Below are 103,718 nucleotides of genomic sequence, written 5' to 3'. Positions count from 1 at the left end.
GTAGGTGCGAACCGAACACACCGGGGTGTGCAAAAGCTGGGGAACACGCAGCTCGATGCGTGCCGCTGCAGCGTGTGCACATCGGCGCACGAGAGTGCAAGGGGAGTTTGGAGACTTGCACGCACCTCCGTGGGTAGCATGCCCTCGTGTACGCGTGCCAAACGCGCGCCTGCCATCACGGGTGGAGATCTTGCCTACAGGCAGGCACAAATGCACATCTGCACCAGCCACAGCTCAGCCCCCAAGCTCGCAGGGGCGACACCTGCTTGGAAACCTCCTGAGAAATGACCCAAAGCTCTCCCAGCAAGCGTAGGTGATGGCTAGAGATAAATCATCTCTGCCTCCAACCTCCTGCACGGACATGCAGACCACAACCGAGGGGAGCGCCCGGCATCCCTCGCACTCACTATGGAGGGACGGTCTGTCTCGCCCAGCCACACGCAGACACGCGACAGCTGCCAAGGAACTTGGGCACATAGGGTGTCGGGTGGGAACTGGCTTCCTGGGATGGGGAATCCAGCCTCCTGCTGTTCCAGGCAGCCACATGGCAGGGCCGTGCCCAGAAACGTCTCACGGTCCATCCCAAAGGCTGTTGTGGCCCCTGCCTGCCCTGACGGTAGAAACCTGCCCCGACACCTATGTCTGCTCCTGACCGACCCGCACCCGCACGTTCCCATATGGCAGCTGAGCGTGTCCCTTGCTCAGGCACACATGGAGGTTGTAACACCGGAAAAAAAAAAAAAAAAACGCTCTGAAAGCTTCACGTGCTGCTGAGCAGACACCGCCTGCACCCCCTCTTCACACAAACACATGCATGCACGACAGCTGGGTGAAGACATTCCCCTGAGCATCAATACAAACACGCTTGCAGCGGCTCCTGGGAAAGCAGATGCTCGGTTCTGCCAGCACAGGCATGCACGCACATGTAACCTCGGATGGGAAACAAATGGCTTTCTTCGTGCAGTGTGAGATATAGAGAAATTACTCTGCCGCACACACCTGGCTGCAAGCAGCACTGTTATTAAATATGTGATATTGTGATTTCCCGTTGCAGCTCAGGAATCGCAGCTGTGGACCCGCTCCTGCCAGCTCCTGTAGAAATACAGAAGCAATGTAATTAGCCCGTCTGTCTCACACTCGCAAACCTTTATGAGGGATAGGTTCCTTTGAGCCCCTGTACATTTTTCTCACTGTTGGGAGAGAAATAACCTCACACAGCTCCAAAGCCAGCAAGGATGGGGCTGCCACCGACCTTCTCACACGCGTACAGCAGCCTCAGGGACTGGACAGCAAAGCCACAAAACCAGCCCCAGGCCTCACACCTTGACGGCACCAAGAAATGCTTTGGTCCCTTAGATACATGATGCCCTGTGAACAGTGATGGGCAGGAAGCTTGTTGCTTCTTCTTCTCCCAAAAAAATGCAAACCCAAGTGGGAAAACACAGGCGCACTCCTCAGAGAGGCAGCAGGGTTTGGAACCACATGATCTCCATGGGACCTTTCCAACCCAAACCATTCCATGATTCTGTGAGAGACAAGAGCTGAGCCGCTCTAAGAACATTTCTGGGTGCTCCCTTCAGCAGATGTCTCCTTCCAGTGGGTTAAATGTCCAAGCTATTTGCTTCACCTGAGATGAGAGGAGAAGGAAGCTTCTTATGGAAACTACAGACTCTAGTTTCCTCGCCTTGATCATTTTCAGGGATGATGACTGTGGGTTGCTTTCCTCCAAGCTCATGTAAAGCTAAAAAATGAAGGAACAAAAACTTGCTTCCGTCCTTTTTTTTTTTTTTTTTTAACCTTCTCCAAGAAATACTGTCTGGTCTTGGAGGGTGTTGAAGCTGGAGAAAAGGTTTCCAACTCCAAATCAATGTGGGATGTGCTCCCAGCTGAGTTCCTCCAGGACCACCTCAGAGGCTGTTTGGGATGGGTCTCCCCCAGCCTCTGCTGCTCACCCAGATGCCTTCTGCACCCAGAAGTGCTGGGACAGGAAGGCCCACGGGGGTCAAACTGTCCTTGTTTAAACTCCCACTGACCCAGGGACAGCTCTTAAGTTAGGCAGAACAGAAAAGCACCAAGACACAGACACAAGCACCGCATCCCCAGTGGTGTGGGGCACTTGGGTCCACCTTCTGATTCAAAGCCATGCCCCTGGAGCTTATTCATCCCATGGCAGATGACCAACCAGAAGGTAGGGAAGCTCACCCCCATGTTTATTTTGCAGAGGCTCTGTCCTTGTCAGCAGCCCTGTAAAGACTCTGTTGTTTGTTACTTCACAGGGAAAAAAAAAAAAAAAAGAAAAAAAAAACCTTCACCAAGAAAAAAAAAAACTAAAGTACGTCACAGATACTTTAGTGGAAGTCAGCTGCAGAGGTGCTCCGCTCCATGTCCAGCACTACAGAAGAATATTCACCTCCTAATTCTTCTGTGCCAATGCCACTGAGACCACCACCCTCTGCCCCCTTAAAAGAGATGGAAACAGCCCCCAGAATTGCCCTAGGGGCAATTCTGCCCACGTTTCTGCCCAGCTGCTGCTCTGTCAGGCTGCTACACCCCATAAAACTGGAGCTCCTGTTGGGGTAAATAAGGGAGCTGACCCTATTAGAGCAATTCCCCAGTGTTATTTCAACATATGCCAGGGAGCTGTAAAGTCCCAGAACAGCCCAAAACGTGGGAGCCAGGGAGGTGACGACAAAACTCATGTTTTAACCCCCTGCTCCCAGGCTGGGGGACACCCGAGCTCACGTTCAGCATCCCCCATCTCCGGGTTGTGCGCAGGGGGAAGGGTTGTAGGGCCAGCTGATCAGCCCTTCTCCCTCTCTGCCTCTTCCCCTGTCCATCTCTCTGTGCCCCCCCGGGAGTGCAAGCGGGTCCCAGAGCTGGGGAAAGAGGTCTCCGGGAGGAGGCTGGGCTCTGACCTCACTGCAGTCACAATCTCTCCCCCGATCTCTACTGCGGTGAGAAGTGACAGATTGATTTTACAGCTCCGCTTGGAGCCGGCCGCTGGCCCTGGGCTGCGGATGAATCAGCTTTCTCTGGGCCTTGGCTTTTATTTCATTATTTCCCTGCAACTTCCTCGCAGGCAGCAAAAGAGAGAGCGAGAGGGAGAGACACCGAGCTGGCAGATTTCCTTCCCTGCTCGTGGGGCCGTGGGAGCAGGGAGGGGAGGGATGGTTTTCGGGAGACTGACAGCTGTCAGCTACAAAGGCAGAAGTTTCTACAAAGGCACAAGTTTCTCCATTGGTTCTTGTGCCGTCATGAAGAGCAAGGGTGAACTCAGCCAAGGTTGGAGCCGTGAATCCCCCTGTGGCAGAAAGGCTTTGGGTCTTCCAGGGCTGGTCTGGAGCCACGGTGGGGCAGTTCAAGCCCTCAAAGGCTCCACTGGCAGAAGCCAGGCTGGAGAAACCAGTGTCGCAAGGAAGAGGTGGGACCAACACAAAACGCAACGAACGTGTTTGTTTCTACATCCCCAACACATCTGACTCGCTGCTGCAAAATCCCTTTTTTTCAGAGGTACCTTCATCGCAATGGGTTCAGGATGTCTTGGAGCTTTTTCTCATCGTAGAGCTTTCCTGATGGACAGACATGCTGCCTGGGGAAAGAAGGCACCTCGGAGGAGGGATGCACCCCAAGAAGATGGACGGCTAGGACATCATGTCAGTGGCTTCCCCAGCCTCACGCATATCCTTTCTCTCTCCACCTGCCTCTGAGCAACGATCAGAGAGCGGCCTTGAAGATGGCCAGGTTGGCTCAAAGCGTCAGAAGGAAAGGGCTTTTTCATCTCGAAAGATCGAGGGGTGGGAGGGGAAGGGGAGGGGAAAGAAGATGGGAAAAGCCAGAGCCAGGTTTCCAGGAGGTCTGCCCCAGCAAAGTCCATCTCATCCACTTTGAGTAATCTTTTAATCTCTTGGGTTTTAATCTTCCACATCAAGAACAAGACACAACATTAAGAAGAGAAGAAATCCCAGTGGGAAGGGAGATGGGGGTGATGAAGGAGACAAAAAGGTCTATTGTTTCTAGGTCTTCTGCACTGTTCCATTTCTCCATCTCTCTCTCTCTCTCCCCCTCTTCCTTTTTTCCTTTCTTCTTACAGCAATAATCTAAATAGTGACCTGGCAGGCACAGAAAAATGCAGGGAGCCTAGGCTCCTGGAGAAAGGGCAGTGCCATGGCCTCGTGCAGGGCAGGCCAAGCCCTCCCGTGGTGACCGCCTGCGGGGCACGGAGGCATAAGGCTCAGCACCCCACAAAAAGCTCTTTCAGAGCCTGAGATGAACGCTACCAGCTAGGCCTGTCCTTGACACAGCCGGGGTGTCCCAAAGAAGCCAGCTCACCCCTCGCTGGGAGAGGAGGGATGGCTTACAGGAGGACCAGGGGGGAACCGGTGGCACCGATCGCCTCGTCCTTGTCTCAGCTTCCCCATCTGTCCAACCCTGTGGATAATAATCCCCACCTCGGAGGGTGATTGTGCGAGGTTAATGAATTAATGTTCGCAAAGGCTTCAGATAAAAGGCTAAGGATTATTACTGTTGTTCTGCATGGAAACTGCTCCTAACGAGCACTTCCCACCTCCTCCCTCCCGCGAGCCTGGGGGATCATCTGACACAGATCCAGCCACACAGGAGTTCCCCCAGAGATGGGATTACAGGGAGAGGAGCAGAGAGGGCTGCAGGAGAGACAGTAAGAAGGGAGGACAAATCGGGGGCACTCCAGCAGCCAGCAGCCCGTGCCGGGCTGTGGGCCGAGAGCACTTGCTGTTTGACCACCAGTGACAGCTCCATTCCACTCCCACCAAAATTCATCAGGAAACGGCCTGCTGACTTCTGACCACAGCGAACCAGCCCCTCCTCTTGACTTTTCGTGGCTATTGACTGACCTGAGATACTTGCACAAGATGCATTTGCTTTAAGGGAAGCTCAGTCCCGAAAGGAAACTTCTGTGCTGCTGGCTTGGGGCAAGAGGAGAAAGAAACAACCCAGACAAGCACTCCCTCCGCAAGCAGGGGAAGAGGCTGTCTGGGAGCAGATTTTGATATCTTAAATCTTGTGCATGATGTTTTCCAGGCTGGAGACGGGAACTAAGTCAAAGCAGGAGTCTTAACTTTATTGTGTATCTCAGCCTTATACACAAGCGTAACCTCAAGAGAGCAAAGCCCTCCCTAACTCGCCTGCTATAAATACACTGAACCACTTAAAATGGCTATGTTAAAAGAGAGCTGGTAATTTGATAGTGGTCTCCACTTAATTAGATTAGGCTCTTCTTGAACTTCAGGGCTACAGGCTGCTGATCCTGCTTTCTTTTTCAGTATTACCCTGTCGTCTGTGATGCTGATGTGATCATCGATCCTCCCTCTGTGCTTGATACTCAAGGGATGCTGAAAGGGAAAGCCTGGGGGACCAAGAGCTGTTGTCAGGCAGGGACCCAGCAGAGCACTTAAATTTGTGTCCCTACCCCTGCATGAACTGCCACCTTGATGGAGCAGGGCAAAGCTTTGGGGCAGTTGGGATTGGGAAATGCCACTGGCATGAGCTTTCTGCAGAGCCAACAGCTCCTGTTCATTGATCGAGCAATGTTCTTGTCTTCCCTTGCCACGTTCAAACTCTTTCACCTTCACTTTCCACAATTTGTGTGTCTATAGCTAGAGAAAATCTGAACCAGAGTGTAGCAATGACTACGAAGGTCACAAGGAGATGAAGACCCACCAGTTTTTGGCCAAGGTGGCTGAGCACCTTCACACAACTGCATGTGAGTGCAAACTTCCGTGACATCCCCAGATAATGAAGAGGGGATGGATGAGTTAAGGGCAAACTGTGCGGTCGTTGATGACTTGAGATGAAATCACTTTGCTCATGCATGCTCTGGGAGGCTGGATCAGCAACCCTGGCATGGACCATGCCTGTGCAGGGCTCCCGATCCCAGAGCAGAGCGGCTCCATCTGTATGGTGCCCTGCCTGGGCTGCTGAAAATAAACAGCACTGTGCTCAGCGTGGTGACAAAGCTGTGCTATCACATCTGGGGTAAAAGGCAGCCTCTCCACGCTGCAACGTGTGGGCATTTGCGCTTGAGCTAGGCAAATAGCCAGCAGTACAGTTAGTCTCCCTAGCAAGGAAGAACGAGGGACCAGAAGACGGCACTACCTTGGTTTGTCCTCAGGAGACTAGAGCAGATGTTAACAAGACACAAATACAGCCAGAAGCTTTTTAAAGTTACCTTGTTTTCACGATTCCTCCCTTGGAGAGAAGTGACCTGTTTGTAGGTTACTGGGGCTAGCTGTCGGAGTCTGTAGCTTGAGCATAGCTGATAAGAAGTCACCTGGAAGGGAGAGGTGAGGTTGTTGTGGTCCTGGGGCAGGGGATGGACTTGGTGTGCTCTTGAGGGACGTGTCAAGCCTCCCCAGAAACTCAGTGAGCCAGCCAGTACCTTTTGCAGGAGTCCCAGGCTGCTCTCCCTGGAGTCTGATCCAGTTCTCACTCGAATCCAGGCTAATTGTGGCACTGCTCTCAAGCTGCCCAGTTGGGTTGACACCTTTCCCACCCAGGTCCTTCAGTCCCTGCTTAGTGACCTTTATCCTGTTCCTGTTCTGCACAAGATGCCCCCTCCACCCAGTTTGGAGAATTAAAACCCCCAGACCTTTTCCTCTCCATCAACAATGGAGGAAGTTAGCTTTAATGACAGACAAATTGCTATTCAATATGTTTTTAATTAATATTAAAATCTATGTCAGGTTGTTTTGTTGTTTTTTTCTTTAAAAAAAATAAATCCCCTCTCTCTTTGTTATTTATTCGTTTCGATTTTTTATTTTACCTCGTTAATGTAGTGGTGATTTAGATGCAGTTTCCTCTCTCTGCTGCACTTAATGAGTCGTCAGCTTTATTCACTCTCACCCGCATCCTCATGGGAGCATGCTTTGATTTTCTAGTGGGTGCATGAAAACACAGATTAAAGCAATTAGACAGAAATAATCTTAGGGAAAGGGGAGAGAGATCCAGAGCGCCTAATTATACCATTTTAATCAAGACACAATTATGCAGAGACTTTTATAGATTATAAATTAACCAAACTCCAAAGGCAGAAAAAATATCATTTTAAATATGGTTCATTATGCTTGTTGTTTCTGCCTTGTGATCTCTCCCAAACTGGACTTCGGGGTTCATTTAGAAAAAGTTCTGGACGGAGTTTGGCAGAAATGGAAGAGAAACAGACAGGGGAGAACCTACCTGCTAGGATCAGGGTCTGGCAGTGTCGTCTGGGAGAGGGCAGGGAGCCACATCTGTGTTTCACACTCACTGATCACACCTGTCTTTTCCCAAAAAAAGCACATCTGCCAGTGGGCCAGGCTTGACAGATCTACAGCTGCCTGCGTGGCCAGGTAAGGAGACCTCATGGAGAGGTCTGCGTTTCGCTTTGCCCTAATGGACTGTGCCAAGCCGCCGGTGAAGCACTGTGGGTACTGTAGTCTGAGAAGCAATTTCCCGAGCTACAAACATCCCAATTAAAAACACAGTGAGTGGGCAAACAGAGCACATCAGGCTGGATGTGTTTTCTTCTGAACCCTGGAGGAACTTCAGCCAGCTGCTCCCGATTTATCGCTGCTCCAGATTTATTGCAGCAGAGCAGCAAGGCGCTCAGGCTCTCCGAGCACGTAGGAAGGTGCTCAGCTCCTGTCGCCTCTGCAGAGGAGCCAGGAGATCCCCCCCCCCCCCCCCCCCCCCCCATCCCTCAAAATCTCCAGGGAATCCCAGGTTCCCACGTGGCTGTCACACTGCTTTATGATGAGGAAGGTGTCCAGAGCTCAGAGAAATGAGCAGGGCAGCTCAGACACCCTGGATTTTGTGCTTTGCTGTGAGCGCAGCACAAGCCATCCGTCCCGTGCCGGTGCATGACGCTCCCCGAGCTGTTCGCAGAGAGCCTCCAGGTGCTAGGAAGATAGGAGAGCAGGTCTCCTGAGAGGTTTTGCTGCATGAAACAGATCCTTTCCAGAAAAGTCTTCTGCCAGGCACCTCACCTCCCTCGCAAGGATGCTTGGGCTTCACCAGACCCCTCTCTACATTGCTGTGGCCCCCACGCCACGAGCAAAAGTACTGAAATAGCAGTGATGCTCTCCAATAAGGAGGATCCTCACATCTGCCCAGGGATCAGCCTTGACCATCTTCCACCTGAAAGTGTGTCCTGGCAGGCAAGGTGGGGATGTGCCCAGAGCTGGTGCTGCCGAGGGACAGCACTGGGATAGCAGGGGAAGGAGGGGCAGTGTCAGCATTAGACCCTGGGGACTGATGTGTATGTGGTTGTCCCCGTTATTAAGCCTGAAGCTCAGCAGTCCTTCCAAGGAATAAAAGGTGCTGCCTCCCCTCAGCTGTCCTGTTCCAGGGCCACATCGCACCCATGGTCTCAGAGGGAGTGGAAAACCCTTGGAGCAGATGTGGGGAGCAAGGGGGGTCCCTGGGACACGTCCCCTTTGCAGCCTCCTCACCCATTTCCCCCTTCCCCTTCCCGCAGTGAGGGACACAGGACTGCAGGCTCCCACCCTGCTCTTGATCCCATTTGCTTCCTACACCCAGAGCAAACCCGAGATGGGCTACAGGGCTTTGGGGTGGGCCCCATTCCCCGGCCCAAGGGCTGTGTCCAGTGGGCGAGCGGCAGTATCGGAGTGCCCTCTGCTGGCCCCATTTCTGGACTAGCTGGACTGTCCAAGCCTTCCACATCCCCAGCCTCACACCCGTACCTCCTGGGGACAGCGCTGGGCCTCATCTTGGCCCCACCAGGCCCTGCCACCCCTGCCTCAGTGGGCACGGCTCCAGCAGCAGCACAAGCCGGGCCACAAGCAGCGTGGAGCCCGACCCCAAGGGAGCTGGAGGGATGAGGAAGGAGGGACAGAAGTGGTGAGAAGTCAGCGCTTGGCTCTGCACAGGCAGGTGGGTGGCTGCGAGGTGCAGGCACCACGCTCACGCTCGCCCAGCGCCGCTGCGGAGATGCAGGGGGGACTCCCAGGGGCTTTCTGGTTACATTCCCAATTCTGCGGGAGGAAAAGTGCATCTCCTGCTCCTTTGCTCCCAAGAAAATCAGAGGTGTGGTGGAAGGGGCTGGGGATGAGCACGCTCTCTCCCTGGAGGCTTAGTGCCATTTGGATGGCTGACCCCCTGATAGGAAAAGGTGGTCTGGCCGCTTCAGATGGGTTTCCCCACTGCTGGGGCAAAGCATCCTGCCCATTCACCTGCTGCAATGTGCACACCTTCATTCTTCATCCTGAATTCTCCTCCAGAGCTCCCCTGGAGATCTCCCTGTATTTTGACGACCCCAATCTGCCACACGAAACCGGCGGGGGAAGCTGGGTTCATTCTGCCTGGAGCCAGGACAGCCGCACACAGACCTGCCTGTGGGGCCCCAAGTTGTGCTAAAAAACCTCCTAGGACTGTGTAGGCAGAGCAGGGGTCTGAAGTGCCTGTGGGTCTGTGCTGATTTACACCAGTGGAAAACCTGGCACGCTCCCTCTCTCGTCTCCAGAGCTACAGAGGTGACCTTCTATTCCTATCAGCATAGAGGAGAAGGAGGGAGAAATTACAATCCGAGGAGTTCAGGTCCCTCTGTGGAGCTGGTCACTTCGTGCTTTGGTATCTAAGCCATTCAAGCAGGATAACTCTGACCCGACAGATGAGACGGGAGCTAATTAGCAGTTCTCTCTCCAAATTCCTTCCCAGCTCAAGTGCTGCAGAAATGCTGAATATCAGGTCTGGTTACCCCTTAGAGAGACGGTTAGCTGGGAACAGGTGAGGGAAACTGGGTTACCCGGGGAGGTGGCGTGGGTTTGAGACTGGGGTGCTGCGCTGAGGTTTTGGGGAACAAAAGAGGGAGAGGTGCAGTGGGGTACCAGGTGCAGAGAGTGCCAAGGGGTCTGGAGGAGATGAGGGGATTTCCAGGTGAGTCCTGGAGGAGGGTCCCTGAGAAGAAAGTTATTCTTGTGTGTCATGGGTAGGCAGCTGAGCCTGGTGAGGCTATTTGTAAATATTACAAAATAGCAACAACAACAGCAAAAACACACACAAAACAAACAAACAAAAAGAAAAAGAAACACACACACACATAGGCAGGGGAAGGAATTTGTTTTTAAAAGAGCAAACAAAGGTGTTCTGCAGCCTCAGCAAGTGGAACCATGCTGTGAACTGCCCTGGAAGAAGATGCTGAAATTGCTTAGACATGCAGTCCAACAAAAAAAAAAAAATTCCACATGGGCCTAGCACATGGTGTAGCCACCCTCACTGGGTGGTCCGGTCCTGAAATTCAGCTGTCTGCCAGGGAAGGAGCTAGGAAATAGCATTCTTCCCTGGCCTTGCTGAGAGTAATGCATGAAAGTAAACTGATGGCATCAAAGGTGGAGCAAGAACTGGGCTTTCCATCCCCTCAGCTTTTCACTAGACCCTGATGAAACCACTGCCTTCTCTCCCCTTTCCCCAGTCATCTAAATGTTGAGCCCCAGACAGTGTTGAGCCATCCTCTGCTCCTATTAACCCAAAGTGTTGGAAGAATCACAGGCCAAAAAAGGCTTTGTCTGGTAAAAACATAAATGTCACTTTATAAAGGACAACTCCAGCCTGACAGAAAGCCCCTTGCCTCTTCCAAACAGTTTGTGAGCTCTTCTGGGTGATGTAGTGCAGCTTGGAGAGGAATGAAGGTGGAACACAACTTTCTTCCAGACCCATCTACAATCCCTGCTTGCTGTAGTCCTTTTACCTGTGGATGGGCCTGTCCAGTTTTAAAAGGCAGCAAAACAAGTGAAAGACAATGAGTAAATCCTTCCTTTCTCCTCCCTACTCAAATCCAGATGCTTACGGTGCTGGCTTGGATCCCATCCTCCATGCTATCCTGGCTAAATCCCAAGCAAAGCGGTGTCAGGCTGGGAGTTCCCTGAGATCCTGTAAATTAAAATGGCTTTCTGCAGTTGAAATTGATATCCCTTTATCCCACATTGGATCACTTCCAAGTATCACAGAAGTCCTCAGCAGGTTTCTTCCCCTTTAGGTACTAGATCCTACCAAAAAAGTCAGTGCACATTATAGGTATCTTGCAGCAAAGTGTTGGGGACCTTCGCTGGGGAGATCTCAGGGACATACCAGTTTGTAAAGCTCCCAAGGAGAAGCCACCCGGACTAGACTCTTAGGACAAGAGCAGAGAGATGGAAATCTGCACTGGATTACTGGACTACATCTCTCTGCAAGCTCCCTCTTTCCCTCCAGGCCTCTGTGGCCTTCTGCCCCGTTCCCATGCTGGTGGGCACAGACTGTGATGGAAGCAAAGACCAGAGCTCCTCTGAGACGTGGGATCTGCTTTTATGAGAGCCCTACGCCATCCAACCACCCATCAGCCAGTGACTCCAGCTGTCTCCCAGGCTGCCTGTATCTTTAATTCCTTCACTGCAATTGCTGTTTGCCTCCACCACCCTAAAAGTTCCTCCTTGCATCTGCTGGAAGGTAAGGGGCAGGCTGTGAAATAGTTACGTGTCCTGCAGAGGATCCCAAGTTCCCTCAGCTGTAACAGGGCCCCCAAAAAATAAGCACCTACCAGGTATTTTGAGCTTAATCTCAACATGCAGAACTGCGTGGCACAGCCAGCTCTCTGATAAACTCACAGCGTTGTGGAAATGAGCACGGAGAAACCAACAGGAGACGGAGTGGAAAAATAATCATAATAAAAGACAGGAAAGCAGTTGAATACATACATTTGAGGGCAGCGGAGACATGAAGAGTACTGTGGAGATGCAGAGCAGGGAAAAAGAGAGCAGATGAAATGATATTCACTGAGAGCTGGCTATGGGAAAGGAAAGGGGAGGGAGAAATACAGAGGGAAGGGCACAGATGCAAGGAAAGAGAACACAGGGCAGAAGGAGAAGGGGGAAGTCAGAGAGGGAGAAGGGGAGGGATCTGGAGGGATTGCTTGATGTCAAATCTGATAGAAAAGAGGATTTATCTGCAAAAAATAACCCAGATCTAAGCTACAGTTTCAGAGCAGCTGCATGCAGAGCTGTAGCACTGTGTATTCATTCTGAAGCGAAGAGCAAAAAAAAGGGGCTGGTGCAGGTTGTGAGCCAAGGCAGAGCCGTGCCACACCAGGAGGCTGCCCGCCAGCCTGGGCCAAAACCAGGAGAAGGAGAGGCAGGGGAAGGGAAGGCGAGGCGAGGTAGGGGAAGACGAGTCAAGGCAGGACAGGACGAGGTGGATCAGGCCCATCCCTGTCCATGGTGCTGAGCTGGGGGCTGGCGCCATCCCAGGGGGTCGAGCAGTTACAAAAGCAAAGTGCTTCCCGGAGTGAGCCGAGCAGAGGGGAAAGGAACACGCCATCGGACAGATGTAAAACGTATTTTTCCTCTTCCTCGCTCTGGCCAATAATTTTGGGGCTGGACTCGCTAAGGGCAGGACTGGGTGAGTGGGAGTGAAGCGTAAGGACCAGCCATCCCCTTGTCCTTTTGGTGAGGAGGTTTCTCTCCGTGGCCTTGAGGCTTAGAAAGGGCTTAGCCTGAAAAGCGATCATGAAACCACAGTCAGGTGCTCTGTATCCACAGCACCTGAAGCCCCTTCTACAGAGAACCAGGTCATTCTGCGAGATGGAAGGGCTGGAAAGGATCTGGCCTCCTCCGCCCTCAGCTCTAGTATGTGTCTCTGCCTCTTTCCCAACAGGGAAAGTTTGTGCCAGAGAACTGCGAATCAGCTGCCCCACAGAGGAGAAAGCAGTGCCCTAGAGGCCGGCAGAGTTGCTCCATGAGCATCCGCAAATCCATATTGGCACAGAGTTACAGAACAAACCTGTTTGTTCCAAAATCAACCTGGTACCACTGCTTAGCTACCGGCAACCTGGTTTTCCAATGCGACACCAATAGTCTGTACCAGAACAACATGGTTTAGTAGCTGATTGGAAGAACATCTGTCAGAAGGGTTGTAAGGTAGCTGGCCCTGCTGCAGCCCCTTCTGTTACCAGACTAATACCAATACAAACATTTCTTTTATCGTGGTTTTGGCTGGATAGAGTTAATTTTCTTCGTAGAGGCTCACACAATGCTGTGTTTTGGATTTTTAATGAAAACAGTGCTGATAACACATCAATATTTTTAGTTATTGCAGAGCAGTGCTTGCAGAGCCAAGAGCTTTGCTGCTGCTTCCACTGCCCTGCAAGTGAGGAGGCTGGGGGTGCACGAAGAGCTGGGAGGGGACAGGACCAGGGGAGCTGACCCAGACTGGCCAAAGGGTTATTCCGTACCGTATGGCATCGTGCTCAGCAATAAAAGCTGGGGCAAAGAAGGAAGAATGGGAGGGACGTTGGGAATGATGGTGTTTGTCTTCCCAAGAAACCATTATGTGTGATGAGTCCTGCTGTTCTGGAAGTGGTTGAACACTTTCCGACACTGAAATCTTTCCCACACTTGCCTTGTAGCAGAAAGATGTATTTCTTCCTGCCACAACTCTATGACAGCAAGCACAGTGGCACAATCACCCTTCTCCTGCACCATGGAAGGCCTTTGGAGGTGCAGATGCAGGGCATCAGCTGGGTCCAACTTCTTCTGTCATCAGAGCAGACCAGGGAGCCTCTATCCATCTGGGCCCACATTTCACAGGGATGTGCAAGCTGTCCCCATTCAGGAGGATGGTTAAAGCAAGGAAAATGCACCAGGAGGAGTCAGATAATCTCAGCACAGTCCCAGGCCAGCCAAGATGAACCACCAGCCTTGTGGCATCTCCCCAGGTTCAGGTCTGCTTGGCTGTGCAGTGCCCAGCAGCTGGCTGGCTGAGCAGCCGTCCCTCTCCTGTGGGCCAGCACCATGTATCTAAGTTGGAACATTATTTTCCAGTTCTAGGAAATTGGATTAAGGGTCAGAGAACACCGACTGTTATTTACCTTTGATTAAAACCAGCCCTCCTCCCTCCTGGGCTGGAGAGGCCAGTGTTGCTGTTATTTACTCTGCTGCCAAACCTGGAGTTCAATCCCTGCCCTGCAGCACTCAATAAAAGCCAAGGCAGAGGCAGGGGGGTTCATGGCAGGCAGGCGGGGGGGCTGTGTGGGTGGAAGGGGAGCGATTATCCAGGCCACTAAGTTCAGTTTGTTTCTTTGGCAGTCAGGCTCTGGCTCAGCATCACCCAGGGCCAGGGGTGCTGGAGGTGCCTGCCCTGCTTGCCCCCGTGCATCTCTCCTGGTCCTTTCCCCGCACCGCCCTCCTGCTTTCGCACAGCTCCCCATTTTGCCTTACCTCCTCCTTCTCTCCCTCATCCTCCACCTTCATTTTCCTCTCCCCACACCCCAGAGCTCTTCCCCACCTCCCTGCCTCCCCTCGCTGCCTTTTCCTCTCCCCCTTCCCACCCTCGCCCCCCCACCTCCACTTTTCATTCCCTTCCTTCCCCTCCTTCCCTCTCCCCCCACCCTCCGTGCCGCTATTCCAGGACAATAGAGCAGATGGCAGGCTGTTTGTTTTAGATGTCCCTTTGGAAAAGCAGCTCAGCTGTTGAATCTGCCACTTTTTCTAAAAACAGACACCGGCCAACATTAGCTGGATGCTGGGGAAAAAGGGGAGGGGGGTGTATGAAGGGGCCCTGCTCCCCCTACCAACTGCTCCAGGACCTTGTCTGTCTGCACCCCACAGCAGGTCTTTGGGAAACTGGTCTCTGAAAGAGCTCAGAGAGGAGTTTTCCCTGCCTGGCACACAAAGAAAAAACATCACAAATGGAGAGAGTTTGGCCAGCCTCTGCAGTCAGCCTCACCCCAGCCAAAGCTCATTGCAATGTGGGAGACGTGGGGTGGTGAGGAAGGGCCAGGGTCTTTTTTTGCCTTTTTCTTTCCAGTTTTCCCCTCTTTTTATTGAACCTCTAGCTCTCAAGGGAACAGTCCTCAGGCCAGTATTCATCACTTGCCAGCACGGCCATGAAGAGGACATAGATTTCCTCCCCATGTGCTTATCTTCAGCTCCTTCATGGCATTTTTGGATGGAGAAAGACCTTTCTCCCCAATCCCTGCTCCTCCCTATCCCAAACACCATCTCATCACCCCTGCTCTGATGTGGCAATACTGTCCCGTTGGTCTTGTAAGCCTTCCCCACCACGTCTCTGCTTGTTCGGGCTTCGGGGCAGCCCTGTTTCTCTCTCTGTCCATCACCAAGAACAAGCTGGCCTTGGCTCATGACCAGGGCTGTTGGATCCTCTGCCAGTGCAAACAACAGATATTTCATGGCATTTTCTCCACGTGATGCACTGCGGCCAAAGGCACCAGCTGCAGGTTCTCTCTTTGCCCCACTTGTGAGGGTGGCATGGGTAAAGCAAGGTTTCAGCACAACAGCATCTCTCCCCATCCAATTTCCCTGTGCAGGTTCACTTCTTTTTCTTATGTTGCAGAAAATCGACACTGTCTTCTCTTCAAGCAGCAGCGGAAGGGTCAGGGCCATCAAATCCACACACAAAGCACTCTGTTTAATTTTTTCTCCAAATTCACCATGAATCAGATGCAGCTACCAGCAAAAACCAAGGGAGGCTTGACCGGGGAGCAGTCAGACACAACATCTGAAGAGGCTCCTTAGCCTTGCAAAATCCTGGAAGGCAATTTGAACACGAGAGAGGCAAGCAGCCCATTCTCGGGGTCTGTAATTAATCACACGCAGTTCAAACAGGGAGACAGATGAGTTCCCGGCTTTCCTGGAGTCCGAGCTGGATCAAAGAAGAGCAACAAAAAGCTCAGGCTGTCAAGGAACAGCCTTCGGGAGGCAACGCCAGCTGAGCGACAGCGGCTCGGCCCTCCTAGTGCAAGCAGCACCCTAGGAAACAGAGATTGTCCCTGCTATGCTCCCTCCTGGAGACTTCAATCTGTGATTCACCGGTACTTTGGGGCAGGGGGATTTTACCAGCTTAGACAGAGTCTACCTCTACTCGCCATGAGGCTCGTTGCCTCTAAGCAATGCAAAGCTGTGACTGACACATTGCCCTACAGCAATGAGTCCCGTGGCTCAGTTGCACGTGGAGCCCAATGTTCGTGGAAGACAATAAAGAGTGAGCAGTAGAGCACAGACATGGGAGTTTGTCACTATGGATACAGAAACAGGAGATCAAAGCATTTTTTTCAGGTTCGGCTGAGAAACGAGACCCAATCACCTCGCTGTAAACACGAAATTAGGGCCTGGGAGTCAAAAACAGGTGTGCAGAGCCCTGGTGGCCAGCGGTGCAAAAGGACAAGCCAGCTGTCTTGTGGGGTTGTTCAGGGAAAACAAAAGACATAAATGAGTGAAAAATGCTGTTGATCCCACCCAAGGGACAGCCTGAAGAGCCTTCATTGTAAGTAAGGGCATAGGGAGACTCAAAATTAAAAGGCCAAATCCTCTGCAAGGAATTGAGCATAAATGACAGATGAAAGCACGTCAGCTTCTCATAAACAAACAAAGAAAAAGAAGAAAAAGAAGAAGAGGTTTGGGGCCAACCAAACCAATTTCACTTCTTCCAAGGTGAAGTCCTAATGATACACACCCAGGCTGGGGGGTCAGGACCCCCTTTCCCACTCTTGCTGGGCAGCCCCCAGATCAGCACTTCCAACGCACAGCTTCGATTCCCGTGTGCTCCTCCGAGGCTCCTCTTGGTGGCTCCATTCCTTCCAGTCTCTCCCCATGCCCATTTCTCACCTTTTGGCTTCTGTTTAATGAACTGTTAGTCTTTTGAAGGCTGCATCTTTAGCAAAGGAGGCCTGGGGAGAGAGCTGCGGCTGCAGCCTGGGTACAAGCTTGGTACATCTCGGGGAGGCACAGAAATGTGTTTTCCTTCGGCGGCAGAGCTGTTAAGAGGAGTTGGCACCAGCGAGAGAAGCATTGTCTAGCATTGCTATTCTTCCCTCTCTCCCCTTCAAGCCTTTAACAACAACTGCAGTTTCCCACCTATTTCAACTAACTTCTCTTTTTCCCCTGAAGAAAGGAGAGTCATTAGCATTTTTTACACTGTCAAATAGGGGTTCCCTTATAAAAATTATTCACAGCTAAGGGGAAAGCATTTTTAAAAAAAGACATTGTTAACATGAAAGCCTCACTTAATACTTTTCATTTCAAATACAGTAACTAGCTTTTTTTCCCCTCCTTCCCCTTTCTCTGAATCTTCCGTACACAGCTTAAACATCATTAATAGCCTTCGTTGCTATGGTGTTGGGCAGGCTGAGGTCTCTCTACTTGAAATCCTGAACTACACTTAATGCTGTACAACAGCTGGGTCATGCCAACACCTTTGACTTTGACCCCATTTTTTTCCCCAGTAAAATCAAAAGACCACGTCTCCGTCCCTTTTAGTTCTTGGGATAGATTTTTTACTGCAACGAGAAATGGGAATGTGAGAGAGAGAGAAAAAAAAAAAGGAAAGAAAGAAAGAAAAACACAACATTTTAATTGGCTCAGTGGAGCCTTTCCAAAAACTTTGACTGTTACACGAGAAAATCATGAAGTAGAATAAAAAAAAAGACCGACCCCTGAAAAGTTTCACATAAGATTGTTTCTCATTTTCCCAAGCAGCTAAACATTTTAATAAACTAGGAAAATGAGACTGTAAAACCACAACATCTGACAGCAAGCCCCAGGGGCAAGAACCATTCCTGAAACTAATTTTAACTCAGGTTTTAACGTTGATCAGATTTCAAGAGGAGAATGTCCCCTTAAGCTGTCTCTCTGTTCTTAGAGAAACCCTGGGTGGGGGGTTTTTTGCCAACTCTGAGAAACGATTTTCTTTCCAGCACGTTGTCGTCACAGGCATAGCAGGGCTTTTCTGTCAGTTGTTTCTCTACAGCCCAAGAGATGCCCTGCCCCAGACAGATTCTCATCTCTTCTCAGTTTCGTTATGAGACCTTTCCCACAGAAGTGGCACTGCTCCAGCAGCAAAGTCTGGTCTTAAACCCATCCCCATGCGGCTGCTCAAGGACCCAACCCGTTTAACATCTGATCTTCAGCCATGCAAAAGGCACCAGCCCAATTCAGACCAGCTGAAGCCAGGATTCAATGCAAGCTTCCACTTTCTTCCCAGGGAAGCGAGTGTGCTGGACCAGTTTCTTCTTCCCCAGGCACCCAAATCTGATTGTGCTTTAACTGCCATCAGGACATCTACAGATAGGGCTGGCATTTTAACGCCAAGAATCAATTAACAACACAGCTGTGAACTTGAATGGGCAAAAAAGAAAACATCCAAGTAGTGTAGGTTTCTCTTGAAGACTCCTATTTCTTCTCATGGAAACATTTTTTGTCTTCTGGATAAGCTCAAACAAAATCATTCGCCCTTTGGGCGGGACTTCTTTATTCTGCAGCTACCTTCCAACGCCGGGGTTGTCTCTATTTTGAGCTCCTTTTCACATAGCTGTGTGAGACAAGTGCTTTGCAGTTTTCCAGGAATGGTCAATGGCATCAAGTAGCCCCTGCCCCTGCTCAGCATGATTCTCCAGTTCAAAGGCACGTTGTGCAAGAGAAGAAAGCAGAGCTCTCTGCTGCTTCACAAGCTGGCTAATGCCCGCAAGAATGACCGGGCTGGAAAACAGCTCTGCAAACGCCTGCTTTCTTCTTCGCCAGTAATTAAAGTGCTCATTTATATCTAGGTCCCTCTTTGCTGAGGTAGAAGGTATTTCTGATGCCTTACCTTTAAGTTTTGTGCATGCTGTGTAGGGGATGCTGTTGTTTGGGGGGGTGAGGGTGGGACGGGGTGACAGGGTGACCCGTTTTTTACATGGTAGAGGCACAGCGATAGTCCCCCTTGGCTCCTCCAGCCCACCAGCAGGCTTAGTCAGATCAGCAGCATCAAAGCTGAGCAGCTCTTTGGAGAAAGGGCATTTGTTCTTTCATCCAGAGATTACAGGAATCTCTCACAGATCCCAGCAGCCTGTTTTGAAACACTCTTTAAAGAGAAATACCTGTTTGTGGTGCCACCTGCCATCTAAAACAGCCTCTTCGCCTTCCAGCTTCCCTTGCAACGCTCTCCCCCAGCCATTTATCCACGTGTACAAGGACAAAATGGTGCCAAAGTTCATTCCCCATTGAGCAGAATTGCCCAGCTTTCGTGGCAGGATCTGTGCTGAGATGAGGGCTCCCCGTAAATGTGCCAGAAAGCTTGTAACCTGTTTGGGCCGGCTCCTTCTCCCTGTTACGCTCAGCAGGGACAGCAGGAAGGCAGAAAGCAGCTCTTAGCATCTGGAGGAAAGAAATGCAGAGATAAAAAGCTCTTTGCCCTGCTGTTTCCATTCCTTCATGACTTAATTTTTTTCAGTCGGGGCACAGAGAAGATTATAAAGCTGTAACCTCTAATCCGCTCCTGAGCACTCCTTCTCCGTCTCTTCCTTTTTCCTCTCTTTCAGCCAGTTCTAATCCTCTATGTCTCCTCTCTCACAGGTAGGAATTGGAGTCTAATCTCAGACGACAGGTTGGTAATTAGAGCAAAAGATTATCCTGACCCCATATCAAGAAGGTAAAAAGAGAGGAATAATGCAGGGCCATCCAAGATCAAGCGTTCAATGTTGAGTAAAGGAACAACCCTCATCTCTGTCTGTCCTACTGTCTTCCCCATTCCACATCCTCTCCCTTGTCCTAGCCAAGGGAGATTCCTGATTTCTTGTATTTCCTGCCCATCTGCCCTCAGTCAGGCAAGAGCTATGCTTTTCCAGCACTCATTCAGCACAGAAATGGTCACATTTTCCATTTCTGAAGGGAGGGCAGAGTCAGAGTTCAACTAGGCAGAGACTCGGCCAAGGGGCTGTGGCTGGGAAAAGTGGGAAATGGGGAAAGCACAAGCAGATACAGAGGAAGGGGACCTGCTCAGAGAGGCTGGAGACAAAGTACGCTTTCAGTGAACCCCCTTCTGGCACTGGGTACCCTGATCCAGGGCCTTCATGGTCCAGCAAGATGAATCCACAGTAAGGAGCAGACATCCCCATCTCCACCCAGATGCACAGCAGTCACTGCCCAGTCCTTGTTCTGCTTAGGAGATTGCACTGCTCCCATCCCTCGCAAGTATCCCAGCACAGATGGGAAGCCCATCCACATGTTCAGCCCACGTTATCTATCTTTGGCACAGAACTCTCTTGTCCCGTGTCACCAGTACTCAACAAGGACCCAAGACTGCCACAGCAAAGGGGAAGCTGGGAGCGCTGAGCTTCTTCCATGTCTCACCCCCTATAAGCACAAGATCGGCAGGACCCACTGTAGCTGATGCTTGGGCATCACCAGCCAACAGCCTGCAGGCACCAGGAGGTGTCGGGGTAGAGATGGCAGTGGAGCGATCGAAACCTGCTGGGGAAAGAGTGAAGGAAGGTCAGGTGGCAGTTTTTACTGCAGGGCAAAGCTAAAGAACGGAAGACTTCTTCCTCGTGCCACATCCCACATCAGATGCTCTCCCCGCATTACAGTGCCCCAGGACTGGTTGTTCATCTTACGATGCCTCATCTTGGCACAGCGGGGCAGCCAAGCCTCCCTCCAACACCTGAATCCCTGCTCTGGACCATGTAGCCCAAGCCCAAGGCTCACCCTGATCTTGGGTAGGTGAGTGGGCACTGCACCAGCCCCCACTACATGGTTCTCTGGATGCTCTTTTCATTGCCTGGTGGCTTCCTACCCCTGCTATCTCCAGCCAGAAACTTCTTACCCATGCTCCGCAAATAACAACTTCAGGTTTATTCACTCAAACCAGAGAAAGTAAATCAAAGAACACTTTTGTTTGCGGTCATCCTGAAGTAAACCTTTTTCTTTTCTCCCTTCAATTTCCTCAGCAAAGCAAAGTAAAATAAAGCAGAATTTCCTCTCCTGAGTTTAGAAGAACATTTCAGTTCCTGTCCCAGAGGTAAAAGGTTAGCTTGTTCATTCTCAGTGTGAAATAAATGGTAAAACTTTTGGCTCAGTAACTGTCCAAATAAAATGTTACGATACTTCTTTTCTTTCCATTCATCCAAAAGGATTTTCAAAGTCTGTAAGCATTCACAAACATCTTGATGCTGGTGTGCTCCTCACCCAATAAGCCATGTGGCTGCAAGGTTTCTGTCCCTCACTCTAGACCACCCGCACGTCATTTAGCTGCCTCCCCTTCCCAGCCTATTGTCTGACAGCTCAAACCACAGCGTGCCCAGATCACTCATGCCCCGTACCTTGAGGGATCTTCCTGCGGTGAGAAGGGACCACCGAGTTCGATAACATTGAGCTTGTTCTCAAAGACACCGTAGCTGAGTGTGACCTGCAAAGAGATGTGGGGAGAAAGGAGCAGGGAGGGTGTGGTGGTGAGCTCAGGAGCAAGGAACTTGTTTTGGTTAAAAAAAGCTTGTGTTCTTGTTCCTTCTCTGATGGCTTGGTCTTTGCCTTCCACCTCTCCTCTCCTCTCCTCCTTCCCATAATGGTCCCCACTTGAGTCCTCTCCAAGCCCCCTACACCCCTTGTTATCTCTCCATGCAAGGAAGGCATGGTGTAAAGCCCCTTTCCCAAACAATCAGCATTTCTCCATGTCCCGGTGCCATGTTCCCCCAAGGACTTCTCCCAGTCCTCCTATCACTCCCTGTACCCGTGCTCCCCACCAATGACCCCAGGCCACTGTGACTGTCAACTGTGCTGCAGGAAACCTCTGGTCCTTATTGCAAGGAACCATTTGTGGGGAAAACCTCCTCAAAAGAGCAGATGATTGACTCAATCCACCTCATGGCCATGAAATGGGCAATGTGTCTGTTAGCCCCCCTGCTCCATCTCCCCTTCCTCACACACATCTCTCTTGTTCTGTTTCCCCTGCTCACCTGCTGCATGAGCCGGGAGGTGGGAATGAGCTGCAGGTTCTCCAGGTGGGAGTGGAAGAGCGCGTTGGACAGCAGCTGCCCACCAACTTTGCACTCGATGATGTACCCCATGGTGCAGTCATCCGGCAGGCGGATGAGCTCTGAAGTGTTCAGGAAGTTCCTGCCACTGGAAGAGAGCAGAGCTGGGTGGGTTAGGAGAAGAAGGTGGGGGATATAGGCAACCACGTCACTGAAAAGCAGAGTAAACCTTGGAACAAGGCAAGAAATCCCCAAGTCCCACCTGTAAAGACGTGGGAGTGTGTTTGCCCTTCAACCATGCCCGGCCATGCTCTCCCACCAAGTATCTGATGTTGTGCCTGATATATATCCTCAGCGAGCTGATTCAGAGAGCTGGCAGAGGCTGTGCCAGGTTAGTTTTCCAGCTGTTTGGTGAGCTGCACTGAGTCATTCAGAGGTCAGACAAGCCAGCACAAGAGAAATGGCAGGACTGCATGGCCAGGACCAGGAAGAAGAGGGAACAGGACAATCTTTCAGCTGGAATGAGCCTTTCATTGGCTTCACCCTAACGTAGCACCACAGACTTGCTTTGATGACAGGGTAAACCTAGCTTTAGGGCTCTTGTAACTGGAAGCAGCCACATGACACAAAGTGCTGTCTACTGTAACACACCCCTCAGCTAGTTCAAATGGCCTTTTAACACAGTAGTGGCAGACTTTATGACAGATTAGGTGTTTTCTGTCCATGCCACTTTAATTTTACCCTGGATCACAGACCATTATCCTGCCTGGGTCTAACACAGCACATGTATCATGGCCTTCAGCTAAACCAGCAAAAACAGGACCACCTGGTGTACATCAGATCTGTCTTTCTGGCTATGCAAAGATCTGGTTAAGGCTGGCACAGATGTTTCCTGTTGATACATGCACATATAGCCTGTGACATAACCTAGGGCATCCTGGAAAACATCTTGTAGGCTGGGCTAACACAAGACCCCGGGACCTGTTCTCCCTGTACCAAGCTGAGGAAATTACAGTGACCGGTGTAAGAGGGTTTGGGGTGGGGAAATGGAAAATTAGCTCAGGAGGGAGGCAGAGGAGATTGGAAAGAGGAAGAGTGAGGGGAGATACACAGACAGGGAAAGCACTTAGGAAAAGAGTCAGAAGAAGCTGAAATAAAAGGGAAGGAGGGTGGGGGAATAACCAAGAGCTGAAAGGAGTTGGGGAGGAGGGAGTGCGTCATCCTATGATCACGTCTGCTGGCGTGCCTGCTGTTGTCTCTTTTTAATCAGGTGGGAGACCCACCCACTACATCCTTCCTCCAGTCCCACATGCTTACAGATTTGAAGCGCGTGGCACTCTGCACCCTTGCAAACATCCTTGCAAACATCACAGACACAAATCCAGATTTGATGCTGCCAGGAATCACTGTGTGTCTGTGTTCCTAATCCCCAAAGGCTCATATACCCACCGGCTGCACGGCTCACCTGGCCCAAGGCACCATCTTCCTTGCCAGCTTGCGGCTGATGCAGAAGCCAGCCCCTCCTGTGGCAAACCAGAAGCGCACAGATTTCTGGAGAGAAACAGCAGAGCAAATCAATGGCAGAGGCTCAGAGGAACACCATGCTCCCTGAGATGGGAATGCTAGAAACCCAGCTTTGAAACAGAGGTAAACAGAGCCCTATTGTCACCCCAAAACTGCTACCCAGAGGGACTTGCTAGTAGTACAGCACCAATTTTGATCTCTGCACGTGGCTGGGAAGTCAGGATGAGCAAGGCTGCTAACATGGCACTCTGAGCTCAAAGAGAAAAATGAGCAAGCAGAGGTGAAGAGACCACTGGCCAAATCACATCATGCGGGGCTAAGGAAGGCTAGCTGGAAATCCAGGCTGAGCTCTGCCAGCCTGCTAGAGCAGGGCTGATCCATTTGGAGCGGCCAAGCTCCTGCAGGCAGCAGCACGTGGGCTGCCCAAGGCAGGCTGATCTCCTTGCAGATGGGTACCCAGTGGTGCAGCAGCACCATGGGACATCACTTTCCCTTCCTCGAGGTAGACTGGAGTGAGTCAACACATGCTACCACATTCAGACAGGACCGGTGTGTTCTCAGCTGATGTCTCTTGCTCCTAGGACCTTTCTCTCATCAGGGTACGGCTGATTAGCCACAGTATTAAATACAACCCACAGCTGTCCCACCCTGCAACATACCGTCCGGTTGTTGGGCAGCGTTTCGGAGGCCCGGATGGGTCGGTTCAGGCTGGGTTTCCCCAGGTAGACATCCTGTGTCGCTGAGTAGGAGGACAGCAGCTGCAGGAGGGCCTGAGGGTTCAGATAGTTGTCGTCATCCAAATGGCAGAACCAGCTGGAGGGAGATGGGAGCGAAGACACAAGAGGATCGCAGTGAGGAGGTGCTGGCAGCCCCGTGGGGATTCCCTCACGCAGCAGCCCCAGCTCACCTCTGGCCGCTGGCCAGGAACGCGTCGAACTCGGCGGCCATCTTGCAGGAGAGGGCCAGGTGGCTGTGCTCGGTGGAGCAGTTGGTGAACACCACGTGGTCGCCTGTGGGCAGAGAGAAGGCTGGGGCTCAGGGGTGGCCCACACGGCCACGGGGAGGACCTCTGGGCAGGAGGGAAGAGGTTTGCTTGCGGACAGCTTCCTCTTGGCCCCCTGATCCAAGCCTGCCATGATGTGGGCATCTCCCACCTGCTCGCCTCTTCCCCCATCAACCCCAAACCATTCACTCCACACAAGCCTTCTCAGAGCTGTTCTAACCCAAACCATTTTGTGATTCTTATAGCTAGACTCCACCCCACAAATGGTACAATGGGGACAAGAGTTTAGCCATCAGCTCAGCACTCTACTTTCCCCTTGCCACCACTGCACCTTGCAGAGACCAGCGCCCTTATCGCCACCTCATTGTGACCCACAGACATGGAAGTCCCATCCTTCCCCCCACCTAGGAAATGAAGCCAGGAAAAAGCAAAGCATCTTGCCCAAGGCTAGGTCCCTTGCTAACTGCACTTCCACCCTGCCCATGGCCAGAGAAGGTACAGGGTAAGGTTTTCTCCCTGGGTGCTTGTACTGCGTGCCAGGAGCCAGCCATCTTGCCAGCCCCCTTCCAAAGGCCATGCAAGCTCAGAGACTGAAGGCAAGAAGAGTGAGGTGGTGATGTGGGAAAGGTGGTTACCCATTCTTCTCTTCAGGGCATCATCCTCTTCATCAGTGAAGACATACGTCTGGGGAGATGAGAAAAAGAAGTTACTGTCAGGCCTGGAGCTGGTGCTGCTCCTGGCCACCCAACCCAAGGCAGACCTTGCTGCCATGGTCCCATGCCAGGCACCGGGCAGCAGAGGAGCAGAGGGACAGCAGCTTCCCCAGTGCTCCCCTTCCCAATTAAAGCTCTCCAAACCATCACAGGAGGTGCACACAGACCCCCACGCTGCCCCTCTTGCCCTGCTATTGCTTCATGCTGCTTCCCCCCCATGCACAGGATGGGCTTTGCAGGGGCTGCTCACTACCCTGAGCAGGATCAGCACTTCCTTTACCACCCAACATGCTCCAGTCATCATCATCACTACGCGTGTTGCTTTATTTTTCCCCCTGAAGCCTTGGGAAGAGGGAAAAGGGGACCTTCAACACCAAGCAAAGGGTTGAGGGAGGCCTGGCTTAGGTGTCAGTTGCAGAAAAATGCATGCATTGTGGTTGAACGATGCTCGAGTTGAAAGGAGAACATCTGTTTGGGTGATAAGTGTGTACAGCCCCCTGCCGCTTGCCTGCCTCCTCCTCCTCTTCCTCCACCCCCAGGCTCTCTAATCCCCCTCTCTGCCATTATGTGGCATGTCTCCCCCTCCTCAGGGCCAGACAGGGATCAGGGCTCGGGGAGAAAAGCTTTCCTCAGGCAGAAAATGAGCTTTCATGAAATCAAAAAGGAGGCACAAGCCTTAAACAGTCTCTCCACCAGCTGCCTACAGGCTGGTTAAACAGCACCTGGGCAGGGACAAAAGGGACAAGGCAGATGGACACCAGCTCGTAGGAGCTGTCATTGCTCTGATGAGATGAGTGTCCTTCTCTCTACATCTCCCTGCATTCCCCATGCATTTGGGTTGGGTGATGTGCCCCCGCCAGCGAGGTGTGGGAAGAGAAATGATCTGAACACGCAAGGAAGGCAGTGGAGGACCCTCAGAGACCACCCAGCTGAGCAGAGATGGCAGGATGGTCTCACAGTCTCAAATGTCTGAGCTGCAGTGACTTGGTGAATTCCCCTCCCACGGCTGATTGCAATAACTGACCGTGCACACAGTCCTACATGACCCCAGTGATAGACCTGCTTAGTTTAAGAAATTTCCAAAGTAATCAGGGGACAGGAAGCAATTAGCAAAGTCTCAAGTGAAGGAGTTGTACTGGGTCAGGCGACTGTACCCTAAGGTTCAGGCACGGCAGGCATTCGCAGTGACATGGGATTTCCCTTGCCAGCACATTTAAAGGCAGAAATTTCCACCATGACAAATAATTCATCTTAAGAAAACAGTTCTGAAACCCTTGAAACTTCCTGATGTTTTCAAAAAACAGAAATATTGTTGCTAGAAATGACTTGCTTACAGGTATAAAACCATCCAGAAATCATGTGCCTAGCCAACGTCATATCTGACTGCCTTAAAATGGGGATCTGTACCTTCTTCTAGGTTTCCTGTTTGTGAAAACACCCCAAGGCTCCCACCTTCCTCTTGATGCGAGGTGGGGAATGCTGTTTTGCAGACACCTGACGTGCTTCTGCAGGAACCCAAGGCTGAAGGAGCAGCATCACCATGGGAAACACCAGACTCTGACAGAACTGGAAGAAGGGGGCTACGAGTGTGGAGGCTGGGTTGGAGAGAAGCAGCCTCTCTACCGTATCCACCTTTATGTGCTCCATTAGACCATCTATGGGGCCATGTAGGAGCAGAGAAGATGGCTGGGTGGGAAAGGGTGGACAGAGGTGTTAGCAGTGATACAGAGCTGCTGGTGTCAAAGAGCTTGGCCTGGCAGCTCTCCATGAACACAGGTGCCCACGTCATGGATAAACACTAGATGTTGAGGCTTCCACAGCCTAAATTTGGAAACAAACAAATAAAAACTAGAAAAAGGGAATACACATCTGGAACCTGACAGTCCAGGGTCACATTAATCTCCCAGGCTATCCCTTTTCCAGGAAGAAACAGCCTCCAAAACGCAAATGCGTGAACAGGGTTAATGGTGCGTCTGGGCAGAGAAGAGATTCAAAGTCTACACTGTGTTCACAGCACTCAAAATGTGAAAAATGTTTGAGGATGGGTCATTCAAAGTTTTCATTTCCATCAGTTGGATGTTTGGCTTGCTGTAAGGAGGGGAGGTTGCTAGAATTAGTTTGTGTTACCGAACGAAATGCCATTTCAGACCAGAAATCGAGACTTATTTTCATCCAAACCATCAGGGCTAAGAGTGTCAGCCACTTCAAGATGCTGTCCAGCCTTAACAGTCATCAAAACTGACACTTCTGCTTAGGTGAAGCCTTTTCTAAGTAATGGGCCTTTCCTTGAAATGATTTCTACAGCAAGTTCCAGCGGAAAGTTTGCACTGGATTAGTTCTCAAGAGAGAGATCACGGTCTGGCTCCTGGAAGAGCACCCACCCTGTACTTCCCTTTCTCCACCTCCCACCAGCTGAACATCTTATGTTTAAACAGTGCAGCTTCAGGGGAAATCTCTCTCTGTCATTATACCCGAACAGAGTCCAACATAGAAGACTTTTAATTTGGCTCCTGTGCGATCTCTCCTAATCATAAAAGACCACAGCTGGTCCTGCCTCCTGGTGCAGTCACCTAAGCCTGGCCTTTGAGGTCTGCGTTACTTCCTCCGGGAGGACACCGTGCAGGTAACCAGCTCTGAAGCCAGGCTTGGCATCAGGAGCACAGCCAGCTGCCAAAATTTCTCCACTGGCTACCTGCAGAGAAGGACACGCTGAATCAGTCTCCAGCTGTGAGTTAGAGCCAGCAAGAGAGCAAGGTGGCAGGTCAGCCCTAGAAGACAGTTCCTGCACATCGGTGCTTCCAAGACCTGGGTTTTAAAGTCTATGTCTCTCTATAAAAATTCATCAGTAGGAGCTCTGGCAACCTGTCCATAGCCACACAACAATTAAATAACCTTTGCAAGCTGAGAGCTCTCTCTTTTTTTTTTCTTTTTTATTTTTTTTCCTGCTAAGCAAGGGTTTCTATATTGTCAATTTTTCAAAACTAACCCTTTCCCCTACCTCCAAGTACAACCCTACAGAGTTTTGCCTTTTTTTGTTTGTTTGTTTGCTTGCTTTTTAAATAAAAGAAAAAAACTTTTGTCTTTCATGTATTTCTCTTTGCCTCCCCCCCCCTCCCCTGCCCTTAAGGTCATTTAGTAAAAAAGCAGAAGAAAAAAAATTGAAAACTGGGGGGGAGGTGAGGAGGGGAAGCAGACAGGAGGGAAGGAAAGCGCTGAGCTTCCAACAGAATCTGATAACATTGGAAAAGCACTTTAAAAATGACTGACCCTCCCATTCGACCCCTCGCTTCCCATTCTCCTGCTCAGTTCGTGGAGATTTCCTATTGGGCTGGCAGCAGCACAGAAAATTCACCACCTCTTCCCAGGCTGGGACTTCATTTGTCTGTCAAAAAAGATGGCCAGGTGAACGTGGGGAGCTGCTGTCTAATTCCTGGCATCTGCAGGATGGCCAGATGTCTGTCTGTCAATCACACGAGGAGGGCAAGGTCAGGGGCTCCTTGCAAACCTGCTCCAAAAGCCCTTTTGGCAGTGTTTGATGCCGGCATGGGCACACGGCGTGGTTTGGCTTCTCCAAAGAGCTGTTGGGCTGAGGGCAGGAACGGGTGGGTGGAGAGGAGAAGTGCGTCTGGAGGAGGAAGCAGGGTATCTCAGATGCTAAGATGGACGCGCAGGCAGGAGAGGAAGTGTGCCCGAAATAGGACACGGCTTCCTGTGACAACCGCAGCAGACCAGACGGTTGCAGCACCAGAAAGTGGAAAACCACCCTTACCCAGAAAACCCTGCCTTGCTTCAAGCGCTCTCCTACCCAAAACCTCCACCCCCGTCTACCTTCTTTGCTGAGGCCTGAACTCATCTCGTTAAACAAGGGGGAGCCTCAGCTTCAAACCTGGCAAACTCATGGCACAAGGAGGCAGAAGGCCACCATTTCAGACGGGTCCTGGAAGGCCTGCGTTCCCCATCCGGTGTGGCTGGGGCCGTCTGCGGTGTCAGTGGTTAAAGAAAATGAAAGCAAATCCCCTACACCTCAAGCCAAAAGAGTCAGGATTAGGTTAGAGGATGGCGATGCTTGCTGAGAGCACTCATCCTCACAGCCTTCATGTGAAGAGCCCACACAGGCTTTTCAGCCTCTCTGACCACCACAACCTGGCCACCAGTGGAAGCTCTTCAGCTTCTCTGGCCACCCTTCCCCTGAACCAGGTACCAAAGCAACATTTTGCTGGGTAGCATCCACCATTCAGTATGAACAGAGGAGAGAGTTAGGGAAAACAAGGCAAAGGGTGGGACCACAGTGCCCAATTTCCCCTTCCATTGGCTTTGTCCCTCCCCACAGACACCCCGTCCCTAATCCCACCGCCAAGCACCCCTCTGCAGCCCAAATCCACATGCTCACCTGCTCTCTTGCCCGGGATATCCACGTGTCCAGGAGCAGCTCCATCCTGCTCTGGTGAAATCTCTTGGTGGTCTTCACAGCTATAAAGATGTCTCCAAGTGTCAGGTTTCCTTCGGTCCCGTATTCCTCCGGAGGTTGGATTTGCAGGTTCTTCTGCCCCCCGCCACCACCTCTCACGGCATCTTCTGAACGTGCATGCGTCCATCGCTCTGGGTTCTCCGACATCCCCTCTCTGAGCCCTGGGGATGTTTCCCCAGATGTTTCCTGAGCCCCACGGTGCCGTACGGCGAGGAGGGCCATGCTGACCAGGAAGACTGCTGCTCCAGAGAGACCACGGATGAGCCGGCGGCCCATGGCTGACGTACCTCCACAGGAATCTGTCCACACTTCTTTAAGCCTTCTGCGGGGCAGGACGAGCCAAGAGCGAGGTACAAATAGGATGAGGCCAAGGACTGGGGTGGGTGAAGATCCGAAATCCAAAGCTACAGCAGTCCCCGAGGATAGAGATGAAGCGAGGGGAATTTCCACAGACCGAGGGGGCTTGATCACCCGGCGAGGCAGGGACGTGTGGCAGGAAAATACTCCAGGGTGACTGGTGGGTGGCTGGTACAGCTCGCCAGGAGGAAAGCGAGCATCCCTGCTCCTGGCGGACAGGATGAGGGTCCTGGGCTGGGGGTGGAGAGGGTGGCAGAGATCAGAGCCATTGAGGGGGAGTCCGGACCGAAGACATCAGTTCCCCAGAAGACACCAGCCTGCGCATCCAAGCCAGGGGCTCTGTGGCGGACGTATGGGGCTGGAGCAGGGCTGTGGGAAGGGGCTGGGTGCCTTGCGAGCAGCTGGTCTGTCTGTCTGTCCACCTGCTCCCTCTGTGCAGCTCGGTCCTGCTCCTTGCCAGCCCCGGTCCCGCCTCCGGGCATGGGGCGGAGCGCCAGCCCCGGGGGAGGAAGAGGATGGAGGGTGGAGGATGGAGGGGGGCAGCCCCCGGCCTGAAAGCGGGGTTTGCCTCGCCTCACCCGCTGTGCCAAGACCCCAGGCTGGGCCCTCTCCCAGGTGGCAAGCAGCTGATGTGGGAGGACAAACCTGTTGCCTGACTGCTGGTCCTGTGAAAGCCCAGCTCCCGGAGGGGCTCCCAGCCCTATGGGGGGCCCCAAGCCTTGCACAGCCCTTCGCTGTTACGGGAGGAGGAAAGGGGGAACGGGTGCGGGTTCAGGTGAACTGTTGTTGGGAAGAAGCATGTTTTTGCACAAAATCCCCCGGCCCCAGAGCTTTCCCGTGGGCACTGCTCTGAATCCCTGCCCTTTTACCCTACCCTGCCTCCCCAAAACAGGACTCTGGGTCTCCTGCTACCCCCCCATACACCCTCTCCCTCTCCAGAGAACCCCAGACAAGTCCTGTAGGAAACTGGCACATCCAGCTCCTTCCCCCGGCACCACATCTGTCCCATGGGGGGTACGAAGAAGCAACCAGGATGGGGGGGCTGATGTCTGCACCCCCACCCCAGCTTCGGTGGAGAAGCGAGCGTGGGGACAGCAGGAGGACAGCGCTCTACATAAGCTGCTGAAATCAGAGCGCCTCCTGAGGGAGCTGCAAGCTGTGGGCATAGCAAAAAATAAAAATAAAAGGGAATAAGACTGGGGGGGAGGGGGGGTTTGGCTCGCAGGGTGTGCCGTGTGACAAAGCCCCCCCAGTGTGCACATGCCAGATCATGGGATGTTATAAAAGAGGGGCAGGGCAGGGATCAGGGTTCCTCTGTTCCATACTCCCACCATGTGGTGGGGACACAGGGAAGACCTCCCCACATTACCAAAACCCTGTGCTCAGTTTCCCCAGGCCTCACACATGCACTTTCACCCCAGCCCTGTCCCTGGTTCCAGCCTTTCCTTTTGTAAGGAAGAAATCACCGAATCTGCTTCTGTACCCTCTTCTCATGTATTTCTCCTAGTCTACAAGCCTCCTGGACTTCCCCTGCAGCAAGAACATCTCCAGAGCATCTCCCATACCCCTTCAGAGGGTCCCTCCAGGCTTTATTTTTAGATCTGTTTGACTACTGAGGTTTTCTTACGCCAATTTGGGGCAGGGGGTTGTCATTCACCTTCAGGCTTTACATTACCGCAGAGACATGAAGCTGGCACGACCGAACCACGGCCACCACACCAAATACTGTGGTTGCTCCCATGACTAGCCACTGCTCCAGAGCCAGAAATGACCCTCCTTGAGGATTTTGGCCTCACAGCTGCAGCCCCAGGCAGAGGTACAGGCAGCTTCCATGGCTCCTAAGCATCCTGCAGCACCTCCCCATCCCTGTCCCAGGTCTTCTGGGAGAGAAAGGGGGACACAGGTGGAAGATCCCCAAAAGAGCCCTTTGGGGGCTGCAAGCATGGCCCAAATCAACCTTGATGGTGTTGGGCAGCAGAGCGGGTCCGACCTGACCATGTACAAACCAAAACACTCCTAAAACTAGAGGTGACCCCATGCTGCTGCAGCTCCCCTGGGACAGCGTGGAGAGGGCTGGTGACCTCCCGCGGGGACACACCTGCCACTCGGCCTCTGCCCTCCCCAGAGGGAGAAAATTTGCTCTCGGTGACTTTACAAGGGGTTCGTATAAGGCTATTACAGCTGGTAATTGATGCCCAGGGCTGCTAATTGCATTCTGCCCGTTTACCTAACCCGTGACTCATTCCTCAGAGCATGCAGCTGCCCCCCCAGGGACATAAATGAGGTGGGCTGGGCAGTGTGCAGGGCAGTGGGGGCGTAATGTTTGCCTTGGAGCCCTCTGCCCCGTTTCTCACCCGTGTCCAGGACTAGCTGGAGCTGGATTTTGAAAGCCTAGGGGGAGACGAGACGGATAAAAAGAGGACCTGAAGAAGGCTAGGAGCAGGCAAGGCAGTGCCGCCTAGCGCTCGGAGAGCCTGATAGTGCCAACCTGCCTCCCAACACCACCTTTCTTTGCCTCAGTTTCCCTCCTGAAGGAAGGCCCAGCAAAGCGTTTGGAAATGTCTGGTTTATTTTTTGGGGGGTAGCAGCTGCCCAAAGTGGGGGTGCTTGCGCTTAACCCCCCGACCCTTTATGGCCAAGGCCATAAGGCTGGTGGTGGCTCCAATGCTAGCAGGGGCAGGAGGAGCTGTCAAGCTCTGAAACGGTGCCTCATGGGGAGCGTTTCCCCTGGGTACTCGAGCACTACTTTTTCCATGCAAAGATGCAGGCCCCAGCCTCCTTCCCCTGCAAACCCATTGCCTGGGCGGAGGGGAGCTCGCTTTGGGACTTGTCTTCTCATCAGCTCAACAAGAGCACCGCTTTGTTTGCCTGCAGGGCACCCACCCTCCCGGGGCAGCTGTGCTGGGATGCTTCCACTTAGGAGCTTTCAGCTGGAGCCCTGTTACACCAGTCCCCTCCATAGCTGCATTGCTCCAGGGCAGATCTGGGACTTTGCTCTACATTTAAGTGACTGCAGGTTAAAGTCTTTTCTTTTTCCTTTCCTCCCCCCTTCCCTCTCGTCCTCGTAAAAGACACAGGCAACTGGTTTAGAGCCTGAAATAACACCTCACAGGGGACCCCTGAAGTTAATCTTTGCTTGGAGCTTCAGAAGTGCATGGCAGTAGCAGTCCCCTAATTACAGGGGTGAGGAGGACACAGGAGACCTCAGCCTCTGATACTGGTGGCCCATCTTTTCCCATTGACCCCAGCCCTCTGTCTGGTCTCCTGCGCCATAAAGTCCCCTACAGCCACAGCCCCCATTTTCCTTTTGCATCTCCCAGGAGAGACCATCTACCCTCCAAACGCCTGTCCTTGTCCCCCAGGAGGACAAGTAGCTGGCTTGTCACTTCATGATAACTGGGGTATGGAGAGATATGAAGCTCGAGGAACCTTGGCCAGGACATCAAGCGAGCTTTTCCCCATTTCCTAGGGTGACCTGCCTAACATCAGCACTGCAGAGAAGGAAGGGGCTGAAAAGCAGAGGGCAAGTAGAAACAGGAGGGAACTTGGTCTGTGGCATGCTCAGCCTGTCCTCTCCCCACACACCTCTTGCTGCCCTGCAACAGAGGAGCTGGGCAGATGGGCCTCAGCTAAAGGAGGAGAGAAACACCCCCGTGCATCACCCGACCCTCCCCCTTAACACACGAGTCCACAGCCTGCCACCCGTTGCCGTTATGAATGGCATTTAATTCTCCTTTACACGCGGGTTGCCAATAAAATGGCCCATTAATAATTTACAAGCAATAAAAAGTACAGCTCCCATAAAACGAGGGTTGGTTGCGTCTTAGTGTCAGTGCGGCCGCGGCGGGGCGGTTGCAGACGAGCCGTGCCTCCTGCTCCACGGGGCAGGAGGTGAGGTAGAGGAGGACCCGGAGCACACGGTGCCACGGGGCAGGGAAGACGGAGGTGATGGGGAAAGGGTTTCAATGTGTACGTGTGTGAGATATGCTCCTGCACAGCCTGATCTCACACGGTTCCCCCATGCTCCCAATCTGACCACGTACCAGAGCCAAGGGCCCAAGGTGATGGGGGACAGCCCAGGAGGCATCCAGCGGAAAGGTGGAAGGAAGACTTCTCTCCAGTAAAATATGGAAAGCTCAGGCTGGTGGGTCAACACGTGTTATGCCCCCAACTCTTTATGTCCTCAAGGGGACCCACAAAGCCATATGGTGCCTTTGCTGCTGCCATCCCCCTGCGGAAGGTGGACACGCTACCTGGAGGAGCCCGAGGACAGCTCTTTGGGAAGGCTCTGCTACTCCAAGCTCAGTCATCGCCATCCTCAACCCACAGCGGGCGCGTTTGCTCCTGGAAGATGCAGCCCCGCACCACCTTGGGCAGTTCCTCGGCGTGGCTCCAGGCGTGGGGCTCCACACGGGCCCAGGAGCAGGGAAGGGCGTGGAGAGCCCGCTCAGCACCGCGGCACACCTTCAGCACCTCCGCGTCCCGCTGGCCCGGCTTCCCCAGCAAGCTCCTGGGGAAGACATAGGGACGAACTTTACCTTCATATGGGGAGACGGGGTTGCAAAAACACCAACAAGAGCTTGCTCACATGTGCACAAAGCTGATTTTTTTTGCCCGTTTTCCCTCACAGCAGCCAACCTCAAGCTCAGCCACCTCCTCTCCCTCTGAACAGAGGCAAGGTGTTCTCCATCCTCCCGCGATGCCCTCCATCCGTACCTCACGGTCTTGTCTTACCTGAGTCCCCTGACGTTCTTCTCGGTGACCTCAATGTGGATAACAATGGGGTATATCTCACATTTAATTAGATCCCTCACACTCTGAACTCCCAGCTCGAGCAGGCAATGTTTATTCTGGAAGGAAATTGAATAGATTTACTGATTTAAATGGAGAAGAAATAGCCCCAGCCCCTGACAGCTGCATTAAATCAAACTCCATACTGTGAAATATCATTGCTTTTCCAATAGTAATTCCATTAAATGTGGGATTTACAAGCAGGGCCAAGAGGGAAGGGGAGAATTGAAGAGCAGGGTCACCCACTCCATCACAGCCAGCCCGACCCAAGAGCAACCCAACCTCTTGCCCTGCTCAGTTGTCCCATCCTTGCCTCCCACCCGAACAGGGTGCCCCGTCCTGGTCCTCTCCCCCCAAACCATTCAGCACCTTCTCCATCGCCTCCCGGATCATGCGGATTTGGCCGCTCTCCTTCCACTCCTGGGGGCCACTTTTAGACAAAGAGGGCTCCTGAGCATGGGCAGCACTGGAATGCTCTTCTGCCAGCTTCTCTGCAAGCCAAGAGGAGCAGGAGAGATGAAGAGGGAGGCATCATCCCCTCATCCCTCTTGCACATACTTTCTACCTCAGCTCCTGCACGCTTGCTGCGGTGCTGATACTTGAGTTCAGTGTTTATGGATTCTGGAGAGCGAGTCTAATTACACAACATTACACGTTGGCATGGGTCTCCTGCCGCTTTCTGCTCACAGAAAAAGCAAGATATAGCAGCTGAAGACCTTGCAGGGCAAGAGCAGCTCTTATGTTGTGGTACAGCAGCAGCCAAAGCCAGCTCCCAGCCCTGATTCCCCCCTTCCCCACTGTTCCAGCCCCTCCTTGATGAAGCACAGCAGAAAACGAATCATTTTATTTTGCCAGGTAAGTTTCACAAGTTTCTTTTAGGGGCAGCAAGCTCCTGTGGAAGATCATCTGGCTTGCAAGAGAAGAGCAAGAGAAAATACAGGCAATAAAGAAAAGAGAAACATCTCAGGGCTCTAAGATCACCTTCTTTCCTCACAACCGCCAAAACTAGCAGGAGAGAATTGAGTTGTTTTTGGTTTTACATCCCCTGCTGCAGTAAATGACTTCAAAGCATGTTCCTGTGCAATGTGAGGGGGACCCTGCAGAGGGCTCAGTAGGATAGGATATATGGCCAAGTCACTCAGCCGAGAAGCCCGGCGGCCAAAATTGGCAGAGCCATCCTTTTTCAGCAAAACAGATTTTTCACCACCTCCATCACCACCCCCAAAAAGCGTACCGACTCATTTTTCAGTCCCGCAGCTGGCAAAGACTAAACTGTAAACACGGGCAAGGAGAGAGATGGAAAAAGGAGGGGGGGGGGGGACGAGGGATTTGTCCTCTGTGAAAATCCCCTCTGGGGAAAAAAGCCCTGTTCCCCAGCAGCCTATGCAGTGGTGTGTCAGCTTCACGTTGCTGGTGGAAGGAAGGGGACGGCTGGATGCTGCCTTTCCCAGGGAGGAAGGGCAGGTACGAAGTCAACCTGCAGATCCCACCTCAGGCAAGGGCTTCACCCCTGGGAAGAGCCACCCAGAGCAGCAAGACAGTGCCACACCACCCTCTCAAGGAAAGAGAGAGGATCCCCATGGCCCAGAAGACCAGAAGGGAGGGCTGGCTTCCCTTATGGCCAAAGGGACAGGATACAGTTAAGGGAACATCTTGTACTTTGCCCAAAAAACGTTGACCTGTCAATGGGTATTGTATGGGAAGACTGAAAGACACCCACAGTGAGCTGCTGAAGAGACACTTCATGTCCTCTCCAAGAGCCCCGTGAGACCATGTCTCATACTTCAGGACCAAGAGCACCCATTCTTTGAACTGGGCTTGCCAAGGCCTCCAGAGAAGTGACCTCCTTGAGCAGCACCTTGGCTTCCCACCACATGGCTAAGGAGTGGCAGGAGATAAAAAGGGAAAGCAGCCCCTCATTGCTGCCTACCTGCTGGGCACACGTGGAAGTCCAGGCGAGAGGTGGGCAGGTCCAGCAGGTTCCTGATGAGCCGCGGAGCAATGCAGTTGGGTGACAGCACCACGGGGCGCGGTGTCTTCACCACCACGGGGTGCACCAGGCTGTAAGGCTTCAGGCTCCTGTCCGGGTCTGGAAGACAGGAATGAAGAAGAGAAAGCCAAAAAGGTGAAAACATGACAAGGTCCCCAGGGGTGACGGGGCAGGTGTGGGGGTAACAGCTCACCTGAGCAAGGGTCCAGCCACAGCTGCTGAGGGGGCTGGCCTGGGCTCTTCTGTGGTTTGGATCTCACCAGGCGCAGTTGGTCCAAGGCCCGTTTCTTTAGCTGAAGAGGAAGGGAGAGCAACAAAGCTGAGAGCATAGCCCAACAAAAACGTGTTAAAAAAGCTCTCCTTGATGGCTTCTCCGGCTTACGTTATTTCTGTGGCTCTTCTGCTGCCCAGGCAGGTGGCTCTTCTCCTGGATCTTCAGCAGCTGGTGGGCCCTGAAAAGACGAAGAGGTTTCCCTCAAGCAACTCTGGAGACCTCAGGGACTGTAGCCAGCTGTGACGTTCCCCAAAGAGACCTCCTGAAGCACAGCCTTCCTCCCAGTCTCACAAAGGCACCAAAACCCTACAGATCTGGTCCCCAACACTAGGCTTGGGCATCCTACACTATCAAGAGGCCAATCCACATGCCTCAGGACTCCTTGGGGATGCTCAACAGAGAGAAATGGGACAGGTAGCCCAGGTACCCCTTTGCTTTCCTCCTCCCCTCGTTACCTGCTGTAGTTGGGCACCGTCCCCTTGTCCAGGTCCCGCATGGTCAGGGGGTCAACACGGGAGCAGTACCACTCCAGCCGCCCTTTGTGCATGGTGTCCGTGACGTGGAGGATCTCCCGACACTTGACGCAGAGCGCGTAGGGGTCTGACGACTCCAGGAGGGGCAGGTTGGTGCGGACATAGAACGAGTCTCCAGAAAACTTCTTCCCTTCCTCCAGGGCTTCCCGCAGAGGCTGGTATCCTGCAGCGAGAGACGCAGGTCACCGCAGGTGGGGACACAGTAGACCACCATCACCAAAGAGATAGCCAAGTTTCCAGCACAGCTTTGAGGTTATGGGGTGGGGTGGGGGTGCAGAGGCAAACAGACAGAAGGTCTGTACCTCCATCCTGTAACTCAGAGGATGCACATGTCACACCAGACAGGGCAAGTAACTGGAGCTACGGCCAACCCCGGTGTCACACCTAGTGGCCTAGGACCAAACAGGAGAAGAGAGAGAAGAGCTGAGAGGTCAGGAAGGGAAGCAGAGAGCTGATGCTGGAAGGAGATCCCAGCTGCCAGGGCCTTACCCTGCAGGTCCAGCTGAAAGACCAGGCGCGAGGGCTCATCCCAATGCAGCAGGCTCAGGTAGGCGACCTCCCGTGTGCAGTTCTCCAGCGACAGCACCTCCTCCTTCAGCGACGGGACCCTCAGCTGGCAAGGAGCAGATGCCATTAGACCCAGGGGCTGGAAGAGCAGGCTCCCCCCCAGCTCCTCACCCATCAGGGCTAACCAAGAGATGGCACAGGACCAGGGCAAGCTCTGCCTGAGGGCAAGGCATCCTCATCAGCCTCTGATTCCCTCCTCTGCCTCTGACATAGCTGCTGCCAGCCAGCCCCCCCGGTTTGGATGCTGGCCTGCCTTGAAAGCAAACGTGTGTGCACAAACATGTGCAGGAGTGGAGGCAGGGAGGCTGGTTTATTTCCAGTTACAGGTGGGATATCAATTCGAGTACCGTGGCTGTATTTCAAGTGGTGTCATTCCTGCCAAAACAAATGCCCTTCCCTCCTTCCAGGAGCTTTCTTCAGAGCAATTATTCTCTGAGAGGGTCACGAAGGCCTGCGAGATCTCGCTCCAGAATTGATTGTTTTGCAACAGGCATGCGCAGGATGCAAGAAGCAAACTGCTCTGCAATACTACAAGGTGACAGGCAGCTCCGGGGACACACAGCCATATTGCTGTCTTAATCCTCGTGACTCCTTTTTGTTTTTCTCCTCCTGCAGCTGATGGAAGCCTTTCAGAAAGCCTCGGCACCTTTGCATGTGCAGGTATGTTTGAGTGCAGAGACCTGCGTGCCTGTTCGTGCTGCATCAAGCTCTAGGCAAGGAGCAGGATTGGGAAACGAGAGAAATGGAGGTGGACTTCAAGCTGGCCAGAAGCCAGTTTGTACCAGGGCTCGCTCCCCACTCCTTGCATCCCGGCTGCACCGCAAATCCCCAGAGCCCGTTCCCAGACCCACCTCAATGAGCCGGCAGCCTTCCTTGAGCCCTGCATTCTCAACCTGTGAGCCTGGCTTGACCCACTGGACGAAAATCCCTGTCCTGTTCCCTCCGAGGATGGAGATGTCCGCTCCCAGACTCTTCTCCTGGGGCGACAGGTTGCCGGTGGGACCCATGCTCGTGAGCTGCACCACCAGTGACCTGCCAAGGAGAAACACCAGCAAATGAAGCTCGCTGCTTTTTCTAAGGACCAGATCCCCATGCCTTGTGCCCAGCTACAGCATTTTTATTATATTAAACAATACATATCATGCAGAGCTCACAGTCCATCACCAGGGCATGTGCATGGAGCTGGTGAACCCCCCATCCCGCTCCACCCCACCAGACCTAATACAAAAGCCAAGCTGGGGTCCACCAGTCCTGTCCCAGACTAGACAGATTTGTGTCCCAGGGCAACATCCCCATCCTTCCATAACATTTGGGACAGGACAGAAAAGTGGGATCCTGCTAGGAAGCAAGGAATATAGCATCTTCATTTCTCTGCTCTCCTGCTGGCAGAAAAGGGCCCACAGGAGGAAGAGCCTCCCAAGCGTGGCCCCCCAATATCATGAAACCCCCTCCAAGCAGCAGGCCCATGGTGCCCAGCTCAGAGAGCAGCAGTCACCTCCTGGTGACCTCCTGGCGGCTGGGGAGCGTGGACAAGCAGATCTCCGACTTCACCCTGGCGTAGGTGCTGCTGGAAGAGGAGGAGAAGGCCCCAAGCGAGATGCTAGCGAAGCCACTGCCTAGGAGAGAGAGCAAGAGAGAGAGGGGGCACATCACCTCTTGGAGCACTGCAGGGAGATCATGTTCTCAGGATGGCATGGAGATCAGCCACCAGCATCCACCACAGGCCACGCCAGCACCAGGAGATCCACAGCCCATCACCCAGAACCGATAACACCCCAGGGGGAAGGCATTGCTCTCTTCTCTTTCCTACTCCCCAGCTCCAAACCGAGCTCTCTACCAGCAAAGCTCTCCACAAATCAAACAGAGCGGATGGAAAGAGTTACCTGCTCTGCGGGGGGACAAGCTGCACAAAGTGAAGGTGTGAGGGAGGCTCAGCTCTCCCACCCCTCTCCCCCCAGACACCACTTCTTCCTAGGATAAGCCCTTTGGGGAAGGTCCCCACCCTGGTACCTGTTGCATCTTCAATGCTGCTAAAGGAGCCACAGGACAAGCTGCAGAGGAGACACAAAGGTGAGGTGAGAGGCAGCGGCTTCTCCAAAGCCTGTTTTCATCCCGTTCTCACCCCCATCCCCGCAGCTTTCCCCCAACCCTGACACAGAAGTTCCCACCCTCAGCCACACTCCAGGTTCCCAGAGCCATCCTGCTCGCCCCCCTAGAGGAGGCCCAGGCTCAGGCAGCCCCCAGCAGTCACCTTTTGTAGGGCATGCACCTCTCTTCCCGCTGCCGCCGGAGGATGGAGCCTATGCAAGGAGGGAAGGGGAAGGTGGAGAGGCGGTTGATGTCCTTCTCGCTGTCGGGGGTCACCTCCTTGGGCAGAGTGAGAGAGAGACTCCTGCTTACACCAGCACCCAGCACCCTTGTCCTTATATCTCACTCCTAGCACGTCCAGGGGCACAACCAGCCTGTGGGACTTCCCACTTTGGGGGGCTCAGGGGATGAGGGTTTGAAGATTTGAAGAATCAGAGGGAAATGGGCAAGAACCTGACCCCATTAAAAACAGTAGGATATTTGCTACAGGGTATAAAATAGTTAGGATTGCTTCCCTGGGGCATGATTACAGAGCTTGCTGGAGAGGATAACACTTTACACGGGGCTGCTGATTTCTAGGGTGCCCCATGGTGACCCTGCTCCAACACCTCATGCCCTTGCAGGGCTGTGGGTTCCCACTGCTCCCAACGGGAACAGCTTCCCACAGCCAAACACTCACCATGCTCTGAATGGCAGAGTCCCCCAGCGCGTCCACGAGCCCACTCGTGAAGCCAGCAGGGTTATCCGCGAGGCTCCAGGTGCTGCTGAGGTTGGAGCAGAGGGAGTAGGAAGAGCTGCACATCTAGGAGAGAAAGGAGCCATCATCCCCTTGCGTCCCGCCGAAAAATTAGCCCTGCCTTCCTCGCTGTGCTTTCCTTTCCCACCGCCCTCACCTTGCCCAGGCTGCGGTTGCCTCTGCAGCGCTGCAGCTGCGCCTCCAGCGTGCTGTTCAGCCCTTCCGCCTGGCTCAGCTTGCTCAGGAGCTCGTCCCTCTCCTCCTCCAGGGCTCGCACGCGCTTGCGGTACTGGTCCTTCTCGATCAGGCTCTGGGAGTACTGCAGCTGCACCCCGTCCCGGCTCTGGATAGCCTGCAAGGAGCCAGGCTGAGAGTGAGACAAGGAGGCATGCACCATAAACCCCCTTCTCCCACCCTGGCGCTGCTGGAGAAGACCCACAGGGGAAGGAGAGGGTACCCCGAGCAGACACAAGAGCCCTGCTCCTGCCGGCAGGTGGAGAGCATTTCACCTGGTCACGCTCCTTCTCGATCTCCTCCAGCTGCAGCAGCACGGTGTTCATCCGATGCTTGTAGAGATCGCAGTCCTTCTGCAGCGTCCGGTACTTCAGCTGCAGGTCTTCCACCTCCTGCAGGTACTGGCAGCAGCAAGCAGCGAGCGTTAGCCGCTCTCAGAAGCGACTGCATGCGGGGAAGGGGTTGGTGATGGATGCTTTTACCTTATCCCTCAGCTCCTCGGCCCACTGCAGCTCGCTCTGCAGGGAGTTGAGCTTCTGGCAGAGGTCCTGCCGGTCATCTTGGGCTTCCTTCCAGTCATGCTCCAGGATATCCAGCAGGATCTGCTCAGAGCCCGGCACTGGGACCTCGCCTGGAGCCTGGGAGATGAGGAGGCACCGTCACCACACTGCAGGCACCGAGAGAGCTCCACACCAGGGCAGTGCCCAGCTTGGTGGCTGAGTAATGACAGCGCGACTGCCCTCATCATTTCTGTGTGGATCTACTGTGCCCTCAAAGGCACAGGGCGATGCTTGTGAGCACACCCAAGGGTCACAGAGCTGGAAAGAGGGACCCATCGCTGCCCAGACCCAGAGGTGACAGTAGCCGCCCTCCCAGAGAGCCCTTCCAGTCTCAAGCTTTCTGTGATTCTGAGCCAGCTGTGCCCTGTGGGGTACCTGCAACGTGCCCTGCAGCTCCTGCAGCGATGCCATCAGCCGCTGGTTCTCAGCCCACAGCTCGGACACGGTGTCGGGGTGGCCCCGCTCCTCCGCCTCCCGCTGGGGCACCGCAGCTGCCTGCTTCCTCAGCAGGCTGCACTCCTCCTCCAGGCTGGTGACTTTGCATTTCAGCTGGTCCACCTGAGGGATGGGGAACAAACGTAGGCTGGCACACGTGCCCCGGCACCTCTGCCTCAGCGGGAGAGTGAAGCAGAGAGGAAGCTGGGCAGAAAAATGCCTTGGAGGCCAGGAAAGCAAGGGCTGGGCAACCACATGAAGGAGCTTCAGCCGGGGCAAGGTTTGCACAGCTGTGCACAAAAGCTGTTCCTTGCAAGACGGAGGAGGAGGATGCACATGAATTGAATTTTTGCATAAACACTTTCAATCTCCAGCTCCTCTCTTTGCACAACAACTTTCTTGCTACCTCAGGGCATCCACAGTGCAGCTGGCCTTGACCCTGGGGAGACCAGGGGCCTCTGGTGTGCTGCCAGGGCCAGCAACTGAGAGTGTCCTCAAAGGCTTCCCAGCTCCTGGAGCAGCTGAGAAACAAATTCACAGCAGAAAAACCCACTGAAGGCAATGTAGGGCAGGGGGGGTGAGCTCAAGGGAAAGTGGGCTGGGACCTCGTGGTCCACTCGGCTCCTAGAAGTGTTTCTCCACCCCACAGTCACCCGCAAGCAATTCACCTCTCTGCTCTGAGGGGGTCTGGGAGAGCTGGCACAGGCAGGCACGCCAGATAGAAAGCAGGGGAGGATCCTGGCACGGGCAGAGCGGGATGGGGAATGAGAGGCAACCACGGGGCTGCACGAGGAGCGCAGAGCAGCAGGAGGAATGCCAGGAGGCACCTAAGTAGCTGGATTATTAATAGGTTCAAGGTACTTTGGTCCTTGCCCAGACAGGAAACAGGCGCATGTTTGCTGGAGGTGAGAGCTTGGCAGCCAGAGTGCAGTGTCACGAATCCCTTCAGGTATGCAGCGTGAGTCTCGGGAACGTCAGCAGAGGACGAGGAGGCGGTAGGGAGTGTCGGAGCGGGGGAAAAATGGGCTGACTCGCCGCCAAAGTGCCAAGGCATGCCGAGCAGCTCCACGCCGTACGTGCCCAGGGCAGAAAACACATGCAAGGGCATCTCAAGGTGCCAACGGCCGAGCTGAGCAAGGCACCACCCTACGCACGGACATCCACGTGCACCCCTCTGAGCCGTGCCACCCCCCTCAGCCCCCCCGTGGCTGTGGGACCCGCTGCCCACCCCGCTAAAAAGTCACCTCCTGGCACCCTACCGCCAGCTGCAGGTCCCGGCTGCGCAGCACGGCCATGTTCTTCTCCTCGCAGAGCTGAGCATAGCGCATGGCCATCATGTAGTTCTCGTCCTTCAGCCTCAGCAGCTCCACGCTGTTGGAGTCCCACTCCTCCCGCAGCCGCTGGCATCGCTCCTGCACCTTCAGGAGCTCCTGCAGCCGCTGCTCCAGCCGGGCTTGCTCTTGCTCCATGGCTTGGTTTTTCGCCTGGAGCTGGTGCTCCTTCAGCAGGTGCTCTTTCCTCTGAGCCCTCATCTTCTTCACCTCCATCAGCAGGAACTGAGTGAGTCCCTCGGGGCCTTCTTCATCTGGAGGAGACAAAGGAGAATCAGGTCCTGATTTCCAAGACAGGGGTAACCCCAAAAAAGCAGCCCGCAAATTTGTAATGCACCAAGGCCCATTACACACAATTCGGTCCCCTTGGTTTTTTACACACCCATTTGGTTCCCCTCCTGCCAGATCTTAAGCAGAGCCGTCAAGGTTCGCCGCTCGCAGGTAGCGTGAACCTGGGTTTTACGCATGCATGCACCCATGCCCACATTGCTGGCCCTTCCCAAGCAGTCGAAGGGAGGATGGAGCACCTGGCCCTACCCAGGATCATGGAGCAGCGCTGGGCTGGCTCCCTCCCTGTGAGCCGGGTGTAGTGCTCCGGGTAGTAAAACTCCAAGGACTCCAGGAAGGCTTCGTAGCCTCGCTTCCCGCGGCGCCGAAGGATGTCCATCAGGTAGCCTGGATAAGGGATAAGGAATTAGCACGAGTTCCTTGCAAGCCAGAGAAAAAATAAATAGGCATAGTCCAGCTTCATGATAGAAAATAGCCTCTCCGATTCTACTTCTCCCCACGAAATGGATGGGCTGGAGAAGGGAATGGGGTGGGAGCACAGCCTTCACGTGTGCACACCCAGGAGGAGACACCACAGAGGAGGAAACAGAAATCTGGATGCACGTCATCTCATGGACCAAAAAAGCAGGGGCAGCACTGCAGTATGAGGGACCAGGAGGTCAGAACACCTCAAGCCTGTGAGCATCCACTGTGTGTCAAGTACAGGTTGCCCCCCACAAACCAGACCCATCTGTGTTTTCTCCTACCTGTCTGGTTGCTTTTGCAAGGGAATCGGCACGAATTCAGCACCTCCTCTTCATCCTGCTCATCTATCACGCGGCACTGGCGCAGGTACGGGGTGAGCTTGGCAGGGTTCAGGGAGCGGGTCAGCTGGTGCCGTGCGCTCTCGATCTTCTCCCAGATGGCATCTTCTTCCTCCTCCTGCTCCGAGAGGCTGCAGGCTTGGAGAGAGGCATTCTCCAGGGCTGGCAGGATAAAAGGAGAGAAAGTCTGAGTGGTGGAGGAGCACAGGGTGAAAGGTATGGGAGAATGAGTCAAGGTATGATCCTGCAAATGATTCAGTCTTGCATCCAGGACTCAGATACTTCAGAAGTCATCTTATACACAAATCGGTTCAGCAGGACCTTGATGTGTTCCCCTACCACCTCAGACACGTAGGAGGCAGAAGGCAGCGGTGCACAAGGTAGTTAAGAGTGCGTACAGTGGGAAGCCTAGGGAAGATGTCACCTTCAGCCCTGCAGCATGGAGCAGCTTGGCTGCAAGTAGCCGAGCCAAATGGGAATGTCAAAAATGTGTTTTCCATGAGTCTCCCACACATGGGTGTGGAAGCTGGAAATACTCGGCAACAAGGCAAGCTTACTCTCAGCCAAAGCAAGATGCATCCCCTCAAGTCAATGGCCCCAAAGCCCTTACAGCAGCGGTGAGCCTGCCCCATTAAGCCCTGCAGGCTGTGATGGAGCAGGTACCCGCAAGAAGCTCCCTCCCCACCTGGGTATCCGCTCAACCAGCCCATCCATTTTCATTTGACAAAGAAAGCCCGCTTCCCCAGCCAGCACAGATCCTTTTAGCTGGCAAGATAAAGCCAACTCCTCGCCAGCGTGCGCCATCACCTCCCCTCCGGTGCTGGCACCACGTCCAGCTTCCTACCCCAGCCACACAAACCAAACGTCCCCAGCGGCGGTGCAAAGGTTCACGGTGCATGAAAGCAGAGGGAAGAAAATCTCCCGCTCTTTTTCTCTTTATTTCTTTCCCTTTTTTTTTTTCCCTGTGGTGAGGCTGATATCATGCTATTTCAGCCAGCCAACTCACACAGCGAGGAGGACGGCCGAGAGAGCCGCGCTGAAGTTAATCCTCCAAGCAGAAATATGGGGTCTCGGGGTCTGCTGGATGCAGGATAACAGGAGGAGAGGACTGCCGGACACACTAAAGGTACTCAAGTGTCTGATTTCAGGCACCAAAGGGCTTAGGAGCCTAAATACTGATAGAGATCTGGATCATTCCAGTTCCATTCAAAGGAAGCTGAATAGGGAAAATAATCTGCATTTCTTACAGAGTTAAGAGACGAGTAGGTGGGAAGACCAAGAGCAGGTAACAGAAGCCGTGCTGTTTCGAGCCCAGCCGCCTCTCCGACCTTCAGACCAAAGCGGGGCTCGGCAGGGGGCTCCGGGGGGAGGGGGGTCCCGAGCACGCCTGGAGGCGCTTTGGGAGGAATGGCGAGGGGAGGAGGAGGAGGAGAGGAATGAACTGCACAGCACAGCCACCAGGACAAACCCCCCCGGGGCAGCCTCCGAAGGGGAGGAGGGCTGCGGGGCTGAGCAGGGGGCGCAGGGGGGGTCCCCTTACCTTCCATCCCGGCTCCGCGCCGCCGCCCGCTCCTGCAGGTGTGTCTGGAGCGGCCTCCCCACCCCGCTGCACCTTTCCTCCTCCTCCTCCTCCTCCTCCTCCTCCTCCTTCCCTCCCTCCCTCCTCCGCCCGGCTGGGAGGGCAGGCAGCCGGCTCCCCCCCCTTTCCCTTTCCCCAACCAGCCTCTCCCCCTGCCTCTCCCCCCCCCCGTCTCCGACCTCCTCCGGCTGCTCCTCACCTGGGCGAGGCGGGGACGGGTCCTCCTCTGCCTGCGGTCCCGTCTCCTCTCCGCCGGCAGCCCCGGGGCTGGAGCTGCTCTCCGGAAGGATGTGGCTCGCCAGCAACTTCTCTTCCGAAACGCAGCCGGCTTCACCTCCCCGCAGCCTGCCGGGGGAAGGGGGTGCCCGGCTCGGCTTCCCCTGGCCGGGGAGGAGAGCTCCAGATCAGAGCCGGGGTGCTCCCGTGGTTTAAGGGCTCCAGGAATTACAGCCTGGCCACCCCTGGTGCGGAGCTGGTTCTGGACGGAGGGGGTTTCGAGCACAGGGAGAAAATAGGAGTGGTTGGATAAAAGCTCGGTCCAGGCCGAGAAGAGGTGCCACAGCCTTAATTTTGGCCCCCGGTCCCGAGCAGCGGGTGTGGGTGGAGCTGGGCGTGGAGGCACCCCCGGGGCAGGGTGACTGAGCCGTACCCGCGGCGTGCGGGGGCCTGCACCGCCGGCCTGACCCTGCACAGGGCTGCCCGGCTGGGGGAAACTGCCAGGAACCTTCCTCGTCCCCATTCCGAGCGGCCACAGCCGTCCAGGAGCGGGGCTGGAGCATCCCAGCAGGCACACGTGGCTTAGCCCCTGCCACGGACCCCGTTGCCCAAAGCCGTGCCGTGCCACTGGGACCACGAGGGGTCTGGCAGAGGTGGAAACCACAGAAGCCAAAGTGTAAAACAAGCTCCAAGCATGAACCAGACCGCCCGCCCTAAAGGAGCTGTAGGGTTCCCACTGGACCCAAAAGGAACATCTCGGATGGTTTCTCCTCCAGGGGCCAACGCATCCCCTCCAGACCCCGCGGGGATCCTGCACCGGCTTCAGCAAAGCGGTCGTGGGGGAGGGAGGCCCTAGCAAGCCCACTTCCCCATGCTGCTGTGCTCTTAGCAAGCACAACCACCACCTGAGACCAGCTTTGAGACTCGCTCCCCAAATTTTCCTCCACTCACCACACGGCTTCACAGCCCTTGTGTGCAAACACCGTGCACACGCAGGGCTTTTGGCAAACGCCCCCTCTGCTTGCAAGGCACCCGTCCCACCCGCTGCCACCCCGAGCGTATGAATTCGCTGCTGACTCATCCTCCCTGCAAGGGATCCCAACAGCTGCCTTCCTCTCCCCTTTGCCCAGCTCCCCCCCCCCAAAGGCAGGACGCAGAGACCACCAGCCGGGCTCTCCGGGCAGGACGCGGCTCCATCTCCAGCCCTTACCTCCAGCTGTAAATGGGTGATCAAAAACAAGCAGGAGCAAGGCTGCCTGCAGGGAACGACTTCTGACTCAAGCCATGTCAATGTCTTCCTGCTAGTTATTCTCTTGCAAACAGCCCGGGTCTAGTGAAAAGATTTCCTGAGCAGGATATTACACGGCGATGGAAGGCGAGATCTTTGCAGTGACGATAAAAGCCCCAAACGGGCTTGGTTTCTCTCATTCACCCAGACAGGGACAAACTCAAGGCTGGTGTCAAGGAAACCTCTCCCTCCACCCTCCCCGACCTCACGGGCAGTAGCTGTGGTGCTTTGTGACTCAGAGCAAACCCAAAGCAGACACAGCGCTTCCCACATCAAGCCTTAGCTGTCGCTTTTGTTCCTGGAGGGGCTCTGAGCTGGGCAGGTGCCCCAGGACCAAAAGGCCACCCCTGAAGGCCCCCAGGCAGACAGCTCCTAAGCAGAAGGAGATGTCCTGTCCGTATTTTTTTTTTTGCCCAGGGAACGTGGGCACAGCAGTGAAGAGCTCTCCTTCTGGGGGAGAGCTGCGGTGGTACCAGACACCCCCAGTTTGTCACAGTGCCACCACAGCCAGGTCTCACGTTTCCGAATTAGCCCTATTGAGAGCAGCAGCTTCTGTGCTGATACAGCTGAGTTCACACCAGGAATGTCATCGTGCAGTGTTTGGGTGGGTTGGTGGTTTTTCGTTGTTGGCTTTTTGTTTTGGTTTTTTTTTTGTTTTTTTTTTGCTTTTTTTTTTTTCAACTCCTGACCAAAATAGTTGCACTGGTAAGACTTTCCAAACACCGCTGGCTCGCACAGGAAACCTATGACAGGCCAGCAAGCGGTGAGCCATGCGATGTTTCCACCGAGAGAGGAAGGGCTTAGCACATGGAGCCCACAAAGCCATGGGTTTTCGGCGGCGTCTCGTGGTGTGGGGCTGACTGGTGGGCACCCTTGGAGGTAGGCGAGCTCCTGAAACCGCTTTAGAAAGGCCTGAGGTGGTGAAGGAATTAAATTCCTCATTGTGCGGATGAAATGCTGTCGGTATAAAGCTCAACAGATGGTGAGCTCAGATGCGTTGTAAAATCCTGCCTATGTTCTGCCTATGTTACAAGCCTGCCCTGAAGCATCTTACCTACACGGTAACATGAAGTGGTCACAATGTTTTCAATAAAATACCTCTTTTTGTGCTTTTTTTCCCCATCAAACTGTGTTATTTTCCTCACAGCTGAGTGATTTGCAAAGACATATCTTCTGATGAAGTTTTAGGGGGGAGTTTTGCTAAAGTCCCTGGTGCTCTCTCTGGTCAAGTCTAGGAAGAAAGTCCAAAACACAGCCCCCCCCCCCCCCAAACTTTCCCTCTCTTTATTAGCTGTCGCAACGCATATCTCTGTGTCACAAAACCTCTCCACAGCGTTGTTCCCACGTGGAACAAAAACAAGCGCTGAAAGCTCAGAAGATGTGAAACAGATTTCTCAACTCCAGCCTGGTCTGAGCAGCTCACACACTCACACCAGGTTAGATAGCACACACAAAAAGACACTTTTATTTTTCCTATTGACACTAACCAAGCTCAGAGTTTATATTAACAGCCTTCGCAAGGGCTCTGACTGCCTGCTCATCCCCCTGATGCCTTCCAGAGCCACGACAGGCCAACAGCGGCTCCATGGTGGTGTAGGTGACTGCAGAAGGGGAGGAACAAGCCCCCCGGAAAGGATGAGCGGCCCTCATGGCAGGAAGAAAATGCACATAAATGTGTGTGGAGATAGGAAAACAAGTGAATGTTTCCTTCAGTATTCCTCCCCCTCGTGCACTACGCCCATTGCCTGGAGCTAAAGGAGGCAGAAGCATGTGGGAGCTCCTTGGGATGGTATCGGCAGCACATCTCCGTCCTCATCAGGGCATCCAGGGGTGGGGGGTGGCAAGTGAGAGTTGAATTAGAGCAGGCTCATGGGATTCAAGTCCCTAAAGCCCCTTCCTCACTCCGAAGCTGCCTGACTGCCCATGGCCAAGGGCCTCAGCCAACAGGGCTGAGACTGGAAGTCTCCTCGCATGCCTCTCCCACCTCAGCCCTGCTCCCAGTTGCCTTACCCCAGCAATAAGGGAAGGGTCCCAGAGAGGGAACAGGGAAGTGGTTGAGTCTCCATCCCTGGAGGTCTTTAAAAGACGTTTAGATGTAGAGCTTAGGGATATGGTTTAGTGGAGGTCTTGTTAGTGTTAGGTCAGAGGTTGGACTCGGTGATCTTGGAGGCCTCTTCCAACCCAGGTAATTCTGTGATTCTGTGACCCCAACTGCATTTTAATTGCAGCAGGCAGCAGCTTGCTCGCCAAAGCCACCCAGTGCTTTCCTTGCATGCTGAGGCTGCGGCCACCAGAGGTCAATGTGGCCACATCAACCTCAACCAGCTGCTGGGTGCCGCACGCAACCCCTTTGGAACAGAAACGTGGAGCAGGTACTGCTTTCCACCTCTCCGGAAATAATTTTGGGGTAGATTTGCATGTGAGCCAACATTCAAAGCATTCATCACGATGTGGCTTTGGCATTATCCTGAAAAACGGGGCTTGTGAATGATGTCCCCAACAAGCATCTTGCAAGCACTCTGCATTGAGACCCTGTCCCTTGCCTACAGTCCCGCAGAACCCCGCAAGTGCTCCAGCCTCTCCAGGCATGTGTCCTGCTGCAGCTTTCTGTGTCACTGGGGTGATTCACACCAGCCTCAGACCTGCCTGGTTAGCAATAGATGGAAACGGGCTGTCTGTCCTCCCCCGACTCCAGCTCCTCCCCAGGGCACGAGGTCTGTCCCAGTGAAGGTCTGCCACGAACCCAGGCTGGCCGACCAAAACGAGCAGCTCACCTGCAGCCAGAGGAGGGCAAATCTGTATGATGAGGGTCATCAATCTATATCAGATGTAGGCAGGGAGGATGGCACTGTGCAGAACATAAATTTCCCCTATGCCCCCTTCAGCAGAGCTCCAACTCTAGCTGGAGCTACGTAGGTGCCCGATGTAGGGGAAGCTCCCCAAAGCTCTCTGCTGCTACAATATTTGGGGCTTTGAGTGCATGGGCTGCCGATGTAGATGGGAAGGCGTGTTGGCTTTTCTCCCTGCAACCCATCCAAGCTCCAGCAGTGTGCCACCACCACTTGTAACACTGCTCCAGAGCCATAGGGTGGCACCACGCCACCGTCCAACCCCTTGGGGGAGGAGGTGGCTGGGGAAGTGCCAGGGCAAAGCCCCAAAGCTTTGGGTCAGCGTGGCCTCGTTGCTGGAGCCCTTGCACAGGACGTGGGGAGCCAAGGGCTGCACCCGTTCCTGCCACGCAGACCTGCCAGGGCTCCTTGCTCCTTGCTGCTGAGGCCCTTCCCAAGCCTTTCCACGCCAGAGATGTTGTACCCACGCCAACTCCACCTCTAAAGGGGCCGTGACTCCCCTTTTCTCCCATTAGTGCTACCTGGTGGGTTGTGCTCTCCCCGGGCATCTGCTGGACGTGGAGTTGCAAAACCCACCCCTCAACCCACGTCCAGTACAGCCAAGGGCTACCAAGCTGAGATCTGGCAAGTTTGGTGCAGATGTGACCAAAGCCAGGGCGGTTTGGTGCCCGAGGTGAAGGCACAGCATCTGGGACCTTATTTCCTCCTCCACGTACCACCAGGGCCGCTACAGATGCCCTGCAGGATGCGGCCCTAGATGCTCCGGGAGACCCTGCGGCCCTTCTGCCCACTGCATGGGCTGCGTGCTGGAGCCTTCGTGGGTAAATGTGTCATTTGAATGCTTCCCCTACGCATTCCTCCATGTCTGGTGTTCCCATAGCCGACATACATATGTATAATATTTATATATACATCCAGCTGCCTCCCTGACTCACCCCCAGCACCACTTGGCCCTTCAGACCATCCCGCGGAGACCAGCATTATCCGAGACCCGGGGACAAGCCCTTTGTCAGCTCCGGCAGCCACGGGAGGAATCAGAGGCTGGGATGCAGAAGGAGCCGTGCCTCGCTTCCCGGGGAGCCAGCCCCAGCCTTCCCCCTCCAGCTGACCCCCACAGCCCCGGCCTCCGCGCTGCGGGAGCTGGGTGCCCTGGGAAGGAGCCGAGCCTTGCCGCGGGGATGCAATCCCCGGCACTCGCTGGAGCCCGCCCAAGAGCGAGGCGCTTTCCAAGCCCTTTCCCTTTCTCGGGGGTCTGTTAGTCACATAAACAGGAAAAGCCTGGCGCTCTCTCCCCCCCCCCCCCCCCACTCCAGTGTGATGCAAGCCCCTGCGCCGGGCGGCTGGCCCCGCGGGAGGAGCTGCCGCCGGCCCCTGACCTCCAGGCTCCGCGTTTCCTGCGGCAGCCAAGGAGGGAGACGAGGCCCCTTCTTCCAGACGCTGGGGCTGGGCATAAAGGGGCCTCTGCGGGCCAGCCCCTGGGAGGAGAGGTCGTAGCCAACCTTCTCCAGCAGCCTGAGGGATGCAGAGGTGCCAGATGCCCTTACAGAGGTCGGAGCATCCCCGGGACCCCAAGCACCCCAAGCGAGGGGAGCGCAGCCAAAATGAGAGGGCGAGCGCCGCTCTCCAGCCCCGGCCCTGCAAACCCTTCTTTTATCTCCTGGCACTTATTTCTGGAAGCTCTGCGGTGTTCCCTCCTAAAACCAAAGGCATCCGCGCTGGGCTGGGAGGGCGTGCGTGCAAGAGCGGGGCGCAGCCACTCCTCCAGTTCATGCTGGCCCTTGCAGAGCGCCGTGCTGCTAACCCTCATCAGAGCCAGATCTCAGGAGGGGAGAAAAAACCCAGCCTTGCTGCAAGCCGTCGGGATGAGAGGCAGATTCCCGTCCCCGGGTCCCCGTCTGTGCTTTCCCACCGGGCTCTGTGCCAGCCCTGGCTCGTAAAAGCCCCGGTGGGCAGCCAGAGGTGATGCCGTGGTGCCAGCTCCCGAGTGCCTGGCAGGAGGTGCCGGATGCTGGAGGAGAGCGGGCAGGGCAGGATGGCATCCCGAATCGAGTCCTCTCGCATGCCTCGGCGCTGACTTCCACTCTGCCCTGGAATGCGCCCGGCAGCAGCATGTGGGAAAGTGGAGTCAGCAGAGACCTTGGATGTGTCAGCTCCCATCTGAGTAAACAAGAGGAGCCCTGGCAAGCGTTCAGCCCCAAGCATCCGAGACCTTGAGAAGGGGTCTGGAGACGGGGAGGTGCTTCTTTCCCCTCCTTGCTCAGCCCCTGCGAAACATCCCCTAACCTCTGCCCCACCTCAGGTGCTAGCACCATCTCCTCGTACCCCTACCTCGTACGCCCGGAGAAATAATGGCCAGGGAGAAAGGCAGTTCCAGCACTGGGGGTGGATCGAACAGCCTGGGAGAGACGGTGCCATGGGAAGACGAGGAGGGTCTGGGGCAGAGAGGGACACGGCAGCTCCCAGCACCGAGGGCGGAAAGGAACACCTCCCTGGCTGCAGCTGGGGGCATTCCCACTGCGGGATGCCAAATCCCTTCACACACCATCCCCGCAGGTTTTATAGGGTCAAGGACAAGCTAGCGGTTGCCCCAGAGCTGGCTGCAGACACGCTCCCACCTCTCGCTGGGTGTTGGTGCCTCCATCACCTCCTCCAGAGGGTGCACCTACACGAGACCACCCCACTCCCCTCCACCCAGGAGCCTGGTTTGGGGCGAGGGACACAGCAGGAAAGAGGGACGGGCTGGGGAAGGCACCCCACGTCCCACCAGCTCTCCTGGCATCGCCCCCCACCGTCTCCTCAGGGCGGCCGAGGCCGTGCCGCCTCCTGGCCGGGGGCCCGCGTCCCCTATCGCTGCTGGCCAGGCGCTGACGCCGAGAGAATGAGCCATTGTTTCCCAGCCCCGCGGCCTCTTCCTGTCCCCGTAGGGCCCAGAGACAAACAAAAGCGGAGCCAGACGCTTTGGGGAGGAGGCCGGGCCTGCTCCCCTCCTCCAGATCCCGCAGCAGCCCCGCAGGCAGGCAGGCAGGCAGACAGACGGATGCCCGCCTTGGGGGAATGGGCAGGGACACCCCTATTTTTAGCCGCCTCTGCACCCCACCCCCTTCCTTCCGTGGCCAAAAATACGCGGGCTGGATGGACAGGCAAAATCATTAAGATTAAAGAGTCGTCCAGGCCCTGCTTCCACCCACTCCCCTGTCTTGCGCCTCGTCCCTTGGACCAGGACAGGTTCCTCACACGTGGTAATGCCTTCACCCCAGGGATGACTTCTCTCCTCATCCCCACCCCTCCTTCCCTGTATCCATGCATCGTGGGACATGGATCCTACAGGGAGGGAAAATTATGTCTGAACCCCCCCCCCATCGAGTTCCTCCTACACCTCTGCAGGGTTTGTGAAGAGGAACTGGAGAATCAAGTGGTGGGAGACACCATATCCATATTTACATCGATATTTGCATCTCCTTTCCCAGCGCCCAGAATCACGGGGGTGTTCCCAGGCCACAAGTTCCAGGGTTGCTTCTGCTTTATGCAGCATGCCCCCAGCCTGCTCCCAGCCGTGTCCCAAAGCAGCCTTTCCCTCCCGTCCGTGCCAGGGGAGCACAGACTTGGGGTCTGCATCTCCCTCCGCCCTTCCAAACCCCTACACCTGCGGCACTGCAAGCAGGACAAGCACACAAGGAGAAAGCCACGGGGGAGAGGAGGAAGGAGCACAAAAACATTCGGGATAGGAGGAGATGGGCAGAGGGAGGAGAGGCAGTTTGCCAGCAAGCCTGGGAATTCATCCCTACCTCCTCCTGGGCTTTGGCAAACCCCAAGGCTTCGCATTCCCAGCCCAGGTCCCCTGGGAAAAGCATCCCCTCCTTCGCAAAGCCCACAGGCAGGACGTGGTTGCTCCCATTCCCTCGGCCTCCCACTGCTCCAGAGCAGGGGAAAATCAGAAATAGGCTCTTAAAACGTCCCACCCCTCTTCCCAGCATCATCACCGCATGCAGGGGTTATGGGGACGGTGTGGGGACCTGCAGCACGGCCCCGTGGGGTGCCACCAGAGGGGAAATCGCCCACAAAGCTGCCAGGAGAGCGATGGGCAGAAGCTGAAAGGCACCACGCAGGATTTGTCCATCACCCACAGCGGGGCGAGGGAACCTGGACCCACACCGGGACGCGCGGCGGGGCAGGGACCCCCCCGGCCCCTCTGTGACAGCGGGGGGCTGCCGGCAGCGCCTCCCAGCCCTCGCGGTATGCGGCCGCCGCGAGGAGAATGGAAACATCTGGAAGTCGCCCGCAAACGAGCGGCGCTCCCAGTTAATGAGGAAATATGAGCTGGGGAGCCTGGGCAGCAACAGGATATCTGCCGCTCGTGCGCCGAGCGGGCGCCCCTTCCCGCCTGCCCGCCCCTCCGCCCTCCATCCCCGGGGAAATTTCCAGGGATGGGGGTCCTGTCCCTGAGCTGGGGTGTCCCCGCCACATCCCCCCAGGCACGGGAGAAAGGAAGAAAAGGGATTTTTCTTCCCCAAAGGAAGTCCTGCAGCCCCTCTTCGCCCCGTGGGGCTGCAAAGCAAAATGGGAGGAAGGAACATCCTGGGGTCCTTTGCTGCCCCCTCCACCATGCTAGGAGCTGGGCTCCCCCAGTTTCCCCCACCCCTCGCTCCTTCCCTGTCGCACCCAGCGACACCTAAGTCCTGCAAGGCTCTTCTCTGAGGGCCGGGAAGAAGGGGGGCTGATTTGCTCAGCCCCATCTTTGATGTTGCAGGAATCAAAGCGAGCAGCGCCGTCACCTGCGGGAGCTGCGGGGCCACCCATCTGCTCCGATGATAAGCCCGATAGCCGGTCTCTCCGCGATGGCTAGACTGGTCCCGCTGCCCGGGGGGGGGGGGGGGGTGAGGCTGCAGACGGATGAAAGGCGGGGGTGACTCAGGGTAAATGAGGCAGCTGGGCGTCTGGGGCGCTGGGGCTGGGAGGGGTCCAGCCATTAGCTATTGCCCAGGGCACCCACGGGCGCTGCAGTGGCTCTGCAAGACCATCCAGACCCACAGCATCCCTCGCAGGGACAGCCAAGGCAGAAGGACAACACGAGGAGGGGCCGGGAGGTAGGGTTTTATGGATTCGGTGTCACGCAGGGGTCTAGGAACTACACTGCCCAGGTGAGGGTGTAGCCCGTGAGGCTGATCCACCTCCCATGGCCAGGGTGGATGCTGAGTCCCAGAGCCGGCGTATATATACCCTGGAGGGCTCCAACCCGCTCAACGCCATCCCCGAAGGGATAAAACCTGACAGCCTGGCTCTGGGAGGGTTGAGAAGAGGGGGGTTTCCAGAGGCTTTCCTGGAAATGGAGCAAGCCCTGGCCCAGTATGCAAAGATGCTCTGAGCACGGGCAAGGAGGAGGAGGAGAAGGAGGAGGAGAAAGAGAAGGAGGAGAAAGAGGAGGAGGAGCAGGCGACCCACAACGAGCAGCAGATCGTGGCCCCTGCCCCATCTGGAAGAGATTTGTTCTGCATTCCCCGGCAGAGGCGGCTGCCTTCATTCCCCGCCGCAGCCCCCACTGCAGGGCACCGGGACAGGGATGGGGATAGAGATACCCCGGCAGGCTGCAGATGGAGAAGTGCTGAAGAATGGGTCTGTCCCAGCCTCTCCCACCACCCCGCTGGCTTCCTCTGGGCGGGACACATGAGAAAAAGGTGCCTCCTATAGCCCTGGCAAGCTGGGAGGATGGAGGTCGTGGTTTCTCCTTTTCCCACTGGTGGCGCAGCTCTGTCCACTTCAGCCCTGAGTTCCCATCTCAATCCAAGATGCAGACCTGCTAGAAGTAGGTCTGGACTAAAATGCACAAGGCTTGTGCTTGTCTTCACCATCATATTTGGCTTCCACGGAAGGCAGAAAAGGCAACTACCCCATTTCACAGGGGAGCAGCCTGGGGCTGAGAGGCTGACGATGTGCCAAAACCCTACTGCAAGCCTCCGAGCGAAGAGGAAAGCACCAAGCTGGTCTGCTGGAAAGTGGCACAGAGCCTGCCTCCAGCAAACAGCTTCCCCTCCTTCTCTCAAGTAGCACACACGCCAAAATCCAGCTTGGGGTTACTCCTTGGGAAGGATAATCCTCAAGAAGCAAGCATTCCAGGAGATGTTCAAGCAAAATAAGACCTTCTACCAGCAGTGGTGGTCCTGGGGTGAGCAGCAGCGGTGAGAAGCCATGGCCGACTCCTTTCCAGAAGTGAGCAGAACCTGAGCTGAGCTGGATGACCAAGGACACGGTGCCCGTCCTGCCCAGGGCACCTCGGCAGGGCCACCCGAGCCGAGCAAGAGGCCAGGCTCCATTTTGACATCTCCTCCGCAGACATCTTGTCATCCCTTCATCCAGGCCCTGCTCAACCCCAACAAGTCTCATCTCGCCTCCACCAACGGAGACACCTCCCTTCTCCTCCACAGGGCCACGAACAGTGCTTGTGTCTGGCCGAACACCCCCGGCAGAGCCTCCGAGCCTCATCTCCAGGCCACGGGGTCACCAGTGACACTGGCAATGCTGTGCCCACCAGCAGGTTGCCCCCCGGTGGCACTGATAAGGGACCGTCAAGGAACAAAGCGTGATGCCAGAGGGATGCAGTGTCCCATGGGTGGGCAGAAGCTCATAGCATGAAGGAGCAGAGCACCTCCTTGAACCTACCACAGTGCCTCTGACATAACACTTGTCCTGACCCTGTAATGCTTGTCCTGACCCCATAACGCTTGTTTTGAATCCGTAATGCTTGTCCTGACCCTGTAATGCTTGTCCTGACCTCATATTTCTTGTCCTGAGCCTGTGGTACCTATCTGACCCACACTGCCTTCAGAGAGGCTTCTACCCCACCAACACTCACCCTACACCACCCATGGGTCCTGGCGTGACTGTGCACCCCCAGGCTTGGGGTCCCTCTCCCCATTCGAGTCGGCAGCGCTGTACCGTGGGCGCTGGGGGCTTCCCATCCGACACAGGCTGGGACAACCCCGTGTTATTACCAGGGCTTTCACACACATCACGCAAAGTCCTTTCCTTCTGCCCGGTTTTCCCAACAAGCTTAGCAGAGACCTGGCTTTTCCCCTTCCCCCAAATTCGCTGAAGAAAGAGAGCGGGGCAAGCAGGAGGCAGCCCAGCGCCGGAGGAAGGGAAATGGCACTGGGGAAGTGGGGCGGGGAGCCGGGGGGGGGAAGGCAGAGAAGTTCCTGAAGTTTTCTGTCCTGGATAGTTGGAATAAATCTCATTTTCTCCGGTCTCCGTGCCGGGGCGAGGATTGGCTCGGCGGTGCCGCAGCCCGCCCCCTCCTTCCCGCGTCCCCTCCCCGCCAGCTTCGCTCCCTCGCTCCCGTGGCACCGGGGCGTCAGGCACCCAAAGAGCAGCCTTGGGGAGCCAGCCTTGGGGGGGACAGGCGTGGGAAAAGGGGGGGCACGCATCCCCTTCCCTTTCCCCGCTGGGACGCACCGCCGCTTGCCCTCCCAGCCGGCTGGAGGGGCGCGCAGGGAGCGTCTCCCAACTTTTCGGCCAGAGGACGGGACAAAAAAAAACACAAAAAAGTCGCCCCGGTTCGTAAGAGGTAAAGCCTGAAAGTTTTGATTTCGACGTGCGGAGAGCTGGAGGGTGTTTCGGAGGGGAAGGGAAGGGAGGGGGGAGAGGGCGGTAAGAGGGGGAACAAGGAGGTGGGAGAAGCGGGAGGGGTGGCAAGGCGAGGGAGACGGGGAGGATGTGGAAGAAGAAAGGCAGAAGAAGGCAGGAATGCGACGAGAAACAGGGAGGAAATAAGGGAAAGCGGGAGCGAGGAAAGGGGAGTGAGGAGAGGAACGGGACAAGGAGAGGGCCCCGAGGATGGGGGAAAGGAGCAGGGTGCCCTCCCGCTGCTACCGCCCTCACCCAGCTCTGAACACCCCAGGGAGCCACAATTTTGGGGTGTCGGAGCATGAGAGGGAGCAGGGAGGGGATGGCTTTAAACTGCATGGAGCGCCAGCCTCCTTCCACATCCCAGGGTGCCTGCTTGGAAAAATACCCTCATTACAGGCAGAGATATAAATATATATATATAGCAGCAGGCAGCTCGGGAGCTGGACTCGGGCTTGTCCACCCACTGCCCGGCACCGCTCCAGGACTGCTGAGGGAGCCCCAGCCCGGCCCATCGCCCCCTTCCCACCCAAAACCCCGCTCCTGACGGCTTCCCCCGTCCCAGAACAAAGTGAGAAGCCGGCGGAGCCTCTGCCTCTCCTCCTCCTCCTGCGGGGAGAGGGAGATTTGGGGCACTCGGAGATTTTCGGAAGGCTTGGAAAGGCTTCCCGGCCGCCCACAGCTATTTCCAACCCTTGTCGAGACCACCCCAAACATCTCCTCTCCCTCTTCGGAGAGTGTCCCCGTGGGGTGTGTGCAAGAAGGAGGGGTTGGGGGGGGCTGGGGGGGGGGGGGGGAGAAGAGGCTGCTTTCAGCAGCTCCAGCCAACGAGACATCTGGATTATTTCCCCCCCATCCTCCCTCCCTTGCTGGTTTCCGTTCTTCCCAGCGAGCAGAGCAGCCCCGGCCATTCCTGGCGAGTGGAAAACCAGTGGAAACCAGCTCGGCTTCGGGGGGGACACGGGGGAGGCCGGGGAGGGAGGAGGAGGCTCCCAGCCCTCGAGGCAAGGGGGCTTCCTGCAGGAGGGGAGAGGGTGACGGGGAAGGGAAGGTGGGCAGGCGGACAGACGGCCGGCCGGCCAGACAGGGGTCCCCTCGCCTAGTGGAGGAAAGGAGAGCGCGGGTCAGCCTTTGCCCCGAGAATCACGAGCTCGGAGCAGCACGCTTGGGCAGAGGGAGGGCAGAGACACAGCGGGGGCAGAGGGGAGGAGGAAAAAGGGCTGGCACCATCCACCCCCTTCCCCAGGAGCAGCAGGGAAGAGCTGAGGGTCCCCATGGGGGTCCACAGGGCAGCCCGGGCCTACGGGGCAGGGGGATTCCTCCCCTCCCAGCCCTATGGCTTGTGCCAGGGGGGGATCCTGCCCCCACGCCGTCCTCCCACCCCAAATCTGCCACGTGCCCGGCGTGTCCCAGCCTCGAGGCTTTGCACAGACGCAGGCAGAGAGAGCCATGGGGCTGGGGGGCCGGCAGGAAGCGAGGCTGCCACCATCCTGTGGCCCTGCCACCGTCCTGCGGCCCTGCCACCGCCACCAGGGGAGGCAGCCAATGGTGGCGGCCTCCGCGGGGGGAGGTTTGTTTTCCCTTCCCAGGCATTAACCCCCGGCAGATAAGAGGGGCCCTGGGTGAGCAAACAAGGCCAGGGCAAGGCAAAAAAACGTGTGCGTTCTGCCAGGAGAGCAGCCCGATGCCCAGGCCTCCCCCTTGGCAGAGCCTTTGCCTCCCGGGCACTTGCTCCAAGGTGACCCAGGGACACTGAGGGGAGGCAGGCAGCGTGGCGGGGGGAGACTGGTGGAGACACGCAGCAATGGGGGTCCAGACACACAAGGACTGAGGGACAGGGGGGCTTGTGCATCCTTTCGGCCTCCTGTCCCCTCCTGATGACAGGACCCAGCTCTATTCTCAACCCCCAGCCCTTGAGCCCGGGGAGGGACATGTCCCCACAGCCTTCACGGACCCAGCAGTGCCGCGGGAGGGCACCCACACCGCTGATGCTCTGCGGTGCCCCCAACCTTCTCCCTTCCCCAACCCACTCTTGCAACACACGCCGCCGGGGACGTGCAGATCCCTCCCCGCTGTCCCGTTCCCACAGAGAGGCCACATGGCCCCGCGGTCATCGCCCTGCCACCGCCTCCCCGCCTATCCCCCAGCACCCGCCTGCCTCCCCCCGCCATGCCCGGGTGCTCCACGCTGCATTCACGCCCTGGCAAAGCACCTGGGGATCCAGGCAGGGGAGGACAAACAACCCAATACACGAATATTGCATTTTTCCCTTCCCCTCCTCCCTGAGAACCACACCGTCCCGGGCCTCACCCTCTCCTGAAGGGTTCGTCTGAATAACGAGGAGCAGGGAGAGGTTCCTCACCCCAGGAGGGCGGCGTGGGGCAGGGCACGGGATTGCAGCGGGCGGAGGGAAGGGCACGTGCTTGGGGACGCTTTTCCTTCCACCCCAAAAGGAGCACCGGGAAAGGGACACAGCTGGGGACAGTCCCCCCAGCACTGCTCGTGCTCCCATTTTAACCTCACCGCCCCCAGGACCACCCAGCTCCGCCATTCCTGGGATTACAGCTGGCGAGATTGGGAAAATCCTCTTTGAGGGCTTCACCTTCCCGCTTGTTTTCTTTAGGGGACTGAGACACTTAACCTGCCACCCATCTGTGAACCAGCTCCTGCAGCAGAAGACATCGGATCAGCCCCAGAGGCAGCTTCCAGCAGCACCCAGGGTGACCACAGACCCCTGTGGACACATCTGTGCCACCACCGTCCCTCCCTGGGTGAGGGAGCAGCACCCACCGCTCCTCGGGAGGACCCGTCCCCACCAAGGCCACCAACTGCTGCGACATCCCCACTCTGGGTGACCCCATGAGCGTTACGTAGGCCCACCACTGCCACCAGATCAAAGCCAAGGCGAAGCGAGCTGTTTCCCCCGGTGATGGGGATGCCAGGGATGTGACAGGCCACTCCGGCACCAGAGGCTAGTTTTTTTTGGGTTTCAGCAGGCGAGGGGACGAGGAGGTTCAAGATGAGCCTGGGGAAGCTGCCGGTGCTCAGCTGGGTGTCGGGCTCCCACGGCAAGCGGCGGCTGAAGTCGGAGCTGACGCCGGACATGATCAGCCCGCCGCTCGGGGACTTTCGGCACACCATGCACGTGGGGCGCGGCGGGGACGTGTTCGGGGACACCTCCTTCCTCAGCAACCACGGCGGGACCGAGACAACCAAAGCCAACAACTTCTTCACCCGGACGCTGCGGCACGTCCGACGGACACCGCTGAGGAGCCGGGGCAGCGGGAGCCAGGTGGTGGCATCGCCCGAACCGCCCGCCATCTCGCCCATCATCAAGAACGCCGTGTCGCTGCCGCAGCTCAACGAGGGGACGTATGACGGCGGCGGTGGAGGTTTGACCAGCAAGTTCTCCTTCAAAAGTGCCTCCAACAGCTTCTCCAAAACGCACCAGGCCTACGGTGAGTGGAGCACGGGGCGGGGGGTGGTGCCCAGGCACCCCCGTGTCCCCTCAGCCCCATGGCTCCCCCGTGAGCAGCCCCCCTGGGACAGGAGGGTGGGATGGGTGGGACAGGACAGCTGGGTGGCTCTTTAGTCTCAGCATGAGGCTGTCACTCTGCTCTTCACCAGAGGCTGTGGCAGAAGGTCTCAGGAGGGTCTGGGGGAGCCCACAGCGGCCAGAGGGGACGTGGCTGGGCTCAGAGGGAAAGGCAAGCCGAGACAATGCTGCCATCTCCTGGTCCCGCCTGCCTGGCTCCGTCCTTGCTGGCGTCTTACCAAGCTTGGTGCCCATCTGGAGGCTTCTGCTCAGCTCTGGGTTGGAGATGTCCATCCCCGAGCTGCAGCGGTGGGATGCCACTGCTCGCTGGGCCTCACAAGCCCAGGACCAGTGGACCCAGTAAGGGGATGAAACCTGGCCTGGCCTTTAGGGACCAGTGCCACCGGCCTGCACCAATTCAGTGGCAGCGTCCCTTGTCCCATGGACATGTAAGACCGTTGCACCCTAGCTGTGCTCACCAGCCATCGTTTTTGCCTTGCAGGGCTGGAGTCTGGATTTTGCACCATCCCTCGCGTCCCTCGCCTGGAAAAGGCCCAGGAGAATACCTTCCCCGGGGAAGCAGAGCTCGCACGCTCGGACTCCCTGCTGTCCTTCCGCCTGGACCTGGGGCCCTCCCTCATGAGCGAGCTCCTCCAGGTGATGAGCTTCTCCGAAACCAACGGGAACGAGGCAGTGGAGAATGACCGAGACCTGCCCGGCAGCCGCACAGTCCCGCAGGGCGAGGGGACCGAGGATGGGGTCCCTCCAGGACCGGATGCATCCCATGGAGAGGTGAAGGCAACGTCCAGCTTCTGGGACCGCTCCGGGCAGGCCAGCTCGCTGCTGGGACTGTCTGTCCATGCCAACGGGGAGGCACACGCCATCGAGTGTGCCAGAGAGGACCCGGGCTGGGCTTCAGGGCCGGGGGCAGCACCCGGAGGGACGCTGTGGCAGGGGCACTGGAACGACTGCTCCATTGAGGCGGGAGAGTTTGAGCGGGCAGCCCAGGTCCTGGCTCGCCATTACGGGGGGACAAGCACCCCACGCAGCTCGGAGAAGGGCGAGGGTGCCCGGCAAGCCCGGACACAGGCCGCGTGGGAGAGCCCCAGCAGCAGCTTGTGGCGGTCGCAAGTGACAGCAGCAAGACGGTCCCCAGAGACCACCTGGAACCAAGGAGACAAGGAAGAAGAGGAGGAGGAGGCCGAGCTCCCCAGCCTGCAGGAGGGGTACAGTGGCACCCGGGGGGGCCGCAGCAATTCCTTCGAGTATGCCGACGAGGAGGAGGAGGACGATGAAGTCAAGGTGTGAAGGGCCATCCCTCCCATCACGGCTCCTCCCCCCAAGGACACTAATGCCGTGGTCTTCGCCCTCCTCCCCGTGCCCCACCGCCGGGTGGAGGTCAGACCTGGCAGGAGACCTGGCAGGAGACCTCCTCGCCTCTGGCTGAGGGCAGTGGGGTGCAGGGGGGGCAGGAGGAGACCCCATCTGCTGCCGGGCCCCCCAGGGTTGGCAGGGTGCTGCAGGGACAGGTGAGGGCTGTGCATCACAGTGCCCCGTGTTGCAGCCCTTCCCCGTCCTCATTAGGTGCCAAAGGGACATTCCCATGTGCCAAAGAACCCCCCGAGCCCCTTTCCACCCCATCCCGCATCCCCCCCAGCAAGCAAACGATGTGCTCAGGAACAAGGAGACCCGGAACAAGGAGACTCCCTCTCTGCAGCCATTCTTCCCCATCCTCGCCCCCTCTCCCTGTCCCCAGCGTGCTCACCCCTCTTCCCAGAGCGCCTGGTCCCAGGGGCACGCATGGAGGATGCTCGATGCCCCTCGCCGAGGTGACATGGCCACCCTGGGACAAGCGGCCCCCACGCTGCCCCACGTGCAAACTGGCACTCACAGAAGCGCCTTTGTGCCGCGGCGTGGAGCCGAGATGCTCGGGGGCTGAGGTCACCGGAGGGACCCTCACAGCACCCTCCTTGTTCTCCGGGACGGACGGGGGTGTGGGGCGGGGGGAGATGACGGCAAGTCACGCTCCCACGCAGCTCGCCGGCCGCCCGGTCCTTCTGCAGAATAAAGAGGCTCCGGCACGCGCGTGCTGTACGTGGGAGCCAGGCGGGCATTGCGGGCAGGTTAAGGGCAAGCCCACCTCCCTCGGCCCCCCCAGGCGGTGCCAACACATCCCCAGCTCTGGCCACCAGCACCCGGCAGGGCCACGCAGGATCAGCCTGCACCACCACTGTGCCGGGGGCTGGCTCTCAGGATGAGCTCCCCCTGCTCTCTGCTTCCCGAACCATAACACGAGCTCCAACCCGAAGACCCACGTCCGTGGAATAGCCTTTCTGCCTCCACTCTGTACCCTGTGCACTTATTATTGTCCTTATTAAAGCAGTTTTGATACTAACTTCTCTGGTGCCTCCCTCCCTCCCTCTGCTGCAGCGACCTTATCGTCCTCCCTCACCGCGTCTGCTGCTCTGGTCCCAGCCACAAAACACGCTGCCTCTGCTCCTTGCAGGATTTCGCAGCACCTCTGGGATTCCTGGATCCACCAGCCCAGCACTGTGACTAACACATGAAGCCAGCCCCTATTCACCTGGCACTACGTGGCACGAATGGCTCCCGGGGAGGAGCAAAGCTTCCTCCCCAGCCCAGCACCAACCCGCTGGCACCCCAAAGCAGACCAGGGTGCCCTTCCCAAAGCTGGCGAGGGCAGCAGGGAAGTGGAGAGGGCACAATAAGATGCTCTTCTATTCTGCTCTCATCCCACCCAGTCTAGTTTGCTGTTGCACACCGGCATCACTTAGGGCTTTGCCTGTGAGGGCAAGGAGGTGACATTGACTTTTTCTTGCATGCAGCCCTCCCGGGTCCTCCCTCCCAGCGCTGTTGGAGGCGGCGATCTCTCTGTTTCCTCATTTTCTGCATATTTCACTCTCCTTCCCCAGGGACTTTGAGAACAGGATTGACCCAGCACGCTTCAGGCCCGCCTTCCCTTCCTGCAACTGGCAAAACCCTTCTTAATTAGAGCAGCAGCATCAGACAATCAGCAGTAATTGCCTGCAGTCCCGTGCGAGGGACCCTGGCGGGAGGTGACGAGCCACCTAACCCAGCCCAAACCCTCTCCTCCGCCCTCCCCTGCCTCACTTTCCCTCCGAACAGGATTTGGTGTGGCAGTGTCGGAGTAATGGCTAACCTGGCTGGAATGCACGGGCAGATAAGTGAGGTGAGATAAAGGGGAAAGCCGGAGGAGACAACTCCTTATCGCCACCAGGAATGCCAGCACGGGGGCACACCTGTGCTCCCATCCCCGCTTCGCCTGGTACCGTGCCAGCAGGAAGGCATGGCAGCCCTTCCTCCTGCCTGCCAGTGCAAGCAAGCCAAAAGGAAGCAGCGAACCCATGCCCTGAGGTTCCCAAACCTAACATTTAATTATGCGCTCTTGTGGCACTGAGTGCCATATTGCTCACGTCAGTGCTTTTGTTCCCCTCCCCCCTCCCAAAAATGCGGGTGCAGGAAGAAATGGTGCATTGTGAAGAGATTACACAAGTATCTCCTAAGCAATCACCTCCTATCTTCCTCCTCCTCCTGTACCCCACCTACAGCCTACTTTGCCCTGTGCGCTATCTGCTCAACCCCACATCCTCGTCTGACCTAGAAAAGTACCTGGCCTTATCTGGGAGCTATTTCCTTTCCTGTGGGTGGAAAAAATGTGTTTTGTTAGCATCTCACACACATCCACACAGCCAGAGACCTCACAGAAGCCAGAGCAGCTGGAGCAAGAAGTTCCAGCTGGGATTTTATTGGATGTAGGAAGTGGCACCCATCAATCCAGCTTGAAGGAGGTGACCCTGAATCCTCCCTTGACGCTCATGTACTTGAGCTTGTCAAAGCCATGCCGATTGGGGAACTCCACGTGGTGATCATCCGGTAGTTTCACCTTGAATTTGTCTTCCAGGAATTCAACGATGAGCTGGGGGAAGAGAGGGCAGAAAGGTCAGCAGCTGGGGACGAGGAGGAGAATAGGAGGTGACCAACCACTCCAGGGGCTATGTGTGACAGTCGGACCTAGCCTGGGGGCTGAGCTGGGGGTGCTGCAGGAAATGAGCAGTTGACATTGAAGGTGCAAGCTGGTACCCATTCTATGATCTGGGGACAGGATCTCTCCTGGTGCTGTTTCAGCTACTCAGGTTGTTAACTCAGAGCAGTTAAACTTAAGTGCTGCCTCCACTGAGTCCTTATATGCCACGTGGCTCAGATCTCCTCTGAACATGGCAGAACAAACCTGCTGCCTCATTGCCCTCATAGGGACCCGGAAAAAGGAGTGTCAACCATAAACATGAACAAAGGGACAGAGCAAGAACTTACCACTGACCTTTGCAAATTAAAGGGATTGTTCCTCAGAGCTGTCACCTCTCCACCCCCTCCCCAACATCTAGCCATGGATGAGGAAATAAGGCTCCTCTCCATGGCAGCAGGAAGGGGACTGCTCCTAAACGCAGCTCTGGCCACATCTTGGGACATCAGACGGTGAGACAGCAGCGGGGACAGCATCCCCAGCAGGAGGAGAGGGAGGACGGAGTGTCAGCATGGATCTAGGAGTGGTGAGGACAGAAGAGCTGAGGGAGAGATTTGGGAACTGGAGAGGAAAGGGCAGTTTGTGCCACATTGCTCCCAAACCTGGTTTGGCTTAAAACATGTGTTTGCATAGGCAGGAATTAGGGAGAGAAATAAGGTAGAGAGCAGCAAGATCCTTCTTGGAAAGCCCCTTTACGTGCATATATGGCCCTAGTGTATTCATCTGTTGGGCAGGAATGAAGGGCTGGGAGCAGTTACAAAGCCTGAGCTCATGCAAAGTTTCCAGGGGAAGCGCTGAGGACTTGAAGGAGTGGAAATAGCAACCAGGACCAAAAACCCAGAGGATGAGGATGAGGGAGTAGTGAAGAGAGAGGGAGGCACAAAGGGTACAAGAACCTGCTAACCTGGGGCTTCCCCCCCACAAAGACAACCCAAAACCCCACGCCAGCATGGAGCCCTCACCTTGACGCTGGAGTCCCTGGAGAAACAGAAGTGGTGATCGCGGTGCTCGGCCTGCCAGGCTTTGCAGCACTTGGAGTTGCAGACGATGACCGACTCGGTGAAGCGGGGATTGAAGTGAAGCGCCAGGTCCGAGGAGGAGCTGCCGAGGTTGATGGAGAAGCTGTGGGCGAGCAGGAGGGAGGTCAGCCACACGGGCAGGACGGGGCCGGGGAAGAGCTGAGATCCAATGTGTGGTTCTGGCCCCGGTTCTTCGATCAGCGTCGAAGGTGCTGAACACCTCCTGGCTGCCCGTTATGCTTGTGAACCAGGACAGCCCAAATTGTGGTGGTGCAGGTCCCCTTACACCAGGCTGTCCTACCTTTTTTTGACAGGCAGGCCTCCCTGATGACCACGGAAAACCACCTCCCTCTGCAGCTCACCTCCAGGTGTAGTGATTCGAAGTGGTTTCATCGCACTTACCCTTCAGCATCGCCAGAGATCTTGCCCTTCACCTTCAGGGTGTCCCCAATCTTCATATCCAGGTTGAAGATTTCGAATTTTTCCTGTCATGGGGGAGAGCCATGCTGTTGGAGAAGGTGCCCCAGCCAGGAGAACATCTGCTCTCAGCAGGGGTTCCTCTCATGGACTAAAGCCCTCCGTGCTGGAGGTCTTGCACGGGCTTCTCAGTGAGGGGAGGGCTGAGCAAAGCCATCAAGTGACGAAAGACATGAGAGAGAGAAGAGATGAGAACAGGCTTGTCCTCAGCACAAGGAAAGGCAGGATATGAGAGCAGAGGGTTCAAGCAGAGCGGTCCAACCCCGTGTTTGGTGGGCAGCATCACCCACACAGCCCAAGAAACAGGAATGGTGAGGGTGGAGCGAGCCGTGGCTTTGCCCAGCCTGGGCTCAGCCTTGCTGACCACCCAGCAGCATGATGCAGGGACCCTGGGGGACAGCGGGCAGGAGCAGCAGCCCTTACAGACATCTTCGTCGGCGGGCAGAGTCACCAGGTAGGGAGCCACCAGCAGTATAGCTGAGAAGTGCCTCGAAAAGAGGATCTTACAACCCTACACTTCCTTGTGGCTTACACATTAACAGCTCTCGCCTCCAGCAGCTACTAAGGCAGGAGACTTTGATCCAGAGGAACAGCTTCCCTGTTTACAGGCATTTTACTGGGGACTAAGGGCGACTTCACCAGCTCCCAGCCTTCTCGGTGGGTTCCTTGTGGAGGCACCAGCACACACGGCCCTCCGTGGTGCTACTCCAGCCACCACAGAGGACAAGCATCCTCCATGGAGGTGTGACCCCCATGTTCATTTCTTTTCTTTGTGTAACAGCTCAGCTAAAAAAAAAAGCAATCATCTCCTTCGCTTCTTGTGGCTCTTGATTCAACCCCAGACTCCAGAAATCAGTGGGAAAGCAAGAAGGAGAAGGAGGCTAAGGCTCAGGAGAGCAGCAGTCCCTCTCCCAAGCCCCATCCCTGCAGAGAGCTGCTGAGTGCTCTTGTCCCACTGCTGCACAGCTGGGAGACAGCTCCTGCCCTTCCCCAAAGGCTCCTGACGTGAGAAGAGATAAATGCTGATAAGCGCTCCTCTCCTGGAGGGATTTCCTATTTGCAGCGGCTCATAAAACCCAGCAGGCCCTGGGAATTTATTTGCTGATGAGGTCACTGAAGCTGTCGGTGAAACTCCACGGGGTTGAGCTGTGGGCTGGCAGGAGCAGGTGCCATGGATAGTGGTTTGCAGGCAGCGGGGGGTTGGCAGTGGGTTTGCTGCCATGTGGCACCCACACACACGTTCACATCGCCCTGATCACGTCCACCGATGCCCCTGGCAGAGGGTGAGGCTGCCTGGGAGGGACAGCAGCAGATGCCCGGGGGGTTGGGGAATGCCACTTGCACAGAGAGCTGCGTGTGGAGCCGCGAGTACCGCGGATGTCAGAATATACACAAGGAGGGAGACGGGCAGGAAAGAGGCACGGGCTGGTCAGAGAGGGGCTGTGTGATTTTATTGAGATAACGTTACCCCCCTTCCTGCAAATGCTCAGCAGGGGCGTTCACCCCTTTTTTTTATTTGCCACTGGGAACAATAGTGGGAAACAAGGCAGCAATCCTGCCAGCACTGGCGACTTCCTTCGTTTGCGGAGCTGAGCCTCCGCGCGGTCAGGAGCCAGCTCTGTGCAGATGGCCCAACTCGTACAGGGGGATGTCCTTCCCACATAGGAAGGGTCGGAGAGTTCAGGGACCCCAGAAAGGCCAAAACCTTCCAGTGCAATAGGATGTGGCGATTGGGATGACGGGAGGGGGAAGGAGGCGGGTTGATATTTCCCCCAAAGCACTGCAAAGCAGAAAGGCTGGGGAAATGGTGAAGTGATGGGAAAGTAAATCTCCAAAAGAGAGGAAATCCGGCTGTAGGGCATCTGCAAAGGAGGTGGAGGATCTCTGCAGCAAGGAAAATATAAATAGTGGCTGTGGGAGCTGGTGGTCACTGGCACAAGGGACCCAAGGATCCTTCACCCCAAAGAGACAGTCACAGGGTATCTGCCTGGGAGTCCACCCCATGCTCATGCTGGCCAGAGGGCAACTGGCCTTACTGGTATGGGACCCCCATGTTGACATTGCTGGAGATAGAGGAGGCCCTGCCATGTCATAAAAATCATATTTTAAGGGGGGAAGAGACCGGCACAACCTCCTGGGCCTTCAGCCTGCAGGGTGGCAGGGCAAGTCCTCCGCAGAGCAGCTGTGGGGGCCCCAACAGCTCCCCTCTGGCTGGAGACCCTTATGTCTCATGGAGCTCTGAGGGGTCTCTGCCCAGGAAAATGCTGCCAGTGTTTTGGACTGCATATAGAGGAGCAGCAGGGCTCTCATGACGGGAGGAAGAGGGTGGTAAACTGTGAGTTTCAGACAGGATGGGGAGCATGAAGCCAGGGGAAACACAGCAACTACATTTTCAGAGGTCCCATAAGGTAGGTTTTGGGGTCAACAGTCCTTCCCGGTCTTTTCTCTAGTCCTGGGGAGGTCTCAGGCCAGCAGGAGCACCTGTGGGAGCTCGGGGCCCTCGGGGTGGCTCCAGGCCGCAGCACCTACAGCCGCAACCACTACCACATGGCAGCCGCCCCGTAAGACAGAACGAAAGCTGCCCTTCCTGGCAGGCTGCCAGGATCCCCGGCAGCAGCATCACCGGCAGCGGTATTTATTTTCTTTTCTTACTCGGGCAAGAGATAAGCCAGCTTGGTCTGAACCCCTGAGGAAAATCCAAGGCTTCCCAATAGGCCAGCTAAGGCGGCACAACCGCCCCAGCTATGAGAGGCTCCACAGGGCCGCTCGTGGAGGGGGGGGCACCCCAAAATCCACACCAGCACTCCCACCAAGCAAACAGTCCTCATCTTCTCTCCTCACAGCATTCTGCAGAGGGGCTCGGAGGAGACAGCAGCCAACGTCTCCCTTCCTGCAGATGATACAAGCCAAAAAGAGTCCCTCAGAAAAGCGGTGTGGGTTGTCCACACCAGATGGCATGGGGACAGGCGTGCCACTGTCCTTCCACCACACCAAGCTCCACAAGCAGAGGCGAGAGATCCCATTAGCACTGCAGTTGCAGCTTGGTGCTAATTAGACACCACAAAGTCAGCACTGGATGAAGAGGCTGGGGCGTAAAAGGTTTCCATCCCACTGCGCACCCGAGGCACCAGGGAGTCTGCGCTGCAGACCAGGCATCGGCACCCGTTCAAGGCAAAGAGGAGCTGGAGAGAGCACACATTCCTTCTCGGAGCAGCAGCTGCTCACTCTGCTATTATTTCCTACTGCTTCGTATAATTTGTACTCCACAGCGAGCTATTGTCCCTTTCCACTGGCTATTTATTTCCTTGAATAGCCTCTGGGGAAGGATTTCAGGGAGAGAGTAAGGAAAAAAAGAAAAACCCTACACAATAAATATCAAGCGGTGACCTGATTTAAACCATGTTCTCCGACCTCATCCAGGCCCCAGTAACAGTTCCTCCCTGCAGCCCTGATTGAGGCCCGCTCCTGCCTCAGTTTCCCCCTTTTACAAAGGGGGCATGCCCCCTGACTTAGAGGACTGTGAATTTCAAGAAGCTGAGCCCTGGATTCTCAGAGGCCCCGATGAATGCAGCTTTTCCGAAAACAAATGGTAAAAAAAACAGGTCCTGCCCATCCACCCAGACCCTCATGCAATCCCCACCAGTTGCAGGACAGCACCGAAAAGAGGCTGTGCATCACCTCCCCGTGGTGATGCCCAGTCTCAAAAATTCCCAGATAGGCTTGGCAACGCCGGTTTCCCCTTCAGTAGAGGGGTGTTGGTTTGATTATCTTCCATCAGATAATGCCACAACCTTCACCCAGCCTATCCCTAAGCTCTGACAGCCCGCCAGCTTCCTAACGGAGGAGGACGGAGAGAACAAAAAGTACTTAGCTCAGCCGAGCGCTGAGGTAAGCAGAAGACTGGATAAGCAGGTCTGCGGATCTGGAGGGTGTGTACAAGAGAGGATTGTCCAGGAGATGCAGGAGAAGCCAAGGCAATGATGAGCACTACGAAACCAGTGCCTATGAGCCCTAACCTGATGTCTAAAAGGTCAACCAGAGCAGGATGGCTCCTCTAGGAGCATTGAATTCTCCACATTCAGATTCACTACAATGGGAAGGAACAACAGACTGGCAGACAAAGGTGTAATCCCCTCCCTGCCACCCTTCACGCCCCAGCTCCTTGAATGTGCACCATCCCGAGCCCTTCTGGGCAGCACGGAAGAAGCATCCGCTCTCTGAACCTTGGGGGCAGGTGATAAGAAGCCACCAGCATCTGGTAGGCTCGCCACCAGCATCACCCCAGTTTTTCTCTGGCAACGTTTTTGTGTGGTCTGAGTTGTGCCAGGGAAGAGGAGGAAAGGGATTCGTATGCATGGAAGCTGGCTCGTAAGGCACCAGGGCCATTTCATTGACCCAAGCAGACAGACGGGTCATGTCCTATGGGTCCTCAGCTTGCACAAGGGGTAAAACTGGCAGAGCATGGGGAAACGAGTTCAGAGGACTCATTACATGCCACCCAGTTCCATTTCCAGCCTTCATTTCTCTAATTCTTTCCCTCATGGGGCATGCCAGGAATGCTGGTTGTGGCTTTGAAAAACATGCCTGGAGATAAAAGTGCATTTGTGTTGAAAGCTTCCCTGCTGGCAAAGGAGAAGATGCCTAGAAGGCTCGTGCCTTCCCCATCTCTCACACTTTTGGGATCTCCCCACTTTACCCACACTTGCTGGGTGAGATATTATTAGCTAAACTGGAAAAGTATCTTCCACAATGGATCAGCTTCGTGAGGTCTTCTGCTCCATGCGCATCTTACAACAAAAGATTAAGATCTCCAACAGCTTTCTCTCACCTTTGAGAAAGGAAGATGGCAGTCCCCTCACAGGGAAACTGAGGCACGGGCAAACAAGTTTTAAAAAATAAAATAAAATAAACAGCTTTGCAAACCTATCCTAGAAGCTAAAGGAAGCTGGGCTCTCCTGGCTAATGCAGCTCAGGTATCAGAGATGCTGCTCTCTCACCATGCCATCTACTGTCTGTAGGAGTTACCGAGGTACTGAGTGCCTCAGAAAAAAAGAAATTAGCCCTTGGGTGGGTCCAATTAAACCCGAAAACCAGCGGCATTCAAAATGAACGTCGTCTTCCAACAATGGAAGCCAGGGGACTTCCAAGATGCCCCAAGCCCAAGTCCCCTGCCTTCAAGGGGACCATTTCCCACAACAGAGCCAGCGTGAGGCCAGTTGGCTGGAACTCGAATAAGCAGAAGAGAAATGCAGGGTTGCGCCATACACAAAACGTCCGTGGGGACCTCCCTCGGTCGAGCTCTGAGCAGCCACCCCGGGATCCAGCCCCACACCACAGCAGGCGGGTGCAGTGAGAGCGGCCACCGGGTCCCTGTGGCCAGCGGTCCACCCCGTACGGGGAGAACAAGGCTGCTGGTGCTGCACAGCTCGCCCCGAGCGCATTTCTCACGGGCTCCAGCGCTGCGCCGAGGCGGGTTGGACAACTCTGAGGATTTGCAGGAATCCTTCAGACAAGCAGAATCCATCTGAGTCACACGCACGAGGAGCGATGCCAAGGGTGGCTCATCCACTGGAAAAAAAATAAAGCGAGAGAGAGAGAGAGAAAAAAAATGCTAAGGGAGAAATAGCAAGTTTGGAAAAGCCACAAGAATTAACAGCTCATGGGCTGGAATGAAGGAGAGAAAAAAAAAAAGTCTGTTCTCCCATGCTCACATCACTAAACTCTCATACCCCTCGTGCCTGCCAGCAAGCAGCAAGCCACCTTAACCCCCCCCCAGCTCTGAGAGGGTCTGAAGGGGCTTTGGATCCAAGGCTGTGGCTGAGGTCTGCAGAGGAAGGGGCTGTCAAGTCCAAATGATCTGCTGCCGCTGCTCTGAAATTAGCTTGAACACATTCCCTTTGATGGCCCTGCAAAATGAAGCAGTAAAAACCAAACCAGATGGAAATGGAAAAGAAAAGCTGCTAAAAAAAGGGAAGCAAAATCCCAAAATGAGTGACTCAGTGCAGGAAATGGGCTTCTAAAGCGGGAACTGCAGGCATCTAAAGGAGACCTAAGAAAAAAACAGGCTCACCCAGCTGACCCTCTGTGCTCCTGTCCTCCTCCATTTTGGAGCGAAGGCACCAGGAATACACGAACTGAAGGACCTCCAGAGCAAGCTGTAGGGAAAAGAGCTGAACCTGACCTGCAGCCACCACAGAAGCTCCAGCGAACAACCCCGTGGTTAGAAAAAATCACTTTTTCCCTGCTCCCTGGTGAAGAACTCCACCAACAGCCTTGCTTGGAGCTTCCACCAGCAGGAAAGAGCTCTCAGAGCCCGCAGCCGAGCCTGCGGGGTCACAGCACTGTCGGGAGAGGTTTCAGCTCGGTATTTCTCATGGGGATGGGTGCAGCAGCAGCTGAGCGCAGCTGGGACACCCCGCCTGCCTTTCCAGGGCCATACCGAGCACTGAAGGACACCCCGTGCGCTTGAGAACATGCTGCTGGCTGGCCGGCCCCGTTTGGGATGCTGTGCCTTCTCCTTGCTCCCGTGACCCATCCCACGCAGCCACAAAGCCACTCAGTAGCACATAAGCCCTCACTTGACCACAGCGGGTGTTTATTTTGTTTATTCTCAGTGGTCGTGCCATGGCGTTTGCCCTCTTTAGCACTTTTTTCCCTCCCTCCAGCTTGTGCCTCTCTCTGCTGCTGTTACTTCTCCAGGTTTCGTCATGCTGCTCCCCTCCAGAGCTCCCCCGCCGCGAAGCAGGCGCTGCCGTAATCGCAGCCTGATTCCTGGACTGAGAACACTTGCTCCCGAGAGGGGGAAAAGAGAATTACCAGCTAAATGCCTCGCACACGACTCACGCCAGACAAATCTTATCACATCCCAGGCAGAGGAGACCCAAACACGTCGCCGTTGTTCGGCGTGCAACGAAAAGGCTTGCCAAACCAGGAGATCTGATGAGAACAATGCAAGGAACAGTGGCTGCAAAGTTCCCATCAGCAGGCAGATAGCTTATCTCTTCTGTCAAGATGGGACATGCATCGATGTCTGCCGCACACCGGCAGGGAGAAGCTAGTGGAGACCTGCTCCTTGGTCCTGAACACGCACGTAGCACTGCTTACAACACCATCCCCGAGGAGCATCTCTATTACTCACTCGGTTTCATCAGGAAAGGGGTGTGAATCTTTCCCGAACGGCTCTGACGGAGGCACAGCTCCCCGGGGAGCCAGCTCAGGGTGAGATGAAGAGTTGCCTAGTGCTTGCTCCGGCCACCAGCAAACATCTGGCTGCAGGAGCAGCTAGGTGAGCCTCACCAGAGCTAAGAAGCCCCAAAGCCCGCTTGTTAAGCTGTGCTGCTTTGAGCTGTGTCAACTGACAGAGGAGTCTGGGCATGGGGAAGCCCTTGTAGAACAGCTTTGCCCCCTGGATACAACAAAGGGCCCCTAATTTGTGCTTTCCCAAGGCAGGAGACACAGAGGGGAAATTCAACGTGTCTGTGAGCCCCCACATTCAGGAGCTGGCCCCCACAGCCCCGTCACCTCATGCACTCGGGCAGCATTGTCTCACAGCACCTCTCCCACCCCAAAATCCAGGCCGAATGCAGCCAGCAACCCGTAGCACGGGGCTCGGGACAGTGAGTCAGGGCTGCGCGTTCAGCCCTGCCCAGCAGACAGAGCCTTTCCCAGTTTCAGCCTGGCGCACGCTCACGCCCTCCCCACTCACCTACAACCTGTTGTGTGGCATTTTCCCTCTGCAGAGAGGAAAAGTGAAAATGGGAGAAGGATTAGCGGGTAAACACAGGCTCCAACTGTCTCCAGCAGCTGCTGCAGGGGACTGCACTTCAAAAGCCTGCCTTTGGAGGGATCTGGGCTTGCAGGACAGGGCTGTTTCGCTCCTGGCAATGAGAGCGAGGAGCAGGGCACAGCTCTCAGCCACAGGGTTAAATGCTCGGTGACACGACGGCTGTGTTGGGAACAGTCCCCAGCCCACGCCGTCCCCCAGCCGTGCCTGGGTGTGGTGGCGGTGCTAGCTGGCACAGCCCAAAACCATGCCGGCGGCCCCGCTCCTCTTGCATTCGTTAACACAGACGAAGCCACAGGACCACCCTTGGGAAATATGCACGTGACTCTGCATCTCCATCCTCCTCCCGGGCTGCAGTTCCCTTTTCATCCCAGCACTGGGGCCGTGCCGAGCAGAAAAGGACGAGCAGCCAGGCCGGAGGCAGGGACACGAGGCTGCCTCCTCCTGCCGCTTCGCAGCCCGGATTTGAGCCAGCGCTGAAGTTTCCTAGGGAACCCGAGGCAGCTGCAGCCAAAGCAGAATCGCTGGCAACACGGGATTCTCGAGCCTGGGCCAAAAAGCGCCTGTTTGAGCTCACCAGCTGCCAAACCCGGGCCAGCTGCAGAGCCGAGAGCATGTGCGTGCAGCACCGGGGCACCCCGTGGCGGGACTGCCTCCTCCCCGCGCTGCGCTGGGGGGAGAAGCTGCACAACGCTGCGTCTCTGAGCTCCTGCCCCACTACACAGCCCCAGCAAACGCTTCACTAAGTCACACTTGGTCGTCACCGCAATGCAGGGACGTGTTCGTCAGCCGGGCTTGGGGATTCGGTGCATTCGGGCTCCCCGATTCGCTCCGGGATTCCTCGCTTCATGTCGCTGCTTCCTGCTCGGAGCACGCTTGGCTGCCCGTGAAAAATGCCTGAGCAATAGGATTTCTCTCCTTCTTCCTCCTGCTGTTCTTCAGAGCCGAACCAGGCTCTTAAACCATACTTTTTTTTTTTTTCCAGTACTTGTGCTTTCCAACTACACCCCTTCAATCCACTAGAGATAACTCAGCAAGTCAGGGCTAGAGCAAGAACAGGTGAATCTGTTCACCTCCTCAAGTGCCTCTCTCAACACTTGAATCCCAAGTGCACTTTATCGGTGGTGTATCTGCTCCAGTCAGGAGCTGATCTCACCAACAGCGTAGCTGATGACTTCAGCCAGGCTCCCCCTTGCGGGCTTGGGGCCTTCGATGCTCACTTTAGCCCCATAAATTCAAGCAGCTCGCTGTAACCTGGCAGATCTCCCTCTCTCTGGGCTGCTTTTGGCTTACCCAGATGCATAACCCATCAGCCCCCAGCCACAGCTAGGTTTTCTATCCTGTCAGTTTTCTTTCATCTTTGCCTGCTGCTGATATAGCTCTCAGAGCATCCTCTGGCTGTCCCAAACTCTCCTGTGAAGACGTTATCTGCAACAACAAGCCCCGCTGAGCCTTCTCAGGGGGCCACTAGGCTCTGCCACTTTTTACACGAAAAACGTTTTCCCTTTTTGACAGGGAAATGCCGCTGACTCAGCCAAGGGACCGAGACACCCCCTGGGTGCCCGGTCTGTAAGGAAGCAAGCTCTGGTATTTGCTTCTCTCGCTCGCATGTCTCGCTGAACCAGTTGCTCCAGCTGTAATGACAGAACCAACATGGAAAGGACATTCAGCATACAGAGGTCAAGTCAATTCCCCAGAGGAATTTCCCCACACAAACAACAGGGGAAACCGAGGTAGTGAACGTAGATGTGCATTTCCTTCGGTCTCGCTCCAAGACATGCTTAATGGCAGAGACCTTGCAAGCAGGTTTTCTGATCCCTTACAGAGCATCCTATTTCCTCATTCTGCTCTTGCAGTTGCAGTTGGATGCCTTTGATCACTGGGGACAGGCCTTCCTGCAGCAAAAAAGGGAAATGCTGAAAGAAATGGAAGGGAGCAATCCTGGTGGGTAACTGCATGCCACAAGAAAGTGCTGCATATGAAAGGGAAGAAGAAATTTCCTGTCAGATTAAAGGCGCGCAAACCTGCTCTCCCTCTGGAGGAGCCTGCAACTCTATACTTGCCTCTCTAATTGCAACACTCCACTGGGAAAGGTGCTTAGAAGTATTGCAAAAGGAAGGAGATTAGCCAAGGTCAGGGAATAGCAGGGCTGCAAAGCCAGAGGATTGTGTAAGAGGTGCATGGTCCGAGGTGATGTCAGGAAAGGAGCTGCCAGCCTCGTTCCAAGGGAAAGCAGCAAAGGTAACTGAGCCAAAAGCACAGGAACTGCCTGCTGCAGTCAGCCGTGGGAAGGAAAATGAGAAAAGGGAACAAAAGACCACAATACAGAGGCAGGAAAGTGAAAGGACTCTGGTAGAAAGCCTTGCCACGGAAAGAGAAATATGACAGAGGAAAGGGAACCTGACTTCCCAGGCCGGGGACAACAAGAAGCACACAATACCTCCCGCTATTGCACATGAGCACACCTGAAAAGATCGCACAGTTTCCCCCAGACACACACTGCAGGGAAACCAAACAAACGTGGGCACAGAGCGAGGGTGACGGAGCATTTCTGGCTGGCAGAAGACAGCCAGGTGGGGAGTCCCACCTGCCTGGAAAACCCCTCACCCAGCAGACCCAGACACCACTCCTGCAGCCCTCCCACCTTTCCCGACTTGGTTTGGGGCATGATTCACCCACGGCTGCGGCTCGAAAGGCAGCAGCAGCATTTTCCCAGCCCAGGCTGAGCAGGCAGCCGGTCTCCTGCCTGCTGCTGCCCTCTGTGGGACAGCAGGGAGCCGGGCCTGCCAAGCCTGGCATGGCACAGCCCTCTCCCAGCAAAAGCTGTTGTTTCTCTGGCATGCAAAACTACCCGGGCCTCCGGCTTGTGCGTAATCACCTTCCTCTGCGACTGGCTGCAAGCTAATTATAGTTCCAGTATTTTCCTTCTGGATCACTGTTAATTACAGTACGGAGCGTCTCGCTCCATTAAGGCTTCAGATCTAGTTTGGGATTCCAGCTGTCAGTAGAAATAAATTGAGGTACGTGAGAAAGGTTTTTCTCAGACGTCATCTAGCCCTGTTGCAGGGAGCAAAATTAAGAAACCTCTTATTTTTGCTGCTCTTAAGGTCCTCGTTGCACAGAAAGCAGATGCAACCAAGAGGCAAAGAGCCAGCTAAGCCCATGCGAAAGAAAAGAAAGGTTTGAAAAGCCGCCGCTGCTAACATCAGCGTTATGCTTGAGTTCATTTCCCATTGTTTTCAGCCAGCCGAAACGAGGTGCAGCCTTCTTGATAACGACTGGGTGTTGCCGAAGAGAAGAAAATAAAACGCCTCAAGACTAAGGCAGACTGAAAATTGAGCTAAAGGGGGCTGTGCGACACCCGGCTGAAAAACCGCTGGTCAGAAATACTCTGTCTTTCTGGGTCAGGGAGACGCACGCCTCCTGCACAGGTCGCACACGGCCCAGAATAGCAGTACCTAGGCCCCGGTCTCCTAAAGATGATTTAAAGGTTCTCAGAAAAGCTGAAGAGGTAGTAGTGACAGGCAGGACTGACTCACAGGACTAAAATAACTCGCGTAAAAACGTGCCTGAACACAGCAGAGGAAAGGATGTGGCAATTGTCTACGAAAGGCCCTTAAAAAAGCTTTGTGATGCAAGGTAGCGAGTTAAAAAAAAAACACACCTACATTCAGGCACCAAAAAAGCGCTTTTTAATGGCCAAAAAATCCCCGCAGAAACAATGGCTATCCGTATGGAAAAGCCATTAGGAGCGTGACACCGGGGCATTTCCCTCGCCTGCCAGCTGCGGGGTTAATGCTGCAAGGCGCTCCCGCTGGGGAGGCCATCAGCACCCCTGGCTCTTCGAGCAGCTGGAGGCCTGCGTTCCCCAAAGGTCACCGAGTTGGCACCGTTCACCAGCATTATTTAAAAAGGAAAATAAAAGGCGAACACGCATTGTTCCTCGCGAGACCGCTGGAGCACGGAGAAAACGAGCGCTGCTTATTAAGTGGCAGGGTTCGCGACAGCCCTGATTGCCAGAGCCACACGGAGAGGGGGAGGCAGCACAGTTTACATTCCTGGAGGCCTTCAGTTTATTTCCATGGGTTTATTTCCCTCGGTTTATTCCCCTCGGTTTATTCCCCTCGGTTTATTTCTCTCAGTTTACTTCCAGGATTCCACCACCCACCAACCAACCCAACCCAACCCAGCCCAGCCGCCCCCGCAGCCCCTCAGCCGGGCAGAAGGCCGAACCCTGTCACAAAAACGACAATAAATTAAAGGTGGCTGCGGCCAGGAGCGCTCCCATCACTGTTTATTACCCCCACACTCCCCTCCCCTCAGGGGCGCCGCCGCCATTACGCGCGCAGCGCCCCCCTCAGGCCGGCCGGCGCGCACCGCGCATGCGCCGCAGCGGGCGGGCCGGTGTCCTTTTAAAGGACACGCGGCTCCGCGGCGGGGCGGAAGCGCTTTGGTCGCCGCACCGGAAGCGGCTTCGTTTGCCAGCACCACCCCTCTTCCGGGAAGCGCCGCGCCGGCTGTCTTCATTATCCGGCGCTCTAGCCTCCCCTTTCCCCCCCCCCCCTCTCTATGCCCTCCTGGAGGCCTTGGGCGCCTCCCTCCCTGCGAGCTCCGCAGCGGCCGGCAGGGGGCGGGCTCCGCGCGCCGCCACTTCCGGCGGCGGGGCGGGCGGCGCTCTAGCCTGCTTCCCCGCCCTCTCTATGGCCCGGCGGCGGCGGGCGGGCGGCGCGGCGGGGCCCCGCTGAGGCGGCGGCGGCGGGGCTGGGGCCGGAGCCGGGGGCGGCCGGGGGGGGGGCGGGTCCCGGCATGGAGCCCGAGACGCTGGAGGCTCGCATCAGTGAGTACCGGGGGCGGGGACGGGGCTGGGGGGGCTCTGCTCGGCCCGTCCGGGGGCTGAGGCCGCCCTTGTGCCGCCCGCAGACAAGGCCACCAGCCCGCTGAACCGGGACCTGGACTGGGACGGCATCGGCGCCTTCTGCGAGCAGCTCAACAAGGAGCTGGAGGGGTGAGTGAGGCCCCCGGGGGGTGGGCAACGGGTTCCCTGCCGGCCTCCTCGGTGGTGCGGCCCCGAGGCACCCGGCGGGGAGCCGGCTCGGTAATAACGGGGGTGCGGCGGGGTTTGGGGGGCGGCCTGAGGTTTTATCGGGGGTCCGGCGGGGTTTCGCGGTGGTCTGGGGTTTTATCCGCGCCTCAGTCCTGTGACCCGGGTGGGTTTTCAAAGAGAAGCCCGCGGGCGGGTTTATCGGCGATAACCAGCGGGGTTTCTCGTTCCCTCTCGGTGCCGTCCAGCCCTCCGCTCGCCACCCGGCTGCTGGCGCACAAGATCCAGTCCCCGCAGGAATGGGAAGCCATCCAGGCCCTCACGGTAAGGGGCGGCGGGGCTGGAAGAGGGCTGGGGCGTGGGGTTCCTCCGGTTGTGCTTGGGTTTCTGGGAAGCTGTGTTCAGAGAGCCCTGGGGTGGGAGAGGGGCTGAAGGTGGCAATGCAGGAGTGGAGGAGCTGTGAAGCAGTGTCTGTGAGCTCTCACTCCACCTCCGAATGGCTCCGGTGCACTACGGATGTCCAGTTCCATGGTCCAGTGAGCCACCTTTGCAAAGACTTGACCCCAAATTCAAAATCCTTCTCCCCCCCCTTTGGGAGGGTGATATGATGGAGGGAAGGCAGGTGTCCTCGCGAGGCGCTGTAAGGGAAGCCCCGGGCCCCGTGCCTGGTGAGGGGCAGCCGAATCCCGAGCCAGCTGACCCGGCCCTCTCCCCAGGTGCTGGAGTCCTGCATGAAGAGCTGCGGCAAGCGCTTCCACGATGAGGTGGGCAAGTTCCGCTTCCTCAACGAGCTCATCAAGGTGGTGTCACCCAAGGTGGGTCCCGCGGGATCCTGCCGGAGGGAACCCCGGTCCGGTGGGAAGGAGGGCTTTGGGAAGAAGCGGTGGGCCAGACATCCACTGGGATGTGGGGGAAACAGGGTGATGCTGGGAGACATTTAGTCCATGTTCCCGGTGAGCTTTCACCTGCTCCTGGCTGATTCTTATTACAGGAGGCTGGGGGCCAGCCAGAGCTGTCGCAACCAGCGCTTGTGAGGCTTCTGAGCTTGTCTGTGAGCCTGGAGCATGCTTTCACTGCGTTTCTGCCGGGCTTTGTCTGTGCTCAGGAGCCTCCCTCGGCTCTGACACTGTGACCCCATCTCTCCAGGGTGTCCCAGCCTGGTTGAGACGCTCTGAGGGCAAGCCCAGGCCTGGTCAGCGGTGCTCTGGCGAGTCTGTCTGAAGCACCAGCTCCTTACCTGCTCCTCTGCTGCTGCTGCACCAGCCGGGCATGTTCCTTCCTTCAGCCGGGGCAGGCAGCTCATGTCGCCAGCAAGCACGGAGTTAAGGGAACGCAGACTAAATATAACTGGGGAAAACCTGAGGCTGTCAGTCACAGCTTGTGATCTGTGACGGTGAACGGCCAGGGACAGTAACGGATAGATCCCACGGCCTTCTTGCTAGCCTGCTCTGGAGGATGTCGTCTGTACTAAGCCAACGGCCTTTGGAGGCACGTTCACTGTGCCCACGGTGGTAAAAACAGTGAGCATGCCACCGCCTGGTAGCACTCTTTCCCTCACAAGGTGACAAACACCTGCCTGAGCGTTCCCACCAGCCCCTGGGTGTTGCCGAGGGGCTGCTGCTGCTGCAGCATTTCTCCCACCTCCAGTGGTGGAAACCAAGAGGACGTGTTGCAAGGGCCTCGTGAGCGTTCCTGCCTGCTTCCTCTTTGTCCTTGCGCCGTTGGGAACTGTCTCACTTCTCCTGGGGGAGGGGAGGAGGGGAACAGGCCAGGCTTGTAACAGCTCGGATCAGCTTCAAGCTGCTGCTTCTGTCTTCCTCTAGTATCTCGGCAGCCGGACACCAGAAAAGGTGAAGTCCAAGATCCTGGAGCTGATGTACAGCTGGACGCTGGGGCTGCCTCACGAGGTGAAGATCTTGGAGGCCTACCAGATGCTGAAGAAACAAGGTGAGAGGCAGGGGTCTGGAAGGGGAATGGAAGTCTTGCTCTTTCTCCCTGTTTGTCCAGGCAGAATCCCAAACAGGCTGTATCTGTCCCCAGACTCAGCACGACCATCGGTCTGTCTGGCTCTGCAGCAGGAATCGGCAAAGGAATGGGAGCCCTGTGGGGCTCCTGGCTGGGCAGAGGGGGATTGCTGATGGTCTGAGGTGCTAGATGGGTTGGAGGGGTTATCGCCCCACAGGAGATGGCACGCTGGAATGGGTTGGCGCTGAAGCGATATGAGCGCTTTGGTGGCATGAGTGCTGGATTTGTCAAAGATAGGATATTGTTGGGGGTGTTGGGGCAGCAGTTCTGGCATAAAAACCACAGTTCAGGATCGGAGCTGGCAGGAGCAGACCCAAAACCCCTCCGTTCCAGCTGGGAATGATGGGCTGTTAGGGAAGAATCGCCCTAGGTGGCAGTGTGTCTCCAGAGGGTGAGGCCTCCCGACATCTCCGTTGGTCTCTGCTGCAGGTATTGTGAAATGTGACCCCAAACTGCCTGACGATGCTCCTTTTCCGCCACCTCCTCCTCGTCCCAAGAACATCATCTTTGACGACGAAGAGAAATCAAAGGTAAGGGGTCTGTGCGAGGAGAGGGACAGAGAGCGTCGTCCTCACTGCTGCTGGGTCTCCTGGACCCCGGGGCTGGAGACCCAGTAAGAGTCAAGGGTCTGGGTCTAGTTCATCAGCAGAGGTGGGTCGTCAGCTTGCTGCAGGGGATATATTCTGTCTCCGTGTGTCACAAATGGGGACTTGTGTGTGTCCTGCAGGGCTGTTCACTGACCACAGAGCGTGAGAGAAAAAGGTTGGTCTCCCTCTTTACCAATTACAGCTGCAGAAGGGGCATGTGAGGAGGTCTGAGTAAGAGCCCGTTACAATCCTGTGGCGATTCCCCGTGTTAAACCAGGCTTTCTGCCTGTCCCGGCGCTGGCGTCGCTGTGCTCCAGGCTCTCCATTGTGCTCGGCAGGCAGGCAGAGGCAGGCTTTGAATGCAGGGGCTCTTCAGGGAAAGACATCAGTTACACAGCCGGAACCACGAAGGAGAAAGGAGGACCAGTTACACTTCTCTCCCTGGTCTCTGCTGGCCCTCGAGCTATTGTAGCTGGGTTTTCAAAGGTCAAAAGTCAAATCTGTCTTTATGACTCAAAAATGATGGTTTTGACTGCAAACCAAGCTTTGATGCGTTACGGTATATAAATTCGGTCTGCCAATTCAACTTTGTTCAAATAGTTTTGACTTAACTCAGTTGTGGTACGTTTTTTGCTGTCTCAGTACAGACACTGACCGTGTTTTTGAAACTAGCATAAAAACTTACAGCATATCATGCATTTAAACTAAATAGACAAATAACATGTGAAATTGATCCAGATTTAATCAATGCTCAGTTATCCAACAGCAAAAAAGTTCTGGCATCGCTGTCATGAACCATGCCCTGCTATGAAACAATACCCAAAAGTTACCACTTAAGGGAAAACAAAGTACACCCAGCACAGATAATTCCAAGGAAGTTTGGTATTACTGTTTATATCAGAAGGATGAAATAGAAATTTCAGAGATCATGAAAAAAAATGATGCACCCAAAAAAGGTTGTAATGAATTTTCTGTAAGAATGCTGAAGTATATTCCATCATCAAGTGAATATACCTGCGTGTTAAGAATAAGCATATAAAAAAATTTACCTGATTCTGAAAATTATTCCACTTAGGATTTACAGGTTCAAACATTTTAAAAGCAGTTCCATTACCCCAACTTAATTTTTGCACTGAATATTAATCATGTCAAAATGCATTTATAGGTTTATTTTTAAAAAAAAAAACAAAACAACAATTTCACAAAACTTGTTTTAGTTGAATCATGTTTTGGGATGCCAAAAATTGAAGGTCCTCTACGACTGCACATTTAAAGCAGCAATCTCCAACATTTGAAAGCACAGGGTCAATAGTTTTGCAAAAATATGCTGGTATAGTAAATTGTCATAAGATGTATGACAAAAGGATCTCGGGTCAGTGACTTCATCTCTGGGAACTTGTATTAACCTAGGAAATGTACTTAAGAAGATTAGACAATTTTGGAGGGGTTATGCTTTAGCGTGGAGATTAAAGTGAAGAAATATAAGGCCTTGTAACTAAAAGACATGAGCTGAATTCAAGGTCCAGCTACAAAAGGCAGTTGTTGAACACTTTAATCAAGACTTCTTCTGACACTAGCACCTGCGTGCTGCCTGCTGCCTCTGCCAGACCTGGGATTGGGGATTGGGGCTGGGTGTCTCCACCAGCTGCAGCGCTGCAGGAGTGATTCCGGCTGCCAGCCCCTCGGCTTGGGCTCAGAGGTGCTTCTCTCTTGCAGATACTGGCTCGCCTCCTGAAAAGTTCCCATCCCGAGGACCTCCGGGCTGCCAACAAGCTCATCAAGGAGATGGTTCAGGAGGTGCGGCTGGGGAGGAGGAGGGCAGGGAGTCACGGCCTCTGTGGTGATAGCTGGGTGCCACGGGAGCAGAGGGTCTCTGTCCTTAGGCAAACGTACAGAGCAGCTGCAAAAAGTTCTGCAGCAGCAGTGCCAAAGAGTCCTTGTGTGACTTCTGCCATCCTTTACTTGGAGGAGTGACTCCGAGTGGTTTCTGTGGCACAAACCCTGCTGCAGCACAAGGTCTGTGGCATTTCCAGCCCTGTCTGGCAAGTGCCGCTGCAGAGACGGTCTGGGGTTTTCCACGGGAGTGGAGACTGTTTTTGGGGCAGCATTGCTGTGATCGAGTCCTGGGAGTTGATGCGCTGACAAGCAAGGACCTGCTTCCCCCCCAGGACCAGAAGCGCATGGAGAAGATCTCCAAGAGGGTGAATGCCATCGAGGAGGTGAACAACAACGTGAAGCTGCTGACAGAGATGGTGACAAACTACAGCAAGGGGGAGACGACGGAGAGCAACGAGGACCTAATGAAGGTGAGGAGAGGCTTGGGCTTAGCAGGGATGAGCGACCGTTATCCTCCCGAGTTCCTCCTGCCTGTTTTGCACCACAGCTGAGCATCCCACTGCTCACCTCAGTGCCCCTTTTTCCTCTCCCCCAGGAGCTGTATCAGCGCTGCGAGCGCATGAGGCCCATGCTTTTCCGGCTCGCCAGTGACACAGAAGACAATGACGAAGCTTTGGGTAAGCGTCTCGCTTTGGCTTTCTCACTTTGTCTCCTTCTTTTCTCAGGAGTCTTGTGCCTGGGCTACCTGTGATGTGGTATCTCTCAGCAGCTGCTACGTCGGGGTGGCTTGGCTGTAGGTTAGTTAGCAGATGGCTTGGCACTAAGCGGGGGCAGATGGCACCAATCGGCAGTGTTACAGGTTTCTTCCACTGTTGTAGGAACGAGGGTTGTACTCCTCTTTCTGAGGTATCAACATATTTCAAGAAGGTTTGAAGCAACAATGGCAAAAATGCTCTATGCTGTCATGTCCGGGGGAATTGCTTTGAAGGAGTAGGCTGAGTGGGGTATAAAAGTTACCCCCTCTTTACTATGTTACTATTTCTTTCTTTCTTTCTTACCGTTCCTTTACTATTTTAAAACTTTTTTCCTATCTGTCCCGTTTCAGCGGAGATCCTGCAAGCCAACGACAACCTGACACAGGTGATCAATCTCTACAAGCAGCTTGTGCGGGGAGAAGAGATCAACGGGGAGATGATGGCTGGTCCCCTTCGAGGTGAGCAGACTTGGGGAACGGGGGATAGGAAGGTCAAGCACAAAGACCCTGTTGCTGGTTTCCTCTGGTGTACAAGAAGATTGAAAGAAGTGGACAGGTGAAACCTGCAGGAGTTCAGAGTTGGACTGGGATGAAGAAATAGCTTGTAGAGATGACTGATGCGTGAAGAGAGGGAGTTGGAAGGGAGAGCAGGTGGGAACTTCCCTCTCCGAAGTGTGAGGAAGGATGGGAACTGGCTCTCAGCACAATCTGAGGATTGAGATAAGGGTTTTGCCTCTCACCTTGTTTTTCTTTTCTCTTCAGGCAGCACCTCAGCACTTCTGGATCTGTCAGGACTGGACCTCCCAGCAACAGGCCCTTCCTACCCAGCCATGCCCACCCTCTCAGGTGGCTCGGCAGTCCCTGTGCCTGACCAGGCTGGCTCTGTCTCACTGTTGGATGATGAACTCATGTCTTTAGGTGAGGAGGCCGGAGCAAAAGCTCTCTTTTATGTCCTTGACCCTGGAGAGTCTGAGCGGATGGTGCTTCTTGTGGCAGAAGCGTGAATTGTGAAAGACCAAGAGGTGTCCCTCAGTGTGAGGGAGGTGGCAGGAAAGACCCTGCTGTGATTCTGAACTTAAGTCCCGTCCTGTTTTCCTGCCAAGCCAGAGAGAACCCACAGGGATGTACCCTCTGATTTGCTCCGGGTAAACTGACCTGGCAGGTAAATCCAGAGTGATGCAATGGCCATCAGCAGATGGCACCACGAGGGTGGGTCGCCCCCAGCTCCTCGTGTTTCCTCTTCGCAGCTGATGTCACAAGTTGACAGTAGACACATGGGGACTTCCAGAACTGTTCACATGGGAGTCTTGTGAGGTACCCATCCTAGGAGGCTCTAGAGTCCTTTTTTTCCCCAACAAAATGGTTGTTTCCTAGGGTAGGTGCTTTGACTACAACAGCTTGAAGTAGACAGTGTGGTCTCCCAGGTGCAGGTGAAGGTGGGGTGTGTCAGCCCAGCGGTAGCCACTTCTCTGCCATTTGCAGTGGGATCTCAGGGCACAGAAACCACCACCATCCTCCCTGCTCCTTCCCGAACACGGATGGAGGCCAAGGTGGAGGCTGTATTGGTGGCTCTGCCCTACTGCTTCTGTGTCTTGCCTGACCGGAGGGACCTCAGTTGCAGGTGCCTTATTTCAGGCCCCGTTTAGTGCCCTCACCCACTTGGTAGCTTGGCTCCATGACTTTTTTTCCTCTCTGGCAGGCCTGAACGATCCAGCACCGCATCCTGCCCAGGCCGGTGACAGCAGTGGCTGGAACAGCTTCCAGGTAACGTGCTGGGAGCCGTGGAAGCAGGTGGGGAGGGTGGTGGAGAAAGAGATGGAGTAGGTCAGGAAACGTCCTAGATCTCGTGGTCGATGCTGACGTACAACCCTGCCCGGGCTTGGGGGGCTCTCCTGTGCGCTCTTCCCACAGTCATCAGATAGCAGCGAGCTCAACATCGCCCCCGCTGTGGCAGCACCGCCAGTCAAAGCAGATGCTGGCACGTCCTCCCCCAAACCTTCGGCTTGCACGAGTGGCCTGGATGACTTGGACCTCCTGGGCAAGACCCTGCTGCAACAGTCTTTGCCTCCGGAGTCCCAACAAGTGCGATGGTAAGCAGGGTCAGGGCGGTCTCGCAGCTCTCCCCACCCTGGGCTTCTGGACACAGACGTTTCAGTGCCCTCTTCGCTCCTCTCTCCGTCTCTTTCGCCCCACAGGGAGAAGCAGCCACCCCCCCGGCTCACCCTGAGGGATCTCCAGAACCGGAGCAGCTCCGGCACCGCAGCCCCCAACCCCAGCGCTCTGCCCGTGCTGCAGAGCGCTTCTCCTAACCCCCCGCTGCCCCTGACCTCGGAGGTGCCTGCCCCTGCTGCGCTTCCAAAAGCTGCTACCACGCCGCCGGGAAGCGCTCCTGGCCCAGCACGGCCTCCTGCCGCCACGCTGCCCCAGGAGATCTCGCTGGCCAACATCACTGTGCCTCTGGAGTCGATCAAACCCAGTGAGCCGGGGTGAAGGAGCGGGGCGAGCCTGTCAAGGGGGGGGGAAGTGGGCCATTTGGAAGGGAACCAGGCAGATCAGGGAAGAGACAACTGGACAGGGTGTGAAGGGGGCGCACGCGTGGAAGGGAAGCTTGCCTGTTGGGCTTCTGGGGGGCTGAAGAGGAGCTGTATCCGCTCGTGTGCGGTGTGGCTGGTGGGGAGGGTTGCTGCAGGCCGATTCCCTCCTGGCTGACTGCTGCCTGTCCCTGCCTCTCCCGCAGGCAGCATCCTCCCTGTGACGGTGTACGACCAGCATGGTTTTCGTGTCCTCTTCCACTTCGCGAAGGACGCCCTGCCCGAGAGGCCTGACGTGCTGGTGGTGGTGATTTCTATGCTTAGCACGGCCCCGCAGCCCATCCGAAACATTGTCTTTCAGTCTGCTGTCCCCAAGGTAAGGCAGGTTCCAGGGCTCGGGTCCCCAGACTCTTCCCATGGGATTTTCCCTTCGCAGGAAGGGCAGGGTGGGTGGAAAGAAGAGCTCTGTGGGCTGAGAACAAACCATGTTGCCTTCAGATTAGCAGGGAGGCTCTTTGGCTAGACAGGCTGCCACGTCCCTCTCAGGAATGTGGGATGCTCTCCTCTCTCCCCAGGTGATGAAGGTGAAGCTACAGCCTCCCTCGGGCACGGAGCTGCCGGCCTTCAACCCCATTGTCCATCCCAGTGCCATCACACAAGTCCTGCTGCTCGCTAACCCACAGAAGGTAACAACGCCACCCCTGGGGCATGAGCAGGCTGATCTCGTTGCCTAGACAAAACCCCTTCTTCCCCTCTTCTGACTGCTTACCCTTTCTGCCCCCATCTCCAGGAGAAAGTGAGGCTACGATACAAGCTGACCTTCACCATGGGAGAGCAAACCTACAATGAAATGGGGGATGTGGACCAGTTCCCCCCTCCGGAGTCCTGGGGAAACCTCTAGGGCCGCACGTTGCAGGCACTACATTGCAGAGTCCTTGGGAAAACAGCCCCCGGGGGCTGGGGCAGCCTGAGGAGACGGGGAGGGTGGGTGGGGGGCTGCTGCTCACGCTCTGCACCAGACGGCCGGGCAGGGGCCAGAGGGAGCCTGCCTCCAGGGTGAGAGCAGAGACACCAGGAGATGTTCGTCCCGCAGGACCAGGAGCGCAGTCGAGCTTCTTGCGGGTGAACGGTTGCCTTCCCTGCTCTTCCGAAGGCATTTCTCCCTCTCCAGTTTGTCCAGCTTCTCTTCTAACCTTGCTTTTCCCCTCTAGGTGCAGCGGGGAGTGCGGAGGGGGGAGCTTTAAGAGCCTCAGCCTGGGGCAAGGTGTAGCGAAGGAAGATCCTTTCCCGCGTCTGTCCTCCCCCCGCCCTTCCCAGCCCTTCAGCTGCTTCGTGCTCTGCACTGCTCCCTTGCGTTAGCACATGCTGAGTTCTCGGGGCTTCCCCCTTGCCCTCTCCTGGGAGCTGGACCCCCCTTTCTGGTGGGATCACCCTGGAGCTGGTGCAGAACAAGGCTGAAGGGGGACTTGGGTGTCTTTCCAGCACCACAGCGCGGGCACCCACCCTTGTTTTGGGGGGTCAGGGGGAGGTTTTCCACTCCCGCTCTCCTTCCAGGGGCAGGCAGAGCTGTCGGTGGGAGGTGGGCAGTGGGAAGGGCTTGCCTCGTGCCTCGCCATCCCCTTCACCTCTGAGTCCTTGGCTTCTGGGCGCTGAAACCCTGCAGGGAGGAGGCGTGCAGCCTTCCTCTGTGCTCCATGTGCCGCAGCAGGCAGTTGGGACTGCGGCTGCACCATCACGCCTCTTCGTCCTGCGTGCCAGCCCTGCCAGGGGCATGTTCAAAGGGGGCCGTCTGTGGGGGGCCGAGCCTCCCCCCAGCCTTCTGCTGGGCAGGGAGGGGAAGCCACAAATTCTCTCCGCTCCCCTGGCTGGGCTGGAAGAGACGGACGAGGAGGTGGGGTGATTTCTTCCAGCTCTGATTTCCCCTTGCAGCAGGGGAAACGACAGGCTGGGGGTCAGGCCGGAGCCCAGCGCATCACCAGGGGGCACCAGTAAGCTCTGCACTGGGAGCCCAGCGCCACGCTGGGGGTTGGGGGAGAAAACGGGGTGCTGCTGTGCCCTGTGCACCTTTACCCCCCGGTTTTCTCTCCCCGCAGCGGGGAGGGGGCTCGCCCGGCCGCCCCATCACTGTGACACGAGAGCAGGGATCTGCAGGCGGGGAGGAGACCGGGGGGTGGCATGGCCCTGGCAATCCCCATCCTCACATAGGAGCTGCTTCCCTTCCCTAGGCTGTTTTTAACCAGGCTGGGTCTGGGGGGCAAGCTGTGGTCCTGCTCAGCTTGCTGGAGGTAGAAGGAAACACGCACAAGGTGGAGAGGAGCTGGGAGGCTTTGTGCTCTCTGCTTGAGGGCTGGGAGCTGGGGGCAGCGAGTGGCAGAGGAGAGGGGGAAGCGAGGTCTTTGTGCTGGGGTTCTGCTGTGTCTTACTTCCCTTTCTGGTCTCTTCAGGGTTTTGTATGGGTTTTTTTTTTTTTCTTTGCAGATCTTGTTTGGTTCGAGAACAGACTTGTATATATTTTCAGTGCAAATTCTGTAAATGGAAGAAAACAGACGGAAAAAAAAAATTAAAAACGCCCGGCGCGAAGAATCTGCTGTATTTATGGGAAATAAAGAGTTCTTTCCTGAGTCTGCGCCTCTTCACCCAAGGAGTGGGGTTTCAACTCTGCCCTGACGGCTCCGAGGAGCTGTTTCCACCCTGCCAGGGGTAGTTTCCACCTCGCATCCTGCCCCTGCTTGCCCAAGCCCTCGCTGCGACGCTTCCCCTGCCCTATGAAGGGGGCAAGGGGAATGCTGGAAGTCCCCGAGCTGCTCTCAATTCCTGTTCGAGACCAAGTCACTTCCACGCCGCGAGCTGGGCGCTGCTTCCTTCTCTCGGGGAGCAGGCGGTGGGCAGGGGCCGTGCCCCCAGCCCCCTGCGCCCCGCTTGGCTGTTTTTGCGGGCTGGTGGCTTCGTGGCCGCCCGCAGCAGCACTTCCTCCTCCTTCCCCGGTCGGAAACAGCCCCGCGGGGCAGTTTTCTTGCAGGGCAGGGGGTTGCTGGAGGGGGATTTGCTCTGGGAAGCGGCAGCCGCCTGCCCGATGTTGGGAGGAAAGAGGCTGCAGCTTGGCCCACCGGCCCGGGGGGGCTCGGGGGGCTTTTCTGCGTATTTGCTCTGAGTCCTCCAAGCCCTCGCCTGCTGTTGGTGAGCGTGATGCGAGGCAGGAGCCCCCCCTAGGGCTTGTGACAGGGGGATCAGGTACGGCTGGCTGCTTGGCTGCAGGTTTAGATCCAGCCTGGTGTTCAGGCAGGGTTCGCCAACCCTTCCCTGCTCTCCCCACCCTGAAAATAGAGGTGCCAGCAGCTGCCTGCTGCCAGCTCGCCCTCCAGCAAGGAGGAACAGAGCCCGGCAGCTACCGAGGCTTCGGGGCACAGGTGGGGGGGCCCTTTCAGCCTCTTTTTCCCCTTGCTGCTGGCTGCCCCTGCCCACGAGCTGACCGCTTCCCGTCGGGGCTCGGCTGCTAGTTCCCTCGCCAGCTCGGCCAGCAGCAGGCTCCGCTCCACCTCAGCGCAGGGGGAGGAAAGTCCCAGCTGCAGGTAGCTGCAGATAAGCGACGTTTGCATCTCGCCGAGCAGGAGCAAAAGTGCTGGGTGGGGTGGTTTTAGAGAAGAAGTTGCGCCCTGGCAGGAGCAGGGCCCCGGTGCAGCTCTGCAACACCCGAGCATGGGAACGGGGAGGTTGTGGTCCCCGTGCGACTGTGCGAGGAGGAAGGGGGCCTCTGCAGGGCAGAAGGCACCAGCCCTTTGCCGCAGCTCTGCGGTGGCTCAGGAGGGAGGGAAAGCACGGTGAGGGGCACAGGGGAGGCTTTGCTGTCCGTGGAAAGGTGCCCAAAATTTGGGTGACCAGGTAGGGTGTGGGGAAAAGGCGCCAGCCGAGACAGAAAGCAGGAAAGAGCGTGGGCCCTTCGCTCGGGCTCTGCAGCAGCTTATGCTTGTCCTGCCTTGTTACGTGTTTGCTGTAACAATATTTCCCCTTTAAGGCTGGGCTTAAGTTATTTATACTTGTGGGGTGGTGACAGGAACACAGAGCGGAGCAGGAGCTCCGAACTGCTCTTACCTGATCCGCAGCGAGGGGCGGCCGGAGGAGGAGGAAGGAAGCTCAGCAAAAGAGAGGGAGAGGGAGAAGGAGCCCAAGGGAGGGGAAGAGAAAGCAGGCAGGGCATCCCCAGGGAGGGACGAGGGAGGGGACAAGCCGGCAAACAGCAAAAGGGGGAACGAGGGAAGGAGGAAGGAGCAAGGAGGGAGAGAGGTGCTTGGGCAACAGCACGAGGCGCAGTGGCCCCGGGGAGCCGAGGGGCTGCGGGCGTCCCATGCCAAGCGTGACCGAGGGGTGCTGAGCAGGCACAGCCGAGTGGAAGGGCTCTCCCGGCCTCGTCCCGTCCCTCAAGATGATGAAGAGGCAGTTCAATCGGATGCGGCAGCAGCTGTCCCATCCCAACGCCACCAGCCGGTAAGGACTTCTCCGCTCCCCGTGCCGGTGGGCTGGGAGGGGGCAGGACGCAGGTCCTGGAGGGTGAGCCCCAGGCCGGACTGGGCTTCCCGGTGGGCAAAGAAGAGGGAAAAAGTGCGGGGTGAGCTTGGGCTTAGAGCATCTTCGGTGTAAGCCAAGGGGCGGTGGGACAGCTGCTTGGGGCTGCTCACCACGGATGGGCTCCCCAGGCCCCACTGCCTCTCCTGCACCCACCTGGGCACGGGGTTGGCTTCCCCAGGACGTGAGGGCCGTGGGCAGGGATTCTCCAGCCACATGCCCTGGGCTGTGCGGTGACCAGGAGGGTGACAGGAGCTGGGAGCTGCCCTCCGTGCTGAGCACGATGCCCTGCATCTGATCATCCCAGCATGTCCTTCAAGGAGAGGACTGGGGATCCTTGGAGAACCCGTGGAGGACTTACAGCTTCACAAGAATTCCTACAGCCTGGTCCCACCTCCGCTGCTTCCTTATTTTTCTCTTTGGCTTTCCAAAGCTCTTCCCTTGCAAAACCCAGAACTGAAATTACAGGGCTGGGCCCTCCCTTCCCAGCCCCCTCAGCTCCCTCTTTCCTACAGCCACCTCCGCACACCGCCACCTGGGTTCCCCAGCATGGGGAGGCTGTGGGGGACCAGCCACATCCTCGGGGTCCTTCAAACCACCCCAGCAGAGCTGCCGCAGCTCCTGCAGCCCGCTCGCCTGTTGCTCTTCTTGCATTTCCCAGCAGGGAGCTGGTTCTCCTCTCCCACCTCCCCTCCCCAGAGGGGAGATGCCCCGTCCCCACGCTGGCAGCGCCTCCGTTTCACGTAGGGCCGGATGGGCAGCAGGTCTCCAGCAGCTCGTGCAGTCCCCCGGTGAGCTTTTCGCCCCGCTGCAGAGCCTCCCCGCCGTGGGCCGCGGTCTCACGTGATTTCGAGCCAGCCGCCCCCGTTTCCTGCGGCTCCACGGGCTCGTCCCGCGTCGCTTCTTGCAAAGGCTGAAAAGAGAAATGTGGACTGGCCGGGCAGGGGGATGAGGCAGTTCCCAGGGAATAGTGAGGGGACGGGTCCTCCAAGCGAGGGTTCCCCTCTGCGACAAGCCGCGGAGGTCTTGCAGCCATAGCGGCTCTTGGGTTTTGCACTGGGTTTTTGATCTGAATTTGCTGCAAACCAGCAGCTTCCTTTGCCCGATTCGCTCTGAACGCTTGCTTGCAAAACCAACCAGAGAGCTGCTTTCATTTCGGCACCCCGAGGGCTGCCGTTGGGTTAGGTCCCCGCTTTGGCCACAAAGTTCAGTCGCTTCAGTTCTGGCGGCACCAAAGCTCTCCGCTACCTGCTCCACAGAGGCACCCCTGGGGCTCCAGCAGAAGCTGCCTTGGATTCACCTTCGAGGAAGAAGCAGTTGGGGGAGAAAGTTTTACCCCCAAAACTTCCCACCGGTGCCATGGCCCTGTCCCATCAGGGCGTTTTGAGCCTTCTGCTCCTGGTGCTCCCTTCTCCTGGGCTCACTCTGCCTCATGTAGGACGGTCCAGGCAGTAGCCAGCACCTCCCACTCCCCGGAGCTCAAAGAGAGGCGGGTGAGATGCACAAGGACCTGCCTCCCCGAGGAGGCCACCCCATCTGCTAATGGCTTTTTCCCCTTCCTCCACAGAGCCCAAGAAGCGACCGAGCTCCTGACGGAAGATTTGCTGCAGGTGAGGCGTGGGCCGGCTCGGCGGGCGTGTGTCGGCTTGTGGCCACGCGTGGGGACGTGCCCCGTCCCATCTTGCGACTCTCCCCGCCGGCACCTCCAAGTCACGGGGCCGGGACGCTCCTGCCTGCCCCACGGCAGCCCCAGGGCCGGCACGGCGGCTTCGGCACAGCGCTGGCTGATCTCAGCTGGCTCACCGGTGCCACCTTTCCGCCCCCAGATCGAGCAGAGGATCGAGCCGGCCAAGCGAGCGGCGCACAGTGTGTCCAAGCGGCTCCAGGCTTGTCTGCAGGGGCACTGCGGCTCCGAGATGGACAAGAGAGTGGTGAGTGCTACCTCCAAAGGGTCCTTCCTCGGGCCCCGAAGCCAACGGGGAGCTGGACCAGAGGAAGGTGTAGGGGACCGGTGCATGTCTGCCACACACCATCTCATCTCTTTTCCCCAAACTTTGGCTCTGTGCAGAAGAAGCTGCCTTTGATGGCTCTGTCCATGACGATGGCTGAGAGCTTCAAGGAACTGGACACGGAATCCAGCCTCGGGTAAGTGCTGGTGGGAGAAAGATGGCAAAACCCTGTCTGGGGCAGTGTTTTGGCTCTGGGGTTCCCACAGCCAAGCCAAGCTGTAAAACCCCGTCCCGAGAGCATGGAAAACAGCAGCATCAGTGGGGCATGGTAGGGGCATGGTGGGGGGCGTTGGGTTAGAGGCTGACTTGTCTCCAGCCTGCGGTTGTTTCACCTCTCTCACCCATGCAGGAAAGCCCTGGAGATGGGCTGCTGCATCCAGAGCTCGCTGGCCAAAATCCTGGCCGAGTTTGAGATCGCTGTGGAGCGCGACATCCTGCAGCCCCTCAACAAGCTCAGCGAGGTAGCCCTGGCCAGCCCCTGCTCTGCTGTCCCGTCCCCAAACCTCTGCCGCTCACTCCGGCCCCTCTCTCCCAGGAGGAGCTGCCCATCATCCTGAAGCGCAAGAAGACCCTCCAGAAGCTGATCTCCGACTGGAACGCCATCAAGAGCCGGTACGGGGCACGCTGTGGCCATGGGGGGACAGCTGGGTTGGGGTAAGGGGGAGAGGTCTGGCCTCTGCTAATGTGGGGAGAGAATTTCCCAGGGCCGGGGTGAAGTCAAAGAGGCACCAGCTTGTCCCCAGCACCGTACGACACAGGCAACCCTGTCCGTGGGTGCACCCTGCTCTGGGCTGAGCTGCTGGCCTGATCACACCGGAGAGAAGGGCAGTGCCATTGCGGAGGGAAGCAAAATGTCCTGGCACTGATCACCCTGCTCCGGCTCTTGTTGGGTTCAGCAGCGGCATCCTCTGGGTGAGGGGAGTGAGCAGTGCTGGCCTAGAGAAACCACCCAGAGTGCCTCCCTGTCCTCCTCCTCGTCCTCATGCCCCTTCTTCACATTTGCCCTATGCTGTTTCCTCTTTGATGAGCTGGGCGTTGCGTCTCCTCTCCCACCCCAAAGGCTGAACCAAGCTGCCAAGGGCTCCAGTAACAGCGCTGGCGCTGGAACCGTCCCGGGGGCTTCTTCTGCCAACAAACTGGAGATCCTGAAGGAAGAGGAGGAGGAGGTGAAGAGGAAGGTGGAGCAGTGCAAGGTGAGAATGTCACTGGCTCTCCTCCGAGGGGCAGCTCCAGGGCTGGAGACCTGCTCCTCTCCAGCAGCTCCGGGAGCAGAAACAGGGAGATGCCCCAAGACCAGGCAGGAGGCAGAGGGTCACTCTTCTCGCTGTCTCCCTTCCCAGGACGAGTACATGGCTGACCTCTACCACTTCTCCACCAAAGAGGACAGCTACGCCAGCTACTTCATCAGAGTAAGTCCCGTCTTTGCAAGTCCTACTTAGTGTGTGGACATCTCCTGGGGTAAAAAAGCCCGGGGGGTTCCTGAGTGCTAGCCGTCTGTCCCCTCTTTGGCAGCTGCTGGAAATCCAAGCCCAGTACCACCGGCAGTCCCTGGGGTCTCTGGACTCGGCTCTGGCGGAGCTGAAGGAGAGCCACAGACAGACAGGTACCTGCTTGCTCTCCAGGCAGCCTGGGGAGGGCTGCGAGCACGGCCAGTGAGGCTGGAAAAGATGTTTTTTCCTCCCCGTGCCTGCTGCTGCCTCCCACCTTGGGCCGGCACGGCAGCTTGAGGCCGGGTGAGGACGCTGCCTCCACCAAGCCATCCCCAGCTGGGAGCGAGATGCCACCGAGGCTGGATGCCACCAGGATGCTCCTTCCCTCCCTGCATCCCCGTCTCTCCTCCAGAGCCCTCCTTCGCCGCGGACACCCCGGTGGCAGGGTACTACGGCGTGCCCCTGGAGACCCACCTCAGGAGCTTGGGCCGGGAGATCGCGCTGCCCATCGAGGCCTGCGTCATGATGCTGCTGGCCTCCGGCATGAGGGAGGAGGTGGGCAGCGCTCGTCACCCCGTGCCCTCTTCCCCAAAAAACACAGCCCTCCCTCATCCCTTCACTCCATCCCCAGGGACTCTTCCGGCTGGCGGCGGGCGCCTCGGTGCTGAGGAAGCTGAAGAGCAGCTTGGCCAGCGGCTCCAATGCCCTGGAGGAGTTTTACTCAGACCCCCACGCTGTGGCCGGTGGGTGACGGTGACATGGGGCAGGGGAATGGGGTCGGGAAGGCGCTGCCATCCTCTCACCTCCATCACCCCTGCTGCTCCCCTGCAGGAGCGCTGAAGTCCTACCTGCGGGAGCTGCCCCAGCCTCTGATGACCTTCGAGCTCTACGACGAGTGGGTCAAAGTGGCCAGGTGGGTCGGCGAGGGGGAAAAGCCCCATGGGACTGAAAAAGCCCGCGGTTACCCCGCTTTGCCTCCTCCGGCACTCAGAGCAGGGATGCTCGGCCTCGTTTGTCTCACGGGGAGACACAACCACAGCGTGCGGTCCAGCTGCCGCCTGTCTGGTGCTCACAAGAAATTCAGACAGCTCTGAAGCTCAAGCCCAGCAGCTGTGTGGCTCCTCACTTTAGGGCAGGCAGGAGTGGTGGAGGAGATGCAGCAAGAAGTTGGGACGATGCCCCCCATCAGCCCTTCTCCCTCACGTGCCGTGTCCATCTTTGTCCTATGAAGCTGGCTGAGGTCTCCTTCCCTCCCTTTTCTCTCTCTTGCAGCTTAAAGGATGTTGACAGCCGTGTACAGAGCCTGCGAGACACCTGCAGCCGCCTGCCCCAGGACAGCTACAACAATTTGAGGTGTTTTGTGGCTTCTTTGACCCCATGCAACCACCAGGGGCAGCCATTCACTTCCCAAATGCACACTCACGGCCCCCTCACCCTCTCCTTTTACCCCACAGGTATCTGATCAAGTTTCTAGCCAAGCTGGCCGAGCACCAGGAGGTGAATAAAATGACCCCCAGCAACATCGCCATCGTGCTGGGCCCCAACCTGCTGTGGCCACAGCAGAGCACAGGGTGAGGTCTGGCTGGGTGGGATGCCAGCTTTCCAGGGGAGGGACAAAGCCCTTTGGGGGCCCTACCCCTGCCGAATGAGCATAAAATGGGTTAATTCCCAAAAGTCCTTCCCTGATGCCTCCCCCACTTCTGTCTCTCAGAGACCCCGTGCAGCTGGACTTGGCCTCGGTCTCCTCCATTCAGGTGGTGGGCATCGTGGAAGCCCTCATCCAGAACGCGGACACCCTCTTCCCCGGAGGTAGGGCTTCACTCTGCCTTCCTGTCCTCAGGGGGTGGTGACACAAGGTGAAGGGCACAGAAGAAAAGCACCAGGTCCCGCTGCAACCACGAACTGCAGAGGGATGGGTGAAGAATGTCCTGGGCAGCTCCAGTTTCCTGCCGTGGATGTTCTGTGTCTAGCACGGGCACAACAATCATTTCCTGGCCTTTCTCCCCACCCAGATGTAGATTTCAACGTCTCAGGGATGTTTACGCCGCCTGCGGATGTCAGACTCAGCAAGGACACTCCTGTAGAAGAGCCATCCCCCAAATCCCCCGTAGCCAGCTCCCCGGCTCTCCCGGATGAAGAAGTGTAAGTCTGGCAGGAGCAGGGGGCTCCTCACCTCCATCCCACCCCACCCCATGGGCCGTATCCTCACGAGGTGGCCAGGACCACCACCATGCCCCGCAGAGGAGCTGGCTCCTGCCGTCAACGGGACAGCCAGAGCCTGATTGTCCCCTTCTCCCCCAGCACGAGGGACCCTGAGGTGAGCACCCAGCAGCTTTCCCCAGAGGTGACCAGACCGTCCCCCGAAGCCACAGTGCCGCCAGCTCCGATACCAGCCAACGACTCCACCCGCAAAGGTTAGACCATGCAGGCACAATGCCTGGGAGATGCCCACAGGGCAGACAACCCCACCAACGCTACCTTGTCCAATTTGCCTTCATCTCACCACGTCCTGCAAGACAGGGTGCTAGGGCCACCACGTGGGAGGGGAAGGGCTTCAGGATGGGCAGCGTGGCCAAGATCCAGCCCCTCGTTTTGTAATCATGGAATGGTTTGGGTTGGAAAGGACCTTAAAGATCATCTAGTTCCAACCCCACCCAAGCCATGGTGGGACTGTGGGATGGACGTGACTGGTCCTCTGAGGGGGGAGCATCCCCAGTTCAAACCTAATGTCCCCCTGTGACGGAAGAGGGTGGGAAAAGACCCCCCAAAAAACTGCATGTGCTTTGACCCTTCATCTCAAGACTCCAGTATGGGAGCTGGGCAAGGGTCAGCTTGTCCATCAGTCCACCTGAGACCCACAGCCAGCACCATGACCCTCTGGTTTCTTTCCAGCCAAGCGCCCGGCTCCAGCCCGACCTACAGTGCCACCACCCGTGGCCCAGCCCCGGAGCACGGCCCCTGAGCATGCCACCAGCCCCAAAGCCCGGCCGCGACGGATGGGTGCTCCCTCCGTCCCACCACCGCTGCCACCACAGCCAGCACCGCGCCACAGCCGCGAGTCCCTGACGTCCCCGGGGCCTCCCTCCGCCAAGGCCACCACCGCCACCCCAGATTGGGCTGCGGACGAGGGGCCAGCGGGGGGACATAGCCCCACTGGTGGCATCGCTGATGGCGGAGAATGACTGAGCGAGGTGTGGGGCTACCATCAGCTCCCAGCGGCCGTGAGCCTTTGCCTGCATCCCCCTCCTCATCCACCGCCAAGAGCCTTCCTCCTGGGGGGAAGGGGAGAAGGAAGGGGAGGCCCTGCGCCATTTTGCCTGCGGGTGGGAGATGCCTCAGTGGGCAGAGCGCTGTGCCACAGGCCCGGAGGGCGGAGGGACAGGCCCGGCAGCGGCTGTTGGCGGGCACGCCGCCACCATTCCGCCAACATTTCGCCTCAAAGCTGGGACTGGGAAGAGGAAAAGGCAAGCGGTTGGTTTCCCAGTGAGAGGTTTTTATTTAAAAAGAAGCAAAAGAACGACTGCACACACGCACATGGATGTATCTATTGGAAGTAGATTTAAAGAGTGGGGGGCATATGGATATGGGTATGGATATGGGTATGGATAATGGGTATGGGTATGGATATGGGTATGGATATGGGTATTGGTAATGGATATGGATATGGGTATGGGTATGGATATGGGTATTGGTATGGATAATGGATATGGGTATGGATATGGGTGTGGATAATGGGTATGGATGTGGATATGGGTATGGATTATGGATATGGATATGGGTATGGGCGTAGATACAGATATGTGTATGGGTATTGTTATGGATATGGGTATGGATATGGGTATGGATTATGGATATGGGTATGGGTATAGATATGGATACGGATATGGATATGGGTATTGGTATGGATATGGATATGGGTATGGATGTAGATATGGGTATGGATTATGGATATGGGTATGGATATGGATACAGATATGGATATGGGTATTGGTATGGATAATGGATATGGATATGGGTATTGATATGTATATGGGTATGGATATAGATAGGGGAATGGGTATGGATATGGGTATTGGTATGGATATGGGTACGGATATGGGTATGGACATGGATACGGATATGGATATGGATATGTGTATGGGTATGGATATGGATGTGGGAATGGGTATGGATATGGATATGGGTATGGATAATGGATATGGATATGGGTATGGATATGGATACAGATATGGATATGGGTATTGATATGGATATGGGTATGGATATGTATATGGGTATGGATATGGGAATGGGTATGGATATGGGTATTGGTATGGGCATGGATATGGGTATGGATATGGGTATGGACATGGATACGGATATGGATATGGATATGTGTATGGATATGTGTATGGGTATGGACATGGATGTGGGAATGGGTATGGATATGGATGTGGGTATGGATAATGGATATGGATATGAATATGGGTATGGATATGGGTATGGATATGGGTATGGGTATGGACATGGATATGGGTATGGGTATGGACATGGATATGGATATGGGTATGGATATGGGTATGGATAATGGATATGGATATGAGTATGGGTATGGATATAGATACGGATATGGATATGGGTATGGACATGGATATGGGTATGGATATGTTGCAACTATATCCGGGGGGGCAAGATGGCGCCCGCGGGCCAGCGCTGCGGGGTACAGGGGGCGAGCGGCCATGCCGGGCGGGGAGGAGACGCCTCAGCCAATCCCCCTCCGCGCCCGGCCTCTGTCCCGCCCCCCGCCCGCCCTTCGGGGCAGCCGAGCGGGCGGCGCGGCCGCCAGTCGGGCGGGGCGGCGGGGCGGCGGAGCGGCGGCGGCGGCATGGCGAGCTGCCGGCGGCTGAGCGGCGCGGGGCTGCGGGAGGTGCTGGGCCCGGCGCAGGGGCTGCTCTTCGACTGCGACGGCGTGCTGTGGGCGGGCGAGCGGGCCGTGCCCGGCGCCCCGGAGCTGCTGGAGCGGCTGCAGCGCTGCGGCAAGGCCGCCCTCTTCGTCAGCAACAACAGCCGCCGCTCGGTGGCCGAGCTGGAGCTGCGCTTCAGCCGCCTGGGCTTCCGCGGGGTGCGGGCCGAGCACGTCTTCAGCTCGGCGCTGTGCTCCGCGCTCTTCCTGCGGCAGCGCCTCGGAGGAGATGGAGGAGGAGGAGGAGGAGGAGGAGGAGATGGCGGCGGCCTCGTCTTCGTGCTGGGCGGCGAGGGGCTGCGCGGCGAGGTGCGGGCCGCCGGCCTGCGCCTGGCGGGCGAGGGGGAGCCGGGGGGCGAGGCGGTGCGGGCCGTGCTGGTGGGCTACGACGAGGACTTCACCTTCGGCAAGCTGGCGCAGGCCTGCGGCTACCTGCGAGACCCCCGCTGCCTGCTGGTGGCCACCGACCCCGACCCCTGGCACCCGCTCAGCGACGGCCGGCGGACGCCCGGTGAGCCTCCGGAGGGTCGGGGTGCTGGCTTTGGCTGCCGTCCCGCGTGTCCCTCCCGGTGCTGAGCCGCTTTCCGCTGTGTCTTTCTCTTCCCCCAGGGACTGGCAGTCTCACAGCTGCGGTGGAAACGGCCTCGGGCCGCAAGGCGCTGGTGGTGGGCAAGCCCAACACCTACATGTTCGAGTGCATCGTGGAGCGCTTCGGCGTCGACCCGTCCCGCACCCTCATGGTGGGGGACCGCCTGGAGACGGATATCCTCTTCGGCAAGAACTGCGGGCTCTCCACCATCCTCACCCTGACGGGTGTCTCCCGCCTCGAAGAGGCGCAGGCCTACATGGCCAGCGACAGTGCCGCCGCCAAGGATATGGTGCCCCATTACTACGTGGACAGCATTGCAGACTTGATACCGGGCCTGGATGAGTAGCAGTCTTTACACGCGAGGGCAGAGGGGTCGGGTTCCCCATCCCAGATCTCCATCTGTTCCCATTTCTCTCTCACCGCCGTATTCCCTCAGTTCCCCGTTTCTTCACATTCCGGTACCCTTCTCTGGGGGCAGAAGGAGGGAGGGGCAGGGCTCAAGTTGCCTCCTTTCTGCTGAGAGCTGTCCGTGATGGACAGAGTCCTCTCCCTCATGTGCCAGCGTCTCTGGGAGAGAGCTGGAGGCCTTGAGGCTGACCTGGGGTCAAATCAGTGTTTCTGTACGGCCTCTCCCGCTGCAGGGGTTAGGGAACAGCTGTCTTATTTTTCTCTTAGATAACCAGTGGCGGCCTTTTACTGCTGTCCTTCCACTCGCGTAACTCTCGACTTTTGAGCTGCATCCCTGCAGCCCTTGTGGTAACCCCCTCCTTGCCAGGGGAGTAGCTGGTGTTCTCACCTGCCCAGCCTCCAGCGGTGCCAGGGCGTGTGGAAGGAGCGAGGAGCGTGCTGGAGCGATGGATGAGAGCATCTCTGCCTCCCACGAGCGGAAGAGAGCATCGCCTCGCCTCATCTCTTCTCTTCCCCTGTTCCTTAGATATGTTTCCCCTACCACCTCCTGCCCTGACTCGGTTAATAACTGTGCCAGTGTCTGTCTGAAGGACTGTAGAAAGGGAAGAGAGACTGTCCTTGTCCCTTTTTTTTTTTTTTTTGTGCCAAGCAACTCAGACAAGCTGTGACTGCGCACAGTGGGTCTGTGGTTGTACGTTGTTTTCAAGCACCCTTTTCCAAAGGGGCTGGTGAAGGAGAGAGGGCTACCAGACCTCAAAAGCACAGCAGGAGTGAACTGTACGACTCTCCCCTTCTTCCCCCCTCTCAGTGGATTTTGCCATGGTGTGGTGAGAGAAAAGGGCTGACGGGGGGGTGTCTGTGCTCCAGCTGCTGCTGTGCAGGTGAGATGTTGTTGGTATTGTCACTGCTGTGAATGTGTCGCAGCCCTCGAATCATTCCTTGCTGCTTCGTCTTTCTACGTTTTTTTTTTTATTTATTGATCTTAATTATCAGACTTATTTATTGTTCGAATATTGTATTATTTGTATAAATTATGCTGACTGTTTGCACCGAGGGGGCGGGGGACAGTTTATTCGGGCCTCCCTGACTGTCCACGTCCCGTGTTGATGTTCTTACACTCACCGTGTCTCTGTATATAATAAAGTGTGAGCGTAGGCTGGACATAGCCTCCTTTCTTCGCCTGTAGTCCCACCAAGATGAGAATGGCCTGGGTATCTGGGTGTAAGACTGCATTTGAAGCCCCTCATAAAGGAGCCAAATCCTTCCCTTTATTAAACCTCTTTAACAGCTGTTGCTGGTCACCAAGCTTCTCATGTCTTGCTTGAAAGATCAGCTGTTGAGATGAACAAACACCCTCAGTGTCAGTTACTGCTGTGTTAGCTCGTGTGGCAGAACCAGATGCAGCTTACTGGTGCTAGGATAATCCCACGTGTTGAATGTCTTTTTTTTTTTTCTGTTGTTGTTTAAGCCAAAATGACTTAGAGAACAGCCCTCCAAAACAGAACGACATCCGAAGAGCTCTCTGAAGACTGCCTGTCGTCTTAATTGGTCCCCTTTGTATGCATCTGTCTGTCCGTTTTGTGTCTGCCATCTCTAATTTGAAATCAAGAGGAATGGTACTTGTTTAATGAGCCTCTAATCACCTCTTGAATGACCAAGCAGAGCCAGAACCAAGATCTAATGTGTCTGCTAACTCCGGTTGCCTAATTAGATGGATACCCAGACCCCAAATCACTTTTCAGAGCTCTGTTGTACCAAATTCAAACTCGGAGCATTGCTGTTGAGCCCTCGGGCCACAGCTAGGCTGAGTTATTTACAGGTGCATACACACAGATGCACAGCAAGAACTTACCCTGGAGTTCCCTCCTTTTTTCTAGGGTGCTCCTAGGGGTTAATCCTTCGTGTGCTCTCTTCCTCATTCTCTCTGTCCTTGCCAGCTGTCGGGACCAGCAGATGGGTTTGGAGGCTGTGGGCTCCCAGGCTGGTACACCAGGAAATAGGAGGGAATCCGGTAGCTAACTGGTTCCTAACAGCCCAGCAGCCTGCGTTTGGGCACTCCCTTGACTTCGGACTTTCCTTGGGATCTTGAATGGTGAAGCTTGGAGAGCAGGGTGGTTTTTTTCCCTGCTGTTGCTGC

At 56.2% G+C, this 103,718-nt stretch overlaps 7 protein-coding genes across 14 annotated transcripts; 4 read left to right on the top strand and 3 right to left on the bottom strand.

The window, feature by feature from the left end:
• Positions 1 to 18,593: 18,593 nt before the first annotated feature.
• Positions 18,594 to 30,983, bottom strand: MFNG (MFNG O-fucosylpeptide 3-beta-N-acetylglucosaminyltransferase). 2 transcript variants are annotated; one of them, XM_080576799.1, is made up of 8 exons: positions 29,379 to 30,983; positions 24,911 to 24,959; positions 24,180 to 24,282; positions 23,932 to 24,085; positions 23,214 to 23,299; positions 21,731 to 21,896; positions 21,098 to 21,183; positions 18,594 to 20,249 (listed from the first exon to the last, which is right to left on the bottom strand). In XM_080576799.1, exons 1-8 carry the CDS (start codon positions 29,730 to 29,732, stop codon positions 20,180 to 20,182), a joined length of 1,068 nt encoding a protein of 355 aa, XP_080432925.1. In that variant the 5' UTR covers positions 29,733 to 30,983; the 3' UTR covers positions 18,594 to 20,179. The 2 variants fall into 2 exon arrangements, with proteins under 2 accessions (XP_080432925.1, XP_080432926.1); XM_080576800.1 differs by having other exon boundaries at positions 18,594 to 20,246; positions 29,379 to 30,982.
• A 2,535-nt stretch (positions 30,984 to 33,518) lies between these two features.
• CARD10 (caspase recruitment domain family member 10) lies at positions 33,519 to 46,125 on the bottom strand. Of its 2 annotated transcripts, none has more exons than XM_080576785.1 (21): positions 45,984 to 46,125; positions 44,387 to 44,605; positions 43,890 to 44,027; positions 43,281 to 43,606; positions 41,962 to 42,144; positions 41,509 to 41,664; positions 41,302 to 41,427; positions 40,950 to 41,144; positions 40,736 to 40,858; positions 40,220 to 40,335; positions 39,979 to 40,019; positions 39,464 to 39,584; positions 38,820 to 39,000; positions 37,891 to 38,014; positions 37,324 to 37,564; positions 36,977 to 37,046; positions 36,788 to 36,887; positions 36,535 to 36,693; positions 34,974 to 35,095; positions 34,548 to 34,663; positions 33,519 to 34,323 (listed from the first exon to the last, which is right to left on the bottom strand). In XM_080576785.1, the coding sequence occupies exons 1-21, from the start codon at positions 45,988 to 45,990 to the stop codon at positions 34,116 to 34,118; spliced, it is 3,072 nt and encodes a 1,023-aa protein (XP_080432911.1). In that variant the 5' UTR covers positions 45,991 to 46,125; the 3' UTR covers positions 33,519 to 34,115. The 2 variants fall into 2 exon arrangements, with proteins under 2 accessions (XP_080432911.1, XP_080432912.1); XM_080576786.1 differs by having other exon boundaries at positions 40,220 to 40,332.
• Positions 46,126 to 57,669: 11,544 nt separating this feature from the next.
• On the top strand, positions 57,670 to 63,922 carry CDC42EP1 (CDC42 effector protein 1). The gene is made up of 3 exons (XM_080576792.1): positions 57,670 to 57,933; positions 60,616 to 61,450; positions 62,030 to 63,922. The coding sequence occupies exons 2-3, from the start codon at positions 61,012 to 61,014 to the stop codon at positions 62,833 to 62,835; spliced, it is 1,245 nt and encodes a 414-aa protein (XP_080432918.1). The 5' UTR covers positions 57,670 to 57,933; positions 60,616 to 61,011; the 3' UTR covers positions 62,836 to 63,922.
• Positions 63,923 to 65,271: 1,349 nt separating this feature from the next.
• LGALS2 (galectin 2) lies at positions 65,272 to 74,163 on the bottom strand. Of its 5 annotated transcripts, none has more exons than XM_080576795.1 (5): positions 73,903 to 74,163; positions 72,535 to 72,654; positions 67,012 to 67,094; positions 66,553 to 66,712; positions 65,272 to 65,485 (listed from the first exon to the last, which is right to left on the bottom strand). In XM_080576795.1, exons 3-5 carry the CDS (start codon positions 67,065 to 67,067, stop codon positions 65,339 to 65,341), a joined length of 363 nt encoding a protein of 120 aa, XP_080432921.1. In that variant the 5' UTR covers positions 67,068 to 67,094; positions 72,535 to 72,654; positions 73,903 to 74,163; the 3' UTR covers positions 65,272 to 65,338. The 5 variants fall into 5 exon arrangements, with proteins under 5 accessions (XP_080432921.1, XP_080432923.1, XP_080432922.1 ...); XM_080576797.1 differs by having other exon boundaries at positions 73,930 to 74,163; XM_080576796.1 differs by lacking the exon at positions 73,903 to 74,163 and adding an exon at positions 73,268 to 73,632.
• Positions 74,164 to 79,555: 5,392 nt separating this feature from the next.
• Positions 79,556 to 90,264, top strand: GGA1 (golgi associated, gamma adaptin ear containing, ARF binding protein 1). The gene is made up of 17 exons (XM_080576789.1): positions 79,556 to 79,706; positions 79,790 to 79,874; positions 80,159 to 80,234; positions 80,627 to 80,725; positions 81,734 to 81,857; positions 82,365 to 82,465; positions 84,239 to 84,319; positions 84,691 to 84,828; positions 84,954 to 85,035; positions 85,464 to 85,571; positions 85,875 to 86,030; positions 86,812 to 86,876; positions 87,024 to 87,202; positions 87,308 to 87,588; positions 87,850 to 88,019; positions 88,219 to 88,329; positions 88,434 to 90,264. The coding sequence occupies exons 1-17, from the start codon at positions 79,676 to 79,678 to the stop codon at positions 88,542 to 88,544; spliced, it is 1,998 nt and encodes a 665-aa protein (XP_080432915.1). The 5' UTR covers positions 79,556 to 79,675; the 3' UTR covers positions 88,545 to 90,264.
• Positions 90,265 to 90,417: 153 nt separating this feature from the next.
• On the top strand, positions 90,418 to 99,175 carry SH3BP1 (SH3 domain binding protein 1). Of its 2 annotated transcripts, none has more exons than XM_080576790.1 (18): positions 90,418 to 92,125; positions 93,771 to 93,813; positions 94,030 to 94,134; positions 94,272 to 94,348; positions 94,562 to 94,673; positions 94,748 to 94,824; positions 95,273 to 95,405; positions 95,553 to 95,621; positions 95,725 to 95,815; positions 96,055 to 96,197; positions 96,274 to 96,385; positions 96,474 to 96,555; positions 96,915 to 96,995; positions 97,097 to 97,213; positions 97,354 to 97,451; positions 97,655 to 97,784; positions 97,944 to 98,056; positions 98,535 to 99,175. In XM_080576790.1, exons 1-18 carry the CDS (start codon positions 92,064 to 92,066, stop codon positions 98,822 to 98,824), a joined length of 1,935 nt encoding a protein of 644 aa, XP_080432916.1. In that variant the 5' UTR covers positions 90,418 to 92,063; the 3' UTR covers positions 98,825 to 99,175. The 2 variants fall into 2 exon arrangements, with proteins under 2 accessions (XP_080432916.1, XP_080432917.1); XM_080576791.1 differs by lacking the exon at positions 90,418 to 92,125 and adding an exon at positions 92,138 to 93,696.
• A 1,246-nt stretch (positions 99,176 to 100,421) lies between these two features.
• On the top strand, positions 100,422 to 102,742 carry PDXP (pyridoxal phosphatase). The gene is made up of 2 exons (XM_080576793.1): positions 100,422 to 101,095; positions 101,194 to 102,742. The coding sequence occupies exons 1-2, from the start codon at positions 100,507 to 100,509 to the stop codon at positions 101,517 to 101,519; spliced, it is 915 nt and encodes a 304-aa protein (XP_080432919.1). The 5' UTR covers positions 100,422 to 100,506; the 3' UTR covers positions 101,520 to 102,742.
• The last annotated feature ends 976 nt before the right edge of the window (positions 102,743 to 103,718 follow it).

Source organism: Anser brachyrhynchus, assembly GCF_964034855.1.
Source record: "Anser brachyrhynchus genome assembly, chromosome: 1".
NCBI classification, from domain to species: domain Eukaryota; kingdom Metazoa; phylum Chordata; class Aves; order Anseriformes; family Anatidae; genus Anser; species Anser brachyrhynchus.
This window is presented reverse-complemented; position numbering and strand designations above follow the sequence as displayed.

Bases quoted from the DNA above. Each gene is read 5' to 3' on its own strand.
- PDXP (XM_080576793.1), top strand. From the start codon at position 100,507: ATGGCGAGCTGCCGGCGGCTGAGCGGCGCGGGGCTGCGGGAGGTGCTG. The intron at 101,096-101,193 runs GTGAGCCTCCGG...CTCTTCCCCCAG, and splicing joins CGACGGCCGGCGGACGCCCG to GGACTGGCAGTCTCACAGCT.
- SH3BP1 (XM_080576790.1), top strand. From the start codon at position 92,064: ATGATGAAGAGGCAGTTCAATCGGATGCGGCAGCAGCTGTCCCATCCC. The intron at 94,135-94,271 runs GTGAGTGCTACC...GGCTCTGTGCAG, and splicing joins CCGAGATGGACAAGAGAGTG to AAGAAGCTGCCTTTGATGGC. The intron at 97,452-97,654 runs GTAGGGCTTCAC...CTCCCCACCCAG, and splicing joins GGACACCCTCTTCCCCGGAG to ATGTAGATTTCAACGTCTCA.
- CDC42EP1 (XM_080576792.1), top strand. From the start codon at position 61,012: ATGAGCCTGGGGAAGCTGCCGGTGCTCAGCTGGGTGTCGGGCTCCCAC. The intron at 61,451-62,029 runs GTGAGTGGAGCA...TTTGCCTTGCAG, and splicing joins CAAAACGCACCAGGCCTACG to GGCTGGAGTCTGGATTTTGC.
- GGA1 (XM_080576789.1), top strand. From the start codon at position 79,676: ATGGAGCCCGAGACGCTGGAGGCTCGCATCA. The intron at 79,707-79,789 runs GTGAGTACCGGG...TGCCGCCCGCAG, and splicing joins GACGCTGGAGGCTCGCATCA to ACAAGGCCACCAGCCCGCTG. The intron at 87,589-87,849 runs GTGAGCCGGGGT...CCTCTCCCGCAG, and splicing joins TCTGGAGTCGATCAAACCCA to GCAGCATCCTCCCTGTGACG.
- LGALS2 (XM_080576794.1), bottom strand. The intron at 66,713-67,011 runs GTAAGTGCGATG...GCTCGCCCACAG, and splicing joins ATCTCTGGCGATGCTGAAGG to CTTCTCCATCAACCTCGGCA. The intron at 65,486-66,552 runs GTGAGGGCTCCA...CTCTTCCCCCAG, and splicing joins CCAGGGACTCCAGCGTCAAG to CTCATCGTTGAATTCCTGGA.
- CARD10 (XM_080576785.1), bottom strand. The intron at 44,028-44,386 runs GTAGGAGAAAAC...TCCCTTATCCAG, and splicing joins TTGCAAAAGCAACCAGACAG to GCTACCTGATGGACATCCTT. The intron at 36,888-36,976 runs GTAAGCCGGAGA...CTTCCTCTTCAG, and splicing joins AGAAGAGCCACAGAAATAAC to CTAAAGAAACGGGCCTTGGA.
- MFNG (XM_080576799.1), bottom strand. From the start codon at position 29,732: ATGGGCCGCCGGCTCATCCGTGGTCTCTCTGGAGCAGCAGTCTTCCTG. The intron at 21,184-21,730 runs GTGAGCAGGGGA...ATCTCTTTGCAG, and splicing joins CCTCCCGGCTCATGCAGCAG to GTCACACTCAGCTACGGTGT. The intron at 20,250-21,097 runs GTACGGGGCATG...CTCTTTCCCCAG, and splicing joins CCGCAGGAAGATCCCTCAAG to CAGGTTTCGATCGCTCCACT.